We start from the raw sequence: 144,179 nt of genomic DNA, 5'->3' as shown, positions 1-144,179 counted from the left end.
GTTTCAGTCTTGTTTTCTAGACTTAGGATATGTTTAGTCCTACACAACAACTATGTACTAAAATTGGAAAAGTTTTTCCTTTGCATTGTTAATGTACAGACGTCAACGTTGTCAAAACGATCCCCGTTCACACGGAACTGCGACTAAAAGCGCTGTATTCTGCTGCCAGGCCAGTGGCTATGGCGCTCGAAATGTTCCATTCGGCGACGAGACTGACAAGCACGACAGATAACTATGGCAAGCCAAGAGGCTCAGAAATACGCCATAGGCTAATCGCGTTTAAAGCCAAACGCCGTAAAATACGGCGTTTTAAACCGTATTGGACGCCGTAAAATACGCCGTTGTAATTACAAACGCCGTAAAAGACGCGCGAAATACGTCAATGACGCCGTATTTGACGGCGTTTTAGTGTGCATGGAAAGCGCCGCTTTTTACGCCGTTCATCTCGCCATATGACGCCGTAAAAAACGCCGTTTTGGTTGCACAGAGCGCGTGCTATTTTACGGCGTTTTGCTTATAGTATAATGAGACACGCCCGCTGATTTCCACAGCCAGTAAGTTTGAACTGTTCTCTCCCAATCAATGATGAACTGAGTCAGACCAGACGAATTCAGCACGGATCATTTGTGGTAATCCGATCGTATGCTCCCAATGAATTATTAATTTTATGTATTAAAAAAATCCAAGCTAAATAATGAACTGAAATTAAAGAAAATATTAAAGAACATTCAAATCAATAAAGCAAAATTAATAGGATTTTCACATTTTAAAAGGGTGTCACACAGGGCTTAATTTGAGCCGGAACATGTGAACATGGGTGACACATGACTTGCACGCTTGTTGTGCTAGTTGAGATTGCTGCTAGCCTCAATCGTTTCACTCAGGAGAAAAATGTCAAAAAGACAGCAAAGTTTGCTTAACTTTTTCAAATACGCTGGCCAGTCAGATCCCAAACAATCAAAAATCGTTTCCGCTGATCAAGAATGTGGAGACCATGGTGGACACAGCAGTAGTATCGACATAATATCTCGTTATTTCGACATAATAAGGGGACATTCTAATCTGCAATAAGCCACATTAAGCGTTCTTATAATGGTTTTCTATGGGGGGAAATACTTAACGTGTAATTGCGTTCTGGGCTCATCTGATTTTTTTTGTATAGCATAGCCCACTTTGTTATGATTTTAGTATCATAATGATTAATAAATGCACGCACAATTATCCGTGAACTTGATTTGAACAAATGCCTTTCAACTTGTGTGTGCAAAATTCAGAATTAAATTAATGTGCAGAAATTTGTACAAATAGAAAGTATGTAGGCCTACTATACTGTTTTAGCCATTAAAAAAGCGCATTTAGTTTCATATTTGTTAAAATATTATAATGTTATTTTTTTTCCATTTATGTTGATTTATGAAAAGTGAACAGCACGACCGAGTAAGATAGGATGCGCAATGAGACATGGAGCGGGTCAGACATGATTTTGACCGCTGAAGTTGAAGTTGTTTTGTAGAAAGCCTTTCTTTAAAGTGAATTTCGTTTTGTATAAATTGTATCTTAATTTTAATCAATTTTTCATCAACCAATTGCCTGTATAGGCCTACGAAACAAATATAACGGAGGCGCCCGCGCGCTCACTTCCATTGCACGTGAACTAGAGCACACCCTAACTTAACGAAACTCAGTGTATGCCTCACACAGACATGACAAATACATCAAATACACAAAGCTTGAAATGTCTTTAAACGAAATAATTCAAAACGAAAAAAGAAAAAGGCAACTCTCTGATTATGTAATCCATTAGTCTTATTTATGTGCATTTCTCTATAAGCGCGTTCACATGGAGATGGCGATCGTCAACTTCATCTTTGCAGCCGAGTCGACACTTTTAGAGAAAACACTTGTTTATTAATAAAAATCAATGCACGCATCACCGGATTTACAGATGCACGCACACATATTATTTCGAAATAACGAGATATTGTGTTGAAATAACATTATTATTAATAATAGCCTACATCTTTTAGAATAGGCCTATTTGATTGAATGCTGAAAGTTGCCCTTGTTCAATTTAATAAAAATAAAACTTTAATTGTGATCATTAACATAACTGAAGATTAAATATTTAGTGGCCAAGTTTTGCGCGGCTCTCCGTCAAATCTAGCACCCTGAGTGGGCACATGCGTTAAAAATTCTCTGGCGCTGTCCCTGCAGAGAAGCTACGTAGGCAGTGTAATTTTTATTTTATTTTTTGTTTTTTGTTTGTTTTGTTCCGTTACCTCCAACCCCCGTTTTGAGTCGCCGGATCTGCGCTCCGGGACCTCCCACTTTACAAATTAAGCACTGTACATGTGTATATAGCCTGTTATAAGAGGATGCAAACTGAATGCAGTCTGTAAAAGTTCTTTGACAGTTTAATAAAAAATTTCTAAGAGCCATCGTAGAGAGCAATCCACTTTTCCACGTTACCGGAGACAAAAAACCTGCATGAGTACAAATGGGATGAGATGCCACAGCATGACACAGCACTGACATCACAGCCAACGTATAAATGCATCATTGACTCTAAAGTTTTACGCTTGCCTATGTACATGCCAACGTAAAATTACGATCTCATTCACGAACAAATGTTACGTGTGACGTTTGCATAGGTATTTGCTTACCTAACAGCACATCATCCCTCACGGAAAGAAATGTCGTCTGATGTTTATATATGTATACAGCAACGTGCCATCGCATCACAAATGCAAATGAAATTCTAAACAGAGCAACGCTATTGGCTGTTGTGCGGTCTGACGCGACACCCGAACATATACTTCGTATTTACGCGTACAAACTGTGCGTGTTAATGCGTCCAAATTTCACGCGTTGCATATAATAAGTATTGTCCCCAACGGCGTTCCATACTTTACAGACGTGACGGCGGCGTCACGTTAGAATTTAACGTGTGGATTACTATGGCGTTCCGATCGGCTCTTTAATATGACTTTGCAACATGCACTCGTCTCAATGAACGTGACGTCTGCGTCTGCCGAACGTGACGTCTGCGTCTGCCGAACGTCTCGTCTGCGTCTGCCACATCACTCGTTCGTGTGCCGAACGTGACGTCTGCGTTTGCCGAACGTCTCGTCTGCGTCTGCCACATCACTCGTTCGTGTGCCGAACGTCTCGTCTGCGTCTGCCATAGTCTGCTGCAAGGGCGGTTTCCAGCACATTCCACACACTCATTCTTTATTATTTTTTCCCACTGATCTTCAGTTGTATTTTATTAGCAATTAAGTGATTTTACCTTGCCTATGTATAGGCTAGCTTTTATTCCAAATAGTAAATATGAATTTACACAAATGTTCATGTTAAAATATTTGTTTACCATTGTTTCTTGTCAACATATCCACAGATAGCCTACTTATCAAGAAATCATAAAAAGCATGTATGTAGCCTACTATTCACCACTAGGAGTCTCTTGACCAACACAAAATAACGTAGTTGTAAACATTTGGGCTGATTTAACTCATTTATAGTTAGGTAATAATAATAATAATAATTATCATTAATATCAGGCTAGTCTAGGCTACATATTTAGAAGACGCTTTTATCCTAAAAGGGAACAAAGCAATTCGTCAAATGTCAGTCATAATATAAGATTATCACATATAAACACAAGATTTTGACGCATTTCCAAGTGTTTGTGCGAAGTGTGGAGCGCGCTTGCTGCATGCCACGGAGGCGCGGGCGCGAACACTTTCCTATCAACAGTGGAAACAACTTAAAATAGCCTGTAATAGCTGTAAACTCACAATAACAAGAAAACATTGTGCTTTTGTAAAATAAAAGAAAACAATCAGCCGCATGATCTCCGTGAACTGGAGCGCGTCTCAAAAATAAACTGAAACAGTGTAGGCCCTACTGTCTCACAGTCAGACTTGAGGAATATACATAGCTTGAAATGGCTACTTTTAAATGAACAAGTTCAAATCGAAAGTGTCTGATTATGTAATCCGTAAAGGTAAATTTCTCTCTAAGGCGCATCCGCAGCGGAGATGAGATATATTTGCAGACACGGATTTAAAAAAAACACTTTAAACAATTAAAACGCCTCTTTATTTTTTCAGACACATTTATTATAATTAGCCTACTTTTGCTGGTGCTTTGCAGCAAGATTTATGCGTGCGCTTGAGCTATAGCCTACCATGCATGCACCCAGTATTTAATTAATATAAACGTGCGATTAGTCGACTAATTGCTTAAATAAATTACTACTAGTTGACTACAAAAATCTTTACTCTATGGCAACTCTAATCAATACATTTATTTTTACTTATTATTTATTGGATAGTAATTATCCAGTTATTTACATTACATTAGTTGAGTTAACATATATAGCCTAATTAGTAAATGAACGAAAAAAAAAAGATTAAATTAATATGCTAACCATGTATTTCTGCATTGCTTGTTCCTACACGAAAAGGACTGTTTTAAAGGTGACAATCCTTTATACGTGAAGATTATACTGTATCTTGAAGATTGTTGTATTGTATCTTCTGTTATAAAGATGAAGATTGACATTTCGTTAATTAAAAATAATAAGCATATAATATTGTTTAAAAAAACAAACAAAAAACAAACAAAAAAGTTATGTTCTGTTATGCGTTTTGACTACTTTTTGTATTTTGTATACCCTAATTTTATCTCTAGGTAATGAAGATATATATATATAACTTTTTTAAAGGGCCTCATTTTTCCTGGACCCGCTACAATTGAGAATCACTTTAAGCATGCACGCTAAGACAATTTGAAGTAGGCTATTCCACTTAATACACAATATACAATAATTAACAACGTACCGCTTGCTGTTCTAGTGAGGACGGGCCGAAAAAAAATATTCCTCCAATTTATACCCACCCCACCACATACACCACAATTCTCTCTCTACACAACTTTAATAGTTGGGAATGCATTGCTGTACTATTTACTACATCTCACAATCCATAGTATATTGTTTATACAATTGTTATTTCCCTGTCGACTGGTGATATAACGGATTGCACTTTATGGACTTTTTATTGCACTTATATTGTAAGATTCTCTGATGTTATTTCGTTGTTATTTATAACAATGACAAAAAATAAAGAAAAAATAAAGAACAAACAATATTTAGAAGATGCTTTCATCGAAAAAAGGAACAAAGCAATTCGTCATATGTCAGTCATAATACAGGTTAGACAATAATAATACAGGGTTTTATTTGATTATCACAAATAAACACAAGATTTTGACGCATATCCAATGGTTTGTGCGGAGTGGAGCGCGCACTGCGTGGCACGGAGGCGCGGGCGCGAACACTTGTATTTTCCTATCAGCACTGGAAACAACTTAAAATGCTCATAATTTATGGTCATATAGAAAATAATAATACATAATTCGCAACTACTTTTATTTGAGTAAACTCACAATAACAAGAAAACGTTTTGATTTCGTAAAATAAAAGAAAACAATCAGGCGCGCTTTCATGATCTCCGTGAACTGGAGCGCGTCTCAAAAATGAACTGAAACAAAATAAAGCTTGAAATGTCCAATTTTAAACGAACAAATTCGAATCGATCCAAATTCGAACTGATAATCCGCATGAACGGTGCATTTCTATCTAAAGGCGCATCAGCTTTACAGCGGAGATGGAGATGTTTGCAGCCGACACTGATTTAGAAAATACTAGTTTATTAATAAAAACAATTAAAATGCTTCGTTATTTTTTCAGACACATTTAGGCTATTATCATTAGCCTATAAACCACCTATAAATCAGCTCTCTGTATGGTTCCAGAGATGGCTCTTCTCATTCAGCACTGCGGGAAAATAATTTGGCCTTAGAAAACCAGTAAAATCTTTTAAAAAATCCATATTAATTTGTGAATATTTTAAATGTTTAATAAAGGGGCAAAACGTCATAAACAAAAAGTCAAATAATAGTTTACAAACTATTTAAAAAAAAAAGTTTACAGTCGTTTTTTTTTTTACCACAGGTGACTTAAAAAATAGTAGCCTATTTTTCAATTCTATTCTTCTATTTAAAGGATCTACAGAAACAGTGGTTGCGCGATCGAGTTGTCTGTTTTCTAGTTTACCAAAGTGCTGTAGCCTAGGCCTTTTAAAACTATAAAAAATTTAAAACACAATAACAACCCCAACAATAAGCTATAAAAATGCAATAGCCTATATACATTTTGTTTCTTCATATGTCTATCTTTGTGGGGGCATTTGGCCCTTAAAATGTGGGTTAAACAACACACACACACACACACACACACACACACACACATACACACACACACACATAATATCCTATATATAAATCACAGACGCAGACGTCACGTTATAAGACAGACGCAAGTGTCACGTTCATTGAGACGAGTGCATGTTGCACAGTCATATTAAAGAACCGATCGCAACCGCTGGCACACTGCACTGAGCCGTGTTGAGTAGAGTGTTAAATACGTGTTAAATACGTGTTAGAGAAAAAAATAATTAATAACTTCACTGCCACACGTGAATGACGCGTGACGTCTGACTCCACACTTCACTGCCACGCGTGATTTACGTGACGTCTGCGTGACGTCTGCGTCACGTCTGCGTCTTAAAATGAATGGAATAAATAGCAGAAAAAAAAATAAAATAAGACGTTGAGTGAGACGTTCATTGAGACGTTTGCATATTGCAAAGTTGCATTTAAGAGCCGATCGGAACGCCATAGATTACGTCTGCCCGTCTGCACGTCTTAACGTCTGTACGTCTGCACGTCTGCCCGTCTGCCCGCCTGCCCGCCTTATTTTCCTTATTTTCTCATACATTTACTGTTATAGACATTATAGATAATCTTATTTTGGCAGTTTACTACATTGGATTTATTTATTTATATAATTCTGAATGTCTGTTAAGTATGCATTTTGTATCCCAATGATATAAAAGTATATTGTCATGTATACGATGAGAGACAAATAAAATGGGCTAGTAAAATTCAGAAAAAGTGGGTCATATATTTGTTTGTTTAAGATTTGTTAAAGCCCTGCATGCCTCAAGTTCATTCATAGATTCTGCATTTAGTAGGCTATTAATTAACCATCTGAAACCACTTTAAAACGTATTGGATTTTAAACTAAAATTGATTATCATACTTCTGATTGCTGGTTACTGCTATACTTATTCTGAACAGGTCATTAATCATTCAATTTAAAATAGTTTAACATAAATATACTATTTAATAGAGCTACACTACAGTTTTTATAAAGCCAGCACTCTATTAAATGTAGCCTAGTCATACTGCAAATTTTTTTGCTACTATGTTAAGAGCATACAAATATATCACCCAACTCAGGCAAAACAATTGACAGCCCTGATAAATAAAGTAAAAGGCTTAAACGGATGCATCTTGTTTTCACCTGCAGGAAAAACAAACACTTAAAACAAAAATGGCAGTAAATGACCACTAAAGTCAGTAGGTGGCAGCAGAGGGACACTCATCTGCTCATTAGCCATGTCCACTCCTTGATATACTTGTAGGAAGTTTCAGTAAGTCTTGGGTCATTTATTCCTGTACATTAAGGGCTCAATGCATTAACAATTTCTGAAAGGAGCAATGTTTGATATAGTATACATTTGCTTTTGTAAAATATTTTCAGTGCTTTAAATGTCTTACAGATTTGTATTGTATGGGGGTTCTGCATGCATCTTTGGAAGTTATTCCACAAGATAAATATTAAGTGAAATGTATGACTGAATTATTTTTTTTAAATGGATTTTTATGTCAAAACGAAGAGTTTGTAATGTCATTTGTAGCATTTAATTAATAACAGAATAATAGACTTAAATAGTCAGAGTATGACTGCTTTATTCTATGGTATTGTCTGCATGCTGGTCCTATTCCTGTCTAGCACATGAAATACCCATACCTTTACTCTGCTCTTAAGCACACACACTAATCATAAATGCTACACTAAATCTTTAAATCCTGGGAAATAAAGTTTGTTACATAAATAAGAATTACAGTAAAAAGCATTCACTTAACAATTTTGCAGTTAATGAAGTACATGTTATACAATATGCTCAGTATTTTGTGTTCAGTATTTTCAGATTTAAACTATATGGCTACGATTTATATTTATATTCTTTATATCACAATGACATACATATGTACACATCAGGGTTTCCGTTGTCCGGTAATTGCCGGACATTGGCCGAAAAAAAGAAGAAATGTCCGACAAAATTAAATCTCTCCGGTCAAATTGTCCGATTAAAATTGCCTAATAATCCCGCCCCCCTAACACAATCTGAATTTGAGAATAAGCCTAAAATGTATAAAGCAAAAATACACCGACCTTTGGCTATGTTATAAAGGAACAGGCTCTACCGTTTTAAAATTATTAAACATTATTACATGGCTTGGTTGAATTCCAATGTGGAATGCGGTCTGTTATTTCTTGATATCAGACCGCTGAAGCACTAGCGGCAGCAGGATTTTGATTAGGTGGGCCTCCAGAAAACTGGATGGGCCAGTTAAAATAAGCCAAAAAATAAATAAGAACGTTTCCCCTTCATCTCCGTTTCAGCGCTTTTCTGGGCACTGAGGACAGTGACTCAGTAGCCAACCTGAATTTAATGCGTAATTAGCATAGGTTAAAACAAAAACAAAAAAACAACCTTAAACAGGATTTTTTTCGTTTGTTTTTTTAATACAATAACAATTTCATTTAATTTATTGTTTAATAAAATTATAGGCCTATTATTTTTAGTTTATTAACAGCAACAACAGCTGTAAAGATGAAGTTGACGATCGCCATCTCCATAGTGAACGCGCCTATAGAGAGAAATGCACATGATTACATAATCAGAGAGTAGCCTATTTCTTTTCGTTTTAAATTGTTAAAAAGACATTTCAAGCTTTCTTAAGATATATTTCATGTCTGTGAGGCCTATGCTGAGTTTCTTAAATTAGGATGAGATGCGCTCCTGTTCACGAGCAATGCAAGTGACCGCGCGGGCGCCTGCATGATTAGGCCTATATCGTTTGCTTCTTATTTATTAAATCCAGGCAATTGGTTGATAAAAAAATTATTAAAATTAAGATACAATTTATACAAAACGAAATTCACTTCAGAAAAGTCTTTCTACAAAACAAAACTTAATTAAGTGGTCAAAATCATGTCTGACCCGCTCCATGTCTCTCGATATTGCGCATCCTATCTTACTTGTGCTGTTCATTTTTCATAATCAACATAAAAAATAAAAAAAAACTTATAATATTTTAACAAATATTAAACTAAATGAGCTTAATGGCTACAACACTTATAGTATACCTAGACTCTCTATTTGTACAAATTGCTGCACATTCATTTTATTCTGAATTTTGCACACATAAGTTGAAAGGCATTTGTTTGTGCATGCATAGCAAAACATATCTGCAACCTTGATCAAGTTTCGCTGATAATTATGCGTGCATTTATTAATTATTATCTTAATGAATAATGAAACAAGGACGAAGCATATAAACTGCGTTGTTTGTTTAGAATGGAATGGATCGCAAATAGATCCGAATGAAACGAACCATAGTAGAAAATGTTTTTTTTTTTTCGTCTATTTGAAAGTTAGGCTAATAAACATGTTGCATTCCGCCTGATTATGTAATTTTTTAAGTTACATAGCCTGCCTCCAGTTTTCCTCAACTTTACTAATTAAGAGGCGATCTTTGACCAGCAAATCATAAAAATGTCCGGAAAACGAAACCTCTGCCGGTCACTTGTTTTCTAGTGGAAACTCTGGTACACACACACACACACACACACACACACACACACACACACACACACACACATTCTCTATAAAGTATATTTACTGTATTAGCCTACTGTATGTAAAATGCAAGTGGAGTACGTATTACAGTATTTCAGTACTGAAAATAATGTCTGATTACACACCTGTTCTGTGTACAAACGTTTGAATGATTGAAGACACTGTTGTTCTCTCAACATTCGGCTTTACCTTTTGACCCTCAGTCATTGTAAGGTCACGATTGATAACACTGTCTGCAATAGTGTCCTTATTTCATTAGAAACATGTCCACAATCTTGACCTCTTCCACTGTTTTGCCTCCGTACCCTTCTTCCACCACACATCATTTACTCCTCTTCTTCCCGACTGTTGACTGAGTTGTGCTCTGTCAATATATGCTTGTCAAATGAAGCTTCATGCACCTCTGAGCTATTTCAGAGACCTGGTTGATTTAATGCTTTACATTCCCCTTCATTAGTGAAATGCAAAATTTATAGCCAAGACACTGTCATTAAAATGTTAAAATGTAGCATGTCATGGGAACCAACAACAGCACATACATTAGGCTATACCCATATTTCTATTTATAACGCAGCCACTTTAAATTCACATAATGTTTCACATCTGAGTAACAGAAATATAATGAAATATATATATATAATGAAAATGAATTGCCAACATGGCAAGAATATAAAAAAATACCACGTAAAACACAAATTTGTAAATATTTGTTTGAATGTTTCTGTAATGAGCAGTTTTTAGAAAACCAGAATGCCTGTAAATAAACAATATATTAATGACTGGCATTTCACACAAAAGTCAATGAAAATACAGTTCCAAACAGCGCCACAGCAGAACAACTGCAATTGTCTAAAAGAAGTAGTTGTGTGGGTGTTAAATATATATTTGTATTTTTGAAAGAATAGGTTGAACATCAACCAGTAACCTCAATAGAACAGGGCCTTGGCGCCATCTACCGGCAATTTTATATTGATATTTAGTAGTTTAATATTTATTTAGCCTCCGTTCCTTTCGGCATTTACAACTCGGTTTAAATGAGCTTGCTAGAAGTTCATAGAACGATTTTTTATAACATAGAATTTAAGAATATAATTAAGTAATGCATCCACTCTACTATAGAGCTTTTTTATTATTATTATTGTAGCCTATAGCCTATTTCCTATTCCCACATGCTCGTGCATAATTGATATTGCAAAATAGGCCTACATTCAAAGCTTTTTACTGTTGAGATTCGTTTTTTATGTATCCAAACCTAAATAGTATTTTCTTAATATTCTTTGAGGATGTTAAAAGCTAGGCCTATGTTAAATAGCTATTAATGTGATTTTCTCTGCTGAAAATTACTTCATCTAATTTAATAATAGCTTTAATAGCTAAATGATCAAATCTTCTAGCCCACACTGTTCGAACAGTGTCTCAAATAAGACAAGTCTATTCAATTCAATTCAATTCAAATTTAGCTGTAGCCTAGCGCTTTTCACAATATTGTTTCAAAACAGCTTTACAGAAAATGCATTTCAGAAATGTACATAGAAAAATACAGTTAGTAAGTTAGTAATTTATTAATCCATCATACAAGTAGCTGCATAAAAGTACGTGCGCTATTTTTAAATTAGCCAAGGCACGTTTTGCGTGCAGACGGGCAGACGTGTAGACGTTCTCCACACGCACGTTAACACGTCTTTAAGCTTGGTTAGGAAAGAAATGACACAAAGCGAGCGCCATAAGTGGCTGGCAATGTGACTTTGTAAAGAAACACTACACGCCTATAGACTGAACACACACGTGCATGACATCACAGCTTGCAAATTCGTGTCTTTGTTGTTTACAACAATCCAACAAACAAGCCGAGCTAAAAATCATCAACCAGACCATGCATCGAGTCCTCCTCACTCAATAGGCTAACAATTACAGAATCATCAGCACATTTTATGATATGGTTATTTCTAAAACTACTACTACAATCATTTGTGTACAAGATAAACAATAAAGGAGCGAGGACACATCCTTGAGGAGACCAGTAGATGGCACTAACCATTCAGAAAAACAGTCATTTACTTTAACTCTCTGTATTCTCTGCCCAATGAAATCTAAAATCCATCCTAGACTTAAATCCAACTTAAATTCATTAATGAGTTTCTCAATTTAAATATGTGGCTAGAAAACTCTGAGTCCTTAGCATCATTTGGTTTTCTTTTTCTTTTCTTTTTTTACTAATTTTATATGTAAGTGCCACAGGTCTAAAGTCCTCTAATGTCTGTACATTCTGCTTTTTTGGCACTGCAATCAGTGTAGACTCCTTCCTCCTTTCCTCCTTCCTTCATTTTATTGAAGGGACAGAGCAAAAATATCCTAAAATATTGGTAATAACTGCTCGGCACATTCCCTAAGTAATCGACCCCCTATCTATATTATCAGGCCCAGGTGCTTCCTGATTTACACTGTTTAAAACATCCCGAACATTAAAGACACAATCAGTTTACCATACATTCATTTTTCAAAACCCTAAATTTCCTGGATAAAATCCAGTAAGTATCAAATCTTAAATAAAAACTATTAATAATAATAATAAACTTTATTTTCTTAGCGCCTTTAAAAGTTACATCTCAAAGCGCTTCAGAAAAATAAGAAAAAAAAGAGAAATACAACAATATAAAAGAAAAGCATTCATAAAAGAGAAGTACATTCAAATATACAATACAAATATAAAATGTTATCAAACGATTTCCATAAGTAAATGGTATAGAAGTAATCAAATAAATCAAATAAAAGTTAAGCTTAAAAAAGTAAGTTTTGAGGGAAGCTTTAATCTCAGAGTTCCATATGTTTTAAAATTATAATCCTGTAACAAAACTGTGTCTGAACTGAATGAAACTGAAACATGACGATCATGTGGTTCAGCGGGGTCCCGGGACATGCTCCCTCGTGAGATTCATTTATTTGTTTATTTATTTACATAACTGCAATAAAGTAATAGCCTAACATTTACTTGTTTACATGTAATACTAATTTATCTTATTTAATTCAAGCACCTAAAAACATCAGTTTCACAGAATTTTTAAATCAAAGTGCCATGGGGTCAAACTAACTGTATTTAATATTTTCTTATATTGAAAATGTACATTTCTTGTCATCTCTTGGAATATCTGAAAGCCAGGTTTTTCCTGATATCTGTCATTATTAGCAGAACACATATTGGGGAAAACCAATTGTTTAGTCAATACTTTAAGAAGATCCTCTTGATTCGAACTTGTTCTTGGCCTAAAAAGTGACATAGGTCTTGTAATTGTTTAACAATAAGGCTGCATTTGTTACAATAAGATCATAATTACAGGCAAGAGCATTGATGGCTCCTCATTATGCTACGGCCAATGTTACCTTTTTTCTTCCTTTTTTCATTTGTAATGAAAGATAGCTACACATTCACAAACTATATATACACAACATGCCACAGTTGTAATGTAAATCTTTATTGAAAAATCTCAATAAAGATTTTTTATTGACAATAAAAACAATAAAGTTTGACATAGAACAAAAAGACATAGAACATATGTTCAAAAAGACATATAGCAAACAATATCAGACTTATTAGATTATCGTGAATTAGTTGATGATGAAAGTCTTATTCTTTTTGTAGATTTTTACAAAGCCTCTCTCGAACACAAGTTTATTTTTCTATCTCTCCAAAAGCTTGGGTTTGGTGATCCATTCTGCAAATTTATAAGAACTCTTTATAATAATGCCAATTGCTCTATCAGCCTTAAATCAAGAGTTGTATCCTGTGTCCCCTTATTTATTTCTTGTGGCGGCACAACTTCTTTCCTCCGTTCTTTCGAGTATAGTCATCTGCAAGGTATTACTATTGCCAACAAGCATATCATTATTAGTCAGCTAGCACACAACACTACCCTGTTCTTAAAAGATGAATCACAGATTCTGATTGCCATCCAACACATTACACTTTTCTCCAAAGCATCTTGATAAATGTGAGCGTTTAGCTGTCAAAACCTGTCCTCTCTCTCTACGGTATTCCAGTTCAGTCACAGGTGACCTATCTGAGTGTGTCCGTATGTAAGGATGATAAAGGCAGATGCAGACTGAACTTTGACCCAGTTGTTGGGAAAGCTAAAAGGAAACTGAATTCATGGTTGAGATGTATCTGTGAGAGGACGAACCCGTATGGCTAAAGCTGAGGGCGTCTCGAGATCCACTTACCCGGCGCTCTCCTATACGTGCAGATATTGACAGAATGCTATTTGACTTTCTGTGGAACCATAAGAGGAATTACATTAAAAAGTCTGTGGTTATTAACAGATATGACTGTGGTGGGCTAAACTTTCTAGGTTTTACTTCCTTAAATAATCCTTTCAAAATAAATTGGTTAAAACAGTTTTAAACCCTGTTTCATTTTGGAATATTCTTCCTAATCTTGTTTTCTCTAAGGTGGGACTGGGAGGTCTCCCTTTCCTACTATTGTGTAATTAAACATCACTAAGTTGCCCCTTAAATTATCACATTTTCATAAACTAGTGCTTTTGGTCTGGCAACTAATCTATAAAACACAATTTTAGTTCTCATCGGTACTTTATTTGAAACAATTGTGATATTCTTTATAAAAATAACCCAGACTAAGTTAATAATATTATTATTCTAGTCTCTCATTTAATCAATGCTGATGGACTCTTGTATTCCTATTTAGAGTTTTTAAAGGGGTGGTTGATTATGATTTGACTTTTCTAACTTTAGTTAGTGTGTAATGTTGCTGTTTGAGCATAAACAACATCTGCAAAGTTACGACGCTCAAAGTTCAAAGCAAAGGGAGATATTTGCTTTTACAGAAATCGCTTTTTAAGGACTACAACAAACGGCTGGTAGAGACTACAGTGAGCTTCTTCACGGGTTAGTGACATCACCAACCCTAGAATTTACATAAACCCCGCCCCCAGAACATGATTTATAGATTATCAAGACAGAATATGCTAATCAATGGGTTAGGAGATAGAGATAACTAGAAGATAACTACACAAGCTACATAAATTCACCAACTAACCATTCAGAAATGTCCTGTTGCTTCTACATGTTGTCACTTCTTCTTGAGTCTCTCCATCATTCTGACTTAAACATAAAAGGCTAAAAGTTTTTGAAATGTTCAGTGCATGTGTGTGTGAGTTAAAAGGACAGGAGCTCTTGAATCTCCGCCCCCTGTGCCGGGAGCAGCAGCTCATTTGCATTTAAAGGGACAGACACAAAAACGGTGCGTTTTTGCTCACCCTCAAAAAGTGACAATTTGAACATGCTATATAAAAATATCTGTGGGGTATTTTGAGCTCAAACTTCACACACACACTCTGGGGACATCAGAGACTTATTTTACATCTTGTGAAAAGGGCATTATACCACCCCTTTAAACAAGTATAATATAGCTGTCACTCTTATGGAGCAATAACTCTTCTCAGAGACTCAGTTAGATCGATGATTTCTTTGTCAGTAGCTCCTCCTTTTGAGACCATGATTGGGAATATTAGTTTTTTCTCAGTAACACTTTACAATAAGGTTCCTTTATTAAACATTAGTAAATGTATTAACTAACATGAACTAACAATGAGCAATACATTTACTACTGTTTTTGTTAATCTTTGTTAATGTTAGTTAATGAAAATAAAGCTGTTCATTGTTTGTTCATGTTAGTTCACAGTGCATTACCTAATGTTAACAAGATTTTAATAAAGTATTAGTAAATGTTGAAATTAACATTAACAAAGATGAACAAATGCTGTATAAGTGCAGTTCATTATTAGTTAATGTTAACTAATGTAGTTAACTAATGAACCTTATTGTAAAGTGTTACCTTTTTCTCTAACTCTTCTGGTCGGAACAGGAGAATCAGACAGCTTTCAGGATGAGATGTTTCTCTCCCTTTCAGGATGTTTCTCTCCCATACATTGTGTCCTATTGGAATGGCCAGTCTGTCGATATTCCAAGGAAGAAAGTGTGGACTTTGTCAACTTAATATTTAATAACCAATAAGATCAAAGAGGTGTCTAACAAATGACTTCATCGTTTTTATCCTGTGAAGCTCTTAAAAAAGATGTTTCCTGATATTGACTCTTTATGTTATTTTGTGGTGCTGAAGACACATCTATCTCTCATCTCTTTGCACACATATAAGTCTGTTTTGGAAGGATTTCTGTATCTTTGTACACACATTTTCATCACAGAGTTTTTATTCGCTATACAAAGATGTTTTATTTGGTCAGCACAACTTTGATAAAGATGTAAAGGACCAATATTTTTTGATAAACTTATTTATTCTTCTAGCGAATTTTTTCTTACACGAATATAAATTCCAGGGTGCTAAGCCCTACTTTTACATTTTTTGTAAGGAACTTAAATCATACCTGGACAATCTCCTCACATCCAGCAACTCCAAAGCCCTTAAAACTGTGTCATTTATGATATTTTCCTGATTTCGTAACCTGTAATTGTACTCTCAATTGTATTTACCCCTGGCATTGATTATGTATGTTCTTAGCAATAAACAACAACAACAACCTAGAAACTGCTCAGCCTTTTGCTCTGGGAAAAAAAACACTGTATTCTGCTGCTGGGCCAGTAGATGGCGATGAAACACTACAGACTGAACACGTAATATGCATGTGCATGACGTCCTCGTCTTCGGAGATTCACGCTTTTCGCTGTTTACACAGAGACCCGTTTTCAAAAACTTGCACTTTGAGACCCGTTTTCAAAAGTTGCCGTTTTCAGGCACACAAAACGCCGTCGTCATGTAAACAAATGGCCAAAACGCATAAAAAGCTTTACATTTTTAAACGTAAACAGACCCTTAGTTTTAACTGTCACCATTTACCTGAGTTCTAGTCATTCATTAGTTGTCATGGTTCCTAATTGGTTGTCACCTGTTCCCCGTTCTGTTGATCATCCTCCTGTGTGTTTAAGCCTTCAGATCTCCTGTGTTCAGAGTCTTGTGTTAATGTTATGTTCAGGTGTAGTGCCTGAGCTATCCTATCGTCATGCATCTCTTTGTGGGTATTTACTACACACATCCCTGACACTAACGTTCTGGCAAGTTTCTCAAAGTTAAGGAGAAACGTTCTTCCAGTAACATTAATAGAACATTCTTTCAAAGTTTTCTGGTCTTTAATAATGTTACCTCACAATCATTATCAAGTGCTGGACCTTTTTTTTTAATGTTATTTTTTCGTAATGTTCAAAGAACATTCAAAAGTTGCGTTCCCATAATCTTTGAAGAATGATAAAATGGAATGTTCCTTTAACATTCCATAACCAAGATCTTTTTTAAATGGCCGTTCAGTGAACATTCAGAAATAACATTTTCAAAAGTTAATGTGAACATTACCAAAACGTTAGAATATATTTTTCGTTAGCTGGGTGTCTACATTACTCCCTGCCTGCAGACTACACACATCTCTAACAGCCTACGTCAACTTTTCATTAACCCAAATAATGGAAAAGATAAAAGTAAAAAAACTCACTCACACACAGAAAAAGAGAGAAAGAAATATGTTTGAAAAGTTGTGTCAAAAGGAAAAATGTATTGTTACATACAAACTCTATTTAGCCTTTATCACATTTAGGACCAAAGAACATGAACCGTATCATATTTTACAGAAATAGTTATTACAAATAGAGGCTCTATTCCAAAAGTTATAAAAAGTTCTGCCTTTTTTACTGTGGAAATCAAAAGTTAGTTTACAGAGCTTTTATAATCTCTCATAATCATTGATAATCCTGACGATCCATTATAAGCATTCAGACTCATTCTCCTCTTCACATTTACTGTGGGTTGTACTGCAAGTAGAATGCCTTCTTTTACACCTGGGGGGAAAAAAACATGCATAATTATTTACAGTGCACAACAAAAGTGAGTTCATCCCTGTGCAATATCACACAAATGTCAAATAATTGAAAACTGTATCACTTCTCAATAATTATCTTAGTTAAATAAAATAAAAGACAATATAGAAAAACAGGCTCCAAAGTAGAACCTGATACAAGTACATCTGTGATTTACATTGCATGAACATGGTTATGAAATATTTGCGTTAACAGCCCTGCATGCAAATATGTCGGACACTCCCACATTTAAAGGAACACTTAGACTTTTTGGGACTTTGGCTTATTCACCATATCCCCCATAGTTAGATAAGTCCATACATACCTTTTTCATCTCCGTGTGTGCCGTAACTCTGTCTCACGCACCCACCGCTAGCCTAGCTTAGCACAAAGACTGGAGGTAAACGGCTACAGCTAGCATACTGCCTAGAGCCCTGCACGGGCCAAAACATCCAGCCCTAACCGAGACCTGGCCCGTGGTGTTCAAGCCCTAATCCGGCCCCAGCCCAAAAACGTCTGCAATTTTTCAGCCCGAACCCGACCCGAGACCAACATCAATATCACTTTGAGCTCTCTCTGACGCGCGCTGTCTCTGCTAGACGCACACACAAGACACACACACATACACACACACGCTACTAGGTAAAATTTTATTATAGGCCTCAAACATAACTACCACCACCGACAATTATGCCCACAAATATTAATACAGACTGTCCATTACAGAGAAGCATAAGCATGCAGTAGAGAATATAGCCAAATGTGATCCAGCAGTAAATAAAGATTTACGGCATACCTTTTTTTGATGTCAAGTAACTTTACTGAAGAACAACGTTTCAAAGAACTCTTCGCCAACTGGCTAACGTTAAATAATAATAAAAATATAATAAAGAAAAAAAAATGTGTTGAACTGAGTAGGTTCATTCACTGTTTATTTGTGATCGTTGTGAAGAAAAAGAATAGCATCCACTGTTGAAGGCTTCAGGCTCGGAAATCAAATCAAAACTCTTTCAAAATGCAGCTTTTCCTGAAGTATTGGGAACTTTTAGTGACTCCTTACGCTCCAACTTCTCCCTGATGCTCTGCATGGTCAACTGTCACCTAATGCACGCGCGTCGCGTTACTCGCGTGATCGCATATTGCGTTGCATATTTATAATATTAGCCTATCAATATAACAATATTTCAAACAGTAGCCTGCGCTCTGCACGTATATTATGGGCACGATGAAAGGAGAAAAGCTAAATGAGCCCGAGTCCGACCAAAGCCCAATCTGTAAAAAAAAAAAAAAAAAAAATTGACCCGACTGCTCCCAATAAGTGACAAAATAACGCCAACATTTTCCTATTTACATGTTGTGATTTGTATAGTCACAGCGTGTACAAATAACATGGTCACATATTCTCAGAAGGCAAAGCACTGCTAACTTGGGCGGAGTGATTTGCTCGCAGCGCCTGAGAAGCCCCGTGGTGAGGAGCAGAGTTCCTCAGAGTTGGAGTAAATCACTCCGCAGAAGTAGCAGTGCTTCGTCTTCTGAGAATATAGTTCCCAGTATGTATACGGTTAAAAGATGGCTGTGTCTCATGTGACCTTGTTATTCGTACACGCGGTGACTATACAAATCACAACATGTAAATAGGAAAACGTTGGCGTTATTTTGTCACTTATTGGGAGCAGTATGCTAGCTGTAGCCGTTTTCCTCCAGTCTTTGTGCTAAGCTAGGCTAGCGGTGGGTGGGTCAGACAGAGTTACAGCACACACGGAGATGAAAAAGGTATGTATGGACTTATCTAACTATGGGGGATACGGTGAATAAGCTAAAGTCCCAAAAAGTCGAAGTGTTCCTTTAAAGGATAAATGTGACCATGCTGCAGTTCTCACTAAATAACACTTCATTTCATTTTTGTGGGTACCATAAAGTCTGCATGTGTTTTTATACAAGCAAATCTTTATTAAATGTAAAGTACTGCTAATGCTATAGCAAACAGCAGGGGGCGCTGCTCTTGTCTGGCTTACCAAAGTAATGTCTGCATTTGACTGATAGCCTCGGGTAAAGGAGATCCGAAACTCTCCGGAAGAAGAAGGTAGAGCAACCCGGAGAGGACATTCAGACTGCCGATCAGGATGTACGGCAGAGACCTGTAGTATCCTCCTGCAGCGAAACAACAAGAGACAACAAGAGTGCATTTACATTACACTGAGATCCGATCACTATGCGTCCTCGACTACCCCTGAACCTGGACTCGCTGATCGGATAACATCCCGATCGGAAGCGCGTTCACACTTGTGTTTTCAATGTGTATGTGGACAACATCCGGATCCAGGTCGCATGTTCATGCCAAGTGTAAACTGGAACTGCCTCTCTACAGGACTGATCATTAATACCAACATTATATAATACCAACAAACTCTGGAATTCATTGCCTTTGTGTAATTAGATCTGCTCAGACCATTTCCAAGTTTAAATCTTTGCTAAAAGCTCATTTATTAAATTTATTCATTTATTAAATTCTTAGGTGTGCGGTTGTTTTTTTGCCATTTCCTTGTTGTTTGTTTGTTTTATTATTATTTATTTTTTTATTATTATTGATGTACGGCACTTTGGGCAACCTTGGTTGTATTGAATTGTGCTTTATAAATAAAAGAAAATTCTGCTCTGGCTATAATTCTGAAAATTGGTTGAAATATTTTGAAAATGCCTCAGTAAAACTCCTGTTGGACCCCAACAATCTTCAAAATATGTTAAAATAGATATACTTATGGGTTTGGAATGACACAAGGGCGAGTAAAGGATGAGAGAAATGACCATTTTCAGGTGAAATAAACCTCTTGCAGTTTTGAAGTGTTTTTTCCCTCTACATCATTTGTATAGAAACCTGGTTTTGAGAACAGATTGATACCAGTACAGATATCTAAACATTCTTAAATCAAGATACAATTACTACATGATTGATTTATGAGATGAGATAGAAGAGATTATAGACCTAAGTAGATGAAGTATGGTGCGGAGAGGCTGCCGGCTCTGGACGCCATGGAGCAGGTTCCCAAAGCCGAGCCCCTCACGACGGTGGGGTACAGCTCAGCGGTCGCGGGGTACACGATCGAAAACGCTGCCGACAGACCGAACTTTCCCAGCATCACCAGAGCAATGGTGACAGAGCTCATATCTACAGGTTAAAAGAGACAAAACATAACATCAAAAGTTGACCCAATACTGCAAAAAAATGATACTCTTCCTCAGGTGTCTTGTTTTCCAGTACAAATATCTCAACATTCTTAAAACAAGATACTGTTACCTGAGAAGCAAAATGACTCGAGGTATATTTTCTGAAAAATGTGTCAAAATGAAGTGAGTTTATGCTTAAAACCAGAACAAATATCTGCCGATGGGGTCAGAAAACACCTTAATTCAAAGATTATTTTTCTGACCTCAATGGCAGATATTTTACTTCTTAAATTATTTTTGATACATTTGCATTTCAGAAAAATAAGACTTAATATGTGACTTCTCAAGTAAATGATTGAAAATTTACATAAGTTGAATTTATGATAAATTTATCATGATTTAAGAATGTTTAGATATTTGCACTAGAAAACAAGACAGAAACACTGAGGAAGAACATCAATGATCAAACACATCATTAGACAGACGAATCCTCTAAACATGCTGTCATGCCAAAGTTCGTCAGAAAAATCCAGCAAATGCTGACAATTAATTAGTTTAACCCTCAGCTTGTGTTCTGGTCATTTTGACCTGGAGAGGATTTTCTTTTTCCCAAAAATGCTAGTTAATATTATGGAATTGAACTAAAACTCACTGACTTTACTCTACAAGGGTATAACTACTTTTTGGTCATTTTTTCCCATCTTGTTACACTTGTTCCAGGTCAAAAATGACCAGCCTACAAAAAATAGCTTATATATCACTCATTATGCTATATTATCACCAAATATTATCACATAATATTTGATCGAGGTATGGATATGAATAGTTATTTGAGTGGGCTGCTAGATGCGAATGTGCCTTCTCTAAAAGAGTCATCCGATCTAGCAGACAACGCTGGAAGAAGTCCTGGAAGAAAACATATTTAGCTCGTATTCATACTTTTCATCATGTGACTTACGTGAACGTTGAGAGGATGAGAGATCACGGTTATGGATATGTAGGGATGGGTACAGAGAACCCAGGTATTTTTTTTTATTTTTTTTGTAACTATATTTGTAATGTATATTTGATCCATAGTGAAGTGCAGTGTTTCAGTTTCTATACCTGAATACCTGAGGATCTTAAAACACTGTTTATTTCAATCATATCTTTTGTCCAGTCGTATTTATTTGTTGCGCTTGCTAATTTTTTATTTGTCCTTTTTTAATTACTGAGTGTTTGTCTTTAATTAGTTAGGCTATAGTTGTTTTTCTATGGTGTTTTTAAACCACAGGCAAACGTTCCTTGTGTAAGTGTTCTTTAGCCTGTGGATTTTGTTCATGATATTCAGATACAATGAAATGTTTTGCAAAAAGACTTAAAATACATGTGAATGATATCTAAGGTTTTACCTTATTGGAATTGAAATAAGGGATCGATAAGAATCGTAATCATTAAAATTCAAACGATATCCAACCCTAAAATGTGCTTTGTTATGTGCCTTTTTCTTTTTGCTTTGAGGCATTTGTAAACTGCAGTACTAAAGTTCAGCAGTAAAATCTTTTCACCTCATGTCTTTTTGCACCAAACTATAGAGAGTAATATAGATAACAGAATCCATAAGTACCGATATCGATAAGCAGTATCGGTATCAGTAACGATAAAATTTAAGCGATTACCATCCCTATGGATATGCCTTCCATGGAAGATGTGCTCGCAAACTATTTTTTATGGGAGAAACATTGAAGTTGAAGAATCCAGCCCTGTCATCAAAGCCACTGAGGGTTACATCTCTGTTGAATGGCAGGGCGTCCGCGGACGCGGGTCAGGCCGGTGGGCTTTACACACAAGCCCACCAAGTGGTCCTGCCTAAGGATCGGGATGACGGCAAGGCCTCTCCCCTGAAGCGGTTGCTGAGCTGTGCCGAAGATCTGGCTCTCCGTGCCGCCAAGCAAACACTGCACGCTGTCGGCCAGTCAATGGCGGCTATGGTAGCCAACGAGAGACATCTGTGGGTTAACCTGGCTGACACTGGGGTTGACAAGAAAAGCGCTTTCTCCTTGATGCACCAGCATCACCCTCCGTCGAGATGGTGGTCGAGAGGTTCAGAGAGGTGAGGGCGCTGTCTGCAGCGTTTAAGAGATTTACACCACGCTGTCCCAGACTTGCGCCTTTCCTTCACAGGTATTTAATGGGGAATTGTAAAAAGCACTATATAAATAAAGGTGACTTGACTTGACTTGAGTATCCTCAGCCCTAGGGTTTGGGGGGGATTCCTCATTTGGGGGTTTGGAAGTAGGTTTCCTCCCTTATGTTTACCAGGGTGTGGGCTTCCCCAAATGGTGTAAGCTTTATAGGAAGCCCCCTTTAGGCTGGTAGAACGAGTTGCACCTTCCCCATTATGGGTCCTAAGCAAGGTCTAAGCTGCCTCCCCCTATAGGGGTCTTTTAACCAGGCCACTCCCTCAACCTCCCCCAAGATCGGGGTCTTCTTAGTAGGAGGCTCCTTCATTTACCTAAATAAATGTCTCCCTATTTGGGTTCTTCTATAGGCAGTTTCCCTAGAATACAAGCTTTAGCATATTCACAAGGTCATAGTCGCCTCTCCTATAATGGGTTATTAAGCAGGCGGATCCCTTGTGTAAGCAGCGAAATAGAAACAGTCTCCCCCAGTTGGGCAGTATCCTCGTGTGCGCCGTAGACCGATAATGTGGTCGAGCCTGGGCCTCCTCTTTGGGATCTGTAAGAAGGTCTTCTGCTGCCACAAGAGAGCTCGAGATGATCCCCAGACTGCAGGGGCTATTGTGGAGTGTACCCTCCCCGTTGCTGAGATACCTTCTCTTCTCCATGCTCTGTTCAGGCTCAGGCAGACTTCGGAGACTATAGCACGGCTAATACTTTGCAGCCGTTATCTAGTTTCCTCTAGTGGGCGTAGTTCACCCTTCACTTATCGGTCTCTATGTTAGGGTCTTTGTTAGGGTTTCTAGCCTAGTCTGGGGATCACAGTCTTGGGTGAGTGGTGGATTCCCCTCACTCAGAGAACCCATCTCTGGGCCCTGGGGAGAAGTGGTTGCTTCCCTTCTAACTGGTTGAGGGCTGGCCTTGTGAGATGCTGACTCTAGGTCAGACGGGGTGGAGCATTTTAGGGGATGAGTGGTGTTTAGGGGTTGAACCAGATCACCCTACATGTATTTAAGACATGCCATCCCCCTAGTGGTGGATTTCTAAGTAGGCAGTTTCCTTATGTTTCATGAAGCATGGCTGCCTCCCAACAGGTTGAGTTTACAAGCAGACGGCCCTTCATGAGTCACTAAGGGTGAAGCTGTCTCCCCCTGATAGCGGGCCCTTAAGTAGACAACTCCCTTAGGTCATGAGTGACATGAGGTCATGAGGCGAGGAAACTATTGCTTTCTTGTGCCAGTATTCCCTTAAAGATAATGTCTGGCATGATGTCAGGCTGACCTTACCAGTGCCAGTATTCCCTTAAAGATAATGTCTGGCATGATGTCAGGCTGACCTCACCAGACCTTGAGCTCCATTCGTCTTAGGGCTTGGAGCTTGTGTGGTGGGACTAGTGTTACTGGCAGCTATAAGCTGTTTTCCTCATGGGGACCAAAAAATGTCCCCACTAGGACAAGGATTTCGGATATTGTCATCCTTGTGGGGAAATTTTGTTCCCATAACATGGGTTTACCAGGACCACACACACACACACACACACACACACACACACACACACATACACATGCACACAGACACTGTCATCCACACACACACACACACACACACACACACACACACGCATGCACACATACACACAGACACTCTCATCCACACACACACACACACACACGCACACATACACATACACATGCACACAGACACTCTCATCCACACACACACACACACACACACGCACGCACGCACACAGACACTCACACATACACAAATACTCGGTTTAGCTATCTTTGTGGCGACTCCCCCATTGCCATAATGATCTTTATACTGTACAAACTATCCCGTAACACAATCCCTAAACCACCTATGACCTCCCCATCACAGAAAACTTTCTGCAATTCTACATTTTCAACAAAAAAAACATAATTTAGTCTTTTGTGGGGACTGCTGGCTGGTTCCCACAATGTAACATAAACCTGTACAAACACTCACACAGGCACACACAAACACACACACACACACACACACACACATACACACACACACACACACACACACACACACACACTTTATCAGATCAATGAGGCCTACAATCAATCAGTTCCAAAAAGAAACACCAAACCTTTCCTAATTGAAACAAGCTGACAAAAAGATGTTAATATTTGGTGATAATATTAGCATAACTAGAGATTTATAAGCTCTTTTTAAAAGGCCGGTCATTTTTGTCTGGGAACACAAAGAGCGTTACAGGGTTTTCAACACAGCATAAGGGTTAAACACAATCAAAAGTGAACACTAAACCTTCTATTCAATAAACCTGCTGAAACTGATCTTTTAATGAGTATCTTGCATACCAGATTACAGTTAAATGTCTCACGTTGTGGTATGAGGTGTATGAAGAGAAGAAGCACCCCCCCGAGGGACAGGGTGGAGGACAAGCAGAGGCGGCGAGGCAAGCGGCGGAGCATCAGCCAGGCCATGAGGAGCGCCGGCACCTCCACCACTGCGGACAAGAAGCAGTTCAGGAAGATGTTTCCGTGTAGACTGGACGTGTTCAGAGACAAGGCACAGTATCCACTCGAAACGGCAAACCTGACAGGAGAAAGTGAGCGAGTGAGCGGCAGGTCCATGCATATGATATACAGTGAGGAAAATAAGTATTTGAACACCCTGCTATTTTGCAAGTTCTCCCACTTGGAAATCATGGAGGGGTCTGAAATTGTCATCGTAGGTGCATGTCCACTGTGAGAGACATAATCTAAAAAAAAAAAATCCAGAAATCACAATATATGATTTTTTAACTATTTATTTGTATGATACAGCTGCAAATAAGTATTTGAACACCTGTCTATCAGCTAGAATTCTGACCCTCAAAGACCTGTTAGTCTGCCTTTAAAATGTCCACCTCTACTCCATTTATTATCCTAAATTAGATGCACCTGTTTGAGGTCGTTAGCTGCATAAAGACACCTGTCCACCCCATACAATCAGTAAGAATCCAACTACTAACATGGCCAAGACCAAAGAGCTGTCCAAAGACACTAGAGACAAAATTGTACACCTCCACAAGGCTGGAAAGGGCTACGGGGAAATTGCCAAGCAGCTTGGTGAAAAAAGGTCCACTGTTGGAGCAATCATTAGAAAATGGAAGAAGCTAAACATGACTGTCAATCTCCCTCGGACTGGGGCTCCATGCAAGATCTCACCTCGTGGGGTCTCAATGATCCTAAGAAAGGTGAGAAATCAGCCCAGAACTACACAGGAGGAGCTGGTCAATGACCTGAAAAGAGCTGGGACCACCGTTTCCAAGGTTACTGTTGGTAATACACTAAGACGTCATGGTTTGAAATCATGCATGGCACGGAAGGTTCCCCTGCTTAAACCAGCACATGTCAAGGCCCATCTTAAGTTTGCCAATGACCTTTTGGATGATCCAGAGGAGTCATGGGAGAAAGTCATGTGGTCAGATGAGACCAAAATAGAACTTTTTGGTCATAATTCCACTAAACGTGTTTGGAGGAAGAAGAATGATGAGTACCATCCCAAGAACACCATCCCTACTGTGAAGCATGGGGGTGGTAGCATCATGCTTTGGGGGTGTTTTTCTGCACATGGGACAGGGCGACTGCACTGTATTAAGGAGAGGATGACCGGGGCCATGTATTGCGAGATTTTGGGGAACAACCTCCTTCCCTCAGTTAGAGCATTGAAGATGGGTCGAGGCTGGGTCTTCCAACATGACAATGACCCGAAGCACACAGCCAGGATAACCAAGGAGTGGCTCTGTAAGAAGCATATCAAGGTTCTGGCGTGGCCTAGCCAGTCTCCAGACCTAAACCCAATAGAGAATCTTTGGAGGGAGCTCAAACTCCGTGTTTCTCAGCGACAGCCCAGAAACCTGACTGATTCACATTTGCTGTGCTATTGCTCAGAAAACAGTTCAAAGGCCACAAACAATCAGTGCTTAAAATAGAAGGCTATGAAATAGTTTCTGCGCTAGATGTAAACAGTTCCGTTCACATAAGAAAGTAGGTCATGCTCTGTAGCAACCCATGATGTAATAACTGCACACAGTGTAAAAACTGCACATAATGTAGTAAGTATTACATTTTAATTGTAATAAAATGTTCATAATGTAATAATTTTCTCAAAACAAATAAAATCTTAAGCTCATAATGTTTTAACAATCTTTACATTATGAAAAATTTATTACATTACAAACTCACCAAAAACCTGTCATATTTTCATAATTGTAATAGCTTTTACACGTAAAAAAATATTACAGTTTTTTTCGATTGCTAAACGACAGTGAGCACAACTGAAGCTACATGTGCAAAACTCTAACTACAGTCTGCACTACCAACAGTCACCTGAGCTGAACAGTTCACATCACCTGCAAAACTCACTCCAAGCAACACAACTCTGAACACACGGCTCAAAACAGGCTCAGTGCAGCCAAACACTCTGCACAACCCTCACTGAGATAACACACACTGGCACTCAGAACACACACACACACACACACACTGGGATAACACACACTGGCACTCAGAACACACTGAGATAACACACACTGTCACTCAGAACACACTGAGAGTAAAAACACTAGCATCAAACACCAATACAGAAAATCTTTACAGTTTGAACAATTTCAGTGACTTCATACAAAGTAATATTTTCTTCAAAGAAAAGAGTGACATTCTTTCAAATGATTTATTTACAGTAAATTTTTAGAACATAATTCTTTAAGGTAAATGAAAATTAGCCGTTTGCTTCAATAGTCTGTAGTAATTTACGGAATTACAGTAATGAGAAAAAAAAGGTAGAAACTAAAAGTACATACTGTAATTCAAACAAATAATTGAGGGGCTGATCCTGCCTCTCTCTAGCATCAGGCCACAGTCAGCAGTGTTTGAAAGGCACAAGGCTGAAATCTGTTCTGTTTTGAATGTGTGGTTCACAGTTTTGACAGCAGTATGTGAGCATTTGAACATAGTGCTGTAAATCCACAGTGTTGTGCAGGTTGTGGTTAAAGTCATGGGATAAGTGTGTAGAGTTTTGAAAACTGTGTTCAAGCAATGAAAAACGAACTAGAGTTTGGTCCACATGAACTGCTGCTGTGCAGACTGTAGAGTTTTGCACATGTGACTCCAGTTGTGCCCACTGTCGTTTAGCAATCGAAAAAAAAACTGTAGTATTCCCTTACAGTACATTTTTTTAAAATCTAAATCCAGTCTTACACTACCTGCGAAATGCAACAGATTTCAATTTGCATGCAATTATTATTTTTATAATATTTGTATTTACAGTTTTTCTCAATTGCTAAAACACTAAAACCCATTGGCTGAACAAAGTTCTCAGTTGCCTGAACTCCTTTAGCTAATTGTGCAGTCTGTTGTCAATACCTTAAACCATTTCACATGGTAAAACACAATTTGCAGATCTCACTTAGACTTTTCAGCAAAACTCTAAACACATTCTGCACTGTAATGCACACGTCATCCATACTGGTAAACACAAGTGGCAACAATCAAATACAAATAGAGAACACGCGTCATTGATTGAACACAACCACTCAAAACTGATTTACAGTTTTTCTCAGTCGCTTTGGTGCATTTCTCACATCACTATTTACATTTGCACAACAGTTAGTTCAACCTCCACAACATTTAGTCATTTGTGCACATCATAGTAGCAGTTTCTCATTCCTTCCAACAAATTGCAAATGCTTTTGGACATGCATCAATTGCTTTCATACAACTCTCTGCTCTTTTATAACATTATCATTTGCTTATGTCATGTCAGTCAAAATTAACTATACTTGTGAATGCTGAATAGTCATTCCATATAAAACTAATAGTCCTCATTTCATTGCTTGAGTCATTACATACAAAAATGTTGAACTAGTTGTCAAAATCTGTCATTAAAAAAAAAAAAAAAAAAAAAAAAATCCTGAAAAAGTCTCCTACAGTTTTTCTCAATTGCTTTGGCTCAGTTCTCAAATGATTTTTTTATTTCCCAAAACATTAAGTTCAGATCTCTGAACAATTCGCTTCTTTTTCACATCAGATTGGAATTTCTTATTGATTTGAGCAAATTGTAAATGCTTTGGCACATGTGTGCAAAGAGTACATACAACTGTCTGCAGTTTGGACAACAAATAATTGCATATGGCTTGTTGATCAAAACTGATGACTCGATTCTCACTTACACTGTCAAACACTTCAGAACTTCTCAGACATTTTTTATTGTGTAAGCCATCACATTCAAAACGATCTATTCAATTATCATAATTAGTATACATGAATGTATATTCTAAAATATATCTGACATTGACATTGTTTGTAATGTCTGCTAAATTGGCACATGACCTCTAATTGCATTCGCAATCTAATTGCAAATTACCTCTAATATGAATCAACCATTTAACCATTTAACCAATCAACTTTGGGAGTATATATATATATATATATGTAGATTGCCCACAGCACAATCACTGCTGTAGAAGTTTTTGAGAATGGAGGACGTTCACAACCCTGAACTGCAGCAACATGCTCGTGGAAGAGCAATTGGAAGGCATGTAAGAATACGTGGTGGTGGTGGTGGTGGTGGTGGTGGTGGTGGTAGAGGAAGAAATAATCGAGGAAGAGGTGGAAATAGAAGAGTCAGAGTCTCTGATGAAATCAGAGCCACACTTGTGGATCATGTCATAAATCATGGTTTTACAATGGAAGAGGCTGGTCGAAGAGTACAGCCTAATGTAAACAGGTCCACAGTGTCATCAATTGTGCAAACCTTTCGTAGGGAAAACAGGTAAATATGTTTTTTTTTTGTTTTACAGTATGTAAAGTATTTTTACAGTATAAACAACAATATTGTAAAGGTAAATGCAAGTCTATTTGTTTATTCTATAGAACTGCACGACAACCTCGCGCTGGTGGCAGAGCAGCAGTATTTAACCAACTGCAAGAACAAGAAATTTGCAACATGGTCATAGCCAACAATTCCATCAGGCTAAGAGAGATCCAAAGTGCAATCATAAATGACAATAATGTCTTTGCAAATATAAATTCTGTCAGCATTTCCACCATAGACAGAGTTTTAAAAAGACATCAGATGACTATGAAACAGCTCTATAAGGTGCCATTTGAGAGGAACAGTGAAAGAGTCAAGGCGTTGCGGTACCAGTATGTCCAGGTAAACCATTGGTGTGCACTTAGTGAGTTTTCCTGTTTTTCTAAGATGCCTGTATTACTTTACTGTAAGTTTCAGAAACCCATAAGAAAATACATTTACTGTTACATTTTTTTCTGTGTTTCTTCATAGAGAATCATGGAGTTAGAAGTACATGAAACGACCCACATTCTTGTTTTTGTGGATGAGGCTGGGTTTAATCTGTCCAAAGGCCGGAGACGTGGTCGCAATCTCATTGGACACCGAGCCACAATTGACACACCAGGCCAACGTGGGGCCAATATTACAATGTGTGCTGCCATTTCAGAGAACGGTGTGAGCACATATTCCACACATTGGGCCCTATAATACCCAACTTCTCCTGGCCTTCCTAAATGCACTTTACAGAGACCTGATTCCAGAACAAGAAAGAGGTTTAGTTAGACCACATGTGCCTAATTATGTTGTTGTCTGGGATAATGTCAGCTTCCACCGAACCAACAGTGTTAGGGACTGGTTTGCTGCACATGAAAGGATAACAGTGGAATTCCTTCCACCATACTCTCCATTCCTAAATCCAATAGAAGAGTTTTTTTCAGCATGGAGGTGGAAAGTGTATGATCATAGACCACAAAATCAGATGTCTTTGTTGGATGCCATGAATGCTGCATGTGAGGACATCACAGCTGATCATTGCAGGGGATGGGTGCGGCATTCAAGGAGATTTTTTCCACGGTGTGTGGCAATGGAAAACATCAGATGTGATGTTGATGAAAATCTTTGGCCTGACCAACGTGAGCGACAAGATGTCCACCAAGAATAATTTGTTTGTTTTGTTTTTTTTCCCATGAATGTTATTTGTTGTTTATGTATTTGTGGTAATACACAAATATGAAATGTAAAGTGAAATCTTGTTACTCTTGTCAGTTACTTTACATGTACAGTAAATACACTTGTATTGTGTATATACACATGAAGTACAAAAATAAACACTGTAAAAATACAAATGTTCATAGACTTTTCTTTTTTTTTTTTTTCTACATACTATTGACTTTTCTCAACAAATATGAGATTTTTGTTTAAACCCTTAATTTTCATGGTTGACTGTTGTGGTGAAAAAACAACTAAACATTTTGACCAGTGTGGCTCACACAATGACAAAAATACTTTAGATTTTGGTGGCCTTGGCCAAATTATTGACACAATAACTAGGTTTTGAAGCATGAATTAAATGTTTTGGGTGAGTAACTACATTTTGCAGACATGCTATAAAGTTTTAAAGTTCCTGCAAACAGTTGTGACATTTGCACTCACAGTTTAGAGAATGTTAAGACTGTTTCGAAAAATGTGCCAAAGCAATTGAGAAAAACTGTAAATTGAACAATTTGCAATTGAGCAAGAGATGATATTCGCTGGGATGTAGATGAAATTATGTGACCAGACAGAGAGGAACGTCTGGATGTGCATGAATGATTACAGTCCTATGTATGTTGTATGTTCAGTTCCAATACAGTATATAGGCCTACTGCAATATTGTGTACAGTTGTACACAGCTCTACCCAAAGGGAGTTTATGTTTGTTGTAAATAAGGGTGTATTTTTTCTTTTGCACAATGTTGTGAACAAATTAGAATTGCAAAGAGCATATGCAGTAAAAATGTGAAACATACATATTCAGTGTCTTGTACTCAGTTACCTCACTAAATACAGTAATGTGTAACTTTACTGTATTTTTCAAATGGCTGTGCAAATAGTATTTAGTGCTGTATTGAGCATTTCCAGGTAGTGTCACCAAGATCTGACTTTTATCATTGGAAAACATTTACAGAGTAAACTGTCATAATGAAAACATGACAAAGCCATTTGACTATCTTGTTCATAAACAATGGTGTCAGGACTTTTCATCTTGATGACACTGACACTGTCATTGACATGAATACTTGCGTTTGAGGAATGAGCTCTCCATTTTGAGCAAGTGACACGCTTTTGCAGGTTATCAACTAGGTTTTGCAGTTTGTACTAATTGTTTTGAGAACTGCATTAACTGTTGTGCAAATGTAAATAGTGTTATGAGAAATGCACCAAAGTGACTGAGAAAAACTGTAACCTGCTTCAAAAGATGCCCAAAGACAAGAAGAAGCACAGGTCACATGTTTACTCCTTTGATTTTTGTCTCTTTTAGTATTGTATACTGTAGTACAGTGCATTGTAGGCTGTATACTGTACAATGAACACATTGTACGACCCTGAACATTGTGCTTTCCATTTGTTAACAGCACTGACTGCTCAATAGATGTTGACTGGTTGCAGGTTCATATCAACAAAGAACAAGAATTACAGTATCACAGAGACAAAGGACAAGTGTGTGAGATGCAGGGTACAGTAAAAATAGGGGTACAAGGAGGAGGAAGAACAAAAAAAATTGCAAAGAGCAAAGCAGAGTAGTAATTTCTGATCAATTTTGAGCTACTATGATAGAACATGTTTTCCTTCATCAAAAGACAATGAGATTAAAAATGTACTTCTTCCTGAGAACTATATGTTGTGAACAATGTGCTTTCTATTTTTTGGTGTATTGTTTACTGACTGCTTGATAGTGTATATCATTTTGATCACTTTGTCTATGATTTGAGAGCAGTGTTTGATTTTGAACACAGGTAAAACTGTTTTGAGGCGAAAGTTTCATTTTGCGAGAGGAGTCAGAGGTTTAGTGAATAGTGCTTGAAGATGAGGTTTAGTGTTTAATGTTTTCAGAAAATGGAGCAAGGATTCAGAAATTGTGTTTTAGCAATTGACAAAAACTGACTTATAACTTAAAGCATTTGTATTCCTTAACAGTACATTTAAAAAATGTAAATCAGTCTTCACCTGCCAACAAAATCCACCAGACTAGTACTATTATTATTATTATTATTATTATTACTTCTTCTTCTTGTATACATACTGTTAAATGACAAACAGTGTTAAATACCAATACTGTGTTGTGAAGAAAACCCACAGTATCAATATAGCAATGAGGTGTGTGTGTGTGTGTGTGTGTGTGTGTTTGCACGTGTGTATGAGAGAGAGAGAGAGAGAGAGAGAGAGAGTGTGTGTGTGTGTGTGTGTGTGTGTGTGTGTGTGTGTGTGTGTGTGTGTGTGTGATAAAACATGCTATCTGCTTCAGCCAACAGCAGCACAGAGCACAAGTTAAGCAAACATTTCTTCACTTTACAGCAAAACAAAGCCTGATTGTACATCAGAGAAAAATAGAGTACAACTAACAATCTAACAACTCTAACAAACACACCCCTGCTAAAACGGTTGATGTAAAAAAGAAAGAAAGATCAAATCTGAACTTCTGCACCTTTAATAAACTACTACTACTACTAGTAGTAGTGGTATCAGTAATCTGGTGGATTTTGAAAACTAGATTTAGATTTTTAAAATGTACTGTAAAGGAATATCAATGCTTTATTTATTAATAATAATAATAACAATAAAATTAATAATGATATTATAATAATTGCATGAATATTTAAATCTGTGACATTTTTTTTAATGTACTGTCTGTACTGTACTAATATTTTGTATGTTTGTAAAGCTATTACAATTTTGAAAATATGACATGTTTTTGGTGAGTTTATAAAGTAATACATTTTTCATAATGTAAAAATTGTTGAGTTCAAGATTTTATTATGCTTTAAGAAAAGTATTTCATTATGAACACTTTATTACAATAATAATGTAATACTTATTACATCATGTGCAGTTTTTATATTATGTGCAGTTATTACATTATAAGTTGCTACATGCTCCGTGATTGACTAGGCCACCGCCACCGCCACCGCCAACATCTTAATATCGGTAAACATCCTTTATTCACTAAGATAAAATATTAATAAACTCCTCACCGGCTGCCACTCCAGAATCTGATGATGTTAGGTATTAACCAGGGCCCGGTTTCCCGATAACGCTCACTCTTAGCGCGCTAAGAAAGCTCGAAAGATATATCTTACCAAAGTTGTTTATGTTCCTAAGTGTGTTCCCCGAACCATACCTTAGGAAGCTGCTTAAGATATACCTTCTTACGTGCGACGTTACCGGGTGCTGTCTGTGGCGATGCTGCTGAATTGGTTGATATCGATGGCTCGAGAATCAATTATTCTCTCGTGCAGGGGCTGTTTATGTGAGAAAGCGGTGATCTTTATAAATGAAGCACTTCAGAAATAGTTGAAATTGCAATTTATTATGATTATTGGATATTATAAAAAATAATCCAAACTATAATAGCCTATAATAGCCTAGCCTACATATTTTAAAATTGTATCATATATTGCTGCCACAATAACCTTTTCAAAAATTTACGTGCTTTCTTCTCTTTCCCATTTTTGTTCGCTCAGGTGGAGCTGCGATGAAATATTGTTCTTGTAAATACTTTCCAGCATTTCAGTAATAAAAGTTTACATCTTGCGTACGGTGCTCGGCAGTGATCAAAAAGGATTTAAACAGTGAATTTTGAATCTCTTGTTGTAAACTCAGAGATGTGGATTCAGACGGCAATTAAATTACCGTACGACCTGTTTGTCAAAAAACAGAAGGTTCTAATTTGGCCAGGGATTTTTACGCGGGTTGGGTGAGAAAAACACTGATATTATGGATTCGGACGGCACTAAAATCACCGACTTACCCCTGTAAATGTTTAAAATACCGGACGAGCCCAAGAGAAACAATATTAGCATCCGAATAGGACTTAACTGACAGTAGCCTATGCTTTCACTGGCCTTTAAAAGAGCCTTTTAATTAAATTAATAATATTGTATAATAATATAATTAAAAATCTAACAACAATCAGTGTAATGACAATTTTATTCTTTGCATGAAAACACTTGAATTAGCCTAACTGAACACTGTCTGTGTGTATTAAAACTTCAGAATTATATTCGTATAGACCTGCAACAGTGATAAGGTAAAGCTAAGAGTGGTCCAGACCAACCTTACGAAAGTGTGGTTTAGCGAACGAACGTTTCGGGAATCGTGCCATAAGGTTAAGAGAGAGGTTAAGGAATAGGTTAAGAACTACTTAGAGATAAGAACGCTTTGGGAAACCGGGCCCAGGCTATTCCAGTTTGACCTGACACCTCCCAACTAATTGGTTGTCACTGGCTAGACCGGTTAGGATATAAGTGATCTACCCAGTTGGACAAGTATAGTGCTCGGGCTCTTCTCCTTGGGTCCCATGGACACTGGATAGTTGGTTCTCGCTTTCAAGGGCTTTGTGATCAGAACAGGATAACTTGGGAAGGTTCAGACATTGACATCTCTTACTATTCCTTTGCTGTCTGGATTAGCACTAATTACTCTGCTAAGCTTAAATTGCTCCCTGAGTGTAGTTTGATTTGCTATTCAGACAATGTTTTCAATCGCAACTTACTTCTTAAGAACAAGTTAGGACCTGCAAGCTGCCTCCAGAATTTATCCACAACCGACTGCATTGCTTGGAGACATTTGAATGGGTAAAAAACATTTCTTTACATCACCACTTTGGGATGCTTACCCTAACAATAGTGCACTGGGTGTCATGTACTGGATACAATCTTCCTGGGTTTGGACCCTGGCATCGATTGGCCATTTGTTAGCGAGATTGGCTGCAATTTCAAGGGCTGATTGACCAGACTTGTCCATGTCCTCAACGAATTTGTGCAGTCCCTGTAAAACTGGTCTTGCTCCACTTAAACTGGTATATAGATCTGAATAGATATTCCTGGGATAGCCCCTGTCTGCAGCAAATCTTTTAAATGCCATTAAAAAGCTTTCGGTTGATTGGGTATTGGCCAGTATGAATTGCTCTACTCGACATACAGCAAAAGACAACACCCCAGACCATCAGTGATATTCTTTTCTTGACGTCATCTTTCACACAGTAGGGTTCAAAGAGATCTAGGGCCAGATTTACTAAACGGGGCAAATTGGCGTGAGAGCGCAATTCCACAAATGCGCCGATGAGAGTGACAAGTTTTGCCTGTGAACGCGCAAATTAAAGAACACAGACACAGTCCAATAATTTACATAATGACCAACTCAATCTAGTAGTGCAAATTAGCGTCGGGACCACAGATAACACAGGTGAAAATGCAGACTGTGAAATCCTAGCTAAAGAAGCCACAGTACGTTGAAAATAAAGGGTTGCAAGAAGTTTTCTATTTCTATTTCTATTTTCTCCCTTCTGCCTGCTCTCTGTTCTCTGCAGTGTCTCCTCCTAGCAGCAACAATTGCAGCCATGTCGCAAAATGGGTTAAGACATGCTTTTTTGGGGGCGTTAAATAATGCCGCAAAAACTAATAAATTGACTAGCGCAAACATTAGTAAATTGCATTGCGTGATTCATTTAAATACTCTCCTTCCATAAATTTTGCATTTGAAAGGGAAACTCCTACAAACGCACATACAATAAGGTCAGCCGCAAAAACAACTCACGCCTCTTCAACGCTAACTTTAGTAAATCCGTGTCTTTAGTAAATCCCGACAGTAGTTTTTTAACACCCAGAGGGTTTGCGCTGATGAAGCTGTTAGTAAATCTGGCCCTACTGTTGTAAACTCAAAAGGTGCACAAGGCTGCGATCTCTCTGGTGGTAAATCACCCATCACTTGCTGACATTTCTTTGCTTTTTCTACACTAAACACAACTTGCGACAATCCTTTTGGGCTATTCTCCTGCTTGTAATGACCCAGGCTTTCCTAATCCTAAGAAGACTTTCTGTCAATTCCTTGTGGCTTTCTCCATTTGATTCTCGGGATAGCAGTGTGGACACCCAGGCCCTGTAGGGTCGGGATCGGGATGACAACTTGATCTTCTTTAAAGACCTGCACTCTGCCACCGCAAACCAACAGCCAAGGGCGTAACTTTGGGTCTACCATTGGGGGGGGTTAAACTCACGGCATATTTATTAATTTATTTATTTATTGAATAATTTTCTTGTGTAAAAGGTAACATGCTAATTTGCCGTTCCTGTTTTAGAAATACATTGTGATACTTTTACTGATTTAGGCTACTTAACGTAAATGCAGCTGTTCACTTGACTATTTATGCCATAATGACACAGTAGTTAAATTAAGTGTTTAAGCACTAGCCAGCAGTGGCAGCTTCTACTTAATTGATTTTTTGTGTGTGTTCAATATCTTATGAAAAAAAAAACCAAGAACTTAAAGATTAATCAATTGCATCACTGTATTGGCACCTACATGCAGCAAATGTATTATGCACAATTCAGCTCTCAATACATTACACAATACAGGGTGGCACAGCTTGCACCTTTATTCTGAACAGATTTCACATATTGGTGGGCATCACCAAAACTCACCATCCACTAACAAAATCTTTAAGTTTAACTGTTAAAATGTATTTTATTAACATCACATTTTAAAAACTTAACATCAAATAACAGCATTAAAAACTTTCAAATAGAGAAAATGAAAGTGCAATTAAAGCACTAAGTGATGTTTTTCGGGTCCCTGCCATTGTGAAAATAGTTATGTTGACTTTGTTGAGTACAAGCTAGGACTCGGTATCTCTATTCCTGTGTTGATTGGAAATAGAAGGAATCATAATGAGCGTGTAACTAATAAAATAAACCTGGCTAATTTGTTAATTGTACTACGTCAACCTACTAGTTTAGGATCCCCTATTATATCTATTAAATTGGCCTTACTTAACATCAGATCCCTTGCCAACAAATCATTCTTGGTAAATGATATTATATCATCTTATAATTTAGATTTCATGTTTCTCACTGAAACGTGGCTTACAGAGGACAGTCGTGCTACTATCCTTAATGAGACAGCTCCTGAAAAATTTGGCTATATGACTACGTGTCGAAATGGTAGGAAAGGAGGAGGGGTGGCTGCCTTATTTAAAGATACATATCAGTGTAAAGAAAATAAATTAGGTTATTTTTCTTCGTTTGAATATCTTTGTTTTACATTGAAGGGCACTCCCAAAATTCTATTTTTAACGATTTATAGACCACCACGATACTCTAATTTTATTGATGATTTTGCTGAATTACTCTCTATTATATCGGTTGATTCTAAGCTGTTTATCATTACAGGGGATTTTAACATTCATATTGATAATAGTACAGATAATAATGCCAAAGAACTTTTTGCACTTTTAGACACTTTTGATCTTACTCAACATGTGAAAGAGCGTACACATACTCATGGTCACATTTTAGATCTGGTTATCTCTAAAGGTCTTGATATTTCATCTGTTATGGTTAAAGATCTTGCCCTGTCTGATCATTTTTGTGTCTTTTTTGAATCATTTACTACCCTGAATTTGCCAGTAAACTCTGTTTCTATTAAGAAAAGGTACATTACTGAGAGTACCAGCGCTCAGTTCATAGAAGCTATAGCCAGATCCCCTACAATAAGTGTTGAGTCAGTTGATGCTCTCTTGGATAATTTTAATGCTAAAGTATTGAATGTCATCGATCGTGTTGCACCGGTTAAGGTAAAGAGAAATATGAGCAAACAGAAATCACCATGGAGAACCAACATGGTGGTAAACACCCTTAAAAGAGAATGTAGGAAAGCAGAACGCAAGTGGCGGAAAACTAAACTACAAATTCACTATGACATCTATAAACAAAGCCTTGGCAATTTCAATAATGAGTTACGCAGAGCCAGACAGCAACATATATCGGAAATGATCAATAATAGTATTAATAATACCCGCACTCTATTTGTCATGGTTGACAAGCTTATAAATCCAATACAGCATATAGCACCAGAATTTACATCCACTAGGAAATGTGATGAATTTGCGTGTTATTTTAGTGAAAAAATTATAAATATTAGATGGATTATTAGTACTACACAGTCTAACACTGATTCTCTACCATCACTACAACCACCAAGACATAACTTGGTTACTATGTCACATTTTAATGTAATTGATCAAAAACTCCTAGAAGAAATAGTTAGACATCTTAAATCTTCCACGTGCTTCAGATTTTTTTAAAACAATATTTAGCTCTATAGCAGTAGATCTGCACCAAATCGTCAATAGTTCTTTGCAATCAGGCATTTTTCCTACGTCCTTGAAAACCGCTGCCATTAAACCCATATTAAAAAAGAGAACAATGGATGCTTCTATAATGAACAACTATAGACCTATTTCAAATCTCCTTTTTATAGCCAAGATTATTGAGAAGGCTGTTTTTATTCAACTAAATGAGTTTGTGACTTCAAGTGGTCTTTTAGATAAATTTCAGTCAGGTTTTCGACCACATCATAGTACTGAAACTGCCCTAATTAAAGTTTCAAATGATATACGGCTGAATACTGATTTTGGTAAAATAACAGTTCTGGCTCTATTAGATCTCAGTGCAGCATTTGACACTGTAGATCATAGAACTCTTATAGATAGGCTGGAAAACTGGGTAGGAGTCTCTGGGACAGTCCTTGATTGGTTCAGATCGTACCTGTATGATCGGAATTACTTTGTTACCATCGGAAACTCTGAATCTGATAGGGTTGGCATGACATGCGGAGTTCCACAGGGATCAGTTCTTGGACCGCTTCTGTTTAATCTCTATATGTTACCTTTAGGCCAGATTCTACATAACAATAACATTAATTACCATAGTTACGCTGATGACACTCAAATATATATGGCTCTTAATTCTGATGATAACAGTTCAATAGATTCTTTATGCCACTGTATAGACCAAATAAAAACCTGGATGAATCTAAATTTTGTACAACTAAACCAAGATAAAACTGAGGTTATTGTGTTTGGCAACAAAAATAAAAGAACAAGTATTATTAAAGAATTAGATTCTCGGGCCTTTAAAACAAGGGATCAAGTGCGTAATCTTGGTGTTATAATAGATTCAGATTTTACATTTAACAGCCATATCAGAGCGGTCACCAAAACAGCATTCTATCATTTGAAAAATATTTCTAGAATCAAAGGCTTGGTGCCTCAAAAAGACCTAGAGAAGCTCATCCATGCTTTTATTTCAAGTAGGGTTGATTACTGTAATGGTCTATTAACCGGACTTCCGAAAAAGACTTTAAAGCAGCTCCAGCTCATCCAGAATGCTGCTGCTAGATTATTAACCGGGACTAAGAAAATAGAGCACATCACTCCAGTCATTAAAACTTTACATTGGCTCCCAATCAGTTATAGAATAGTTTTTAAAGTAATGCTTTTATATCCTGCTATAGCTAACAAATTTGTGAAATTTTGAATAAAAAAGGTAATAAAAGCAGATCATCAGTCATTCAGCGCTATTGTGGCTGTGGTGTGACAAGCAATGAATGACGCGTCTCCATGGGAACCATAAAGTGATACTACGATCAATAACGGTCGCCTTGAAAAACTTTTAAACTTACGTGTGAAATGGTAAGGCTTACATTTAAATGTGTCTTTGTTTTGTTTTGAGTGTATGGTCAATAAATAAAGGAATTAAAAAGATGGGCACAAAACCTGTTTGTCGCGCCCTTTACAGTCTATGGTCGCGCCCCACTTGTCAGGTCTCTATTCCCCACCAGTGGGCCGCGCCCGCGCCCCACACTTAGCAACTTAGCAATGGGGTACCTCCGTTTGGTCAGGATTTTTCCTCTTTTTGGCTGGTGTCGACCAACAATGAAAAATCGTTGTCTGGCTGCCTTTCAGTGTCCTTTTCATCTTTCCATCCGTTATCATGCACCGTCAGCTTTCTCCAACCATTCATCCCAGCGACTGCGCAAAATAGTGAACAAACTTGGTAGAGAAAGCGGTTTGGGTAATACCAAGTAGTCGGTGCGGTGGGCGGGGGGTACATTACAGATTATTTAAAATATGATACTATCTTTCTCGCTGGCAAATTAAATTAATAAAGAAAACGAACACAAGTATTCATTCGGAATATTTCATACTTATTTTAATCTGAATGATGTGATGATATTGGGGGGGTTATATTAGCTGGATCTGATTTTTGAGGGGGTCATGACCCCCGTAACCCCCGTGCAAATTACGCGCATGCCAACAGCCCATAATCTTTATCCTTATAGACTACCAGCCTGTCTCTGGTGGTGTTTGGGAAGGTTACACCTCCTCCTGAAGAGACTGCCTCCCACTTTGGGTTGTTTAGGGTCCTAGTCCTGCCAAGGAACTTTTTGCTGCTCTCCAAACCCACGCTACTGTTTTAAGTAGTTTGGTCAGATCACTGAAATGCTCCATATTACACAGCTGATCCTGCAGGTGGTCTCCTCGATTCAGCTTGGACTTGGATGAGATCCTCACTTTGCCTGGATCCTTCGGGCGATATCTAGAGTTTTAGTTTGGACCTTGTCAGTGCAGCTGCAAATGCCTTCTTTTGAAGCTTACTGATGCTTTCTCATGCAGTAGATCCTTAGCAGACTTAATTAGTCACTCACTTCCTGACAAGCTCCGGAAAATTGGTCCATTTTGCAACTCTGAATTTTCATCAAAAAGGACTCGCCCCTCCAATGATCACTTCAGCAATGTTTTGTGGACCTGGTCTCCACCACCACTCTTGCACCGTAGTGATTCCTTGGATCTCTCCAATTCTGTTAGCGAGGGACGTTTTATGGCCATAGCTTTCTCGCTGTATAGCACCAAGAACTGTTTGGCTATCAACCAAGTGGTACCATTTACCAACTCTAATTTGGCTATGCTGCTCAAAGGACTTCCACAGATGTGCGGCAAACACTGCTCAGCACATTTCTACTTTGACAGAATCTGCTTTATGGTCTAAGGGAATAAGTATGGCTTTGGACTCCACAAGCTTGGTGACTGAGCCCTGATCAGGGTTCCATCTGAGATACATTGCAGCACCATTAGCGTTTTCACTTCCATCAGAAAACATTATTGCCCATGGTTCATCATTGAAATTTAGGGCAGTTATAGCTCTAGAGAATTTTATTTGGCCAAGGTGGACGTACTCCAAAAAAAGAGCTTAATCGCATCTTCTCTGAGAACGTCGGAAAGGACGGTGTCCCAAGTCTCCTCTGATTGGAACCCTTCCATCCTTTACCTCTTAGAACACTCTTCAAACTAGAATTGCTACCTTCTGCTTGGCTGGAGTCATTAGGCCTACTAGATCGAACACCCCCAACGCCTGACTCAACAACTCTCTAAGTGTCAGTGAATTAGGTCTTTGTCTTCTGACTTGCTCTTATGAGAGATTTTGACCAATTCCTCTCTTTGAAAAATTGATTAATGTCATTACATGGAGCTTGTCCTCTTCTACATCACAGCCAAGATCAAGTGCCTTATTGTCACCGTCACACATTTGGTATGGTAGAACCATATCTATTCTTTGATTTTAACTGGCTTATCCTCAGATTCTACCCTCCCACTTCGACCTGAGAGGTCCCACGGCTTGAGAAAGAATCCTCCAGCTTTTAAGATCAACTTTACATTTGCCACAATAGACTTCAGCTGGTGAAGGTCATTGTGGGACCTGAGAATGTCATCAACATAGCTGTCATGCTGGAGCATTCTGCGCTCTTCCTCAAGGAGAACAAAGGATGTCAAATTGGCAGTTTCATGCATACCCTGCTGGCTTGTCTCCAATATTGACCCTTGAGACCGCATATTCACTTAGCTCTTCATCCACAGAGTCTCATCAAAGGAAGATGCACTTCACGATTTTCCAACCAAAGTGAATTGTATATCTTCTTGATGTCTCCTAATACACCACTCCTGAATCTTAACAGGACAGCACATATCTGATTGAGGAAGTCAATTACTTTCAGTAACAGGTCGTTCATACTGACACCTCTAAATCTTTGACTGCTATTCCAAACAAGACTCAATGGGGTTGTGACTGAGTGAGGATTAGGAACAATAAGATTGGTTACGTACCACACAGGCCAACCCCAGTTAGTGATTGTGTTTTGGGATCATTTTACTGCAGCCCTTCTGTCCTGCACTTGAGTGCTATAGGCAGCCTTCCATTCAGGTTCTTTGGCTAAATGTTTTTCCATTCTCAGGAACGTAGCCTCAACTGCACACCTGTTATTTGGCAAGGAAGCTGGGTCTTCTAACCAAGGATATTTAGCGTGCCGATGTGGCTCTTTGCTGTGGTTGTCCTCCATGATGTAAGTGAGTACCTATCTTACTATTTCGAGTTCTCTCTCCTCAGCAAGTGTCATTTCTTTCCCATCTGGTTGGCAGTTTCCGCTTCGGCTCACATGCTGCGCCAATGGAGTCCCACTTCCACCATTCCAGAATGTTTTGGCTACTGATTGCATTACTTGACTCATGGAATTGGGCCAATGGATTGTGGCAGGCCAATGGACTATACTCTGTTACCTCTTCATATTTCACAGCTGCCATTCCCATTGACCTTTACCATTGACCTTTGACCATTGACTGCAAAGTGTGTTTTGGACATGTGGGCCAATACATCTACCTCCTCAACGAGCTCAGGATGAATTCGTCTAACCGTCTTTCCCAGTGGCCCATCCAACACAAGGTCTCCAACCATTCGGACTCTCTGAGGGGCTAATTGGCCTTCTCGAAGGCTTATTAATAATTCAACAACTTGGGGCCTCACTTCTAATAAAATAATTAACCAGGATATTGAGTCAAGAACCCTAGGGTTCTCTATAGACCTTCACAGAATTCTTTTTTCTAAGAGGGTGGTAAAGACAAATCTTTCAGCAAATTAAAAAAGGCACAAGAGAACCATTTTTACTAGTGGTCTCTGACGTCTGGAGCCTCTTTGCTACTGCTTGTTATAGTGTAATGACTCACTATATGTAAAAACAGCAATGGACATACAGATGTGCAGTTTGACTGAATAACTAAACACAAATCTGTAAGTTGTAACAGGGCACTTATAGGGATGGTTCGGAGTAAAACCATGTCCTTTGCACCATGAACTTGAGCCAAACACTCCCCCAGAAGCTTTTTTCCCTTGGTCGAACATTATTAGAGCTTAGAGCTTATTTAGAGATATCAACAGGATGGCTTAGTGCAGGCGCTAATGGATCCTATGATGTATGTCGTAAATTACCCCACTACCGTATTTTCCGGACTATAAGTCGCACTTTTTTTCATAGTTTGGCTGGCCCTGCGACTTATATTCAGGTGCGACTTATATATCAAAATTAATTCAGACTGAGATGAACCAAGATAAAACATTACCGTCTACAGCCGCGAGAGGGCGCTCTAGTTGGCGGAGTTATTCAGAAGCGACACCATATGAAGAAAATTTAATGGATTCAGTGATGTGGAATGAGATCGCGGGAGCTTGTTGAACTTGTTTACTGGTAACTTGCTTGTTGGACTCCCTGGCTTATGTTAATTTAGCCTATTCAGCCTCCCAGGTATATGTTCTTTATGCTATTGTGTAGCTGAATAACTGTTAATGTGTTGCGTTAACACACCGGACACCTACTCAGCCTGTTGTTCTGTGTGCTACTGTGTAGTTAAATAACTTGCCTTTCCAGATTAAATGTATGTTCTTGGTCTTGGATTTTGTGAAATAAATTTCTAAATAAATGCGACTTATACTCCAGTGCGACTTATATATGTTTTTTTCCTCTTCATGACGCATTTTTTGACTGATGCGACTTATACTCCGGAGCGACTTATAGTCCGGAAAATACGGTAATAATGCCCAGAATGGTACCAAACTTCTACAGTAGTACAAATAGGTTCTGTACTCATAAAACGAGGCATTGAAAAGTGCTAACCCGCACGTCAACCTCACTTCAGTGGTTTGGGAAAAGCACGTAAAAGTCCTGGCAGAAAGCGATGCATAAGGATGTAGTGTAACGACGAATTATTATAAAACATCTCATGCTCATAAAAAAGCTCATAAAACACTTCTATAAGTGTTTTATTAGTACTGTGAGAACAGACATACTACTCTTGTCACATACTGTTTTTTTCCCACTATATATAGTAAGAAAGTATGAGCATCCCATGTCTATCTTGAGTACATGTAAGCGTTCTTACCATACCAGGCACAGCAGGACAGTAACGCAGCGGATGTTGGCGGACTTCACCAGGTCACAGAGACTGTAGGTCTTCAAACTTCCAGCACTTTCCTTTGACTGTAGCACACGTGTAACAACAAACATGTCTTGTTACACAATACTGTCAAAACACTGCATATAGTGTAAGCAAAAGACCATCTGATATCCACAGCTAAAACAATATGAAGCACTCTTATGCGGACAGTCATAATAACATCATAGACCAGAGACCAGCAACCTTTTTATCATAAAGTGCCATTTTTAAGTTTCTGAGTTAATCACTGTGCCCATATATATAAACATATTTTAAATATTCATAATGGCTTACATAGAAATAGTGCAGAACATCTAATATTTCAGAACTAATTCTTTTTTTTTACATTTGTCAAATCATGCATTTTGTCCAGTTTCATCTCTTTCTGTCTTTTCACGATTGGATAGCTATCCCATCAGAGAAAACACATGAAGTGACCAGGCACGGATGAATGGATTTTCCACATGCATCACAGTCATTTTAATGTGTGTGGAATGTTTAATAGGACTAAACATACTTGGTTGAATATCGCCAAAATTTATAGCATTATGTACAGTCACTAACTTGTGGTTGCGCTAATGGTTTATTCATTGACTTGCGCAGTTTAACTCTCACACTTTAACAGTATTTATAACTCCTAACTTAATAAAACAAGCTGTGTTACAATGAGGAATGATTAACTCAAAATGTAGAGCTGTATGCAGGTGGGAGGTACTATATCTGAATGAAATTATGTCAGGATCACTATCATTAAAGATTATTGACAATTAGCATACAGTTTGGATTGGCGGCATGGTTCTGTTCTGGCGTGGAGAAGAGCAGGGAGAGCAGCGATAACCCCCTCAGGGTAAACAGAACAGAACCAACATAAATGTATAGCAGATATGTCATATATATTCGAAGAAGAATATCAGAAGGCCAGTCCTGACTGGACAAGTGGAGCTGGGGAGGGAGGAGGGTAACTAGCTCCTGAGTAACGCAGTAAAGCTGTTGATAATTCTGAATTGACCTTATATATGGAAGCTGTGATACCGTTGTATTCCTATAGGAAGACGTGGATCAGCTGAGAGTCAGCTGATGCAAGCTCGACTGACGTGACTTGCCAGAACTAATGTTTTGCTTGTTTACATACAAGGACTAGATTTTGATTGATAAGCATGGAGATGTTGTGAGTTATTTGAGTCACTGAAATGTAAGGCCTCGGATAACTACTGTTCACTGGCCCACTCTTTCTGTCACACACTGAGCAGAAGATTCAGACATCCTGCCTTTTTATTTTTTTATTTCTCTCTCTGATGTTTGAAGTTAATCTACAAATGCTGTGAGAAGCAACTTGTGAATAATGACTTTTTCTGCAGTCAAGGTCAGCTAGGCTGGGAATTTAGGGAGTCAGATAAGATGTCTACAATTAAAAAATATTTATGCACATCAGGTGGGCATATTATGGGATTTTGAGGAAAACCAGGGTGAATGAAGATGAACTGGAAATTGTACATTAATGGTAAAAGGAAGTAGGAGGCCTTACGATAATCTGTTCATTTGTTTATCCAATACATTCTGAAAGTCTTTGTTCATTGAAAAATGTATATGTATGATTTGACTGAATAAAGATTTTTTTTTTTTTTTTTTCTTGGAGCTCATCTTTTAGCTCTCTAAGATATGTTTCGGTTGTAAGAGAGACTACCCTGGATCGTGATTTCAGACAAATACATTATATAACCAATTTTACCATTGAGTGGCCTGACTTTAATTTTATTAGTATGTGGTGAAATTTTACCAATAAATAAGTCAGGCCACTCAATGGTAAAATTTGATGACCTCAATTTAACCAGGAATAAAAAGCAATTGAATCACAAGTGAACTTTGACTCTACTGAGCACAATGCAATTGTGATTCAATTACTTTTTATTCCTGGTTAAATTGAGGTCATTAACTAATAAAATCCAGAAAATAAGAGCATCACCTCACAAAGGAGGAACAGTGATTAACAAAATGTTATGTAAACTAGCGATAGTCGGCTTATTATTAGTGTTACCTTGAACTGACATATGTGAGTTTGTGAGTCACTCAGCAAATTAAACGGCTCCTTTTTTTTGTGTGAAATAAGCCTTAAGTAACAAATTGCCTACAACCGTTTCGTTGCGACCTCTAATGAATCGTGTTCAAAAATACACTGTTGTTGTTTTCCATTTTCTGCACGTTTATGTTTTCATTGAGTTAAACATGTGAACAGCACTTTAAATGTTGTGCAAGGATCATAAGAGATTGTGTTGTTTATTGGCATGTAATTCTCCTCACTGAATTAATCATACACCTGAACTAGATTAATGTTTAAAATGACTTGTGCATGCGAACTCTGGATTATGAACTTTGGACTTTGAAAAAGCCTGTTCAGTGGAACGATTGAATGCTTGTTTCTAAGAGTTGTGGAATAACTGATATTATGGTAGATGCAATTATAATGAGGTTTACAGTAAATACCGTTGTCATATTAGTAAGTCCATGCGTTTAAATGTTGCCATTCTAAGTAGAAATTGTCCAGTTCAGTGTGTGTTTCCTATGACTGCATATGCTTGCTTTAACCTGAGTTTATGCCTCGGCTTGCTGCTGCAGGGGTTTAATCTTCAGCGTCACAGCTTTATGACATTGCATCTCAAAGTTAGTCAGCTATTCAGCTATCTAAACAAGTGGTTAGAGTTAGGTTTGATTTTTCTGCTGTCTCCACTCAGATGGGCAAGGAGTTTGACCAGAACAGAAGCATACCGACTGTAAAGTCTATATAATCATTATCTGGCAGAACTGATCCTGACTGAAGGGGTGTTTGTGTGCCTGTCCAACATAATTTTCAGTCAGTGAGTAATTAACTCTGTTACAGTATATAAACATGTTGCTTCATAAAAGATTATATTGCACAAAGCCAGGCTGGTAAATAAGTGCATTTGTGGCATGCAGTAAAAAATACTGTAGCGGCAAAAAAAACTCCTCTCACAGCTACGCTTCCGCGATGCCATACAGCAGAGTCATTTGTAATTAACTTACAACACATGACGAGGCACATGTGCAGCAGGTGTGAGATGGATAAAAGAAGCCTAAATCACGCTGTTTTCACAGTGCATTGAACTCTTTCAACTCCTTGTTATATGACCCCTCTAGTAGTAAATCAATAGCAGTTGAACAGAAAATAAGAGGTTGAAGAGCTTTGGTCATAAGAGGAGCTAAACGAGACAGCTTAAGGCACTGTGTGGCATGTGTAAAGCACAGGCAGGTGTGGGTTTCACCTAGTGTTGCTTTCGTCAACGAAAATGATGACGAAATATTGTCGTCAATGAACCGTTATCACCTGACGAAAACGAGACGAGACGTAAATGCTGGTCATGTGACGATGACTAAAATACATGTATAATGCAATATCGTTGACGAATAAAAACGAGACTAAATGTGGTTTACAAAATAAAAACTATGCTAAAATGTCTCTTCATTTTCGTTGACCAAAACGAGACGAGACGAAATGTCACGACGAATGAGAGGGTTGTGTGTGAACCCATAGCTTTGTCGGCTTTAAATTCTGGTTTGCGATCTGGTCACCCGATTATCAGCGAATTTAATAATATTACTCCATTAGTTATTCTATTAAAATGTCTCATTGATATATTTGACACATTCATAATCATTACTTTTGCCGGTTCTTTGTGACAGCTGTATGTTATTGGCAGCGTCTCTGGTTACATGAACGCGTCACCGCATCAGCACCAGAACATGGAGATTTTATTTTAGAGAATAATCGCACAACCTATTCAATATTCTATAATTAAATAAACTAATCGAATATCCAAAAATCGTGACTCATCCCTGCATGGAATCTCTTGTTTCTTTTCCCAAATCTTCACTCAAGTCTCACCCATTTTCTAAAGGGATTATAAACGTTTCTTCATTGGTTCGCTTTTAATTAGACCTATTACATTCGTATTCTTTACTGTGGTAAAGTAGAAAAACGCTGTAGGACAGATAGCCTACATTTGTACTTGCATGTCAAATTCTTTTTAACACAGTTTGTGCTTGTTATATTAGACATAGGGTGCGTCAAGTTTAGTTGTAAAGCGCGTTTCACACGCGCGGGTGATTTTTAGTTTCACTTTCTCTGGCAGCGCAATCTCAAACATAGCCTAAATATCTCGCCCTTGTGGAGGATAAAATTCGCTCTTCAGACCAATTTACATCAAGTAGAAAACACGAAGATATCATAAAGAGATCGATGGTCTCTTTCCTGCTCGTGTCCCACATCCCTCTCAGAGCGCAGAGTATCACGCGTCTTTGTGTGGAAATATAAAACGAGTTTTTATTTTTTTAAATAACCCCCCAACCACCACCGGTAGTTGGTCCATTACCGCGGTGGTAAAAAAAAAAAAAAACTGCCACCGTCACAGCCCTAAATATAGACTAAGGCTGAATCCCAATTCTCTGTCTTACCCCTTCCCCTACCCCTACCCCTTCGTCTTACCCCTAGCCCTTGTCCCTCGAAACCGAGTGGTAAGCGCTAGGGTTGAAAACATACCCCTATGAAATGAGACGCCACTTGGTTACGTCATCATACATCATATTCCGGCGTCCCTGTGTGATACAGGACAGTATTGTAACGAGTGGAAATAAGTATGGCCCCTTTAAGAGCTGCGCGCTCTGCTCTCTGTTGAACAGGCTGTGTGCCGTGCGACTCGAACAACCCCATGTATGTGGGTCATTTCTGTGTTGATGCTCATTATTCTTGCTTTGTTTTATTGAGTGACGCTGTGGAAGGCAAGGTGGAGCGTGTGGCAGACAGTTGCAGGAGTTTGATTTGTCAATAAATTGCGAGTGAATCGCCTCCGTGAGTCTGTCTGGCCTAATACTTCAGCTGCGAGCTATCCTTATTTTGTTTCCCTCCTAACACAACGCGTTACAATATGTAAAGCACGTATCTTTTTCCTGGACATGTCGCCTGGATTTCGGGATCACCCAAAATGTCCGGGATTCGGCTTTTGCTTTCTGCCGTCGCTATTCATTATGCACAGAGTGTTGTTTCAATCGGACTGAATTCATTCAAATCGGTGAATCTGAATGTAGTGTTTAACGTACATGAACGCTAAACAAGTGAAACAAGTGATCGGTTTATGTGCGTTTTAGCATTGCTTAAATTCCTGTGTTTTCGTATCAGTCGGGATCCGTTTGAAGCTGAATACATGACCTGCAAAGCTGGCACATACGTGTCAGTGTCAAATAATGAACCATTACACATAATGAATGGCGACTGTAGAAAACAAAAGCCGAATCCCGGACATTAGTCAGAGAAATGCGGGACTGATTGTGTAAACCAGCAATGTATCGTTAGCATAGCCTAGCGTAGCAGACCAGCGATTTTTAAAAACGTTTCAGTTAACAACATGGTTGCAAATATATATGTACATGACTGTGTAGAGCACAAAACACGACTGTCATAATTTTTCAATCAATCATTTAAGCCGAAAATGAGACTTTCTTGATGGTATGCCCGCCTTTGTTGCCGGTTGCGCAGTGCATTCTGGGTACCCCTTGGTTTCAAGTAAGCTCGCGAAATTCTTGGTTTTAAGGGGTATCTACCCCTTCCCCTTAGCCCTACCCCTTGATCAAAATGAGAATTGGGATAGCCCTTACTCTCACGTGAACGTGCAAAACTAAGGGGAAGGGGTAAGGGGAAGGGGTAAGACAGAGAATTGGGATTCAGCCTAAATATAACAAGATAACCTTGTTTGAAATTCTATATTGACTGGGTTAAATAGAATTGCATTACTAAAAAGAGACTAAAATACAATTTTCATTGACTAAAACTAGACTAAAATGTCATCAGTTTTCGTCGACTAAAACTTGACTAGACTAAAAAGAGTATGAACGTGACAAACCCGTAGGCAGGGGGGGTTCGGGTGGTTCGAACGAACCCCCCCTCACTGCCAAAGGTCCAGAATTTAAGTAGGTTTTTTTTTTTTTTTCATGTGATTATTGTCATCATTGTTTTAATCAATGCTTGTGACAAATATTCTGGGTTGCTATTTCAAATTAATATGATTATTGTAGCTGGACGTGTGTGTGTGCCGCGCGTGCAGTTTAGAGAGAGTTCTCAAAGCAACGGTGAAGAAGCATCGCCTCTGAATGAGGGGGGGTAATTCTCGCTAATTGGGCTTAAGCCCCGAATGTTTTGTCAAAAGCCCCGAATCTTTTAGGTTTTTTAAAATAACTTCAACTTTGTCTCATTTCCTCTCAGTCTTTCTGACTGGAGCGGCAAAAAATGAAACACAAGCTCCATTACCGTGCGTGGTGGCGGACGGTAATGCATCGCGCATCACTCAGCTTGTTTGCCAACTGCCATAACTGAACGTCGTTGTCATCAGGGGCTGGCGGGCTGTTGTATGTTTCACCGGCGTCGAACCGCGGACAATGTAATGATATGATGTAATGATGTTTAGCCTACACCAAATTCCAATTTTACCTATGTAGGCTAACTTAAAAATAGTCAGATAATGGTTGCCTCTTTTTAGTTGCCAGGGGTGAAAATGAGTCATCCTTAACATTTTTGGTGTTTTGGATTCACTACAGCTGGAGAACAATTAAATACAAAATAGGTTGTAGGCTCTACTGAGTAGTTACTGAGTAACTATCATCATTTTCCCAGATAGTGTATAGATTTTTAGGCATTCTATTATCTAAAACAGCCTGAAAAAGAGTTAATTTAGCTGACGTAAATGGGAAAAAAATCTCCTATATATATATATATATATATATATATATATATATTTTTTTATTTTATTTTTTTTTTATTAAAAGGATTTCTATATTTTATCCACTCAATAGTCTACAATATAATAGCCATATAAACGTAGCGTAATTATAATAATAAAACATAGTGGGATATTCAGTGATATTGGCTGTGCAATATGATTGGAACTGACCAGTGTACTAAATCCATAAGTGTCAAGACAAATACAGCAACAAGCAAAGAGGCATTGACAGAGAGTCAAGAAATGATGATGAGAAGAATTATTATTAATATTTCAGTAAAGTTCATTAAATCTATTCTGTTGTTAGTGTGGTCTTTAAACTTATGAACTGTGTATGGACTGACAAAGGTGTTACATGAGGAAGCAATTTGACAACAATGCAGTAAATATTTTAGGTGCATCAAAAAGCGTGCTCGTTAAGATACCAGCAGACAAGCTAATCCAGCACAAATTAGTGCATAAAAGGTCACCAAAATGAAGTATTTGAACCTCATAATTAAATACAAAAGGAGGAGAAAAACTGCAAAAAGGTCCACTTTTTGAAAAAAAAAAAAGAACCCCCCCTTTCAATAGGCTGGCTACGGACTAAAACTAATAAAAACTAAAAGGACAGCTTGACACAAAGACTAGACTAAAACTAAAATTAAAACAGGCCGCCAAAAACAACACTAGTTTCACCTGATGACGGGGAAAAATGACTTCAGGGGCCTTAACCCCGTTCATCTTGGCAGCCTTTCTGAGAATCTCCTCGGCCTCGTCGACCCTTCCCTGAGACAGCAGCCATCGCGGAGACTCTGGAATAAACCTGCAAGCAACAACAGATCCTTCATTATACTTATTTAATGCAGTAAAATGAAATTCAATACGGTCCTATTATGGTATAATAGTGTTAATGTTGCTGTTTGAGCATGAAAAAGCTCTGCAAAGTTTCAAAGCACAAAGTCCGGGAGTTCTTCTCTATATCAGTGTCAGTGTTTCTGAACTCTGTTGCGCCTGAGGCTGTATTCCAGTGCATGTGTGTGTGTGTGTGTGTGTGTGCATGTGTGTGTGCTTCTCTCCCTCCGTTGTTTCCGCTGTCTCTTCTCCTGTCCGTTTCTCATAGGTTATTCCGCCCTAAGTGGACGTGCCGTAAGCGTAAGCGCGCAATGAAAAGAGGAACGGAAGCGCAAAATCCCCAGAGAGAGAGCGAGAGAGAGACAGAGCATGTGTTGCCCACTGAATGCTGTTGAAATTGTGTTTTCATAGCTTTGATTGTGAAATCTGTGAAGCTTGAGTGAGCAATTGATAATGTTTTTTCTTTCCCTCATATTTCTTTCTTTTAGTGGTGTGTTAACCACCTATGTAACTTGAGAACAAACTGCCAGTGTCATGAACGATGAAGGCATTTTTGACATACTTTTCTCCTGTTCATGTTAAGTTAAGGAGATAGGGAAGTTCTTGTATTTTCTTTTGTCCCTGATAGGATATTTAATTTCTAGGTTAAGGTAGTTTATTATTTTTTCCTGGCCTAGCAATGAAGTTACTTTTGCGTTCTTATTTATTGTTTGAACTGCTGGCAGAACTTGTTTCCCTCTAACCTCACAATAAAAAAACAAGACGCTCAGAGAGTTCTTGTAAAAGTAATCTGCTTGATTATTTTTCTTTATGTTTCACCCCTGAACCCTAGACCTTGGGTCGTAACAACTCCCTGAATTCCCTCCATTGTAGTCTTGAGTTTTCTTCCGGGAACGAAGACGTCACAATATTCCTAATTTGAATAATGGATACGCAGAGTTTATAGTTTATAGTTATAGTTATAGTAGAGTCAGAGTTTATCACTGAGCATCTACAATGGCGTAAGCACCTGTAACCCTGGTAGGTGGAAATTTCTATTCTAAACCTTTAACCCGGTTTCGCTTCTCTGTTTGCGATCAGATCATTTAAAGCCGCTAAACTCCAGGGAAGTTTTCAATTAAATTATCCAGTGAGTGAATTAATTAACAATCAGTCCAAAACAGCGCTATCGCGCTGTGTGAAATACAGATTGAACAGAGCCGCTGCAAGGCCAGATGATACGCAAACTGCATTTCTCAGCTGGATAAAGCAAACAGCGTCTCGCTAGTAAAGTTCTGAGGGATGTGGATTGCAATCAAGGTAAAAAATAGTGAGTCGTATGTGGTCCTGTTCGGTAGCGCAACTTAACTTGTCTAAAATGTAAACAAGCTTTTTGCTGTTGCACTGTACACACTATACACTGTGAATTATGTAATGTGTTTTTTTTTTTTTTTCGTGTGTGCATACATTTATGAATTATATGGACTGGTTATTACGTGTCCTTTTGGAGTCTCCAAGTGTCATTTTTTGGAAAGACAATTAAATTTACCTTGAAAAAAGCTTGCAGAAAATACTGTTCCCTTTCGAATGAGACCTCGCACTGCGCCTGAGAAGACGCTATGGAGAACGCCTCAGCGTGACCGGTGTCTGAAGCACGTGTGCAAACGCGACAATTGTATTGGCCAGTGAGAGCCTATGACATCACTCACTACCAGTGCGACCGTGAGTATAAGGGCGTTTTCACACCTGAGAGTCCGCACCAAGGTCTGAACCAAAGTTCATGTTTTGATACATTTTATACATTCGGTTAGTTTTGGTTTGGTTTCACATTGCAATTATGCGAGCGCACTAAAGAACTTTACATGACGTATTTGTGTCCTGTCGTCATCATCTATATGGGCTGCGTCTTGACATTGATTGGTTTGTAAACGGACGTGCGTCTGACGTCAGCGTGTTGCCAATTCGGCGGGTAGCTTTGACAAGAATGAATGAACAGACGCATATCGTTGCCACCAGGGACGTCACTAGGATTGGAAGACAGGGGGGGCTTAGCCCCCAGGGTATTTGTAACTTGCGTTTATAGAAAATCTTACAGTGAGTTTGAGTAAAAAACAGCTATGTATATGTTTAGCTGTATTTGTCTCTTCAACCCCGTTACCATCTTCAACCCTGTTACCCTAGTATCAACCCCGTCACACCTACATTTTTATTAATTATTTTTTTAAGTTTATAAATAAGTCATTTAATGTTTGTTGAACTTAGTCAGAAATGTTCAGAGCAATCATAAGAATACTAATATTAGTTCAAATTCTGAAGTTAAGCCACATCTTTGATCAAAAATGATAGGGTTGCTTTCACAAAAAGTGCCCATTTCAGGCTTTAGTATAGCATAAGTGTAAAATTATATGTAAATTTTATGGTGCATGTACAATTTCTGGTAAGCTACGCTTTTTTATTATTTCAATTCAATTCAATTATTGTGATTTGACTTAATATTGACTCATTTGGATAAATATTAGGTACTCAAAATAGGCATTAATTTTTCTCAAGAAAAGAACAACTCACCTAATGCTGTAAACATACAGACAGTCCTATCAGCTGGTAGTATTATTTAAGGTTAAAAATAACTCAAATTAAATATAATGCGTTTTTTTTTTATAATAACAACTTTATTTAATAATTTAAGTAAAAATATAATAAATATGTAATATAGAACACATATTTAGCAAAATACTCTCTATAGCTCTTGTTTTCTCGCCAACTAACGTATGGCTTTCCTGAGGTAAATGTGACATGTTCTCCAGCTGTGTTATTGACCTCTTCACGCTGATGAAAAACACTGATTGATCGATATTATGTATGAGTAATATACATTTAGGTAAGTTGTAGCCTACTAACGTTACTGTATCTTTCAACAGTGTTCGTGGTTTTTTACTATTAGCTAGTAGAGATGATCGGTTCACGTGCGCTATGGGATCGCTATGGGGTCACGTAAAATTTACAAACGGCAAAACGGTATTTATTGTTTGAATTTCGTAATAAAATTGACAGAATCTGAGAGTTGAGATTCTTTTATATCATAAAGTAACCTGCTCTGTCTAGTCTGTCGGTCTCCGTGTCCTCTTTGCTTTGCGTGAGAAAATGGATGGGTGGCGTGAGAGCGTGTGAAAAGTGTAAATTGCGTGTGTCTCACGGTGAATGCGTGAGAGTTGGCAGCTCTCTGTCCAACTTCCGACTTTTCAGCTATTTTTTGTAGCTGGATATATATCATTTGTTGCGTCTAAATATGAATGAGGATACGGTTATTGATAAATCGAACTGTTATTGTTGTTCTTATTATCATTTAGGGGGGCTTAGGAACATTTTGGGGTAGCTTCAGCCCCCCTAAAATAGGCCTAACGACGTCCCTGGTTGCCACTATACTTTTATTACTACGCCATTACTCCCTGCAGTACCAAACTATACTCGAGGCTAGTTCATATTCGCCAAATGAACGTCCTCGTTGTGCAAACATTTGATCGTCGCCAGCAGGACGCAGGAAAAATGTGTGTGTGTGTGTGTGCGCTGGAAGAAAGCTGTGGGCAGGACTGACAGATCTGCACATAAATATTCTTCTTCAGTTGTTTAGGCTACATGGGAACCACCGGAACTTCCTGTAAATGGTCTGAAAGTCCGAACCAAACAAAAAATGCTTTCACACTAGAAACGAACCAAACATTTGCTCAGTCTGATCCGGACCGAGACTACCTCTTTTCGTCTGACCAAATTTTGTCTGTTTGGTCTGGGAGAGGTTTCACACCTATAATTTTGATTCGGACCAAACTGAAAAGTCCAAAAGTCCGGACCAAACAAGGTAGGTGTGAAAGGGCCCTTAGAGGGCACCTGAGGAACACGTCATCCTCTTCTTCATCTTCAGGAGCCGTTTGTTTGTATCCAGAGGGATAGTAGTCAGCATTTGCATGAGTGCGTTTGGCTCTCAAGCGAGTTAAAGGCACTCATAGCTACAGTATGCATTCGTGGTAGCAGACTCTGTTCTTGCTTGTTTCTCAATAGAGAAAAAAGCAGTTCTGTGTAAGAGCATACACCCCTTGTTCTGTGGGTCGTCATGCTGAGTCCTCCGCTCTACAAGCTGTTTTAAACATTAGTGTCAGATTGAATGGCTCTCTGTGAGCTAATATTTGGCTAAGCGTGTTTAGTGCTCCCCTTGTTTTAGAGGGTTGTCATGCAGAGTACTCTGCTCCCTTTGGGCTCTGTCTGACTGGCTTTCTATGTGCCTCTTTTTAAACTAAACTGTAAGTTTAGTTACGGTTGATCTCCATAGGGCTAGACCAATATGATTTTGGCTAAGATAAAATATGATCTGCCTTCAGATTGTTTGGTTCAGGTCTTATTGTCAGATTGAATGGCCCTCTGTGAGCCCCCTTGACAGACCTTATAAGGTTCAGGCGTTGTTAGTACTCCTTTAGAGGGTCATTATGCTGTGTACCCCGCTCCTTAGGGCTACCTTTGTTTGAGAGTTAAGTTGAATGGCTTTCTCTAAGCCTCCTTGACAAGCTTTATTTTAGTTGAGCATTGGTAGTACTCCCCTCATTTTGGAGGGTTATGTTTGAGTATTTGGCTCCTTAAGAGATAATTTTCATTGTTAGAGTCAAGTTGAAGGGCTTTATGAGCCTCCTTGACAAGTTCAGTAAACTAGTCGAGTTGTATGGCTCTTGACGAGCCTCCTTGACAAACCTACATTGTTTAAATGTCATGCTGAGTACTTCACTCTTTAGAGCTCTGTTTAACTTTAGTGTCAAGTGGAGTGGCTCCAGGTGAGCCTTGACAAAGAGTGTCGTTAGGTCTCCTCTCGTTTAGAGAGCTGTCCTGTTGAGGCCTCTACTCCCCAGAGCTCTGCATGGTTAGGTACCAGGGTTTGTCTACGGTCTCTAGATAGGAGTGGTACTGGGTCTCCTCTCGTCCTGAAGAGTCGTCCTGTTGAGGTTTTCACTCCTCTGAGCCCTGTGGGTTAGCGGAGTCGAGTGGCAAGGCTCTCTGTGAGCCTCCTCGATAACACGGTTTTAGTGTAAAGGGTGATTAGATCTCCTCTCATTTTAGAGTTGTTTTACTGAGGCTTTCACTCCCTAGAGATCTGCCTATATTATCTTGCCAAGTGGTACCGCTTTCAGTGAGCATCCTTGGTAGTCCTGCCTTTTTAGTAAAATGGTGTAGTTAGGGCTCCTATCATTCTAGAGAGTTATCCCTGAGGTCTCCACTGTCTAGAGCTCTTCCTTCTAGACAGTAGCACTAGGTCTCGAGTGTCTTTGGCCACTGTCCTTAGGGTAGAGTGTTGTTAGGCTCTCTTTAAAGTTCTTTAAAACAGAGTCATCTCTGTAGATGTAACATGTATTCTGTTTGGTTCTGTTCTGTTTCTGTTCCACGCTTGTGAATGTTGACCTAGGGCCCTATTTAACACCCGGTGCAATGCAGCGGCAAGCGCAACTCAAGTGTTTTTTGCTAGTTTCAGCCCGACGCAGTTTTCATTTTCACGTCCTGTGCCACGCTGTTTAAATAGCAATTGCATTTGCGCCCATTTGTGCGCCCATGAACTGCTGGTCTGAAAACGAGGTGTGTTCTGGAGCAGTGTTTGAGCGTTGCTATTTTGAGGCAACAGAAATAGACTGCGCCATTGACCAACTGAAACCTGGCCTGAAGTCAATGGCGCAATATTTTTTTTGTTATTTAATGAGCGTGTTAGTAATGTGAGCCTATAGGCGGGTCCACGACGCGCGTACACTCTGCTTATTAAACACACAGGGACGCACAGCAGCACACAAACATGCCAAATATTTAAAATAAAAGGATTGCAATGTAAAAGATTATTATTGAGTACATAAAGATATGGTGAATCCGGCTCGTACGAGGTGAATCATACCTCGTGCACGAGCAGATCCGTTTGCGCTCTGGAGACATGTTCGGTCTTTCCACTATCAAATTTCGTCATGTAAATAGTGAATCTGCCATGGCGTGAGCGTGAACTGGCATTTAAAGGGAATGGGAGATGAGACTCTGATTGGTTTAACGCACGTAAATCCCAAAACACACCCATTACTCATTAAGAGAATAGGGACAACCCTTTTAGACCATGCGCCGGGAGCTCCGACCATTTTTCCCGTCGTTAAACTAGCAAAAGTGGATTCAGACACGCCCAAAGTGAACTTGCGCTGTGCGCTTTAGACCATGCTTTAGATCGTTAAAATAGGGCCCCTAGTTTCTAAGTTCACCTGATATTAATTTCATTGGTTGGTTTGCGCTGTCTATTTAAGCTCTGTTTCCTTCAGTTTTTTGTCAGTTCTTTGTTTTAATAAAAGTTAAACTGCTGTGTTTAGATCCTTTGCTCATTGTTTATTGCAACCCAACTGTGACAACAGAACCTCACTGAATCTGCAGTATCCACATGGGTGAGTCTGAGGCCAGAGAGCTTTAAACTCTTGATGAGAGATGAAAATATAATCAAATTATCCAAACTATCATAGCTTAATGGGAATGTTAACAAAACGTTCTTAGAATATATTTTTATTATCTTGGGTGTTTGTAGGTATAACCCATCTTATTCAAATGGCCTTTGTGCTGCCTCTTTGGCAAGCAAGTGTTCACTATACATGACTGTTCTTCTCATGGCTGGTGCATTATTAAATATCGCCCGTCCCATAGCAAACACCTACCACCATAGGGGCATGCAGAAGAATCCAGGGATGGTGAGGACCAGCAACAGCGTTCTCCAGTCTCGCAAGAAGTAGGCAGCCAGTGGAAGCATCATGTACCCGATGGAAAAGAAAAGACACACGCCAAGAGTGGAGTAGATGTCACGAACGGATGGGCTAAATATTTCCATTCCTAGGGGAAGGACATTTTCATTAAAAAAATATATAGTTTAATCTACAGTCTACAGTCTGAATTATTGAGAATATTTTTAAAGTAGATTCTGAGACAAAAGCATGCATATGTTTTTAAACACATCCTAAAAATGTGCTGGTAGAACAAATGTGCTGCCAGTCATCATTTTCAATAAGAAGCTGTTTTATGACTGAAAACACTAATGTAAAGATCAGTTGTGATTATTAAAGTGTACACTAAAAAAAAACACAGCACATCAAAAGCCTTTACCTAAAGCATATGCTGTCAAATAGTTTGAAATCTGGCCCATTCCAGCAATGAAAAACAAGATGCAAAAAATCAGCCAAGATGGGGAGAAGACTTGAATGAAGGTGAATACTGTCTGAATCCCCATGGTAATAAACAGCACTATCTTCCTGCCAAACCTGAAAACCAAGAAGAAGAAAAAACAAGTTTATTTCCAATAGGGAACTTTCCAGTTTTCACCAGTTTTTATAAGAGTGCAGCGACTGATCTCTTTCTGCTCACTTTCTGTGTTTAGTCCACTGCTTTCACAATCTGAATACATTGTGGAATATATACATAATTATAACTATTGCAACAGACGGGACAAAAAAAAATCCTGATGTGTCAGAATAGATCTGTGTATTAAGTTGAACTGAGACACCATCCACTTCATTTTAACAACTTTTCACTTGACCTTTTTAAAACAATGTTTTTTTGTTTTGTTTTTAACTTAATTGAGAAATATTTGAAGGCTACTTGTTGTTTATGTACAACATAAACATTTATGTATTATTTACTTAAAGGGATAGTTCACCCAAAAATGAAAATTCTGTGATAATTTACTCTTCCTCAAGTTGTTCCAAACCTGTATGACTTTCTTTCTTCTGCTGAACACAAAAGAAGATATTTTGAAGAAAGTCGGTAACCAAATGTCTGATGGACCCCATTGACTTCCATAGTAGGAAAAAAAAATACTATGGAAGTCAATGGGGACCAGCAACTGTTTAATTACCAACCTTCTTTAAAATATCTTCTTTTGTGTATAGCAGAAGAAAGAAAATCATACAGGTTTGGAACAACTTGAGGGAGAGTAAATGATCACAGAATTTTCATTTTTGGGTGAACTATCCCTTTAATACAGTGAATTCAGGTAAAATGGGACAATTTTTGCCATTGGGACTGGGAAAAATGTCCCAATTATCCTGAATTAATTACCAAATACACTGATCCCAGCCCGGCATTCTGATGATTCGGCTTCTTTTAAAATGCATTGGCAGAGAGAAAAAAAACAGTGTAAATGGCCAATTTTAGATTTGAAACACTAATGACTTGCTTTGATACACTTGAAATCCTGAAATCACAATCAATCAGGATGACCAATGGCCTAATTCTTTGCCGAACAAGATCTTTGTGCTTAAATATTTATAATATTCACATGTAGTTTGTGGGGGGAAAAAAAGGTTTGATGCTTTCTAACCTGTCAGAAATCTGTCCAGAGATGACAGAACCTGTCAAAACCCCAGAGAAGAAGAGTGAGGTGGTCAATGGCACTCTCCAGTCATCTGAACACACCAAATCCCACTGCCGTTGAACAAACAGTGCAGGATTGGAAGGGATTATATCCATTTGTAGAAGGAAAATAAAACAATGTTCAAAGTTAAGTTTTTAAAAGTTCCGTTTCGCTCAATGAAAGCCTGGAGTGATTTACATTATTTTTGACACTTCTATTCCTGATTGAATAATGGAGACGGGGCTAGTTGTCACAAGGGCTATTATAACTTTATGGATTTTCTGATAAAATTCTATTTACATAAATGCTTGTTTTCTGTGAAACCCATAGTTTAACTCCATAGTTTACTGATATAGCCTTTGTTTGTCCATGTCTGACAAAACAGGAATAAGAATGGACTCTTACTGATCTTATTGTGAACGATTCGTAATCTTGAAACAAATTGTCATAATTTGCTCTTCAAAACTTCCAGTATCACATTATCACAGATGTACAAAAGCATAATTTACTGATTAGCATATGAACACATTGGATGCACATAAGAGTATTGCTTATAGATGTCAATATCACATGTAGATGGTTTTAAATTATGTACTTTCCGTTTGTTCCAAATATTTGTTTGATTTCCGTCACCTTTTTTTGTGCTATTTAGGGCCCGAGCACCGATGGTGTGAGGACCCTCTTGGAATTGCTCCGTTTATTTATGAATTGTTTTGTTTCATAATTATCATTCAGTTTGTAAAGCTACTACATATCCTATAACAGACTTAAAATACAGTTCCCTATTTCTTATTTCAAACAAATCAGTATGAATAAAATGCTGGTCTCTGTTGCCCGCAGGATAGGGTCACCATGTTCTCACTGTAATGGATCTTTTTCTGTAGGACAAAAATGTATGAATGTTGAATTGTTTTTGTAGTCAATACCTCAAGGCATGCGTCTATACAGAACTGACTTTCAAAAAAACATTCACTGGATCACGGCGATATAAAGTTAGTTTAACGTTAGACATTCGGTTTCATACCCATTAAACTCTCTGCGATGCATTTCATGTTTTCAGCCCAAACCAACTCAGATACACATGAACAAACACCCTTTGCACAAGGCTTAATTTCAAGAAATAAAATATATATCAATTAGCCAATTAACTAATCAATTAACAGCTTAACTATATGACATTATTATATCAAACAAATAATAAAATGTTTATTGCACAAGGCTGTTTTTGAAATGAGCATTTAATAATTTAATATTTAATAATAATTTTGGAACTTTAAATGTATTCAATACTGTAAATCCATTAAACACCATTTGCATCAAACCAACTGTAAATTACTCAGAATATATTCCTCATGACATGTTGCACAAGGTTTGTTTTTCAGATCATTAATCTAATATTTTTTATAAAGCTTGTTTCTCAGATTATTAATCTGGTATTTTTATATATACAGTACGGAACCCATTTAAATTAAACTACTACACGGTTTGATCTAAAGATATCAAACCAAACAGGGATTATATTCTGAGTAATTTACAGTTGGATTGATACCTTTAGGCCTGATACCTGTTAGTTTAATCGATTTAAATGGGTTTAGTACTGTATATAAAAAATACCAGATTAATAATCTGAAAAGCAAGCCTTGTGCAACATGAGGAATAATATTCTGAGTAATTTACAGTTGGATTGATACCTTTAGGTCAAACGGTGTTGTAGATTAATGGATTTAAATGGGTTCAGTGCAAAAAATACCATACCATACAGTATAAAAAACTATGTAAAAAAAATACCATATTAATAATCTGAAAAGCAAGCCTTGTGTATAATAGGGAGAACTATTCTGGGTAATTTACAGTTGGTTTGATGCAAACGGTGTTGTAGTTTAATGGATTTACAGTATTGCATAAATTTAAAATACCAAAATTGAAGAAAAATAATAATAATAATAATAATAATAATAACAAAAACAGCCTTGTGCAATAAAAGGGATATTTTTCTGAAAATGTTACTATTAGTGTGATACAGTAATGTCATCTAGGCCTAGTTAAATTGTTTAATTGATTTACAAAGCTAATTAATATAGAGTCAAACCAAAATGTATTCAGACTCCTTCAACATTCCTCACATTATCACAGTTTATTCACTATAGTTTAGAAAATGGTGATAAAATATGAGCAGAACTCAGTTGATATTTGACTGGTTGTGTCCGTCCTTCTGTTAGACTGTCTCACATATGAATTATGTTGAATATCTGTCAGCTGTTAAATTTAACTACACAATTAGATAATACCAGTTTAGCTCAACCAATCACCAAGCAATGCTTCATTGTGTTCAGTCTGTGTGTAAAAAGAGCATTAGCAATTAAAGACAAAACACTTCAGCAAAACATGATCAGCTCAAAGTGTCAGAATAATTTTTTGGTCCAAATTTTTTATACATTTTACACTTTACAATAAGGTTCATTGGTTAACATTAGTTAACCATGAGCAATACATTTGTTACTGTATTTGTTCGTCTTTGTTAATGTTAGTTAATAAAAATAAAGCGGTTCATTGGTTGTACATGTTAGTTCATAAGATTTTAATAAAATATTAGTGAATGTTGAAATTAACATTACCAAAAATTAATAAATGCTTTATAAGTGCAGTTGATTATTACTTCATGCTAAATAATGTAGTGTTAAATAATGAACCTTACTGTAAAGTGTTACCAATTTTACTGGTCGTTTATTTTGATAAACAGTTTATTTTGCTATCCTCACTTACATAAATGAACTATAGTGTCCTGCACACACTAGTAAAAAAAAATATAAAAAATGATATCTATAATATTTTTTGGTTTGACAGTAGGCTATATCTTATTTCTTGAAATTAATGGTTTGACAGTATATCTTATTTCTTGAAATTAAGCCCTGTGCTATGCAAAGGAAGTTTGTTTATGTATTTATGAGTTGGTTTGGACTGAATACATAAAGTGCAGAGAGTTTAATGGGTATGAAGCCGATTGTCTAACTAATGCCAAGCGTTAAACTATCACTCGAGCGACAGGTGGAGACGAACCGGAGCGCGATTGGAAGAAAGCCCAGAGTAACAGCCTTTCTCGGGGTCCCGGAGACCCCAAATCTTCCCAAACTACATGCCAATCTTAACTTCAGTACTACATTAAGATGGCTCTGGCTGAAGTAAGGAGAAAGCATCGAAAACGAACCTCTGTAACAATCGTGGAGATGTATGTTTCATTATCATACACCCAGCCGTCCATACAGGTTTCCCGAGGAATATCCGAGACATTCACATCCACCCACGGGAGCAAACCCCTGTCCGAATAGTTTTTCACGATGTCCACTCGGTGTCTAGAGCATTTACTGAAGCGAGACTCCTCGTCCAGAGGAATAGACGCGTTTCTCCATTCATCCGTGATGTTCAGAGCCGCGGGAATCAGACAGCGATGAGCGGGTGTATCGCCCATGAAAACCATGGATAACCCCGTGAAGCCATTGGGAATAATGCTGAAACACAACAGAATGAACAGATTCCTTTGGAAAGGTCCCCAGTCTCCCAGGAACGCGGTGCTGTCATCGTAGTCTGGAGAGTTCATGATAGTCGCAGCACATCTGCGACAAAACCTTCTTCGCTGTCAACGCGTCTTGCTAACTCCTTATGAGCAGCCTATTGCCTCCACCTACTGTATAGCTTACATGTGTGATGTATCTGTATTGTTTTACTTTTTATACGAGGATGTAATGCTGCCCCACCCACCTCGAGGCTCAGCTCCCTCCTCCAGCTTACAAACTGAGCTCCTCAACCTCCAGGATGAGCAAAGCGCCACGATCCCTGTATGGCAAGCCGCTTTTACATTTAATCATTCGCAGGATATGAATTCGTGTGTTGGGTTGTTGGGTATCCTTTGAATTTTAACGATTTCGATTACGATTCTGCTTATCAATTCAGATTCTTATCGATTCCTAATTTCGATTCCAATAAGGTTAAAAAAAAATCATATCATTCACATTTAGGGCCCTATTTTAATGATCTAAGCTCATAGCTCAAGTTCACTTAGGGCGTGTCTGAATCCACTTTTGCTAGTTTAATGACGGGGAAAATGGTCGGCGCTCCCGGCGCATGGTCTAAAAGGGTTGTCCCTATTCTCTTAATGAGTAATGGATGTGTTTTGTAGTGTTATGAGATTAAAGTGTTAAATATAATATTTTGAATATCCTTTAGAAATATGAAATTAATGACAAAATGAAACGATACTTAGATTATGAGAGTAAAACCACCAGTAGGTGGAATGAGTGAATCAGTGAGTCGGTTCATTCAACCAATTCGTTCAAAACGCTGATTCATTCAGGAATGAAGCAAGAGGCTGTTCATGGGACATTGAATCATTCACTCAACTCACTTTTTTTGAAAAACAAATAAACCGTTTTCTCATTTTTCTACTTTCAATATTAAATAAAAAAATCAATGAACACTGACCATTGTATTAGTAAGAAATCAATTCTTGATATCAACAATTATATTTGAATGGCGGTCTATGGTAAAAATACAATTACACATATCAAGAATTATAGTTTTTACTAGTTGAAATTTAAATATTGATATAAAAATGCATTATAACTACTAGTGAAAATGTAATTGTTGATATCACAAATTGATATCCTGTGAATGATTAAATGTTAAATGGCTTGCCATAATCCCTATACATTATATCCAATGCTTTAGCCCTTTATTCTAGTTTAAAACAGCCCTATATGTCTGAGAATCTCTCAAATCATTCACTGGTCTACCCCTTACATTATTAAATAGACCAGTACGTGGATCATCACATTTGTTACATTTAAAAAATGCATCTACCGTTTCTAAAACATCACATTCATCACATACCATTTTCATGCTTCAATGAACAAATATCATGCACAGATATAACCCTGTCAGTCCCAGTTTAAATCAAGAGATCATTACCTTTCTGTACCTTCCATAAAACTGTTCTTTCCCAACTAATTTTGCAATTTATAATACCATCTCCCTGTGCTAACTCTCTCTTTTTATTAATTTTTTTATCAGGTGTTTTGTTTACCAACAAAAGTAAACTGTTATACCCTCTGCTTTCCCTCTGTACAATAATTTATACATTTCCATCATATATCTTCTCTGTCAGTTCTACATTACACTTTTGAGAGCTGACGACAAATCCGAACAAATTACAGTCCTAATTCGCTTAGTCTGTTCAATCCATTATTATAGCTTTTTGTCTGAATATACTACTTGATTTTGATAAATGTATCTTTAGATCTATCTGTAAGCATCTGTGGTTGCCTGCGGGGTGTTCCAGAGAGCAGGTTATGTGACATACCCAGCTATGGTGAAGGGTAGAAAAGCGGATAGTCTCGCATAGCCAGAACTTCAGACTGACGACAGAAAGTCTGCCTTCATGTTCGCTGCCCAGAGGCCGTCTGACACGTGGAGCAGTGCCGTCAACTCACCAAAAGCCAAGGTATGGGGAACTCTTACTCCCTCGACATGACAAAAGTGTGTGTGTGTGTGTGTGTGTGTGTGTGTGTGTGTGTGTGTGTGTGTGTGTGTGTGTGTGTGTGCCCAAAGAACTATAGATTTGATCATAAGTAACCCAGGTTATAGACCACTGTTATAAGAATGAAGGACTTCTCAAGGACTTTCAAGTACTTCACACAACTTTCTCCCGCACTTTAAAGCTCAAAAGTCAGAATATTATCCAATTTAAATGTTATTTTTAATGTGATGACCAAAAACATGTTTGTTTGTTTTTCATCCTTCAAAGATTGTCCACATTTGTAAAATCATTTTTTTTCCTTCTCATTTTTGTCACTTTTTGTATGTGAGGTGTGAAGTAGGCGACACATTTGTAGGAAAGTTCACAAAAACTTTTCTTCAGATTGCAGGAAAATGAAATGAAATTACAGAGACAGCGAGTAAAGAGCTCTTCCTTTATAATCAATGAACCTGTTTGTGCAAACTCATTAAAACATTTTTATCAATGAATCTGACTAAACTAATCTCTTATTTATATTGTGTCTCTGCTTTGTTCGTGATAATAAGAGGATTTGTGCATCGAGGGAGTGAGAGTTTGCTGTGTGGCTTGTGACACTGACGCCACTGCTTTCACCCAAAGCTTCTTCCTCCAATATTTTTGTATTTCCAGCAATCTTTTAAAACTGTACGATATACAGCTGTACACAATGTACAAATGTGTGCAATGATTGTTGTCACTTCCTTGCAAGTTAAAGCTACACTGTGTAGGATTTTCTCCCATCTAGCGGTGAAATTGTTTATGACTACCAACTGAATATTACTTTCTAACCCCTCCCATTCCGAGGGCGTTTTAACTCCTACGGTGGCCGTATTATTACAGTCGCGAGTAATCTCCCCCTCGCATTCATCACGGTGCCACTGAGTGTAAAAGCGCGAAAGGCGAAGCTTGAATTTCCAGGTATGTCCCTCTTTGGCTACTGTATTTTCAAGATGGAGGCACAACATGGCTGCCGCCATTCGAGCAACTCGCTCGTATGTATTCTAAATGGCAGATTCTACGCTTACGAGAATACTTTATTAGTTGGTAGAAGTAATTACACATTAATGAGCACATATGATTTTGAAAGAACAAAGTGTTTTTTGCTAAGAATCAACTTAAAAAATTACACAGTGTAGCTTTAAAATCATGGCATCTCCCTCAGTTCAGCCCTGATGGCATCTAAAGTTTGATCTCACTGCTCCATATCAGATGTAAGTGCTCTAGATAATCCAGTTTCTTCAGTTCTGACGTAGATCCATCCCCATACACACCTATACTAGAACGTATTAAGGCTTGATTTACCTGTTACTGGCGCCCCATATTGAAGACATGCAATTTATTACCTTTACATTTGTTTTCAATTTTCTTAATATGTCTCTTCCATGTTAATTTCTCATCAAAGATTAATACAAGATACTTGAATTCTGTCACTCTAATTGATCACATAATTATTTGTATTTTTTTGTAAAAATCATATTTTGAGTCTTTTCGTACAGAACATTTTAATCCCCAATCTATCAACTTCACGTATTGTTTCTTGTATTCCTTTAACTACATTTCTTAAATTCCTCCCTCTTTTCCATACATCAGCATATAATGCCTTTCCAATATTTGGTTTAACTTTTTCAAATATATCATTAAATTAAATAAAATTGGATTGATGACACTTCCTTATGGAGTCCCATTATACGGCGCTGACATTTCTTCCCCTATTCTTACCTGGAATACTTTCAAATAGGAAATCTGATATCCATACATTTCCCTCTATTCCAAGTTTATTTTAGTTTAATTAATAGCCCTTCCCTCCATTAAGTGTCATAAGCTTTTTTTAATATCAAAGAAAACTGCAACAAGGTATTCTCTCATTATAAGTGCTTTTTTGCATGTTAAATAATATCAGAGCATCCATGTCACGGAATGGATAACTGGAGCAAGGACTCAAGTGCAGAAAAATATGTTTATTAAGTAAATAAAACAAAAAACAAAACTACAAACAAAAACTCCCCATGGGGGAAACCGAGACAGGGCTCAGGTGGGAACAGGAACACAAGGGAACATGGACAACGAACCAGCACAGGACTGCAAACACAGGGAGACTAAATAGGGAGCAAACAAAAGAGGGTAACGAACAAGGCAGGTGGGGCAAATTAATCAATAATCAGGTAATAAGATGGGAGGGGCCAGACAATTGACAGGAGAGCACATGGCACAAGGAATACAAGACAAGCCATGTGCTCACAACAAACCAGACAAGACACAAACATGACAAACCGGGAATGTCAGAACCCTGACAATCCATTGTAGATCTTTTTTCCTAAAACCACTCTGATCTGATGATATTTATTTATTTTCCTCCAAAAAGTAATTCAACACGTTCTTACTATCATTTTCTCCATTACTTTGCACAATGTAGATGTGAGTGCAAGTTTTTTTTTGCATCTTTCTCTGGTTTAAAACTATTGGTAATGTATCACTATTGCACTTCTTCAATCTTTGGGTAAAATGCTTTCATTCAATATGCGATTATATTAATCTAATAATGCTTTGATCTCTGGCAAGTTTTTAACCTACTGTAACTGAGTCTCTCCCTGGTGTTGTATTGAATTACAACTCAAAATAATTAAAATCTCCATCCATATTTTTATCTACTCCCTGTTTTTTCATATGGACATTCTTATATTTTACTTATTTCTTGTCTTTCTCTTTCTCTTCTATTACAGGGATCTGCTTATAGTTATCATTCATTTTCCTAATCATTCTCAAAACCACATGCATTTCAGTCTCTCCCCCAGTTGTATTGCAGAACTCTTTAGCTTTTTTAGATTATCCTTATTGCAGTTGACCTTTTTTCTCTGATACTCTATGATTGTATCTTGAGTTATTAATCTTAATCTGCCTTATTTCTTTCTCTAATTGCCACCGTGCATTCTTCTGTTTTTCTTTTCTTTTTTTTCTCCAATATTTTGCTTTTGTACGGCATTTTGAATGTCACATATTACTGGCCAATGATCACTGCCAATATTATCTTCATACACACTGACCAGTTAATGCTGCTGACATTATTGTGAGATCCAAACATGATGGGCTGCAAACCAGTGAATGTTCTTCTATAAACTCTTCTATTTTTTTCTTTTTCCCATTATTATCAGTGTTTTTACTACCCCATAAACAATTATGTGCATTAAAATCCCCACACATAATAATTTTGCCCTCTGTGTCACCCATCACTTCTTTTAAAATAGCATTACTTATTCCTTTACATGGATTATTAACAAATATATAATTCTGATTACGTCATTCATTCCCATGTATTCTGCATGACTATTTTCATATGCTTTCTTTAATAAATGTTGCACACCCTCCACCTCTGCGTCTTCCCTCTCTACTACATGTCCATTGATCTTGAATTCCTAGGAGCTGTTTAGCATGTCTCTTGGATACAAATAAAGTCTGGTGTTCTTCTGTCTTTAAATGCTTGCCTACTTGCTATTAAGCTCCTGGCATTCCAGTGTTGTGGAAGCAAAGACATTATAGGATTATGAATTGTTACTCATGTCATGTCCAAAGCAACAGTTCCTTCTTATGCTTAAATCTCATGGACTTCTACAGCTGAAATTCCTGTTAACTTTAGGAATTTATTAGCTCTGCACATCCTACAATTATCTTTAACTTGTCCGACTCCCTTTCTTCTAGCACTGTAGGGTACAACCGGGCTGAAGACACACCTTAAGAAAAAATGTGCTTTTCATTCCTCCTAAAGTGTATGATTGCGGAAATAATTATATATGTTTGTATTGAACATTAGTGGAGCAACAGATTTTGTGTGAAAATAAATCATAAAAGTGTTTTTTTATTTTTTTTAAATCTTATAAAGGTGGCAAAATACATAAATACAAATACTTCAGCTAAATGTCTAAGTTGTTACTTCTTCAAAACAATCACTTTAGCAAAGTTTGTACTATTTTCTGTTTATTTTGATAAATAAAATAATTAAATATACTGTCATTAAAATATGTTAATATAAAAATATATTTAAAATATATATATATATATATATATAAATATAGCTGCGAGCAGCGATTACGGGCCCAAGCCGGTGGCACCGCAACCCCGGTGCCTTTAGTTACCTAAAGGCACCGGGGTGGCGGTGCCCCCGGCTTTGGCCCTCCATCGCTGCTCGCAGCTATATTATATATATATATATATATATATATATATATATATATATATATATATATATATATATATATATATATATATATATCTTTAATGTATTTTTATCATGTTGAAAAAGTTTGGTGTGAATAAAATTAACCACTTAGGAGGAGTAGCTAAAAACTCAGAGTCTGACATATCCAAAAAATCCACATTCAAACCAAAATATCTGACTTCCTGTTGCTCGGAGCTAATGACTGTAAATTAGAAAGTTGTCCGGCTCGATGAGACCAATATGCGTACTGATTTTTGTAACTGTGGGTAAAAGTAACCCCCCCACTTTTGTCAAAAGCATTTTGAAAGTAACACACTTCCTGCTACCAGTTGGTGGCGCTATAACTTTGACTCACAATAGTTACATCCATCTGACCGGCCTCTTACCACGAACACACTGCTGAAGTTTCATCAAGATCAGTTAATGTGTGCAGAAGTTATAACACTTCGTGTTTCTCTTTTCTCGCCATACATTTGTTTCCTCGCCACGGCCAAACCGTTCGAGATATCAAAAATCCATCCTCAATTTAGAATCCTCAGTGTCTTGACTTCATGCTGACCGAGTTTGGAGGCGAGTGGATGAATTCTCTAGGAGGAGTACATCAAATTCCACAGCATGCGTTTTTCAAACAACCCATAATAGCCGACTTCCTGTTGGGCGGAGCTAATAACTTAGAGTGCGGAAGTTGTTCGGCCCGATGAGATCTATATGTGTACCGAGTTTCATATTAATTCATGCAAGAGTTTTTTTATATATGGACCAAGTTTTCAGACCGTGTTCAAGGGGGCGCTGTTGAGCCCCCCTGCCACGCCCGGGTACCAGCTTCAGCTTCGGCCCTGATGACCGTGGGCTCTGACCTGTGTGCAAAGTTTCAAGAGTTTTTGAGCATGTTAAGGGCCCCAAAAGCCCCTGAAACCTTGAAAAACAAAGATTAAATGGAATAGACAAATCCCCCCCACCCCCTCTACACACACACACACACAGAGACAGAGAGAGAGAGAAAATTCTCCAGAAAATCCACATTCAAACCAAAATATCTGACTTTCTGATGGTCTGAGCTAATAACTGTAAATTAGAAAGTTGTCCGGTTTGATGAGAACAATATACATACCAAGTTTTGTAATTCTATGAAAAACTAAGCCCCCATTTTTGACTAAAGGTGGCGCTACTGAGCCATTCCACCACGCCCGTTTCTGAAACTTTGCACATGTCTACTGGATAATAAATGTGATGTGTCTGTCGAGTTTCATGCATTTTCAAACATGTGAAGAGTCTCAAAAGCATCTGAAAATAATATTAAAGTTTGATGCGTTGCCACGACAACAGTATCTAAGATATCAATAATCCTTTCACAGGTCTACATCTGCCGTGTGTCTACATTATACACATAAAGTTTGAAGCAAATCGGGTAAATATAAGAGGGGGATTTCAAAGCATTTTGAAAGTGACACACTTCCTGCTGCCAGTTGGTGGCGCTATAACTTTGACTCACAAAGGTCACATCCATGTGATCGGCCTTTTACCATGAACACACTGCTGAAGTTTTATCAAGATCAGTCAATGTATGCAGAAGTTATAACACACTTCCTGTGTCCCATTATTCGCCATAAATTCGTTAGTTTAGTTTGGTGGCGATCGGATAAATTTCCTAGGAGGAGTATTTCACATTCCATTGTATGCGTTTTCCAAACAACGTATAATAACCGACTTCCTGTTGGGCTTTTGTAAAACTTAGAGCACGAAAGTTGTTCGGCCCGATGAGATCTATATGTGTACTGAGTTTCATATTATTACATGCAAGCGTGTTTGATTTATGGACCAAGTTTTCGGACACCATTTCAGGGGGCGCTGTCGAGCCCCCCTGCCACGCCCGGGTACCAGCTTCAGTCCGGCCCTGATGGCCGCAGGTTCTGACGTGTGTGCAAAATTTCAAGAGTTTTTGAGTATGTTAAGGGCCCCAAAAGTGGCAAAAAGGTGGAAAAAAAATAATAATAAAGAAAAAAAATAAAATAAAAATATAGCTGCGAGCAGCGATTACGGGCCCAAGCCGGTGGCACCGCAACCCCGATGCCTTTAGTTACCTAAAGGCACCGGGGTGGCGGTGCCGCCGGCTTGGGCCCGTAATCGCTGCTCGCAGCTATATTTATATATATATATATATATATATATATACTGTATATATATATATATATATATATATATATATACATATACAGTATATATATAACAAAAGATATATACATTATATATATATCAGACAAGTAATATTCTCTGTCTTGTCACTTCACAAAAAAATGGTACAAATTGTACTACTGACTATATAAACAGAGCAGTGTAATTTTGATAAGTTAGGTTGACTATTTTATAATTATATTTTATTAGGGCTATAATGAACAGGCTGCGATGTCAAGATTGCAATGCTGGTGTGTGTGTTTGTGTGTGTGTGTCGTGGGCGTGATTTAACAGTGGAGACATAAAAATATACTTTATGGTGCTAACTTTAAAATTGAAATAAAATGCTCACGGCTGCACGGGCATTCATTCCTACTTCCATAGGAATTCATTGAAAAAGCTCGCTCTGCTCCCAACCATAATCAATGTCAGTGCGGATGAACATATTTTACTTTCGTTTTTAAGTTAGCGATTCAAAAGCCCCCAGCGGTGTCACACGTTGATTAACCGGTGGTAAAATTATATTTTCACTGTCACATACATAGTATAGGCCGCCTACCTGAAAGAGAGTTTAGCTTGCCCGACCATAGTAGCCTGATTAGAACGTCAATGACAAAAAAATAACTTGGGAATCACTAAAACGAGAGATTATTCTAATTATATTACATTAATTTTAAGTTGCAATCAACAGTTGATAATAAATGTATTACTGATCAATGGTAACAAGGTTGCGCTGCTGAGGCTCGTGCAGCTTCTCCAGGAGAAACGTAAACAACTGAGCGCAGCACACAAAAAAGAAACCCAGTTAACAACATACTGACTATAAAAATTACAAATATGGAGTTTTTATATATTTTATAACATATGATAAGAGCAACCTCACTTGACGAGTAGGCTGTGTTTCCTGAATACAATCACGATTGAAACTGCGACATTGATTTCATCAACAGGTTAATAAACAGTTACAATTAAGTCACTTACATTTAAGATGCAATATTGACTGTTTTTGTACTGTTTCAGCAGCAAAAATAGTTAAACCAAGATCACAGCAGAACCATCGCGCATCTCACAGCAACTTGTTTTCTCATTTCTGAATGATTCAGCATTTTGAACGAATCGGTTGACTCAAAGATTCAATGACCAATCCATAAACATCTGTCTCAATCATGAATGACTCAGTCATTCGAACGAATCGTTTGAACAAATTAATTAATGACTCGCTCATTAAGACGATCGCCTGGCGACACCTAATGGCGGTTTAGTGTTATGTTTAAAAGTATCATTCTTTCCAACGTGTGTGCACCATTATCAATGTCTGTGCGGACGTCTTTACTTTCACTTTTATATTAGCGATTTAAAAGCACCCGTTCGTGTCACACATCGATTAACCAATGGGAAAATATCCTCACAGTCATATATCTAATAAATTTATATTTAAATACAATAGGCCTACCTAGTAAAACGTTTTATATACTATTTGGATATCCTTTTGGACACAAGAGGGCAGTATAGCCCTATGTTTGCTTTTTTGTTGAACCAAATAGCACTAAATAGCCTGTTCATAACTTTTTCATACTTCTTGAATTGCAAAAACAGAATAAAATGGGTTTAGTTCTAATATTTGTATAATTTTATATAAAAATAAATGGTGTATAATTACATTTTTAGAAGTTATGAGATGTTTCCTGCTTCCTTTTTGACATTAATTTAATCCCTCGCCATAGCAAAACCGTTTGAGATATTCAATATCCGTTCACAATTTAGCATCTTTAATGTATTTTCATCATGTTGAAAAAGTTTGGTGGGAATAAAATAAATATTTTAAGAGGAGTGGCTAAAAATTCAGAGGCTGATTTTGCAAAAAAATCCACATTCAGACCAAAATATCTGACTTCCTCATGGCCGGAGCTAATGAATGTAAATTAGAAAGTTGTTCGGCTTGATGAGAACAATATACAAACTATTTTTTTTTACTGTAGTTAAAACTAACCCCCCCACTTTTGTCAAAAGCATGTTGAAAGTGACACACTTCCTGCTGCCAGTTGGTGGCGCTATAACTTTGACTCACAATAGTCACATCCATGTGATCGGCATCTTACAACGAACACACTGCTGAAGTTTAATCAAGATCAGTTAATGTATGCATAAGTTATAACACACTTCCTGTTTCCATTATTCGCCATAAATTTGTTTCCTCGCCACGGCCAAACCGTTCGAGATATCAAAAATCCCCTGGCAATTTTTCATCCTCAGTGCCTTGACTCCATGCACACCGAGTTTGGAGGCAATTGGATGAATTCCCTAGGAGGAGTACATCAAATTCCACAGCATGCGTTTCCAAACAAACCATAATAGCTGACTTCCTGTTGGGCTGGCGTAAAACTTAGAGCACGAAAGTTGTTCGGCCCGATAAGATCTATATGTGTACCGAGTTTCATATTAATTCATGCAAGCGTGTTTGGTATATGGACCAAGTTTTCGGACCGCACTCGGACCCCATTCAAGGGGGCGCTGTCGAGCCCCCCTGCCACGCCCGGGTACCATCTTTAGCCCGGCCCTAATGGCCGCAGCTTCTGACCCGTGTGCAAAGTTTCATGAGTTTTTGAGCACGTTAAAGGCCCCAAAAGCCCCCGAAACCTTGAAGAACAATAATAATAATAAATATAGCTGCGAGCAGCGATTACGGGCCCAAGCCGGTGGCACCGCAACCCTGGTGCCTTTAGTTACCTAAAGCCACCGGGGTGGCGGTACCGCCGGCTTTGGCCCTTCATCGCTGCTCGCAGCTATATTTATTTATATATATATATATATATATAAAAATAAATATAGTATATATATATATATATATATATATATATATATATATATATTTATATATATATATATATATATATATATATATATATATATATATATTTATATATATATATATATATATATATATAAATAAATATAGTATATATATATATATATATATATATATATATATATATATATATGTGTGTGTTTGTGTGTATATATATATATATATATATATATATACACACACACACATATAAATATATAAAAGACAGAAAATATTACTTGACTTACCTTATTCTGATTTTATGATACACTCAAAATATTCCACAACAAATCCTTTAAATTTAATGTAAAAATTAAAATGAAAGTAAGCAGTGTTGGGCTCACGTAACGTAACCAGAGACAATTTATATGAGACATGCCACTTCCTCAATCCTCAATACAACTATATAAGGAAAACCCATAACGGCAAAGATGGCGGTTGTATGCACATGTCCCGCCCCTCCCGCCGGAAAGCCAATCATCTGCTTTTAACAGTCAGCAGCTGACCACTAAGGAGCGAATGTACAGTGACGTGACATAACTGCCATATTCAACCTGTGCTTTCGCGCTGTGGCTGGCGCTGAGCCAAAGACGGACGCGCTCAGCGCTTGTCATAGGCTCTATCACAACTGTTCAGTGTTTTAACCACATGTTTATTTTAGGTTTCAGACATTTAAATACATATAATTGTTTAAGTGCTTGGCACAACACCGGCATTCTGGATAGAGACGTAAATGAAGTTTGGTGTCGTGAACGTGAACCCTTGCGCATGCGTAGTAAAGGTATAACCTGTGGGGAAAAGGGCATTTTAAACCTTATTTTGGGGCAAAGTCATCAAACTTTTTCAGCGATTTTTATCATATTTTACTGCTGTTTCTATACATGCAGTTTTTATGTCCCGGTGACCAGTGAAAGTGCAGTTCTGACTCTCTGCCCATTCATTTAGATAGGAGCCTGGTCTTGTTAGTCCGAAATAGCTGCCCGGAGGCGTTGCCAAGATGGCGGCCGAGTGGCACGACTTGCCTAAAAGGACTTTGACGTAACCCTCTTATAAGAATCAAGATGTTTCAACATTTGCGATGTATTTGGATGCTAAACTATTCTTTATTATAGGCTTTGTTCTTCACTCGTGTTCCAATATCGACGAAAAAAATCATCCTCTTCACACGCGCAAAAATGTGCTTGGAAACATCACAGTGGAGCGGTGCTTACTGTGAATGTACGAATTGTACTACTGACTATTTAGAGCAGTGTAATTTTTATATGTTAGGTTGCCTATTTTATTATTATATTTTATTAAGGCTATAATGAACAGGCTGTGATGTCAAGATTGCAATGCTGGTTGCGATTGAACAGTGGACACATAAAAACATACTCCGTCATTATACAGGACGACATTCAAACTGCAAAGTGTTAACTTATATTTGTGTACAGTCGCAATAAAACACAACATTGTGCCTTTGTAAAATAATTTCAAGCAATCCACCCCCCGAAAGGCGCTAATTTTAAAATTAAACTAAAATGCTCATGGCTGCACGGGCATTCATAACGGTGCGCATCCACGGCGAGGAACGAGCAGAACACAGTGAACGTTTTTCAGTTAATTCCTACTTCCATAGGAATTCATTTGAAACGCTCGCTCAACCACTATCAATGTCAGTGCGGACGAACATATTTTACTTTCGTCTTTACGTTGTCGATTCAAAAGCCCCCAGCGGTGTCACACGTCGATTAACCGGTGGTAAAATATTCTCACCGTCACATACCTAGTATATTTTTATGTAGATACAATAGGCCTACCTGATTTTGAACACAAGAGGGCAGTATAGCCCTATGTATGACTTGACTTTTATGGGACTAAATAGTACAATTACTATTTTTAAACTTATAAATAATTATTAAATTGAACAAAAAAAAAAAGAATAAAATGGGTTTAGTTGTGATATTTGTATACTTTTATATAGAAATAAATGGTGTTTAATTACATTTTTAGAAGATGAGGCTTTTAGTGTTTCATTTTTGTACATTACTTTAGTCACTCACTATAGCAAAACCGTTTGAGATGTTTAATATCCGTTCACAATTTAGCATCTTTAATGTATTTTCATCATTTTGAAAAAGTTTGGTGTTAATAAAATAAACCAGTTAGGAAGAGTAGCTAAAAACTCAGAGTCTGAAATATCCAAAAAATCCACATTCAAACCAAAATATCTGACTTCCTTTTGCTCGGAGCTAATAACTGTAAATTAGAAAGTTGTCCGGCTCGGTGAGACCAATACATATACTGATTTTTGTAACTATTGGTAAAACTAACCCCCCCACTTTTGTCAAAAGCATGTTGAAAGTGACATACTTCCTGCTGCCAGTTGGTGGCGCTATAACTTTGACTCACAATAGTTACATCCATCTGATCGGCCTCTTACCACGAACACATTGGTGAAGTTTCATCAAGATCAGTTAATGTATGCAGAAGTTATACCGCTTCGTGTTTCTCTTTTCTCGCCATAAATTCGTTTCCTCGCCACGGCCAAACCGTTCGAGATATCAAAAATCCTTCCGCAATTTAGCATCCTCAATGACTTGACTTCATGCACACCGAGTTTGGTGGGGATTGGATGAATTGTCTAGGAGGAGTACTTCGCATTCCACAGCAAGCGTTTTCCAAACAACCCATAATAGCCGACTTCCTGTTGGGCTGGCGTAAAACTTGAACTGGGAAAAGTTGTTCGGCCCGATGAGATCTATATGTGTACCGAGTTTCATGTTAATTCATGCAAGCGTGTTTGATCTATGGACCAAGTTTTCAGACCCAGTTCAAGGGGGCGCTGTTGAGCCCCCCTGCCACGCCCGGGTACCAGCTTCTGCCCGTCCCTGATGGCAGGGGGTTCTGACCTGTGTGCAAAGTTTCAAGAGTTTTTGAGCACGTTAAGGACCCAAAAGCCCCTGAAACCTTGATTAACAATATAAAAGCAATAGTCAAATCCCCCCCTCCCCTCACACACACAGAGACACAGAGAGAGGGAGAGAAAATTCTTCAGAAAATCCACATTCAAACCAAAATATCTCTCTTCCTGTTGGTCAGAGATAGTTAATGTCAATTAGAAAGTTGTCCGTCTTGATGAGAACAATACACATACCAAGTTTTGTTGCTGTTGATAAAACTAACCCCCCCACTTATGACTAAAGGTGGCGCTACTGAGCCCCTCACCACGGCCGTTTCTGAAACTTTGCACATGTCTACTGGCTAATAAATGTGATGTGTCTGTCGAGTTTCATCCAATTTCAAACATCTTAAGAGTGTCAAAAGCATCCAAAAAGAAAATTAAAGTTTGATGCGTTGCCACGGCAACAGTATCTAAGATATCAATAATCCTTTCACAGGTCTACATCTGCCGTGTGTTTACATTATACAGATAAAGTTTGAAGCAAATCGGGTAAAAATAAGAGGGTGATTTCAAAGCATTTTGAAAGTAACACACTTCTTGCTGCCAGTTGGTGGCGCTATAACTTTAAGTCACAATCGTCACATCAATGTGATCAGCCTCTGACCACGAACACACTGCGGAAGTTTCATCAAGATCAGTCAATGTATGCAGAAGTTATAATACACTTCCTGTGTCCCATTATTCGCCATAAATTCGTTTCCTCGCCACGGCCAAACCGTTCGAGATATCAAAAATCCCCTGGCAATTTTTCATCCTCAATGTCTTGACTTCAAGCACACCGAGTTTGGTGCCGACCGAGTGAATTCCCTAGGAGAAGTGTTTCAAATTCCTAAGCATGCGTTTCCAAACAACCCTAAATAGTCGACTTCCTGTTGGGCTGGCATAAAACTTAGAGCATGAAAGTTGTTTGGCCCGATGAGATCTATATGTGTACCGAGTTTCATATTATTACATGCAAGCGTGTTTCATTTATGGACCAAGTTTTCGGACCTCGTTCCAGGGGGCGCTGTCGAGCCCCCCTGCCACGCCCGGGTACCAGCTTCAGCCCGGCCCTGATGGCCGCGGGTTCTGACCTGTGTGCAAAGTTTCAAGAGTTTTCGAGCTTGTTAAGGGCCCCAAAAGTGCCCGAGAAGTAGAAAAAAATAATAATAAATATAGCTGCGAGCAGCGATTACGGGCCCAAGCCGGTGGCACCGCAACCCCGGTGCCTTTAGTTACCTAAAGGCACCGGGGTAGCGGTGCCCCCGGCTTAGGCCCTTCATCGCTGCTCGCAGCTATATTTATATATATATATATTTATATATATATATATATATATATATATATATATATATATATATATCTTTAAAGTATTTTTATCATGTTGAAAAAGTTTGGTGTGAATAAAATAAACCACTTAGGAGGAGTAGCTAAAAACTCAGAGTCTGAAATATCCAAAAAATCCACATTCAGACCAAAATATCTGACTTCCTGTTGCTCGGAGCTAATGACTGTAAATTAGAAAGTTGTCCGGCTTGATGAGAACAATATAGGTACTGATTTTTGTAACTGTGGGTAAAAGTAACCCCCCCACTTTTGTCAAAAACATTTTGAAAGTGACACACTTCCTGCTGCCAGTTGGTGGCGCTATAACTTTGACTCACAATAGTTACATCCATCTGATCAGCCTCTTACCACGAACACACTGCTGAAGTGTCATCAAGATCAGTTAATGTGTGCAGAAGTTATACCACTTCGTGTTTCTCTTTTCTCGCCATAAATTCGTGTCCTCGCCACGGCCAAACCGTTCGAGATATCAAAAATCCGTCCGCAATTTAGCATCCTCAATGTCTTGACTTCATGCTGACCGAGTTTGGAGGTGATTGGATGAATTCTCTAGGAGGAGTACATCAAATTCCACAGCATGCGTTTTTCAAACAACCCATAATAGCCGACTTCCTGTTGGGCGGAGCTAATAACTTAGAGTGCGGAAGTTGTTCGGCCTGATGAGATCTATATGTGTACCGAGTTTCATATTAATTCATGCAAGCGTGTTTGAAATATGGACCAAGTTTTCGGACCCCGTTCAAGGGGGCGCTGTCGAGCCCCCCTGCCACGCCCAGGTACCAGCTTCAGTCCGGCCCTGATGGCCGCAGGTTCTGACCTGTGTGAAAAGTTTCAAGAGTGTTTGAGCACGTTAAGGGCCCCAAAAGCCCCTGAAACCTTGAAAAACAAAGATTAAATGGAATAGACAAATCCCCCCCACCCTCTCCACACACACACACACACAGAGAGAGAGAGAGAGAAAATTCTCCAGAAAATCCACATTCAAACCAAAATATCTGACTTCCTGTTGGTCTGAGCTAATGACAATAAATTAGAAAGTTGTCCGGCCTGATGAGAACAATATACGTACCAAGTTTTGCGATTCTAGGAAAAACTAAGCCCCCATTTTTGGCTAAAGGTGGCGCTACTGAGCCATTCCACCACGCCCATTTCTGAAACTTTGCACATGTCTACTGGATAATAAATGTGATGTGTCTGTCGAGTTTCATGCAATTTCAAGTATGTTAAGAGTCTCAAAAGCTTAAAAAAAGAATATTAAAGTTTGAAGCATTGCCACGGCAACAGTATCTAAGATATCAATAATCCTTTCACAGGTCTACATCTGCCGTGTGTCTACATTATACACATAAAGTTTGAAGCAAATCGGGTAAAAATAAGAGAGTGATTTCAAAGCATTTTGAAAGTGACAAACTTCCTGCTGCCAGTTGGTGGCGCTATAACTTTGACTCACAATAGTCACATCCATGTGATCGGCCTCTTACAACGAACACACTGCTGAAGTTTCATCAAGATCAGTTAATGTATGCAGAAGTTATAACACACTTCCTGTTTCCATTATTCGCCATAAATTCGTTTCCTCGCCACGGCCAAACCGTTCGAGATATCAAAAATCCGTTCGCAATTTAGCATCCTCAATGTCTTGACTTCATGCTGACCGAGTTTGGAGGCGAATGGATGAATTTCCTAGAAGGAGTACATCAAAATCCACAGCATGCGTTTCCAAACAACCCATAATAGCCGACTTCCTGTTGGGCTGGCGTAAAAAGTAAAAGTACGAAAGTTGTTCCGCCCGATGAGATCTATATGTGTACTGAGTTTCATATTATTACATGCAAGTGTGTCTGATTCATGGACCAAGTTTTCGGACTTCGTTCAAGGGGGCGCTGTTGAGCCCCCCTGCCACGCCCGGGTACCAGCTTCAGCCCGGCCCTGATGGCCGCGGGTTCTGACCCGTGTGCAAAGTTTCAAGAGTTTTCGAGCATGTTAAGGGCCCCAAAAGTGCCCGAAAGGTTGACAAAAAAATAATAATAATAAATAATCCTACCGAAAACAATAGGGCCTTCGCCCTTTCAGGGCTTGGGCCCTAATAATAACAAATAATCCTACCGAAAACAATAGGGCCTTCGCCCTTTCAGGGCTTGGGCCCTAAATATAGCTGCGAGCAGCGATTGCGGGCCCAAGCCGGTGGCACCGCCACCCTGGTGCCTTTAGTTACACTAAAGCCACCGGGGTGGCGGTATCACCGGCTTGGGCCCTCCATCGCTGCTCGCAGCTATATTTATATATATACATATATATATATATATATATATATATATATATATATATATATATATATATATGCCAGTTGGTGGCGCTATAACTTTGACTCCCAATAGTTACATCCATCTGATCGGCCTCTTACCACGAACACACTGCTGAAGTTTCATCAAGATCAGTTAATGTATGCAGAAGTTATATTACTTCGTGTTTCTCTTTTCTCGCCATTGTTTCCTCGCCACGGCCAAACCGTTCGAGATATCAAAAATCCGTCCGGAATTTATCATCCTCAATGTCTTGACTTAATGCTGACCGAGTTTGGAGGCGATTGGATGAATTCTCTAGGATGAGTACATCAAATTCCACAGCATGCGTTTTTCAAACAACCCATAATAGCCGACTTCCTGTTGGGCGGAGCTAATAACTTAGAGTGCGGAAGTTGTTCGGCCCGATGAGATCTATATGTGTACCGAGTTTCATATTAATTCATGCAAGCGTGTTTGATATATGGACCAAGTTTTTAGACCGTGTCCAAGGGGGCGCTGTTGAGCCCCCCTGCCACGCCCGGGTACCAGCTTCAGCCCGGCCCTGATGACCGTGGGTTCTGACCTGTGTGGAAAGTTTCAAGAGTTTTTGATCACGTTAAGGGCCCCAAAAGCCCCTGAAACCTTGAAGAACAAAGATTAAATGGAATAGACAAATCCCCCCCCCCCCCACACACACACAGACACACAGAGAGAGAGAGAAAATTCTCCAGAAAATCCACATTCAAACCAAAATATCTGACTTCCTGTGGGTCTGAGGTAATGACTGTAAATTAGAAAGGTGTCCTGCTTGATGAGAACAATACACCTACCAAGTTTTGTGATTCTAGGAAAAACTAAGCCCCCATTTTTGACTAAAGGTGGCGCTACTGAGCCATTCCACCACGCCCATTTCTGAAACTTTGCACATGTCTACTGTATAATAAATGTGATGTGTCTGTCGAGTTTCATGCATTTTCAAGCATGTGAAGAGTCTCAAAAGCATCCGAAAAGAATATTAAAGTTTGATGCGTTGCCACGGCAACAGTATCTAAGATATCAATAATCCTTTCACAGGTCTACATCTGCCGTGTGTCTACATTATACATAAAGTTTTAAGCAAATCGGGTAAAAATAAGAAAGTGATTTCAAAGCATTTTGAAAGTGACACACTTCCTGTTGCCAGTTGGTGGCGCTATAACTTTGACTCACAAAGGTCACATCCATGTGATCGGCCTCTTACAACGAACACACTGCTGAAGTTTCAGCAAGATCAGATAATGTATGCAGAAGTTATAACACACTTCCTGTGTCCCATTATTCGCCATAAATTCGTTTCCTCGCCACGGCCAAACCGTTCGAGATATCAAAAATCTGTTCGCAAGAATTCATCCTCAATGTCTTGACTTCATTCACACCGAGTTTGGCGGCGATCGGATGAATTCCCTAGGAGGAGTATTTCACATTCCATTGTATGCGTTTTCCAAACAACGTATAATAACCGACTTCCTGTTGGGCTTTTGTAAAACTTAGAGCACGAAAGTTGTTTAAACAACAATAGCAAGCATTGCAAGAGCAAGGAAATTAGAAAAAAGTTATATAAAACATAAAATTACAAATTAATAATAATAATAATAAAATGATTAAATGATAAAATTAATAAATGATGTAAATAAAATAACAATAATATGAATAAATGATAAATCAAATGACAACTACATAAATGACTAATAATTATGAAATTAAATATGAAAACAAAGAAAATAAAACAACACCAATGTATGGTTGCTTTCTTAAAGTAATTCACACAGGTTGTAACTGAAACCCCTTAGATCCTTCAGGGTAAATACTCTCATACAGAAAGCTTATTTGTCTGTAGACTTTTTCCTTCAAATTGAACCTTTTATTGTCTTTCCACGTCTGCAATCTTCAGCAGAAATGACCCATCCTAAATTCCTTTGATGTCTCAAATGATCCCTCCGGTTTTATTGCCTATTTCTGCACACAATTCTGCTATTGTTTTCATTTTAACAACCTTTTGCTTCTGCTTCTTGTCCTTGCATTTTGATCATTTTTTTTCCATTACTGAGACTTTAGATTACAAGGGTTCCATTACAACTTTCACTGTCTCTTTCTCTATTGCTTTTGATAGTTTAACAGGAGGCGTTTGTTGTTCTGATTGTTTAGCAAAAGTAACAATTACTTTGATTTCTCTTTCTACCAATCAGATCCATCACCCATGCTGCTGTTCTTCTTCCCTTTATTATCTCTTACTTCCTGATAATCCATGTCTTGATCATTGTCACCATCTGAAACGTCTCCCCAATGCCATCCTCCCTTCTGCCATCCTGCGTCACTTCCCCGACAAAACCTTCAGAGGAAAGTGAAGCATAAGTCCTGATTTTCAGACACAGACGGGTGGAGGCAAACTCATCTCACAGCGTCACTACATATGGTACATCTATTAGTTTTACCACATTTCTCAGTATAGTGATGCTTTTCCAAGTGCTGCTCCCTGCAGAGCCTCATGACGTCTAGCTCCACCTCTCTGGATCTAATGGGTGGAGGGATGTGGTTATGGGCGGAGGGATGTGGTTATGGGCGGGGTTAGGGTGTCGTTGACCTTCTAGCTCCACCCATAACGCCCAAATGACATCCAGAGAGAGATGACATCCAGCTATGTTGTGTTGCAGTGGAGACCACCTAATAAATAAAAAAATTCTATGGATGTTTTGCTAATGTTCCCATTCAACGTCATTTTTGAATGCTCTCCCAACTTTTAAAATGTCCAGTTTTTTCTTTTAAAAAAGCTTCTTTTTTTTCTTGGTTATGCAAACGTTAAGGGAACATTACATTTTAGTGTTTTGTAAACATTATGGGAACATTTCAGAATGTTTTGCGAACATTCAAAAGTAACAAGTGTAACATTTAAAAACATTAGATCAATTTCTAACTAAAATGTTTCTGGGGGAAAAAAACATTCCATGTTAATAATGGGGATCAAAGTCCGTCTCAGTCTGAAGGATCCTTAAAGGTAGCATTCATGTGTTTTGTGTCCTTAATTCCACGTATTTTGAAGGATGCTCGGGTGTGTCCTTTACGTCCTCCAATCACCCACAATCCTTTGCACACATTCCCCAATTCCAATCAACCATGTCTGGAAATGAGTCGGTATAGGGACTTATGAAATGCTAATGTTTTCGGACATGAAAGCATTCATGTTTTCTTTTCTTCTGTTTACTTGTTGTCATCCACCTCTCATAACCGCCCTGTACTGCGTTAAAGGGATAGCTCACCCAAAAATGAAAATTAGCCCATGATTTGCTCACCCTCAAGTTGTCGGTGTGGTGCAGGCAGAAGAAGGCGAAGGCAAAAAGGCTCCGATACAAACTTTTACTAAATAGAATTTCCAACGGGTACAGACAGGCAGGATAATCACACACTAAATACAACAGATAACGGACAAAGACTGACTGAACTGAAGGAACTTAAATACGAACACAGATGAACACTGACTAACTGAACACAGGTGATGTGGATGATGATGATGATGATGATGATGATGATGATGATGATGATGATGATCAACTAAACACAGGTGATACAACTGAACTAATAATAACAGTGAAGAAGACACGTGACATGAAGACAGGCAGACAAGTCCAATGAAAACAAACTAAACAGAACACAACTGTGACATTACTCCCCCCTCCCGGTAGGCATCACCTCGCGCCGTAGAAGGACTAACTGCGGAGGGAGGGGACTCAGGAGGAGGACGAAGAGCGGGTGAGGGCAGACTGAAGGCAGGAGGGACCAGGGTGGAGCAGACAGTGCAGGTGGCCGGGGCGGAGCAGGCAGTGCAGGCGGCCAGAGCGGAGACGACGGAGGGAGAAGCCATGGAGGAGGCAGGGCTGACTGACAGGGGCGAAGCAGGTGGGAGAGGAGACCAGGGTGGAGCCAGAGAGCCGACGCGTACAGGCGACGCAGAGGATCCGGTGGAACATGGTGGGACATGGCGGGGCCGCCGGCTCTGGCGACTGAGGTGCAGGCGGGGACACAGATGGGCGTGGTGGAGACAGAGGGAGTGAGGACCAAGGAAGAACTGAAGGGAGTGAGGAGTCCGATAGAGCCGTGGGTACGAAGGGACGAGGCATGGCCAGAGGAGTGCAGTCCAGAGGTGAGGGAAGGTTGACGAGCAACCAAGGTGGATCCGGGGGGACAAGGGAGCCTGGCGGAACTGGTGACCAGATGGGCCACGGTGGAGCTGAGGGAGGTAGGAGCCAAGGGGACGTTAATGGACTGTCGGGCTGAGGTGGAGTTCGGGTCACGGAGGTTGGAGGTGGAGACCAGGGATCCACCGACCAGGCAGGAGCTGTAGGCCGGCAGACCCATGGCGACTCCACCTCCCTGAAGGTGGTAGGAGGAGCTGAGGTGCTGGCAGGCAGTGGTGGAAGAAGGGTTGAGAGGTGGTAGATGGGAGGAGGTGGGAGAGGGAGGCTGGGTGGGAATTCGGAGACTTGGGGACGGAAGATTCGGGTTCGGTAGGACTGACATGAAGCTCAGGCTCGGCAGGACTGATGTGAACTGTCTCTGGCTCGGCGGGCACGACGTGAAGATCAGGCTGGTCAGGCATGATGTGAAGATCAGGCTGGCCAGGTATGACGTGAAGATTCTCAGGCTGGTCAGGATTGGCCTCTGGAAGGACGGTCTTGGCGGAACGAGACTCTGGACGGGCGGTCTCGGTGGGACGAGACTCTGGACTGGGCGAGGCCGTGGCCATCCTGGCTGAGGGCTCAGAGGTTGAGGTGGCGGCCATCTTGGCTGAGGGCTCAAGCGATGAGGCGGTGGCCATTTTAGCTGAAGACAAGGTCTCAGGCATGGCATGAGGAATCCCTGGCTCTGACTGTGTCCCTGATCGAGGCCCGACACTTTCCAGACACCGGAGGACAGTTTCCCTCCAGTTCAGTCCCGTGGTGTCAGGGAGATCAAGGGGACGGTTGAAAGTGGCCCCGATCAGGAACAAGGTCCTCAGGCTCTCGTCGTTGAGGGCGCTGTTGCTGGTAAGGCTAAAAAAGCCCAGGGTAAAAGAAAAAAAAAAGTTTTGGCTCTCCTGAGCCAGGACGATTATTCTGACCCTAATGTCCACTTTAGGGTGGTACGTTATTCTGTCAGGGTGTGGTGCAGACAGAAGAAGGTGAAGGTGAAGGCAAAAAGGCTCCGATACAAACTTTTACTAAATAGAATTTCCAACGGGTACAGACAGGCCGGTTAATCACACACTAAATACAACAGATAACGGACAAAGACTGACTGAACTGAAGGAACTTAAATACTAACACAGATGAACACTGATTAACTGAGCACAGGTGATGTGGATGATGATGATGATGATGATGATGATTAACTAGACACAGGTGATACAACTGAACTAATAATAACAGTGAAGAAGACACGTGACATGAAGACAGGCAGACAAGTCCAATGAAAACAAACTAAACAGAACACAACTGTGACACAAGTCATCCTAGATGTAAATGCATTCTTCTTTCAGACGAATACAATCGGAATTATATATATAAAAAATGTCCTGGCTCTTCCAAGCTTTATAATGGCAGTGAATTGCTGTTTCTGTATTGAAGTCCATAAAAGTGCATCCATCCATCATAAATAGAACGGGCAATACCGCCACTCATGTCCCATTCATCGCCCTTCCCGGTGCGGAGAGGGCGCATATAACAGGCTGTTACAGATGAAGGAAGTCCAATCCCACCACATCACCATAGGCCACTGTTATTCTCAGCGGTTCCCTCCGTATGAAGGTGGGGTGTCGTCAGGCAGGGTCGACATGAGGGAGAGCAAGGATATGCTCTCACTAAACTTCAGAAAAGAACAAAAGAACGGCTCTCTCCTGAGACCTCTTCCAGGTCTGAAAGTCGGGAGGTTTTTTTTATGCTAGTCAGGATAGCAGATGATTTGCTCTGCCCCCTTCCTTTGGGAGTTGTGTGTGGACGCAGTGAAACTGTTGAAAACTTTGCAGATTTTCAACCTGTTTTGTTTTAACGTTGGTCGTTTATATAAATAAACAATGTTCACTCGTTCTCTGAGTTACCTGGACTGACACGAGACACTGCTTTGTGTTGCAGCAGAAAAAAAACGCTCCAAACTCAAAGCGCTACAGCATGTGTAACAAACGGCGTAATTGATAGAGTTACATGACCTAAAAATGGGGTCAGATTAAACTGTGTGAGTTTAATTAAGTGTTTTAAAAGATGAGACGACAACAGAAATAAAGTGAATAAATGAAGTGTATTTACAATTTCTACCAGGAACTTAAAACAACACAATACAACAAAGAAGCCTTAGGCTGTTAAAAGCATAGAGTCCATTGGTTCCATACCATAAAACAGTCCTTAAGAGTCCTTGCGTGCTGTAAGCCCCAATGTGTAAGTGTCCACCGGTGTATATACAATCCAACTGTAGTGATAATCCAATGAAAAGTGATGAGGTTTGCTGGAATGGAAAGAAGTCCTCGATCCAGTTTTGGTCGTCTTGACAAAGACCCCGTTTGTTTGCCATGCTGCTTCCTTTATGCAGGCTATTTCCTATTTCCTGTTTCCTGTCATGTGATTGCTCACATGACAGGCAGACCCATAATCATTTAAAGACATACACACACAAAACAGATAAGAGGAATATATGGACTAAAATGACTAAGACAACATGTAAACCTATTAAAACTCTAATATACATAAAATCATTATAATATATAGAGTGGTTAAAACATGTGACATGTACAGAACAAAATAAATCAAACAAGGAGAAAAAATACAAATATAAAAAAAATACACAGTAATAGGTTATAAATTAAAGGCTTGACTAAAAAGATGTGTCTTAAGAAGTTTCTTAAATCAATCCACAGAAGCAGCATTCCTACTAGATGCAGGTAATGAGCCCCTTGGGTGCATTACAGAACAATCAAACATGATCAACAATCAAGCATGAAAACATTCAAGTACACCACAAAAGCAAAATCAAGACTTCGTAAAAGGGCATAATAGGACCCCTTTAAATGTCCACAACTGATCAAGCCAAAGGCGACAATGGCAACTCAACGCAAGTCAAGCCAAATGTATGTCATGACGTCAACTCAACAGCATACTTCATGAATGGAGTTTAGGGTTAGGGTAAGTCGTTTGTGTCACGAGTGAGGTGGTTAAAATCAAGCGCACGAAAAAGGAGATACAATAGCATACTTTAATTCAAAACTTAGACCAGAAAACAACCAAAAATCACTGATATATAAATGAACAATATATAATGCAAGACAACGAACAGGGAGAAACAGAGGGCTTAAACACACAGAGAACAGATCAGGAAAACGAGACACAGCTGGGGCAAATGAACCCAATGACAGTAACCATAGTAACTAACAAGACACAGCTGAACCAAATGAACTAATGAAGGAGGAGTGGCTCGAAACAATGAACACAGAGGAAGTCCAAACACAAACAGAAACGTGATAGTTTGATGGATGGGACAACATTTTATTAATTGTTACTCTCCGGTTGTTATAATTTCACTTCTTTGATGACTACTGTCTTCATCATTGAAGCCTGTTTTTTAGAGCTCCTCAGCCTGTGAGATAAAAGCAAAGAAATGTTATATTTTAACTAATGGTATTTCTGATAATAATCAGACTTTAAGCACATGTATTCTATTTTAAAAACCCAAACTCAGAACTGAATTTAGAATATTTAATTCTTCATCATTTTTAAGACTGCATTGATTATGAAGATAGGAGAATTAATAATGCACTCACCCTTTTATTCGCTGCATCTGAGCAATGGTCTCAGGAAGAACTTTTCCTTTAGTTTCTGGTAACAGTAAAGTAATTAAGCCAGCAAAAACTGCCAGGCTTCCAATTACAATATAAGGAATATATCTATAGTAGTTACCTTTACAGAAAAAAAGAAATAATTTACACAAGTGATGACTTATGCAATGTTCATATTGCTCATATACACTGCTCAAAAAATTAAGGAAACACTTTAATCACACATTGGATCTCAATGAATGAAATTTTCAATTTGAAAATCTTATTCATATACATTCTATGCTGGTGCTGAGGTTCAGACCGACAGGAAGTGGAACACCATCGCCAACATGAAGCTCCAAGAGTTCATTGGAAAAACCCAGCAGGGAAGACAGGGTCTTGGCTGGGGTGAGCCACGTAAATTCTGTTCAAATGCATCAATAAAAGAGCAGAAAAAGCTAGAGTTTACAGAAGTGACCAGATTGGAAGAGGAAAATACTTCTTGTGAAATCTGTTGGCCAAGGTCAACAAGGCCAGTGGACGAAAGTGGGCCGACATCCAGCCAAGGTCAGTCAGTTGGAGCGACCTTTGGAGAATTCCCCAAGCCAGGTTAAGTTTCATTATTAGAGTTACGACACAGTTCCTAGTCCAGTTAACCTGGCACGGTGTTTTGGGGCGATGGCAAACAAGAGACCCTAGAGCCTTAAGAGTCAGCCTGTCCAATTTGTTAGTGCACTTTCATTTGCACCAAGTAAGTGAAACTGGTTTACAATCACTTATGCTTCCTAACTGGACAGATTGATATCCTGAAGTTTAATTGACTTGGTGTTATACTATGATTATTAAGTGTTCCCTTAATTTTATTTGAGCAGATTAAATCATATAGCAAATCCTATATAAAATAATAGAAAAAACATAAAATCTGTGGCTGTACCCAAGTATATGATGAAGGGAGAAACGATGCTCCCGATGCGAGCCGTCATGGAGCAGGTTCCCATGGCCATGTTCCTCACCACTGTAGGAAACAGTTCTGAAGTCACGGCATAAACTACACAGAATGCAGCGGTAACACCAAGTTTTCCCAGCATCTCCATTAAGATTGCCAACTCCATTAGGTCTGCAATGACAAATATATACATTCTCTATATATAGGCATGCAGACATGATGAAGACAATTTGCTGAAGTTCAGACTGAGCTTAAGAACGAGGAAGATGTCACGGTTGGTAGATCCGCTGTCTCATTCTTGTCTTGTGTGTTTGTGTGTGTGTTAATTGTCTCGTTATGCTGATTGTTTCATGTGGGCGTTACCACTGATTATCTGTGATCAGTGGCAGCTGTATGTCATCTTACCAGCCTATTTATTGCCCTGTCTTTCGTCTCATGTTTGTCAGATCGTTGTTTGAGTATCCTGTCTTCGTGCCTGTTCCTGTTCCCTCGTGTTTCTTGTGTACTGGACTTTGGATTACTTCACCTCTGATCTCACCGTTGGATTTCACCATCACCTTCACGCTGCACTGGGGATCGCCTGTCTTAGTCCCTGCGTCACGCTCTCCTGCTATTGTGTTCCTGATCATCGGCTTCTTCCAGAGAGAGAGACTGCCTACAGCGCTGGAGATATTATTGCATCGATCTGTCTTTACCATTGAGTATTGATTATCCAATAAATACATCTTTGCACTTGCATTTGCTTCCGTCCAGTTTATCGTTACAGAACGATCTGACCGACCATGGAAGCAGCAAGCGCGGCGACGTTTAAGGAGTTCGTCGATCACAGTAACGCCAGGATGGGTCAGCAGCAGGAGAGTATATCAAACACCGGACGCACTGTCCAAGCGCTCGTGACGCAGGTGTCCGGGCTCACCCAACAGATCCAGCTACTTAATGTTCCCACTGTGCCGCCCACACCGCCCATTCCCCCTGTCATGCCTGAGATGGGACATCGTCCAGAACCACGCCTACCTGTTCCTGAGAGTTATGCTGGTGAGCCTAATTTTTGTAGAGCGTTTCTCACCAAGTGTTCTATGCATTTTTCGCTACAGCCAAGGACGTTCGAGACTGAGGAATCGAAGGTGGCATTCGTTCTAACTTTACTGAAGGGAAGAGCGGCCCTGTGGGGAACGGGGGTGTGGGAGAACCAAGACCAATGCTGTACCTCGTTCCACGCACTAGCCGCCGAGATGAAGAGAGTGTTCGACCGGGCGGTAGCGGGCAAGGAAGCGGCTAGAAGACTTGCCGACCTTAAACAAGGAAGCTCCTCGGTGGCTGATTATTCAATCGAGTTTCGCACTCTGGCGGCTGAGTGCAAGTGGAACGAGGAGGCACAGTGGGATATGTTCCTGCATAGGCTGGCCGACCGTGTTCAGAGAGAGGTGTATATGCTGGACCTGCCTCCTCATCTCAACGAGCTTATCGATCTGGCGCTGCGGGTGGACGCTCGTATCAACCAGTTGGACCAACACGTTCACTCCGTTCATACCCACGGAGGCGCCGGACCTCGAGGCGGCGTGGAGGAGAACACGGTCGGTCCCATCAACGATCACGAGCCCATGCAGGTGGAGAGAGCCCGGCTTTCCCAGGAGGAGAGGGAAAGGCGGAGATCCCATGGACTCTGCCTTTACTGTGGTGGCCGCGGACACTTTCTACACTCGTACCCGGTAAAAGAGCAAGCCCGATAGTAAAGTTGAGGCTACTATCGGGTGGGATCTCCGCCGGGAAGTCCTCACCATCTACCCTCCTTCCGGTAAGACTGAGATGGGCCAACAACAAGACACACACCTGCCAAGCACTTGTGGATTCCGGGGCCGAGGGGAACTTCATGGACATTCACCTAGCACACGAGTTACACCTCCCCATCTGATCTCTTCCTCACCAGATCTCGGTCAGTGCCCTCAACGGTCAACAACTCCCCAACATCTCGCTCACTACTGGTCCCATAACTCTTATCACCTCTGGCAACCATACGGAAACCATTCCCTTCCTCCTCATGGACTCATCGGTGGCACCTATTGTATTGGGGCACCCTTGGTTGGTGAAACACAACCCTCGTGTGGACTGGGGTTCCAACTCCGTTTCTATGTGGAGCGAGCATTGCCACGGCTCTTGTCTTGTCTCTGCGTGTCCGTCTGTATCTGTTTCTGTGTTACAGGAGAAGGCAGTGGATTTGTCAAACATGCCCGCGGAGTATCTGGACCTGAAGGAAGTGTTCAGTAAGTCTCGGGCTGCTTCTCTTCCTCCGCATCGTCCCTATGACTGTGCTATAGATCTAGTGACAGGTAAGTCTCCGTCAAAGGGCAAACTTTACTCTCTTTCTGTCCCTGAGAGGGAGGCCATGGAGAAATATATTTCTGATTCTTTAGCGGATTCATCCAACCTTCCTCTTCTCCTGCGGGGGCGGGGTTCTTTTTTGTGGGGAAGAAGGATGGTTCTCTGCGACCTTGTATTGATTACCGAAAGCTGAACAACATCACGGTAAAGAATACTTATCCTTTGCCGTTGATGTCTTCAGATTTCGAGAGGTTGCAGGGAGCATCCATCTTCACAAAATTGGATTTACGTAACGCCTATCATTTGGTTCGCATCAGGAAGGGGGATGAATGGAAAACCGCGTTCAACACCCCCAGGGGGCACTTTGAATACTTGGTTATGCCTTTCGGGCTTTCCAACTCCCCAGCGGTTTTCCAGGCACTCGTCAATGACGTGTTGAGAGACATGGTTGATCAGTTCATATATGTTTACCTGGATGACATATTGATTTTTTCTTCATCTCTCCAGGAACACGTTCAACACGTCAGACGAGTGCTTCAGAGGTTGCTAGTGAATGGGCTTTTTGTCAAGGCGGAGAAATGCGATTTTCATGCACAGTCTGTTCCTTTTCTAGGTTACATCGTCTCTTATGAGGGAGTGTGCATGGATCCTGACAAGGTTAGGGCTGTGATGGATTGGCCAAGTCCAGATTCCCGTAAGGCCCTACAGCAGTTTCTGGGGTTCGCCAACTTCTATCAGCGTTTCATTCGCAATTTCAGCCAACTAGCCACACCTCTGACTGCCTTGACCTCCCCCAGAACGACGTTCAGGTGGTCAGATACAGCTGAGGCTGTATTTGCTAACCTCAAAAGCCGCTTTGTTTCGGCTCCCATCTTAGTCGCCCCTGATTCCACATGTCAGTTCGTGGTGGAGGTCGACGCGTCAGAGGTGGGGGTAGGTGCAGTTCTTTCCCAACGCGCTTCCTCAGACGACAAGATGCACCCTTGCGCGTTTTTCTCCCATCGTTTATCACCTGCCGAACGTAACTATGACATTGGTAACAGAGAGTTGTTGGCCGTCAAGTTAGCGTTGGAGGAGTGGCGTCACTGGTTAGAGGGGTCGGGGGTACCTTTTATTGTTTGGACCGATCATAAGAACCTTGAATATATTAAATCTGCCAAAAGACTCAACTCCAGGCAGGCTCGGTGGGCACTTTTTTTCAGACGTTTTGACTTTACTCTCCCGTACCGCCCGGGTTCCAAGAACATCAAACCCGACTCCTTATCTCGTATTTTTGATCCATCCGAACGCCCGGTTACTCCCGAGTGCATTTTACCAGAGAAAGTAGTTATCTCCACACTCGTATGGGAGGTCGAATCGAAGGTCAAGACGGCCTTAGAAGGGGTAACGCCTCCGCCCGGTTGCCCACCGAATCGGTTGTTTGTTCCGGAGGGGTTACGGTCCGACGTCATTCGATGGGGTCATTGCTCCAACGTGGCTTGTCATCCAGGGGTAAGTCGCACTAGTCACTTAGTAAAGCAACGGTTTTGGTGGCCATTAATGGCTCGCGACATTCACGATTTTGTTTTGGCTTGCTCGGTTTGTGCCGTTGGTAAGACGTCTAACCAACCTCCTGATGGGTTACTTCGACCGCTGTCTGTCCCTTCGAGACCCTGGTCCCACATTGCGCTAGATTTTGTCACCGCCCTCCCGCCCTCTAAGGGCATGACGGTTGTTTTAACCGTAGTGGATCGGTTCTCGAAGGCGGCACATTTCATTCCCTTGCCCAAATTACCCTCAGCCAAGGAGACAGCGGTTACTGTTATTGATCACGTCTTTCGGTTACATGGCCTCCCGATGGACGTGGTTTCTGACAGGGGTTCTCCGTTTGTGTCCAAATTCTGGCAAGAGTTTTGTAGATTATTAGGAGCTACAGTCAGTCTGTCTTCGGGTTATCATCCCCAGAGCAATGGTCAGTCCGAGCGAGCCAACCAGGATTTAGAGAGAATGTTGCGATGTTTGGTTTCCAAGAATCCTTCGTCCTGGAGCCAACAACTTTCTATGGTGGAGTACGCCCATAACTCGTTACCAGTGTCATCTACGGGCCTCTCTCCGTTTAAGTGTAGTTTAGGGTACCAGCCACCTATTTTTCCGAGCCTGGAATCCGTAGTCGCGGTCTCCTCCGCTCACGCCTTCGTCCAGAGGTGTCACCGCACTTGGACTAGAGCCCGTGAGACTCTACTCCAGGTGGGGGCGCGCACCAAGGCTAAAGCCGATCGCCACCGGTCTAGGCCACCCGTATACGTCGTTGGTCAAAAAAGTGTGGCTTTCTACTAAGAACATTCCTCTCCACTCCGTTTCTAATAAACTTGCTCCCAAATTTATTGGCCCGTTTACTATCACCAAGATCATTAGTCCGGTGACAGTTCGCCTCAACCTTCCTCCAGCGTACAGGAGAATTCATCCCGCCTTCCATGTTTCTAAAATAAAACCCGTGTTTCATTCTCATCTTAATCCGCCTGCCCCGGTTCCTCCCCCGCCGCGACTCGTAGATGGGGAACCTACATATTCGGTACATCGTATACTGGACTCGAGACGGAGGGGACACGGATTCCAGTATTTGGTGGACTGGGAAGGTTACAGTCCGGAGGAGAGAAGTTGGGTGCCTGCTAGAGACATCCTGGATCACTCCCTTATCGAGGATTACAATCGACAGGTAGGTTCGTTGGAGGCGGAGGCGTTCCTAGGGGGGAGGGTACTGTCACGGTTGGTAGATCCGCTGTCTCATTCTTGTCTTGTGTGTTTGTGTGTGTGTTAATTGTCTCGTTATGCTGATTGTTTCATGTGGGCGTTACCACTGATTATCTGTGATCAGTGGCAGCTGTATGTCATCTTACCAGCCTATTTATTGCCCTGTCTTTCGTCTCATGTTTGTCAGATCGTTGTTTGAGTATCCTGTCTTCATGCCTGTTCCTGTTCCCTCGTGTTTCCTGTGTACTGGACTTTGGATTACTTCACCTCTGATCTCACCGTTGGATTTCACCATCACCTTCACGCTGCACTGGGGATCGCCTGTCTCAGTCCCTGCGTCACGCTCTCCTGCTGTTGTGTTCCTGATCATCGGCTTCTTCCAGAGAGAGAGACTGCCTACAGCGCTGGAGATATTATTGCATCGATCTGTCATTACCATTGAGTATTGATTATCCAATAAATACATCTTTGCACTTGCATTTGCTTCCATCCAGTTTATCGTTACAGAAGAAAGGTAATTTAAGTGACTAAGAAGAACGTGGCACGGTTGTTGGCGTCTGAGAGTTTCAGAAACTGCTGATGTACTGGGATTTTCACACACAACCATCTCAAGGGTTTACAGAGAATGGTCTGGAAAAAGAGGAAATATCCAGTCAGCGAAAATGCCTCGTTGAAGTCAGAGGAGAATGGCCAGACTGGTTCAGCTGATAGAAAGACAACAGTAACTCAAATAAGCACTCGTTACACCCGAGGTCTGAAGAAGAACATCTGGACGAGTCTGGACTTCTGCTGCGACATTCAGAAGATTAGATGTACATGATATTAGTATTACAGACATCATCTGTCAGTTGAAATGTCTGATCATTTACAGTTTGCTGTTAGCACTAAGCATCAGAAATTCATGAAGCTTCCGAATGTCCATATCTCTCTCTGTATATGCAAATTATTTTTGAGAAGTTTGGAAGAAAAGAAACAAGAATTTTGACTTTTGTCTGTCACACATGGTTGCGGAGTTATTAGTGAAATCATAAAGTTGATTATTATAAGATTTTTTTTACCAAATTTGTTGTATATACTTTTTTTAATACATAAATGTTATACATATTTTTTTTTTGTTGCAGTCAACTACAAAAGCAAAAAAGTTTCAAAAAAGTTTTTTTGATGTCAAGCAATCGTTAAGGAAGCTGAAAATTTTAAAATGTCTATAGACAAAAAAAAAAAAAAAATGATTATAGACAGAAATGAAGACTGAGATTTGTGCACAATAACACTCTTGTTTATATAAATTAAATCCTTGTAGATCATGTACTAAAACATCCCTTCATCGCAGGACAGAAGTGACTGCTGTTAAAAGCTTAGAATCTCTGTACTAAATAAAGCGCTTATAAACTATTTTTATCAGGCAATTCTGTCATTTGTCAAGTGATTGACAAAGTCATTTGGCTCCTAAACTACAGCCAATGCAACTTCATTGACATGTTTTTGTCTATTGCTGTCCAGAGGATAATCCATGAGCTTAATTGTAAACCTCACTTCCGGTTCAGACCTAACAAACGTTTTGTAACTACATGTAACTTCCACACAGTTAGATGTGTGATGCAGGACAGGATCGGATCTTACCTTTAGGAATGAGCTGTACGATGAAGATCATTGCTCCACCCATTAGAAGAGTGGAAGACTGGCAGAATCTCCTCCCGCAGAATCTGAGCAGAAGCATGGCTATGATGAAAGCTGGGACCTCCACCACCGCAGACAAGAATAAATTCAGGTATGGGTTTCCATGAAGGTTTGTGGTGTTCAGAATTAGAGCGTAGTAAGACATGGTGATGACCATCCTGACGGAGAAAAGCAGCACTTGTTTATATCAGCCCTCCTCTGGTGTCTCACGACTCTGAGGCTGCGTCTACATTAATCCGGATACATTTGAAAACAGCGTTTAGTTTAAAAACGCTCTCCATCCACAGTAGAGTTTTCAGGCATTTCAATGCGGATGAGAAACTTTTGGAAAACGCCCTGAAAATGCTAAATTCCCCTTTACAGCGCATGCGTCAACATGGAAACATAAATAATAAAGTTATTGCGCAATTTTTCTGACAGGATAATTATATTTAGCAAAATATTCTATCATTCACTGATCGTCCAGGTCGCTCTCATTCACCATTATATGTTTGGTCTAAAACACTAAATCTCTCATGTTTCACCGCAGGACAGCAAATGTGAGTGAGTTTTCTGTCATCATCGCAGGACTGTGATATGAAGAGTGTGTGGAGTAACATATTTTATCAACTGTGTGAAAGTGAACGACACATAACAGGCACAACACCGCTATAAACATGAGTATCTATTGGTTCAATATGCGTCACATGACTAAACTTACGTCGTCGTTTTTAAATACCTCCGTTTTGACAGTCCACACTACAACACGTAAACAGCGTTTTAAAATCGATCCACTTTGGAGAGCGTTTTCAAAAAGTTTTCATTAATAAAAACGCTGAAAATGTATTAGTGTGGACAAGGCCTGAGAAACCCTGTGCAGGTCGTAGAGCGTCGGACAGATCAGGTGTGTTAGATGAGAAACTTGAAAGTAATATAGATGATGATTTTGACCAAGTAGAAATTAAAAACAATATCTGTAGAAAAATATTACTGCATACCACAGAAATGAACAAATCGTGATGGTTAAAACAGCATTAGAGTTCCTTAGAATATCCAGAATGTTATGTTTTTTCTCCCTCATATTTGTTGCCTCCTCAATCTAAGGAAACATGAAAAGCATTAATGAAACTGGAGCAGGTTTGAGTTTATTTAGGGCGTGTTTGTCTAAAGTTCATCACCTCAGAAGAAGTGAAGAGGACTTCTGGAGCGGAGACCTTGTTCTTGTGAGCCGCGAGTCTCAGTATGGCCTCGGCCTCTGCTATTCTTCCCTGAGAGAGGAGCCATCGGGGAGACTCTGGGATAAACCTGGAGCATGACAAACACAAACACTTTTATTACCAGTTCAGTCACTTTAGTCAGCTTTAAATATTAATTCAAGAGATATATATATTTGTTTTTTTGTGAGCATTTCAAGCCACTGTACTTTAAGCCATTACTATACATAGTAATTAAATAATGTTATTATTTTACACTTTAAATTATTAAGACTTTATGTTCTCAGCGTGGACCTGCTTAAGATATTTTTGTATATTTTATGTAGCTATTTTTCTCATGCTGAGAGATGAGCATATGTAAAGATGTGGCCAGAGCAATAAACTGCACACAGTTGAAAATAAACACTGTTTTCTTAACATTAGTGAAGTCATTGCGGTGGCTTGGTTTCGATAAAAGCTGTTTTTAGACTAACAATAAGTTTTGAGTTCCGAAACCTACAGTGTTTTATAATACAATGACCTCTTATGAAAAGGGTTAAAGTCCCCCTGTAGTCAATAATTGTATCCCTTAAAACTCATCTTTGATCACCAAAATGACATATTTAAAGGGGTGGTATAATGCTTTTTTCATAAGAGTGTGTATGTGACGTTTTAGCTCAAAATACCCCACAGATATTTTTATATAGCATGTTAAAGTTGTCACTTTTTGAGGGTGAGCAAAAATGCACCATTTTTGTGTCTGTCCCTTTAAATGCAAATGAGCTGCTGCTCCCGGCACAGAGGGCGGAGCTTCAAGAGCTTGTGTCCTGAAAATTTCAAAAACTTTTTTGTTTATGTTTAAATTTATGTAGCTGATGAGGAGTTAACTATCTTCTAATCATTGATTAGCTTATTCTATCATGATAATCTATAAATCGCATTCCCGGGGATGGGGTTTATGTAAATTTTATAGTTAGTGATGTCACTAACCCGGGAGGAATGTCGTGTAGTCCACTAACTTTATTTAGTGTGTAATGTTGCTGTTTGAGCATAAACAACATCTGCAAAGTTACAACGCTCAAAGTTCAAAGCAAAGGGAGATATTTTCTTTTTTTTTAAATAGCTTTTTAAGGACTACAACAAACGGCTGGTAGAGACTACACAACATTCCTCCCAGGTTAGTGATATCACCAACCCTAAAATTTACATAAACCCCGCCCCTGGAACACGATTTATAGGTTATCATGACAGAATACTGCTAATCAATGACTAGAAGATAACTACACATAAGCGACATAAATTCATCAACCAACCATTCAGAAATGTCCTGTTGCCTCAACATGTTGTCACTTCTTCTTGAGTCTCTCCATCATTCTGAATCCGGTTTGAACATAAAAGGCTAAAAGTTTTTGAAACTTAAAAGGACACAAGTTCTTGAAGCTCCGCCCCCTGTGCCTGGAGCAGCAGCTCATTTGCATTTAAAGGGACAGACACAAAAACAGTGCGTTTTTGCTCACCCTCAAAAAGTAACAATTTTAACATGCTATATAAAAATATCTGTGGGGTATTTTGAGCTAAAACTTCACACACACACTCTGGGGACATCAAAGACTTATTTTACATTTTGTGAATAGGGCATTATACCACCCCTTTAAAAGGTTTTTCCTTGAAAAAAATGTATTCTTGCCTTAAAATATCTTGAATGTAATTTGACACCCTTGCCTCATTTAGTATGCGCGAATGAGCCCCGCCTCCACTCACTCACTCAGCTCAGAGATCCACTGGTTGACGATCACACGTTGATCTGATTGGTTACAAGGTAGTTTGTGACGTCAGAAACACCAGCGATTTCAAAGCGTGTTTTTGAGACTGTCTTTGGTTCACTGCAGTTTTAAGGAGAAAATACTCAGCAATGGAGTCGACTTATGAATTTACACATGGTTTGACTTAAAGCATATTAAAAACACCACATAGACTTATAAACAACATTTAAAAGTTTGATTTTCACCACAGGGGGACTTTTCTCAATTTATGATCCCTTTTGTTAGGGACACAAAGTAGTTTAAGACACCTAATATGAAGTGGGGCTGCACACATAGTCTCAAAATATTAACTAATTACTATCCTCCTGAGACATATGAAATACCGTATGTCCACACTCTATGTGATTGGATTGCTTTCTCCATATATTAATGACCAGTGTTGTGTGTGTTGTGCGAACTTCTTCACCAACAAAACAACAACTATCAGCAGTCAGTTCTCAGCTCCACACACACAGGAACCCAGTCTGACCCCTTCCACAGCCAATATCCCTCTGTCCTCCTTTTCTCCGCTAACCGAGGAAGAAGTATCTACACTTCTCCTCTCCAGTCATCCTACCACCTGCCCTCTAGACCCCATCCCCTCACACCTTCTACAAGCCATCTCTCCCACACTTCTACCAGCACTCACACACATCATCAACTCATCCCTCCATACTGGCACTTTCCCTACTGCATTCAAGCAGGCTCGGGTAACTCCACTGCTTAAAAAAACAACACTAAACACATCATCTGTAGAGAGTTACAGACCTATCTCTCTCCTACCATTCATTGCGAAAACACTTGAAAGAGCTGTTTTCAACCAAGTAACATCCTTCTTGTCTCTAAACAACCAGCTGGATGTCAACCAATCCGGCTTCAAGAAAGGGCATTCAACTGAGACTGCATTACTGTCGGTCACAGAAGCCCTACGGATCACAAAAGCTGCTTCCAAATCTTCGGTCCTCATTCTCCTCGATCTGTCAGCTGCCTTCGACACTGTGAATCATCAGATCCTTCTGTCCACCCTCTCTTCACTGGGCATCACAGGAACTTCACTCCACTGGTTCGAGTCCTATCTCACTAGATCCTAGGTCCTTCAAGGTCGCATGGAGAGGCGAGGTATCCAAAGCACATCAGCTGACCACAGGGGTTCCTCAGGGTTCAGTTCTTGGTCCCCTCCTCTTCTCCATCTACACCACATCACTGGGACACATCATACAGGCACACGGTTTCTCCTACCACTGCTATGCTGATGACACACAGCTCTTCCTCTCATTTCAACCAGATGATCCCACAGTAGCTGCACGGATCTCAAGCTGTCTGGCGGACATCTCGACATGGATGAAGGAACATCACCTGCAGCTCAACCTGGCAAAGACTGAGCTTCTCGTCCTCCCTGCCAATCCGTCTCTACAGCACAACTTCACTATCCAGCTAGAATCATCATCAATCACCCCATCAAGGTCGTTCAGAAATCTTGGAGTAACGTTTGATGACCAGCTGACCTTCACAGATCACATTTCAAAGACAGCTCGATCATGCAGGTTTGCACTGCACAACATCAGGAAGATCAGGCCTTTCCTTACTGAGCATGCAACACAACTTCTCGTCCAGGCCCTGGTCATTTCTAGGCTTGACTACTGCAATGCTCTTCTGGCCGGACTTCCATCATGTGCAACTAAACCTCTACAAATGATTCAGAATGCTTCAGCTCGTCTTGTCTTCAATGAGCCCAAGAGGGCCCACGTCACTCCTCTGTTCACCTCTCTGCACTGGCTACCTCTCGCTGCTCGCATCAAGTTCAAGGCATTGACGCTTGCTTACAGATCTATCACAGGCTCAGCTCCCTCCTACTGTCACTACCAGAAGCCTACGATCAGTCAAAGAGCGACGTCTCGTGATTCCATCACAGAAAGCCACAAAATCACTTTCCAGAACATTCTCATTCACAGTTCCATGCTGGTGGAACGATCTCCCCACCCTCATCCGGAATGCAGAATCCCTGACAACATTCAAAAAACAGCTGAAAACCCATCTCTTCCGTGAGCACTTAACCTAAAAAAAAAAAAAAAACTTCCCTTTCCCTTTAAAAACCTCACTTATCGGGCTTATGCTACTCTGAATAATGCCTGAACTTCGTATTTTGAGCACTTCTTGCGTTGTTTTTGCCTCTTCATGATGACTCGCTTAATTTAGTCCTAATTTGTAAGTCGCTTTGGATAAAAGCGTCTGCTAAATGACTAAATGTAAATGTAAAATAACTAAATGTAAATATAAATGTGTGTAACTTACAAGTAACTTGAGTTACGTAATCAGATTACTTTTTCAAGTTACTAGTAAAGTAACGCATTACTTTTAAAAATTACAACAAAATTTTGTTACTTTTTCAATTAAGTAATGCAAGTTACTTTGTTTTCCTATTTATTGACTGACAGCTCTCTTATAGCAGTCAATAAGCAATTCAGTTAAACCATAAGCAAAAATGACTGTAGATTTTTATTTTATTTTTATTGGTAAAGTAAGTGTTCAACTTTTTTCTCCTGCATCCTATTCTTTCGTTATCCAGAATAACAAATCAAATCAAATCAAATCAAGTATATTTGTATAGCGCTTTTCACAATACAGATTGTATCAAAGCAGCTTCACAGTATTAAATTAAAATAAAATAATACAACAAGGTTTGTTTCTAGTGGAATTTATTGATTGATAGAATAAAATTAAATATCCCCAAAATATCCCCAACTGAGCAAGCCAAAGGCAACAGTGGCAAGGAACCGAAAAAACTCCATCAGGTGACCTAATGGTGTCCTAAAACTCCATCAGGTGACCTAATGGAGAAAAAAAAAACCTTGGGAGAACCCAGGCTCAGTCGGGGCCAGTTCTCCTCTGGCATTTATGAACTAGAGGCCGGATTGTAGTTTGAACTGTAAGATTAACAATATTATATGAATGCCTGGCCGAAAAGATGCGTCTTTAATCTAGTTTTAAACTGGGAGAGCGAGTCCGAGCAACGAACAGTATCAGGAAGGCTATTCCAGAGTTTCGGAGCCAAATGTGAAAATGCTCTCCCTCCTTTGGTTGATCTGGATATCCTAGGTATGACCAAAAGCCTTGAATTTATTGATCTTAAAGCGCGCGATGGATTATAGGGCGATAGAAGATCCGTTAAATAGACTGAAGCTAAGCCGTTTAGGGCTTTATAAGTCAGTAGCAATACCTTGTAATTAATACGGAACTTTATAGGTAGCCAATGTAGTGATGATAAAATCGGTGTTATATGATCATATTTTCTTGATCTAGTAAGAACTCTAGCAGCTGCATTTTGGACTAACTGTAGCTTGTTTATTGAGGATGCAGGACAACCGGCTAATAAAGCATTACAGTAATCTAGTCTCGAGGTCATGAATGCATGAACTAACTTTTCTGCATCAGAAACTGATAGCATATTACGTAGCTTAGCAATGTTTCTAAGGTGGAAAAAGGCTGTTTTTGTAACATACGAAATATGATTTTCAAAAGACAGGTTACAATCGAGTATAACACCCAGGTCTTTTACTGTAGAGGATAAAGTAACAGGACATCCTACGATGTCAAAGTTGTATTGTGAGAGGTTCTGTGGGCGGTTTTTTGAACCGATAAGTATTACCTCTGTCTTGTCTGGATTTAAAGACAACTCCATAGCGGCACTCCATAGTTTACTGGAGTTATGATCGATTTTTCTCCATTTAAATAGACAAAATGGTAGCGGTCAGATAAGTATGATCTAAACCAGCTTAATGCTTGTCCTTGAACACCAGTATAATTTTGTAGTCGATCTAAGAGTATTGTGTGATCTATAGTATCGAACGCAGCACTTAGATCAAGTAAAACTAGTATTGAGATACAGCCTTGGTCAGAAGCTAAAAGTAAATCATTTGTGATTTTAACGAGCGCAGTTTCAGTGCTATGATGCGGCCTGAATCCTGACTGAAACTTTTCATAGATATCATTTTCTTGCAAGAAAGAGCCCAGTTGGACACAACTTTTTCTAGTATTTTAGACATAAATGGAAGATTTGAAATGGGTCTATAATTTGCTAGATTATTATGATCTAATTGTGGTTTCTTAATGAGAGGTTTTATAACTGCCAGTTTAAATGTTCTTGGAACATGACCTAAAGATAAAGATGAGTTAATAATATTGAGGAGAGGCTCTTCCACTACAGGTAACACTTCTTTCAGTAGTTTAGTTGGTATAGGATCTAATAAACATGTTGTTGTTTTAGATGAAGTGATAAGTTTATTTAACTCTTTTTGTTCTATAGTTGTAAAGCACTGTAATTGTTCTTGCGGGGTGATAATTGAGGCTGAATTATAAGGCGCGATTGAGGATTGAACGTTTACAATTGTGGTTCTGATGTTTTCTATTTTCTCAGTGAAGAAGTTCATGAAATCATTACTACTAAACTGTAACGGGATATTTTGTTCGGGTGACGTCTGTTTATTTGTTAGTCTAGCCACGGTGTTAAATAAAAACCTTGGATTGTTTTGGTTGTTTTCTATTAGTTTGCGGAGGTGCTCAGCCCTGGCCGCTTTTAGGGCCTTTTTATAACGTGACATACTGTCTTTCCATGCGATTCTAAAGACCTCTAAATTAGTTTGTTTCCATTTACGCTCTAAATTACGGGTTTCTCTCTTTAGAACATGCGTAGTATTATTGTACCATGGTGCTTTAATTTTCTCTCTGACCTTTTTTAATTTAATGGGTGCAACAACATCCAATGTTCTAGAGAGAATGGTGCTCATAGTGCTAGTTAGTTCTTCTAGTTCATCTGTTTGTTTGGGTTCAGGCAGCAGCTGAGACAGATTAGATAAGCAATTTGAGAAATTATCTATGGTGGATGGAAGGATTGTTCTGCCTGGTCGATAACGCGGCGCAGCATGACATATTACAGCAGTACGTAATATGCAAGTTACCAAGTAATGGTCAGTGACATCATCACTTTGTGGAATGATATCTATATCGGTTGGATCGGTTCCATATGATATAATTAAATCGAGTGTGTGATTAAGACGATGAGTTGGTCCGGTGACGTTTTGCTTGACCCCAAAGGAATTTAATAAATCTATAAACGCAGCCCCTAACGCATCATTTGAATTATCTACGTGTATGTTAAAATCTCCAACAATTAATGCTTTATCTACATTGACCAATAGATCTGAGAGAAAATCTGCAAACTCTTTTAGGAAATCAGCGTAAGGCCCAGGCGGTCTATATACGGTAGCCAAGGCTAGAGATAATATGGATTTTTTTCTAACATCTAAGAGCGTAACATTTAGTACAAGTACTTCAAACGAAATAAACTTATAACCCGTTTTCTGAGTAACATTGAGAATATCTCTATAGATTGTTGCAACACCGCCGCCACGACCAATCAGACGGGGCTCATGCTTATAGGAGTATCCAGATGGAGTAGACTCATTTAGACCGAAATAATCATTTGGTTTAAGCCAGGTTTCAGTAAGGCAAAGTACATCGAAGCTATTATCTGTGACTATTTCATTTACAATAACTGCCTTAGGTGTGAGTGATCTAATGTTTAGAAGACCTAGCTTTAAAAATTGTTTTTGTTTACTAATAGCAACATTTTCTGTTTTAATAATAATTAGATTTTTCCTAGATCCTGTAGTAGAATTATTATTTGATCTCACTAAACGAGGAATAGACACAGTTTCTATGCAATGTTCTACACTAGTATTTATATCATTTAAATTGGTGCAGGAGAGACTATGATTTGGACTTTTGGTTACTAGTCATTTAATGGTATTTAACATTTTGGAGATGTTATCCGACAGAAGATCCACTCCGAATCTGCTTGGGTGTAAGCCATCGACACGGAAAAGCCTAGGACGCTCCCAAAACAGATTCCAATTATTTACAAAGAGCAGTTTCTGCTCATTGCACCATGACATTAACCATTCATTTAGCGCGAATAGTCTACTAAACTTTTCATGTCCTACGTGGGAAGCGGTCCTGACACTATGATCGTTGTTTCAGGCGATGTGCTGCGTATAACAGCAGCTGAAAGGCTTGCTTGAGCAGCGCCCTCTACTGGACATGTGTGAATTTGCATTTCCTTCAGCCTGAGGATTATTATTTCACTTTTGGTGTGAAAGGGTCTTTACATTTGCCCAAAAATATAACTTTTTTGTTTAAAAAAAAAAACAAGCCCAGCCCAGGTGAAAAAAAGTAACGCGGAAGTAACACAAAAGTAACGTAACACATTACTTTTCTAAAAAAGTAACTAAGTAACACAATTAGTTAATTTTTAAGGGAGTAACCAGGGTTTGAAATTAACACCTGCCAACCTGCCAAATACGGGTAAAAATCAACTGTGGCGGGTAACGCTGTCAAATCACAGGCCAATTTGGCGTGTTACTACGTTTACTCACTTTGCTGGGTAAATTCGTGTAAACCAAATCTGCGCAGATTTAGCGCAAATCCTCAACTCGTGAGTCATCATAATTTATTAAATACAGCAAAATTATTAAATTAAATGTATATATATATATATATATATATATATATAAATGTACAAATTTAAAATACAAATACAATAGAATATCAATCTGTAATAGATACAAAGAAATGCAGTTCAATATTCTACATAATGTTTACATTACGCAGCTAAGGGCACTAGATATCACTGTCTTGGGAGTGCAAGAACATCAAGGTATTTTGGCAGGCAATATGCAGGGAAATCAGTTTGGTGATTGGACAGACAGCCCCACTCAGCCCACTCATGTGCCTACTGGGGCTTATACCTGACCCTCTGAGAGCTCACAAAGAGACTGTTCAGTTTCTCTTAATGCTGGCTCGAAAGGCTATAATGATCAAATGGGTTAGTAGCGATGCCCCCTCTACTCAGATGTGGAAATCTCTGATATAAGAAGTTGTAACTCTAGAAAGATTGAGGTATTGTCTCAATGGTAAATCGCACATGTTTAAAAAATGGGAGAATATTCTAAAATGTTTGAAGATTAAAAGGTCATAAACACAAACTGGATAAAATGTAGGTACAATCATATGATGAGATGCTGTATGTAATTTGTCCATATGCCCATAGATTGTTTTCTGTTTCTGATTTGTTTTCTTTAATATTGTTTTCTGTGCTGTGTTTTTTTTTTTTTTTTTTTTTTTTTTTTTTGGTTCTAATATGTTTTGTTTGAAATAACGAAAATGTTTAATAAAAAGAATATTAAAAAAAATAATACAAATACAAAAGCTGTGATGTAGTTAATCTGGTTAATTTCTTCTTTTTTTGGCTAGTAGAAGTTCTGAATGGCCAGTAACTTAAAAATTTTGTAGCCAAATTGGCCGGTGTGTAAAAAAGTTAATTTCAAACCCTGGGAGTAACGCAATGTTATAATGCATTACTTTTCAAATGGGTAACTTTCCCCAACACTCTTAATGACCTCCTGCTTCTCCCTGGTTTATAGCCGTTTGATGTTACTATGAAATATCTTTCTTCATGTGTTATCTTAATTCTTCACACCTGATCTTTCTTTCTAATTCTGTGTGGCTTTAACGTAGTCTCTGCACACACTCACCACCACAGCGGTAGATACAGGACTCCAGTGAGGGCGTTCGTGAGCACCAGCCATCGCCAGCTGCGGATGAAATAAGCTGCTAATGGAAAGAGCATCAGACCGATTCCAGATCCCATGAAGACACCCAGAGAACCGAACACCACCCGACTCGCTGGACTCAGAATTTCACAACCTGTTCATCAAGAGGAATGCATTTTCATCAGATGAGAGGAGACACAGATGACTTTTGAAATCATGCATGATTGTAATTCATGGTTTTACCTAGGACATATGCTACAACATAATTAGAAAAACCACTAAATCCCACAAGAAAGTAGATGGCAGTGAAGATTTCCCAGCTTGGAGAAAACATCTGGATTATGATGGTCACTGTCTGCATAGCCATCATGGCAAAAAGTATAGGTTTTCTGCCGTACCTGCACATATCAAATATATCATATTTTATCATTTTAGAGTCATATTTGAATTCCACATATAAAAAGTTTAGCTTAGCTGTCAGCTCTATTAACCATTAGTGTATTTTGTGTGAAGATTCGAGAGCTAACACTTGGATTGTGGGCGCTAACCTGTCAGACATCTGTCCTGAAAGAAAGGTCCCCACCAACACACCAAAGAAGTATATAGATGAGGTCAGTGGGCCTTTGTACTCATTCTCACAAACCAAGTCCCACTGAAATACACAAACACAGAAAAGTAACTTAACAAAGTTAATGTATATATATATATATATATATATATATATATGTATATATATATATATATATATACTGTATATATATATATATATATATATATATATATATATATATTATAACTTCCATTCCTTTGAAACCAAATAACTGTGATTTCTTGTTGCATCGCTGCTTCAATAGGTAGAGAATTACAATAATATAAATAAAGTCCCAGGTGCCCAACCAAAGGGAACACTGATCACCATAATGGCGAGCAAAACATTAGAGGAAAATCAACATCAATTTTTGAAGTCAGCTTATGTCATGTTCTCTCAAAATGTTCAGTTGTATTGACAATTCAACATTTAAGATGACTTTGGGAAACGAGTGAATGCAAACAGAAAAATAACTGCAGAAGTGGTGGAAATTAGTGAAAAGTCTATTAAAAATTGCCCCGCCTTTATTTATTATTATTATTTATTTATTTTGCTTGACAAAATGGCACTCAAACCAATCAATAAATCTTAAAGTGTGTTTTCTGAGCAAACAAGGAATAGTATGGGAATAGTACAGATTACTATATTTTAACAAATAAGTTGAAACATTTGGTAAAGTTAACTAAAAAAGTGTTCCCACTGAACACATTACAGTAGTTAAGAAATGCTATTGATTTGAAGGATTCAGTTAAGCTGACACAACATGGGGTTGGAACAACATGAGGGTGAGTAATTAATGACAGAATTTTCATTTTTGGGTGAACTAACTCTTTAAAGGTGCAAAACCCCTATGTAATAAAAAAATAACAATAATAATAATAAAGAGCAACCTTTGCAAGGCAATAAAGATATCTCCCATGTTTCTCAGAGGCATTCTCATTTTGGACACCTTTTTCTCAGAACTTACTCATGTCTCATTTGTGCCTATTTTTATTTCTCCTAAACAATTTTAAGAGAAATAACTGAGACACTGTTGATATTAAAATGAGAGATATTTGAGAATCACATCTAAGTCTCCTAAGCTTAGGGAAAGCAACCACTGAACAATCCATTTTTCCTCTGGGCAGAAACAAGCCAGAAACGTTTATTGTTTCCCCCAATCAAAGTTACTTGAACTGATCTTCAAAGGATTATCCAGATTTATCTCAAGAACAGTTTGGTCAGTTGGACATTAGACCATACAGCAACAGTACATCACCATACAAACAACCTGCCGACTGACCTCTGTCACTATCGTGCTCTCGTAAATCACTTTACTGTAGTTCCAGCCATTCATACAGGACTCGATCTCTATCTCACTGACATTAACATCCACATTTGGGGTGTAGTTAAGCATGGTTAAATTTCTCAGTGTTTCCATGTTGTATCTGGAGCAGGAACTGCGCTTTAAAATGCCATCTTGCATCACTGTTGGGATTGCGGCTTCTCTCCACACGTCACTGATGTTGTACTCCTCAGGGATCAGACACTCGTGAGGTGGCGTATCACCCACAAAAACGATGTAGAGGCCCACAAAACCATTTGGAAGGATACTTATAGCTAATGCAAAGAAAACAGTCAGCTGGAATGGACCCCATGTTCCCAGAAAAGAAGTGATTTCATCATAATCTCTCATTTTTCTCTGCTGTTAGCAGTGTCCTCTTTCTTCTTTCATTCAGTTTTGCACATGCTTGCATGCATGCTTGTAACCCCTCCCACACAAATCTGGACTGGAATGTTTATGATACACTTAGGAAAGGTTCCCCTCATTGGCTGTTTAAAGTCCAGTTGCTGACCAAGAGATCGCTTAACAATCATTACATCAGATACATACTAATCTTTGAATCATAATGGATTCAAGAAATGAGCAACTCAGTGACCTTTGTAATTCCATGTGCAGAATTTCAGAGAAAAAAAAATCCAAGCGTTGCTGTGTCTAGTCTAGACATTAAATTTTAAACATGATAGACACATTTAAAATTGCCCCTGTGCCAACTTTTTTGAGACCTGTAGCAGGCATCAAATTTGAAATGAGCTCATTTAGTGGAAAAAGTGGAAAAATTCTGTTTAAACGTTTATGTTATCTATGTTCTATTGTGAATAAAAAATTGGTTCATGTGATTTGAAAGTCTTTTAGTTTTCATTACATTCAAATTTAAAAAACGTCCCAACTTTTCAAGAATTCGGGTAGCAAAACAAGTACACTGAAAACAATAGTTTGCTTGTTCAACTTAGAAAATGTAGTTCATGTGGTAACATCTACATTTACTGCTTTTGTTGATGTGAAAGCAATTGTATAAGATTATTGAATATAACTGAATTCAACCTGTAATTTCAAACTGTTAGTTACTCGACTTGTCCTGCAAGTTCAAATCATTTAGTAAGTCTGATTTCATCTATTTTGTCTCATGATGAACATATCTATATTTGTTTTATAAGCTCATAACACATTTTCACTTTCAATGCAACTTTCAAATTCCATTAACTTCTTAAATTCTTTAATAGTTCTCTTTCAGTCAGGATTACGATGAGGGCGGGAGTGCCCCTAGAACAAGTGTCCAGGCATGCTGTAGTCTCCACGGATGCCTCCACCACCGGCTGGGGTGCCATGTTCAACGCGCATGCAGTTTCAGGGATTTGGACCGGTCCGCAACTGCTTTGGCACATCAACTGACTCGAGTTGCTAGCAGTACGTCTTTCACTGGGCCGCCTCAAACAGCCGCTAAGGCAAAGACGTACTGGTCTGTACGGACAACACTGCAACCGTTGCGTACATCAACCGACAAGGTGGTTTACACTTCCGCCGCATGTCGCAACTCGCCCGCCATCTCCTCCTCTGGAGTCAAGAAGCATCTGAGGTTGCTTCGGGCCATTCACATTCTAGGAGTGCTCAATCGTGCAGCCGACGAGCTCTCACGACAGCCTGCGCTTCCGGGGCAGTGGTGACTCCATCCCCAGGCGGTCCAGCTGATCTGGAGACATTTCGGAGTCGCTAAGGTAGACCTGTTTGCCTCTCCAGAAACGTCAGACTGCCAGCTGTTCTACTCTCTGACCGAGGGAACACTCGTCACAGATGCACTGGCACACAGCTGGACCTGGGGTCTGTGCAAATATGCATTTTCCCCAGTGAGCCTTCTCGTACAGACACTGTGCAAAGTCAGGGAGGACGAGGAGCAGGTCCTGTTAGTGGCACCTTATTGGCCCAACCGGACCTGGTTCCCAGAACTCTCACTCCTCACGACAGCATCTCCCTGACACATTCATCTGAGAGGGGACCTGCTTTCTCAGAGACGGGGCGCCCTATGAGGTTCTAGATGACCTACCCCAAGAGGTAGTGAACAACATCACAACGGCTCGAGCACTATCTACGAGACACACTTACGCCTTGAAGTGGAACCTGTTCGTCGAGTGGTGTTCTTATCACAGAGAAGAATCCTGAATTTGCCGATCAGGGCTGTACTTTCCTTCCTGCAGCATAGGTTGGAGCAAAGATTGAATCCTCCTCACCCTCCCTCCATACCCTCTTGAGATCTAGCTCTGGTACTTAAAGCACTCCAGAGCTATGTTCGAACCTTTGCAGTCAGCCGAGTTAAAAGTCCTGTCTATGAAGACATTACTCCTGGCTGGATTGGCTTCCATTAAGAGGGTAGGGGACCTGCAAGCTTGTATGTGCCCAAGGTTCCCACCACTACTTTCAAGGACCAGGTGGTGAACCTGAAAGCGCTACTCTTGGAGGAGGCAGACCCCGCCCTGTGTACTGTCCCGTCCGTGCTTTGTGACTGTATGTGGACAGCACAAAAAGCTTTAGGAACTCAGACCAGCTCTTTGTCTGTTATGGAGGCCAGCAGAAGGGTAAGGCTGTCTCCAAGCAGAGGATGGCCCACTGGATAGTGGATGCCATCGCCTTGGCTTACCAACCACAGGGTGTGCCTTGCCCGCTCAGGTTTTTAGCTCACTCTTCTAGATGTGTTGCATCCTCCTGTGCGCAGGCGCATGACGCCTCGCTAACAGATATTTGTAGAGACACCTAACACGTTCACTTGATTCTATAGCTTTCGTGTATAGCTGGTATCCTCCTGTGTTCTCACCTCAAACGGGTAGAAGACACCAAGAGGCCCCGGCTAGTGTCGGCTTGCTGTGCCAATACATGCACTCATATTGCTCCTGAGAGTTCCCTTCGGGCAAACCCTGTTGAGTCCCTCCATCACCCTCGGCAGCCGGTCGTAGCGGAGCGTCCGGCGCCAGGCCTACATTCGCTGTATCCATGAGAACCAGTTTTAGGTTGGGTGCCCATATGTGAGTACCCAGGGGATACCATATGTGTAATTTTCCACGGTTAGCTCCTAAACGGAAGCCCGGGTCTTTCCCTTGGCAGAGCTCACTCTGCCATCTCTACCAGGTGTAGCCTCCTCCCTAACTCAAATCTCAGAACACCTCCTTGCGGTAGGTTGTGGCTTCCGCAGCATTCCTTTTCCAGTGGAAAGGGCACGCTTTCCCAGTGTTATCCAATAGTCTCACTATGTGGGTTATGCGCAACAGCAGTGAATGACATTCTCTGTGTAAGCCCTGTCCCATCCTCCATAGAGGGATCAGGAGGCTTTCACAGGGCGCTGGAAGGGGTAGCATCTGTGGCGCTTTGGTAGGGTTTCCTATTCATTGGTCACCGACGTGACGACGAGAGTGACCGACTGAAAGGGAACGTCTTGGTTACGTATGAACGGAGATGTCACGTCCTGTCGCCGCAGTTGCTATACCACCGCTGGTGCGACCGGGTCACTGGCTCAGCTCCTCAGCGAAAACCTGAAGATGCGCTGCACCTTCTGCTCATTATATACCCGCACTGCGGGGCGGGGCAGCGGATGCAAATATCGCATATTTAGTTACACTCGAAGTCGATTGGCCTCTCTAGCGAGATTCCTGTTTGTCAGTCACCGACGTGACGTCTCCGTTCCCTCCTTCAGGGAACTAAGGTTACATTCATAACTGAGACGTTACATTAAATAAATGTTACTATAACATTTAAGGAAGAAGTTGCTCCATGAATGTAGATTCACTCCAGATTCGAGGCAATTAATCAACTGTCGCTTTCATTGTGGCTATTATGATATTCAGACTAAAATTAACCCATTTTAATTGTACTCAATTAGTGCCAGAGAATTGTTTGTATATGACAACCGGTTTATTCATTTTTGTTCTCTTTATTGTGTGGGGAAATTCAGATCGATCTCGTCGCTTTCATTGTGGCTGCAAAATTCAAACTCTACTATTATCTATCAAAGATTATTAATGATAAAAAGATTACTAATTATAAATATATCTGAATATGAAATATTGCATTTATTTCCCCATTAAGTGTGATTAAGGGAAGGATTAGGATGGATGAATTAAGATACAGAAAATGAAATCAAGTGAGCACAAGTAGGTTTGGTGGCACACGAAAAGTAGATGTGTCTGGAGAGTCCAAGAATATGATTTGATTCAGCAAGCAGTCAAGCTGTTTTTACAGATGGAAAAAGCACAGAGAGAGACATTATTGAGTTTGGGGATGATTTAATGGATCCGTTCTACCGTTCTACCTCACAACAAAGAAAAAAAGTAACTCTGACTCACATATGCAACAGTAAATCGATGAGAAAAAAAAACACAAGAAATGAGCAGTTCTGATCTGACATTACAGATGACACAGATGTGGTTGGGTCTCTCTTTATGGGGTCAAACTGTGTTCCCTAGTACAGTAAGCATTAGACCTTTTAGAAGCAGGATTAAATTGGTAAGATTTACTGGGGACACAAGGGAGAGAAGCTGTTAATCAAAGCTCAATTTATTGTGCACATATTTGCAGAGTTTATGTAGTCTGTCTGTACGTACAAACATCAATGATTAAACAGAAACTCAAAATGACTGGAGTGCAGTGACAGGCCTTTGGTTTCTTTCTACTAATATATAAAGAATACTGTAATTCACTGGATGCTCAGGATTTTCCTGATGATAGAAACCCATCATTCTGCTTTGCTCCGTTTTACGGGACCAGGGAGTTTGTCTTGCAGTCTGCACAAAGAGAGAGAGAGATCGAGTATATTTAGAAGAACATTGGACAAAACTGGCTTTCATTGTATGGACACAAAAACAAAAAATAAAACATTTTTCAAGGACAATACAGCACAGTTCAGTCTAGTACAGTAGATTAGACCCGAGGGACAAGATGGGTCCGTAACAGTACCGATCTGTGTACTGTTGTATTGGTTTGCACCAGAGATTTGAGCTCCCTGAACATGAGGGATCTGCAATTGGTGTAAATAAGCCACATAGTATTTACAGATTTTTATAGGGATGCAGGGCAAGAGCTGGAGTGGATGAAAGGAAGGAGACTGGATGGGACAGGACCCTCACTGCTGAAAAGTCCAGCACAAACCTATAATACTGGTCTAGCTGGTGGCCAGCATATGCACGCTGTTCTCGAGCTAAACTGGGCTGGACCAGCATGGTCTTGCAGGTTCGAGTGTGAGTAGGCCATCTGTCTGTATGCAAGCAGTGTTTGGGGGACAAGCATTGTTTTTGCTTGCATACTTCTATATTCAACACATTAATGATGTAAAGAACAATGTAAAAAACAATATAAGGTAAAAAAAAAATTTGATTTATATGATTATAACCCTTTGAAAACCAAGACAAATACCTAATAAAAGCATAATCATATGCAGTTTGTTCAATAAACATGGGTTATGAGAAGAGTTCTTTCAATAGGACAGTTAATAACAACTTGATAATGAAAGTTCCAAACTGAGAGTTACTGTTTTTAAAGACTTTCATACTTATTTGGGAAGTCATATGTGTCAACATCCAGCTGTCAGTCACTGATTCCAAAAATTGCACATTTAGTAAAAGGTATGTCATTACAGTCAGGAGCATGAAACATTGATGAAAATAGTGATAGCATGCACGTTCAGCAATTGCTGAAAGAGAATTAATTCAACCCAAGTCAATGGCCAACAGGTCAAGGACACAACCAAAGGGAACACTGATCACACGAATGGTGACTTCAAACAGACTTCAACAACCTTTGTACATGTACCATAAAGAAATAAAGCCAAACTGGTTTACAATAAGTGAATATGGTAATGCTGTTTTTGGAGTTGTTTAATCATCCTCTGGTGAGATATTCATTTTATTTGCAGTTGTCTTCAAGTAAGTCAGCTGTAGTTGTTGTGCAGCAGGGTTATTTTCGTTAACTAAACCTAAAACTAAAACTATTAAAACATTTTTGTTGGCTGAAATTAAATAAAAACTTAAACTAAACGAAAATTAGAAATGTTGCCTCTGCAATAAATGGAAGTTGAAGTACTAAAATTATTAACTCGAAATAGCTAAAAATAGCTAAAACTAACTAAAACTGAAATAAACAAATTAATTTATATTACATTTTACATATTACCAAGTATATTACATTTCTCAGCATCAGACTTCCCGACCTTTATATGGTCTTCAGATATAGTTTGCAGTTGACTGTTCCTAGATCATGGTTAATACCGAATGCGATTGAGTCTTTGATTAAGTTTGCCACTACATATTACATCTTCTCCTGCTCTAGATGTTTTAAATCACTTATTAAAACATGCTTGTTTTGTGTAGCATTTGAAACGACACTAGTGTAGTATTATGTAAGGTCATTAACAAATACGTCTTTTGTAATTAGCCAAATTGTGGAAAACCATAAGCTGGACATCATCTTCCTGACAGAAACATGGCTTGACAGTAATCATAATTTTGTCCTAAATTAAACATCTCCAGCAGGTTTTAGATATTTCAGCTCCCTAGACTGTTGTTTTATTAGTTCTCTATCATCCTCCTAGACTCAACAAGGGCTTTCTTGATGATCTTGGAGAACTGCTTTCTAGGATTTTAACTAACTTTGAATGTGTTTTAATCACTGGTGATTTTAATATCCATATGTATGTAATTTCTGACCCATCGACTGTTAATTTCACAGAGTTACTAAACTCATTTGGCCTTATACAGCATGAAACACACACACAAACATGGACACACACTCGATCTGGTGATCTCATGTGGCTTAACCGTCAGTAGATGCTGCTATATCTGACCACTATTGTGTCTTCTTTAAGATTTCAGTACCAAAACTGTGAGTGATAAGAGAAGTGTCAATAAGCGATATCTCCCAGCTGATTCTGCCGTGACCTTCATGGAGCTCATGTCATCTCGCCCTTCTCCACTTATGTTGAGGATCTTAGTCTCAGGCTCTCTGAATGTATTAACTGTGTTGCTCCTTTAAAAACAAAGACTCTGGGACACTTAAAGCCCCATGGAGAAATAGTACATCATATCGTAAAATTAAGAAAAGCCTCCAGGAGAGCAGAAAGGCAATGGAAGGGCACAAAAAAATGTTAAATAATGCAATGAGATCTGCAAGAAAAGCTTATTTTCAAGTTTAATTGACCGCAACAAAGACAACCCTAGATTCTTATTCTCCTCTATCGATAGGCTACTTAACCCCTCAGCTCAAATGTCATCAGAATTTACCAAAAAAAATTATGACAAAATTACTTCCATAAGACGAAACATTGCCAGCACTTGCCCTACTTGTAAAGTCTCCAACTCCCCAGCTAGTCATTTGTAATGCAATCTGTCCTCTTTCTCAGCTGTCAGCCTCAGCACTTACACAGATCATATCACATATGAATTCCTCTAGCTGCTCTCTAGACCCATTACCCACTAAATTTCTCAAAACTGCTTTTTACCAGAAATCCTGAATATCCTTGATCAGTCCCTACAGTAAGTCTTTCCACAAATTTTTGCAAATGCAATTGTTCGGCCCATGCTGAAGAAAAGTCATCTTGATTTTTCTGTGCTCAGTAAATACAGACCAATCTCTAATCTAATTTCTTGGTAAAATTAAAGAAAAAAATAGTATCCATACAGCTTAATAACTATCTCAATGCCAATAATCTTAATTAGACATTTCCTTCTGGCTTCCGGCAAACCACAGCACAGAAACAGCCTTGATTAGTGTTTTAAAAGATCTGCAATTTAACTATTAATTATTTGAAGGAAAATGCACTGGTATTTATTTATTGATATATAAAGCCATTTTGGGTTAACTGCCGTCTTATCTTTGTTGTTTTATGCAACGGATTTGCCTAGCAATTACTCATTATGCTCTCAATCAAGTTACAATCTATGGGCCCTATTTTAACAATCTATGTGCATTGTGCACTTAGGGCGTGTCTGAATCCACTTTTGCCAACTTTGAATAGTTGTCTCTATTCTCTTAATGAGTAATGGGTGTGTTTTGGGCGTAACGTGCAATAAACCAATCAGAGTCTCATCTCCCACTCCCTTTAAAAGCCAGTTGCGCTTGTGCCATGGCGGATTCACTATTTACATGGAGGAATTTGCAAAATTTTCAGTTCCTCAAAATATCAACGCTCCATCAATGCGCCAGAACACACACTCATTCTCAGACCAGCAGCCCATGGGCCACAGATGGGCGCAAATGCATTTGCTATTTAAATAACGTGTCGCAGGACGTGAAAATGAAAGGACGGTAGGTCCTTACATGCGCTTCGTGAGGCACACTAACACACACACGCAAGGTCTCTCGCTCCCTCTCTCTACACGTTCTTTCCCCGGTAGACGTAGAATCCACAGCTAGATCAATGAGAAACCCTATGATTACAACGACCATCATTTGAAGTGTCACACAGGTCTGAAATTATCGTACATTATAGGATTTTTTCCATTATTGATCGTACATCGTACAGAGGTCAAAATTATCGTACAAATACGATAATTATCGTAGGCCCTACATCTGGCAACACTGAATGTGAATGAAGCTTCCCCAGACCCACTGTCAGTTACTACTGAGAAGGTTCTGGTGTCAACCAGGCTAACATTCACATACCAGAAGCACACTATGTACAGCGCAACAGCGTTCTCATACCTTGAATATTTTTCTAGACCATATGCATTCTAATCAGGTGCCTAGGCAGCTGATTGGCTGTGAGCGATCAATCCTCTGATTGGCCATGTACAGTTGCTCTGGCACTGTGATTGGCTGAGACACAAAGATCTGCTTATGGTCTGTACTGTTTTTCCCGGCGATGCTGGGAAGCTCAGGATAATCCCGGAATGGCGGTGCACCTACAGTATGTACTCTGTGCCTCCTCCCACACCATCTTATTTAAACATGTTCCTATTCTCCAAATAGTTGGGTTTAGGTTACGTCAGGGCACTGCTAACTCTTTCCCCGCTATTGACAAAAATTTCCGTCTTTCCGTGTTTTCACTGTTATACGGTAGGGGGAACTATTACACATCTTCTGAAAGAGTACTGAATCTCCTGATGAAAACACAGGAAAAGAAGTTGCAGAAACAAGCGATATCATATGTAATCATATGCATATGTAAAATAACTCAATCATCAACATTAAACAGCTTATAAATCAAAACTGCCTAATGTTACTGAATGAAATGTCGACCCAGGATGACCTACAGGACTGTGAAGATTTGGGGGTGTTGATGGACTCGATCTACTCCATCTGTGTTTTCATCATCGTTCTGAATTGACAAAAACATGTTTTTCTCAGCTTTTAGCTCAAAATTATGCTTTTTTATGAAACTTACCATCATCATAATGAAACTTAGCATTAAGCTTTTTGTTTAAAAACAAAGGCTCTGTTCTTTCTTTTGATATATTGCATGTTCAGATAATCATACAACAAAATATTCTGGGGGCCATGAACATTTTGTGAAAATGATCAAATATGCTGCCGGTGGCAAAAACAAAAACAAAAACGCTGCTGCTTGTGATACCGTTGATCATGAGATCTACTCGACCGACTTCAGAATTGTCGGTCCTGTCTTAGACTGAATCAGATCCTACTTGAGCAACAGGGAATACTATGTTTCAATGGCTACCTACCTACACCTCCAGGCATAACCTCATTTCTTGTGGTGTTCCTCAAGGCTCAGTTTTGGGTCCTCTATTATTTAACCTATATACGCTTCCTTTAGCTGGTAAAATTATATTTCATTTCACCAGTATGCAGATGACACTCAACTCTATCTCTCACTTTTCCACAATTCAATGTCCACCCTGCTGGTCTGCATAGAGAGCATACAGTTTTGGATGTCAAAGAACTTTCTACAGCTAAACAAAGATAAGACAGAGGTACTTGTTATTGGTAATGACACGCAGAGAACATCTATTGATCCACATCTTGACTCTCTATCACTAAAAGCCAGTAATCAGGCTAAGAACTTAGGAATCATGTTTGACATTGACTTAAAATTAAATGAAAAAACATTAGCATTGTTACTAAAACAGATTATTATCACCTCCAAAGTATGTGACATTCTCTGCCCTTCAGACAATGAGAAACTTGCTCATGCATTTTTTATGTCTAGACTTGACTAATGCAATAGCATTTTTGCTGGGTTACCAAAGAGCTCTATTAAACACGAACAAAGAGTTCAGAGTGCAGCTGCACGAATTAGAAACCACATTACTCCAACACTGGCTGCCTGTATCATTCATAATTGAATTCAGGATCCTCTTATTAGTTTTTAAATGTCTTCATGGAACTACTCCAATATACTTTTCTAATTTGTTGAATAAACATACTCCAGCAAGATCACTCCGAACATCAAATAGTCATTTGTTGGTTTTGCCAAAAACACGGGTACAAACTGGTGAGTCGGCCTTTAGTCATTTTGGTCCTGAGCTACTGTAAGAAACTCTCTTCCTGACAAACTACGAGCCATCAACTCACTGTGAACTTTTAAAAAAGTCTCTCAAAACACATTTGTTCACTAGGGCCTTTCCTTGATTTACACAATATAGCACTCCATCCCGGAGCTGGGGAACCTTCATGCGTGGCTGCTTCAGGGACCTAATGAGGTGCCTTGCCTTCCTCGTGTGCACACTCACAGAGAGCCTTCCATGAGGCGCTTTTGTGCTCTGTAATGGGGAGTGTTTGTGAAATGGTGCCGTGATAATGATACCGACTCGGCGAGCTGTCCCATGTGGGATGTTTTTTACGATTCCAGCAGCAGAAGTTGGATAACGGGAGCCTCCATACACGCTAAAAGTCTTTGTGGCCGCTATTGCCTCGTTTCGTTCCCCGGTTAACGGGCAATCGATTGGGCGGCATGCGCTGGTGGTCAGATTTCTCAGGGGGGGGCGAGGAAACTACATCCCTCTCGCTCATCTTCAGTACCACCGTGGGATCTTGTTCTGAAGGCTCTCTTCCCCCGTTTGAGCCCTTGACATCTATTACTGTGAGGGAGCTCTCTCTCAAAACTGCTTTGCTTCTTGCCCTTGCTTTGGCTACGTCCATAGGAAATCTGCAGGCGTTCTCGGTGAACGGCGATTGTATTCGCTTTGGACCCGGTGACTGCAGTGTCACTCTCTGGCCAAGACCGGGTTACGTGCCTAAATCTCTTTCTACTCCCTTTAAAGCGCAGGTCATTTCTCAACCCGCTTTGTCTTCCGAGTCGTCAACCTCGCATGATGCTGATGCTCAGAGCGCTGTTTGACCTGTCTGGGCTTTACGGGGTTATATAGACCGCTCAAGCCACCTTTCCACAGTCGGGCCAGCTCTTTGTGTGCTACGGTGGCTGTGCTAAGGGACGGGCAGTCTCTAAGCAGAGGCTTTCTCACTGGATAGTGGATGCCATCGCTTTGGCTTATGAGAACCAGGGACAGGAATGCCCCCTCAACATCGAAGCTCAAATTGTCGCTCCTCCACATTTTATACTGCCCGAAGGCTCGTCAGTATTTGCATGTGATTTGCATTTCCTGAAACGGCCATTAGTTCCTGCACAAGGGCCGGTATCTGTTGTTTTGTTCACCAATGTTTTGTTTTACTTGATAATTACATATTTTATTCCATCTCTAGAGCTTGTATTCAGTTACATACTGTACAGGTGCTTAGACTTTGATTTTATTTTGAACTGTGGTAAAATAAAGTGCTTTATAAGGGGAATAAAAATCAATTATACATACTTTGCCAGTTTCTCTTCAAGCTGAGACCTCACGCGCACCAAATAACCATCAATCTGGGTCTATACCAAATAAAAAAGTTTAGAAAATAAAATGAAGAACACTAAAGCCAGTAACAGCAAGAGCATAGAAGTTTATAAATATGAAACACATTCTTACTTTGTTCCTCTCATACAGTAGCGGTGTGCAGAACAAGATGATATCAGCTGCCAAGAGAAAGAAGAGGTTATGCTTTAGATTACAGCCTGGAAAGTACTGCGTAATTAACACGGTTTTACAGCATAACTATTATAGTGTACCTATAACGTACTTACATGTAAGTATAAGAGAACAATATGTAAAGATTAGGGGTAACAAACAGGAGTTTTATAGAACTAAGGGGTACTTATTCTTATTCTACTATTATGATACAACAATCTTACATTTGGGAGCAATTTAGCAAGAACATACACAGCATAACGTTTTGTAATAATGGTGTACCAATATATACTGTATAGGCTTTTTAAAAATTACAGGGTACATATCTATAACTGCATCATATTAAAATAATTCATCATTGTTTTAGCACAGTGCCTTCTGGACTGTATGTTATGTGAATTTTCTTTAGCCAACAATATATTTATATTTTATCATTATTTTGACTATTATTATTTATTTATGAAGATGGGCTTACCAAGTATTAAAATTGTGATACCATTGAAGACGGCACCCACACATGTCAGAAACCACATAGCAACTGCAAGCTGCAGATAAACACAGCAGGTCAGTCACTTTTTACTGTGAAACAATTCGGTTAATAATTTAACATTCTACATTTAGTGCACAGTGCTAACTAATGACAAAGAATTGAATAAAAGTATAAAAGTATGAATGTATGAATTTCTTAGCAAACAGTTATTTTAAAGGGCCACTATATTATGGTTATTTACATGATCTTCACAGTTTTATGGGGTCTGCTAGAATATGTTTACAAAAAGCACAGTCTGCTGTGATTGGTCAGTTGGCCCCAGTCTGCTGTGATTGGTCAGTTGGCCCCAGTCTGCTCTGATTGGCCAGCCGGCCCCAGTCTGCTGTGATTGGTCAGCCGGCCCCAGTCTGCTCTGATTGGCCAGCCGGCCCCAGTCTGCTGTGATTGGTCAGCCGGCCCCAGTCTGCTGTGATTGGTCAGCCGGCCCCAGTCTGCTGTGATTGGTCGACTGCTTAGAGTGTGTGTCGTAAATGTAATGCCCCTTAATAACCGTCAAGTCTCAGATCCGGCGGCTTCCTTGAAACACTACTGTGACTATGCAAACTATGGCCTCAGTTCTGCTGATTTCCCTCATAGGGAAATTGTGATGTAGCTACATTATGGAAATAAAGTCAGGACTACAGAGCAGGCGTTTTCTGCTGGAGAGATTCCCCTTGCTGTGGACTTTTTGCTTTGTAACTTTAACAGATTGTTTACATCCACAAACAGGAATATTGCACATTAAAAGGAATCATTAAATGGTGAACTTGAAAAAGTATAATAGTTCCCCTTTAAATAAGAAACCGCTGAAAACACTGATATGAATTTAGCTGTGAATTGTTGTAGATAAATGGACATACCTTCAGTGAATCCACCACATCTTCTACAAGCACAAGTCTTCTTGTCTGTATGAGAGCAGTGTTTAATTTCACCAAAAATATGTCCATGTATCTGCGGGCTGTGTCCGGGGAAATGCGGATATCTCTTTCCATCAGAACTCTGTGGATGTACAAAGATCTCATATTACCTTTTTTATCAAAGTCTTGTCATTTCAAGAAACATTCAGCCAGTCGAGCGCAAAGCAGCATCACACCAGGAAAGCAGCATCTAGGAAGAAAAGCTCTGTGAGATCTCGCTGAGCAAAGACAGATTCCAGGAGAAGTCTCTAGCCCGCATGTGACTGCAACTCCTCCACCTAAAAATGTACATTGTCAAATGAACAGGTGTAACTGCAGTGGCTGTATTAAGCGCACAAAGAAACAGAGTAGAAAAACAAACAGTCTTTTATAAATCCAAACAGAAAACTCAGGAGATCATAGGAGAAAATCACAACCGCTTATAACACAGATGTTGACATAAACAACACTGGACAATGAGCGGAGAACCCAGGGCTTAAACAAGTGGGAGAGTGTGGTGTTTCGTAGTTTAACCATAAGGTGGCAGTATAATGCATGAGTATTGAGGTGATGCTGATTATGAAGGAGAGCAGTGTGTTTTCTGAGAGTAATTGCAACATGTGCTGGATAAAGAGCCTAAATTGAATGACTTGTCCTGTTACTCATTATAAGAGGACACAACAGAGAGCAATCAGCGTGAAACAGAACAGGGGCATGTTCAAGTTCAAAACGGTGCGCAACGTTTTGCTACGGTTTCCGGGTTGAACGTCATGTTTCCTGGAAACGGCGTGCACCGGTGTGCAACGGGGTTTGAGATACGTTTTCTCGTTTGGTGGGTGTGTCAGAACTGCAGTCCAATCAGCAGCAACATGTATATAAAGCACGTGGTATTAAAGTGAACTCGCAAAATGGGTTCAAGGAAAGTAATTTACAAATTTGTTTGATGCAGCTCGGTATACGCAACAACTGAGGATATTAGAAGACATGTTTGTCGTAAGTTTTATTGTAAAAAATATAGGATATCAACATAATGATGTAGTTGTTTATATTTTTAGCTTCATTGCAAGTATAGAAATAAACAATGGTAATTAAATGTTTTTCCTAAAAATGAGAAATAAAATACAGGGTATTAAAACAGTATGAACTACAAATAAAGTCAGTATGTGAGGCTAAATAGATGTGTTTTAGTCTGAATTAGGTGTGTGCTTCCATTTCAGTTTCAGCAATCCTTTCACTCGATTGGGATGTTCTCTTTTGTTCTGGGCGACAAGTGCTGAAACTGTAACATCGGGCATATTTTGTAGTATTAAACACATATTTATACCGACTTCATCAGGCTCCGAAAATTCTTCACAAAAAACACAAAGAATGGCCTTCTCAGCTGCCATAGTGGCAACTCTTGCGTCATCAGAACAGTGTGTTCAACGAATCACCGTTTCTGTTTAAAAAACGTTGTGCAACGTTTTGTCGGGGCTGAACGCAGCCCAGGTGTGATGAACTAATTAACAGCCAAGGAGACTAATGCCGAGTTCACACTGCACGAGAACGCAGCAAAAGCCCGAAATCACAGGCAAATCACTGCTCGTTTACACGAGTGACAATCCTGCAGTGTGAATGTGTTCTGACTGAAAACTACATCGGCGCCGACCAACAGCCAATGAGAGAGCAAGATACAGGGCAGCGGGATGTTCAGGGAGGCGTTATGGACCAGAATATCAGTATTTTAATAGATATGTTTACAATTATATCAAACAGAAACAAAGCACAAACATTTGCTTGACTAGCAGCAACAGCAGCACAATGCAAAATTATTTATTTACCCCCAACTCTCTTTGCAGAACACACAGTTCTTGCTTCCCGCGTCTCCCCAACCATTTCATAATCTGTTTTTCTTGTTCTCCTTTTCGCTGCAAATCAGCGCACAGACAATTTGGATCGCAAGCTTCTTGCAGGCTATCATTATCAATAACAAATTTAGTCTCGCGCGAGAACTCCGGTCTCTTGCGTTATTTCCTTATTTGGTTGTGAAACGTAGTTTGCGGACCAGACAGAAGTTGTCAGCGATTCTTCCTCTTGTAAAGTCATGCAGCGTTACCCCAGATAGTCACGCAGTGTGAAAATAACAGTGACCCGACTACTTTGAAAATCATGCCGTGTGAACTCGGCAAAATTAGGGAACCGAGGAAGACGGGTACGTCCAGAGGTACCTGTGTACACAAACCCTGCATGCCTGTGAAATCACTGGCTCATAGGACAACTGTTACATATGTATTTTATTGATACTACATTGCATTAAAATTTGTAGGGAGGAATATATTCAATAATATTTCCCCAGTGATGTTGTAAACCTTAGGCCAGAGAAAAACTTTGCAGAGTTCTGTTCTGTATATCGGTGTACAAGTATTTGATTGGGCTCAAAATAGAGAGAAAAGCACGTATTAGAGTTACTTTTAGTATTATGTAAGAAAGTATCTTACCATCTGGGCCATGCACATACATTTTGAGGGGCAATGGCCCAAACCAAAAAAGGGGGCACTATACATAGTTCCCACATGACGTCACAACATACAGGCATTTGCCGACCCGGCGCCATTTCTGTGGGCATGCTGTGGGCAGAACATTAGACGAAGAAGCTGAAACGAGTTAATTTCGTGATAAAAAGGAAAATGGTCATCTCCTGCTGGGTCAATGGATGTTCAAATCGTGCCGGAGGTTCAGTTAAATTTGGATTTTACAGTATACCCGTCATTAGACTCTTCATGAATGTGAGAAGACGAAGCTTTTGTCAGAACAACGATGGAGGTTATGGCTGGCGAGGATAAACAGGAAAGAAACTCCCTCAAAACACGCAAGAATTTGTTGTGTTTTATTGCGAGTGTACACAAATATAAGTTAACACTTTGCAGTTTGAATGATGTCCTGTATGTACAAAATGACGAGGTATTAAAAACATACAAAAACAACATTGTTTCCACTGTTCGATCGCGCCCGCGACTCTCTCACTCACACACACAGACACAGACACAGACTGACGCACACACACACATTCCAGCCTTGCAATCTCAGATTATGTCCCTAAAGAACCCGCGTATAAAGTAGTTCCGCATTAACTGTTACATTAATTTGCACGCGAGTTTTATTTATTTTCATACCGTGTATATTCATATTCATGCACATATTTCCAGGCTCGGAATTGCTTACATGTGTTAAAACTCCTAGCCAATACCAGATAATGGTACACATGGATAATACTGTATCTGAGCCAAAGCTGCAAAAACAGTGCTCAGTTTAGCGCATACGGATCCACACCGTTTCTGACTGAAATTTTCGCATTGTACCTCTTTCTGTCTTGTGTTAATAGAGTGTCTTTATAATCTCTGTCACTTTGTCTCTTCATGATTTTCGTAACATTATAAATAGGAAGAAATCTTCGAAATTTGCTTGTAAAACTTTGTAAACACAGCAGCTTATGCCCTCAAAGATGGCGTCTCCGGGGAGGTCACGTGACATTAATTGGCCTGTGGGAACTATGTATAAGAAGGTTGAATCTGAGGCAGTATCATCATTAATATAGAGAATGAAAAACAAACCTTTTACAATCATATTGTAAATACAATTAGGCTTTCTTATTACACTCTAGCATATTCCTTTACTGTGAGCCAGTTCAGCTGTCTGATTTGGCTGATGCTCAGTGGGCTCTCCCTCACTCTCTGAGCTGCCTCATTTTAAAATGGAAGTATTAGACTTTAAAGATTTAATTTTTAGACTAGAGATTGAATTTAATATTATACAGAATAAATCTATATTAGGCTATATAGGGTACAACGGGTTTAAAGTCACACCGGGGTAAAAAGCGCATTTGACTTTATTCTCTTTTAAACCACTAGATGGCACAAAAATTCAGCTCAGCACTTTTCCTAACAACCGCTTTTGATGATGCACGTGGAAATTTGGCTGATCCTTGACTTTATCGTGGCAAAGTTGATTCTGCAATAATTTGATCTAATATTTGATGTTTTTTTTAAATGTTGTAGATTTATGTAGCAATTGAGAATTGCTAAAATTATTAAATATATTTTGAGACAAAGGTCTCAAGAATCTTATCTTTTTAAAATAATTTTGTTTCTGTATTTTTAAAATGAACATTTTGATGACAGTATATTTATTGAACAAAAATGAATTATTTAATTTATCAAAATAAACCCCAAAATAGTTCAAACTTTGCTAAAGTGATTGTTTTGAACAAGTATCATTATTAAATAACTTAGACATTATTAAATGCGAGAACGAGAGGGTCGCTTCCCTGCGCTTTCGGGTCGAAGATAGGTCTCTCACTGTCGTGTGCGCCTACGGGCCGAACGGCAGTGCAGAGTACCCGGCCCTCTTGGGGTCTCTGGGAGGGGTGCTGGAAAGTGCTCCGACTGGGGACTCCGTCGTTCTACTGGGGGGCTTCAACACCCACGTGGGCTGCGACAGTGACACCTGGAGGGGCGTGATTGGGAGGAATGGCCCCCCTGATCTGAACCCGAGCGGTGTTCTGTTATTGGACTTCTGTGCTAGTTACAGCTTGTCCATAACGAACACCATGTTCAAGCATAAGGATGTCCATCAGTGCACCTGGCACCAGGACGCCCTAGGCCGGAGGTCGATGATCGACTTTGTGGTCGTTTCATCCGACCTCCGGCCGTATGTCTTGGACACTCGGGTGAAGAGAGGGGCGGAGCTGTCAACTGATCACCACCTGGTGGTGAGTTGGATCCGATGGCGGGGGAGGAAGCTGGACAGACTTGGTAGACCCAAACGTAATGTGAGGGTCTGTTGGGAACGTTTGGCAGAGTCTCCTGTCAGAGAGATCTTCAACTCCCACCTCCGGCGGAGCTTCGACCGGATCCCGAGGGAGTCTGGAGATACTGAGTCTGAGTGGACCATGTTCTCCAACTCCATTGTGGACACGGCCACTCGGAGCTGTGGCCGTAAGGTCTCCGGTGCCTGTCGAGGCGGCAATCCCCGAACCCGGTGGTGGACACCGGGAGTAAGGGATGCCGTCAAGCTGAAGGAGTCCTATCGGGCCTGGTTGGCTTGTGCGACTCCTGAGGCAGTTGACGGCTACCGGCAGGCCAAGCGGACTGCAGCCCGGGTGGTTGTGGAGGCAAAAAATCGGGCTTGGGAGGAGTTCGATGAGGCCATGGAGAAGGACTACCGGTTGGCCTTGAAGAGATTCTGGCAAACCGTCCGGCGCCTCAGGAGAGGGAAGCAGTGACCTACCAACACTGTTTACAGTGGAGGTGGGCAGCTGTTGACCTCAACTGGGGATGTCGTCGGACGGTGGAAGGAATACTTCAAGGATCTCCTCAATCCCACCGTCACGTCTTCCATTGAGCAGAGGCTGAGGACTCGGAGGCGGACTCGTCCATCACCCGAGCTGAAGTCACCGAGGTAATCAAGAAGCTTCTCGGTGGCAAGGCACCGGGGGTGGATGAGATCCGCCCTGAGTACCTCAAGTCTCTGGATGTTGTGGGGCTGTCTTGGCTGACACGCCTCTGCAGCATCGCGTGGCAGACCAGGGTGGTGGTCCCTCTTTTTAAGAAGGGGGACCAGAGGGTGTGCTCCAACTACAGGGGGATCACACTTCTCAGCCTCCCTGGGAAAGTCTATGCCAGGGTACTGGAGAGGAGAAGCTGCAAGGCGAAGCTCTCGATTTACCGGTCAATCTACGTTCCTACTCTCACCTGTGGTCATGAGCTGTGGGTCATGACTGAAAGGACAAGATCCCGGATACAGGCGGCCAAAATGAGCTTTCTCCACAGGGTGGCTGGGCAATCCCTTAGAGATAGGGTGAGAAGCTCGGTCACTTGGGAGGAGCTCAGAGTAGAGCCGCTGCTCCTCCACATCGAGAGGGGATCAGCTGAGGTGGCTCGGGCATCTGTTCCAGATGCCTCCTGGACACCTTCCCGGGAAGGTGTTCCGGGGCGCATCCCACCAGGAGGAGACCCCGGGGAAGACCTAGGACACGCTGGAGGGATTATGTCTCCCGGCTGGCCTGGGAATGCCTCGGTGTCCCCCCGGAAGAGCTAAAGGAAGTGTCTAGGGAGAGGGAAGTCTGGGCAAACCCAGCCCCGGATAAGCGGAAGAAGATGGATGGATTATTAAAAGCATATTAATTTAGCTAAAGTAGGCCTATTTGTGTCATTACTGTGTGTCTTTTGTCCCGTGCAGGTTTTACTTCCAGGAACTTAGATATTTTGCTCAAGTTGTTAACACAATTGGAAGACCAGGAGCAAAACATTACCGATAGAAATACGAAAACAAACTACCAAATGACTCATTTCGTGCATCAACTACTGTTTGTAATGTGGATTGTAATTTGTAATCTACCTGTCAATGTGACGACATTCTATTCTGAAACTTTTATTTTGCTTATATGCGGCTTTTCTTTATATGCGACTTTATATGCTTACTTTCGTTTTTGTTGATTATGTTTATTTTATTTCTAAAGTTAGACTGAACACTCGTCGGTCCCCGCCTCCTCCTTCCCTGAGCTTTGAACTTCGTAACATATAGAAATAAATTGTAATCAATAAATTAACTTTTGTCTATTATTAGAAATGTGTCTTCTGTCCAGGTCGGTAGTGTTGTTAAAGTGCTTATCATTTAGGTCAGATTTGACTTTACCAAACCAGGGAATAATAGAAATAATTAATTTCTCACCCAATTAAATGATCATACTTCTTGTTCTCTGGGATAGAGAGAACTTTACTGTCAGAAAGGTCAAACCCTTCCAAGTGTTTTAATAAAGTGTTTATCCATGAACTGTAAATAAATGCCTTTCACCACTGGACACTTTGACTAGTTTCTTGTGAATTTTACCTTCATTCATCCTCAAAGACACCAGCAGATCAGACTGGTAAAGGGAGATTTATAAAATACAACAAATGCCTACATACTTAAAAGGGTGTCCTTCGTCGGACTTCTGCACAGCGTGCACGACTGACTTGTAGACTCTGAAAGTGATGGTGACACAGAGCAGGGCCAGGAGCAGGTAGGATACGACACTGATAACACTGAACCTTGCTAGAGATATGAGCACCAGCATCGAGCCACCAAACACTAGCACTGACTTCTTCGGCTCCTGCCAATACACCAATCCCTGCACTGCAGAGAGATATGGATGTTGGAAGGATGGCAAGATGAAGACTGCCTCCTCATGGTCCTTTTCATTGGTCCAATCCTGGACTGCAGAGAGAGAGAGAGAGAGAGAGAGAGAGAGAGAGAGAGAGAGAGAGAGAGAGAGAGAGAGAGAGAGAGAGAGAGAGAAAGTGAGTACTTTGACCTCTCAAATGTGAGTTTAATCTCTTAGCAAAATTCATGGGTGTTGCAATTCACTTATTGAACAGTAGGTTTATTGCGGTGGCATGTGTGGTGATGTGAAATGACAAAATAAAGATCCTCCCTCTGTTTAAGATGTTAAGTTTTAATATCAAATATCATTTGCATTTGATGTTGAGTTTCCGAGAACTATCAAGTAGCAAGCAATACTATAATAATTTGGTGTGTTTACATTGAATTCATCCTCTACTATATATGTTTGTTTTTTGGGGTTTTTTTTGTAGGTTGTTTAAAGCATCTGGGAGACATTTGGTTCCTGTTTCCCTGATCTGTTTAGTTTCTTTAGTTTCCATGGTTATTGATTTAATTACGCAGCTGTCTCTAGTTTTATAAATTATCTAGTCCTGTGTATTTAAGCCCTTGGTTCCCTTTGTTCAGTGTTCAGTCTTGTCTTTAGTTTACATGAATGTGTGATATATTCCCCGTGTTTTCCTTAGTGTTCTAAGTATATTTAATAAAGCCTGTTCTTGCTTTGTTCTCCATCGTTCGTGCTCTTCATTACTACAACCATACTTGACAGAAGACTGAACCCAGAAAGAATTTGAATAAGGACTTACTTGAGTCTGTTTGCTCTGTTTGGAGCAAGAGAAACGATCCCTCAAAGACTACATGTGTGACTTTTTACAACTGGCATGCCTCACCGATTTCCCTGATCACTCCCTGTGCCAAATACGCAACATGGAGGGGTTTGCAATAGAGATGTTGTCTTATTTAAATTTTACAACCTGACAATGCGTAGCTGCCTGGCTGGATTACTGCGTCTGAGGGAGCGGCAGAACCGTAGGAGGCTGGTGTGCGTGGCTTTATTCCACGCTGTTGTCTCCGCCGGTTTACAAATATTGGGTGTGCTCGTGGGGTAAGTAGGCATGGGGGAAGCCCCGCCCACACTCCTGCCACTGAGGGTGAGCTGCGTCTGGCCTCTGGGAATTATTTTAACGAACTGGAATTGTAATTCCCCTAAGTTTCCCGTCTCAGCTGGTCCTGCCCAGTCTCCTGCATCTCCAATGATCCCACCCAGCCTCCCTCTCCCAGTCCTTTGGCCCTGCCTCTGCTGTGTCCCTTCAGCTCCTCGGCTCCGCCTCTGTGCCACCGGATGCGCCTCTGATCTTCCGGTCTCTTTGGCAGGAGGATCCCCTGTCTCCTCCTCAGCCCTTCAACAACTAATGTCATGGTCATGTTCAGTTTAGTTGACTTTGATATTCTGTTCCGTGTGCTTTGGTTCCTGTTTCCCTAATGGTTTAGTTTCTGTTTCCATGGTTATTGTTTTAAATATGCACTTGTCTAGTCCTGTGTATTTAAGGTCTTTTGTCCTTTTGTTCAGTGTTCAGTCTTGTCTTTAGTTTACATGGTTGTGAAATATATTTCCTGTGTTTTTCATGGAGGACGCCAGGTTTATTCTTGCCTATTTCTTGTGAAAATCTCATTAAAGCAAAAAATGCATTGAAGATATTTAATTTTGAATAAAATGTAGGGTTTCATTTGTTGAAAACCATATAAACGTTCACCTCTCTATCTAGATCTGGGCCCGTATTCATAAAGAATCTTAATGCAAAGAGTAGCTCCTAGTGACAAAATTCTAAGAAAATTCTTAGAAATGTGGGCGTTTACTCTTAAAATTGAAGAAAAAAATCCTAGTAAAGAAAAAAGTAATTCAGAAAGCATCTTAACCCTTAAAAGAGGTCTTAAGTTCAAAATTGTTAGGAGTACGGATGAGGACTTTTAAGAGGCTTAAGAGTTTCTTTAGCAGAGGAGAAAATGACAGAAAGACGAAGAAGGAGAAGAAATGTGTTGCAGACAATGGATGACAGTGAGTTAATAAGAAGCTATATATTAGATCGTGCAGGGATCATGTTTGTGACTGATCTTATTAGAGACACGCTAATATCTCCAGCACAGCACAGAAATGCCATAGCGCCAGAAATGAAAGTAATCACTACATTACGATATTTGGCAACTGGGAAAATTCCATGTTTGATACATTAAAACCAACATTCAAACCACCACTTAAATAGACATGCCAGTAATCAGTGTAATTGGAAAGAGTGGAACAATTTTTATCATTCTAAGCCAATCAAATACCTTATAGGAAATTAACAGCATGGTAAATAAAATAAAAAGGATTTATATACACATATATAATGTGTGTGTGTGTGTGTGTGTGTGTGTGTGTTTGTGTGTGTGTGTGTGTGTGTGTGTGTGAGAGAGAACGGTCAAATAGGAAAAATTACGCATGTAATTTCAAAGTGAAGGCTTAGAATAGACCCTATACTTAAAATCACTCTTTTTTTCCTTCTTGGTCAACCAACCAATCACAGTCGTCAAAAGATAGTGTCATACATAGCAACGGGGTCAACCCCGCCTCCTTACTAAGATAAAAGTTTTTGTCTTTTCCTTACTCAGAGTTGCTCTCAGATCGGTCCCGAATTGCTCTTAAGCTAAGACTCCTACGTAAAAGTTTTTAAGCTAAATTAAGAGTTTTCTGAGAGGATTCTTAGAATCTTTATGAATACGGGCCCAGGAGTATTACTGGACTATTTATTTCTGATATTCTGATATTAATTTTAATTTAATTGTTTTTTAATTTAATTGTTAATTGGTTTTTTTTACTGTATTGGAATCGAAACTGGGAATCAATAAGAATTGTAATCGATAAGCAGAATCGGAATTGGAATCGATTGTAATCGGAAACCCTAAACCTAAAACTCAAATAATACCCCGAAGTGCATTTGAAGTGTGCTATTTGGGACAGGGCCATGCTCTTAAACATCACCCACTATTTAGGCACACTTACAAACATGCTACTGCCACCAAAAGGAAACTATAATAAGCATATTTAATTGTAATATCAGATCCACTGATAAATGATGCCGTCTGGTGGGTGAATCAAGAACTGCATGCAAAACCGCCATTGTATGACACAGCACTGTATGAGAGGGCAAACAACTTCTTTAGCTTATTTAATAAAATTGATTCAACATAACAACCATTCATCCTCAAATAATGTGTTTCATAATGCTTAATATGTAATTTAATCCTCAAGCTAAGAAATATAGGCAAACAAACTTATGAGCCTTGATGTAGTGCATATTGGAAATAAACCAGTGAATTTGCTCTCTGTTGCCTATCCTCATTACGATCAATAAGCTGACGATGAGAGTGTTGCTGTGATGTGCATGTGCTTTGCTTTCCTGTCAGTAGATATTTCACAATCTAGATCAACAAAAAAATCGACAATTTAACATGCCATTTGTTGTATCTACTGTTTTGTTTACTTATATCATTAATATCAAGTTGTCTTTACTTATCATAATTATTATATTTGCTAGAAAAGCAAGCGTTTATGTCTCAGACTAACTGAAGCTATTGGGTCAAAGACATTAATCTGCTTACAAATCGGCCAATGAGAGTCATGTGTGAAGACTTAAAGGTCAGAGAAAAGAAACGTGCAAATGCACAAACGTAAAAAGGACCACAATTGTGCATCACAAAGTACCAAAAATCAGATATGACCAAAGTCTGATTCTGGAAAAAAAAGTAAATTCGTGCAAATCTCATACTGACCAAATCTCGATAGTTTGAACTTTAAGATGTTTCAAAAGGTTTTGTGCAAAGCCATACTGGATAATACAACATTGGTTTTGGTTGTATTTGGTCTAATGCATGGCTGTTAGAGAACAGATTATAATTCTAAGCACTTTTAATACACTTTTCCAACAGAAACTGTTGCTGACTTTATTCTACAACCATTCCACTTGAATTATTAAACTTACCTGATGAGTTGGAGTCTTTCAACAACACAATGGAGTTTAGCCCTGAGGATGAAGAAATCGTTGGATCTGCCATATCACAGTTTTAATGGATGTTGAACAATAGCTACAGTCGATAGGTTAAAACAATGCCCAGCGCTCGTCTGAAGTGTTGAGGTGTGACGTGCTGCGAGTCTAAATGTTTCAGTGGATTAATGTAGTCTTGAGGCATTCAGGGGTGTGTTTAAACTCTTTAAGCAGCTTTTGCCATGGCATGTAGTTTTATAGATCAAACATTTAGCACCAATCCCACGGGACAATGTACTTGCAGAACATACGATAAAAATACAAATTAATTTATGGTTTACAAAAGGGCATTTCCTCCTTCAAGTGCCTCCTCAAAAAATTGGATGAGATAATATCCAAATAGAAAAATAAAACTGCAAATGAACTCCTGAAACGCCTCCATTGTAGTCTTGAGTTTCTTCCAGGAACGAACACGTCACAATATTCCTCATTATAGTAATTCATACACAAAATAAAGGGGCGGGGCCTGGTTGAGTTAGTTAATACTAACTGGACTGGCTGGACTGGTAATCTGGCATACCGGGCAAATGCCCAGTGGGCCGATGCACTTGGGGGCGGGTCGATATAATACTTTTTTTCTTTTTTTTTTGATTGGCCAACGACCGGCCCATAAAGCAGGGACAGCGGCCCATTGGTTAATTTTCCATACTGACACTGGGCTGGCCCAATCATCTCTTAACAGGCTCCACCCCTCCCCCTCTGTTTCTTGTGTCAGATGCAGTCAGTGGCCGCGTTTCCATTTACCCTTCAAATTGCGCAAATTGAAATTGCGAATTGAAAATACGCTCAATGGAAACACGTCAATATCGCAAAAACTCCCATTTATCGCAAAAAAGTTTTTGCGCTCGCATGAGGAGGTTTTTCAGGGAATTCGAAAAAGGAATATTTCGCAAAACTGCAATGGAAACCGTTTTTGCGCATTTACAGTCACCTGACGTAGATGACGCGGTGTGTTTGGACAGAAGACGAGACAGTTCTTGAGAAGAAAGAATGACAGAAATACTGGATTTTAAACCTCAAAGAAATGCCACAATCAAGACCTCGGAGCAGAAATGAGTGAGAAAAACCCAGAAACACCTCATATGAGCCGCTCACAGTATAAGGGTCTTTCCTTGCCATTAATGCTTGGATAACAACGCCTACGTTTCCTTCCATTAATAATAATAACGTCTAGTGCGGTAAGTGGCTGTGATATAAACTTACACTTACTTACTTAACGCGAGAGGAAAAAATGACGTTTTAGTCGCATAACATCGGTTAACGGAAACGGCGTCACTTCGCAATAGTTTTTTGTCGATATTTAGAAAAAATCGCAAAAGTTTTGCGCAAATCTTTAATGGAAACGCGCCTACTGGCACAGAGCCAGCAATTTGTGGATTTAGGATGGAGAAACAAAAGCGCAAGGGCAAGGGAGGTGCGGAGAAGTTGCGGGCCAAAAAAAAAAAAATCTAGAGGTTGATGCCTCAACGTGCAAAAATAACCGACATGTTTAGTGTTGTAGCTTCAGTTTCCAAGCCTACAGTACCTGACGACATTTTGCAAAAACAGGTGAACATAGCACATGGAGGAGAGGTGACTAGCCATGGCGGCGCCGGCGGCACCAGGCAGAGGAGCAGGGGTCTGACAGGGACGTCAAGGAGGGACAGAGTGAGCAGGAGAGTGTAATTGAAACGGTAAGCATGGTAGCTACATGATTAACAAGGAGGGAGTGTTAATCATGGCGGGTGCAGGAGGATAGTGTGTGTGGGCCTGGCTGGGCCACGACGAAGATGATGATGATTTACCTAAATTAATGAATATTATAATAAAACATAATCGTTGTCACTATTATAGGCCCGTCCTGAGCCTGCCATGATGCAGGTGTTTTTAAATCACCACCCCAAACAGGATGCTAAAAACCCTGTGGTGAAGAAGGTGTTCACCAGTAGAGATGGCAAAAGCAGAAAGTAGAAAGTGATGCTCACTGATGCATATCCCCTGCTTGGACTTGCGTACAAGTTTTTGCTGACACTTTCAATAACCCAGGTGGCCTGCGAATGATCATTTTCAACCCTAAAATATATCAAAAGCCGACTGAGGAGCAGTCTGTCTGCCAGCAAATTGGAAGCCTTCATGTTGATGGATCATTTGGAAAGCCTCAAGACAGTTTGTACATTGATGTGTTGTCCATGCTCACAGGAACTGAAGACTGTGAAAGGAAATGTACGCACCAAAGCCAGAGGATACAAAGAGGGCCTACTCAGGTATGAGACAATACTGACAGCTCAATTATTCCTTAGGATATTTGAGCATACATCACCATTGTCAAAGTACCTGCAGACGGAAGGGATGGACATCCTCTCTGTCCATAGGATGGTCATGTCAACACAAGATGCCCTAAAAAAGATGGCGAGAGATTTCCAGGCTGTCAGGGCTGCTGCTGATGACTTTGTGAAATGGGCAAATGAAAAACTTGAGCAGCAAGATGAGGAGACCGACATGGAAGTGGAGGCTGCACTGCCACAGAAAAGAAGAAAGAAGAAGAAAGCCATGCCGGGTGAGATGTCTCAGGATGACACCATAATTGATGCTGAGTGTGACGAGTCTCTGGTTGTTCCTGCTGTTGTCGACCGGTGGGTCTGGCTGGGAGACTCATCAGGAGAATGAGGTACACCTGTATATAAGCTTAGGCTTCGAGAATGTTGAGTGTGCTTCGGAGAGCTCCAGAGCTGAGAGACGTTGTGAGACTTGTTTGCTCCCGTTTGTTTTGTGTTTGGTTTCTGTTTTGTTTGTTTATGTTCTCCTTTGTATTAACTTTGAGTTTGGTTCTGTCTGACACTTTAACATCGTTTGTCAAACAGAAATTGTTAGTTATTTTGTAATTGATTTCTCGTTTTACATATTTTCTTACTTATGTTAATAAATACTTGTTGCAACCTTACCAACCTTTACTAAGTCCTCCACTTATCTGTCACGGCTTTGAGGCGGTCGTGACATGAGAGAGCCTACGAGGTAAAGGTTCATAACCAAATTGTTGATACAACTATTGAGGTCATCCACCAAAGATTTCTGACTCATGGCACTCTTTATGCAGATTTGTCATTTCTGGATCCCAAAAACTTCTCCCTGATCCGAAACCATGCTCTCCCTAAATCTGCACTTGAAGACCTCAGCAAGTGCCTGGTTAAATTTGATAGCAGGGCAACAGTTGACATCCTGCAGTATGAGCTGAAAAGCTTAGCGGGACAGTGGGACAAGCTGAAAGAGTCACCACTGGATGAATATGTGACCAGGACAGTGGAGGATGGACCTGATGGAAAGGAAGAGGACATGGAAATCATCAACAAAAGCTGTGCCTCCTGCAAAGACTGCCCACTGTGCTGCTATCAGATTCTCCAGAGACTCAACATGCTCACTGATGCATATCCCCTGCTTGGACTTGCGTACAAGTTTTTCCTGACACTTTCAATAACCCAGGTGGCCTGCGAACGATCATTTTCAACCCTAAAATATATCAAAAGCCGACTGAGGAGCAGCCTGTCTACAAGCAAATTGGAAGCCTTCATGTTGATGGCCACTGAAAAGGCGATCCTTGTGGCTTTGGACACCGACACTGTAATAGACAGAGTTGCAGAGAAGAGCAAGCTACTGAGGAAACTGCTGCTATTGTAAGGTGAGATGAGATTATTGATATTATTATAAAAATATTCATAATATTGTAGACTGAAAATGTGATGCATTATTCCCTTTACACTCTCTCTCTCTCTCTCTCTCTCTCTCTCTCTCTCTCTCTCTCTCTCTCTCTCTCTCTCTCTCTCTCTCTCTCTCTCAGGATGCCCTCACTTTGTGTAGGCCCTGCTCCACTGCCACCTTTGATCACCAGGGAGTCAGTCAAGAGAGAGTGAGTACACTGGTCCACTTGCACTGGTACACTGGTCCATGGCACTTAGTTCTCAGCTTTGTAGGGGTTTTTGGGAATGGAACAGTAGATATGCATATCTACAGGGACCGCAAGGATGGTGTACTGGTTGGTTGTGTCCGACTGATTGTGGTGGGCCGGTCTGAGCAAAAATGCCAGGGCCCTTTTTTTGTCCCAGTCCAGCCCTGGTTAGTAATGTTAAACTGGCGGTTATGGTAAGGGACGGGACATTTCCCAAACACACTCGAAGCGCTCGACCAATCACAACACACTGCTCCAGCCGACCAATCAGAGCACAGTGTGCTTTTCAGAAGGAGGGGCTTCACAGAGACAGGAACTAAACAGAGCGTTACTGACAGACTGGGAAGAGAGGTGTAGCGGCAGGACCAATCAGACACACAATTATTTATTATAATTAATGAATAATCCAGCGAACCCCGCAAGACCAGATAGGGGAAGCTGGACGAATGCAACAGCACAGAAAAGACACATAAGGCCCATAAAATGGGCTTCTCTCCATTAATTCATAGAAAACCTTTCTGTGAATGAACATGCACATCCCCAGGACATTGTGTGTATTGTTACTGTTTTGCATATTGTCTTTTTTGTATTGTATCCTGTTGTATGCATGCCTTATGTTAGAACTGATAATGTAACCTTACACATACATATGTACAGAATTTCCAGGCAGTTTATTTAGCTTGCTTTAAAATAATTTTCTCTCTTTGTATTGCAGTCTTTTTCTGCATGCATTGATTTGCTTCTCAGTTTCATGAAACCTCTGTCATGCAAATTCAGATCAGAACTGTTGGTTTTAAAATAATAAATGTAAACGATGTTGCTGTCTGGGATGTGTAATGAACACCTAAACTTAAGGTATCTAAACCACATGTAATTTCAGTCATCTTCTAAAATAACAGGTATTCAGGGTTGAAGAGATGTAGCCCCTTGTTAAATGCATCAATAACTTCAATATCCAATATGTTTCAATATATTTAATGAATTGTATATATTAATTTCCCTTTGAAACTATACATTTACACATTGTAAAGTGTGCACAGTTATTAAGCACTTTATGAATTTAGCTGAACATTATTTTTTTTCTTTATTATTACCTCAACAGCTCTTGGAATCATAAGGGTTTATTGAGACCTGCGGACTGACAGTCCCACCTACTGGCCGGAGCCGGTACTGAGGGCTTTGAAACTGTGTAAAGTCTCCCTGTAGTCCAGGGGTGCCCAACCCTGCTCCTGCCGATCTACTGTCCTGCACAGTTCATCTCCAACCCTAATCAAACACACCTGAAGCAACCAATTAAGGTCTTCAGGATCACTTGAAAATGAAAGGCAGGTGTGTTTGATTAGGGTTGGAGATAAACCGTGCATAGGGTGACCACCTCCAGTCAGACAAAATGTGGGACAAGTAGCATGGTAAAGTGGGACAATGTGGGACAGACGTAATAACTTTAAACTTAAGATATATTGTCACATCTAATTTACCAAGAAACATTTTTTAAACCCACCGACTAAAAGATTAAGACACTACCTGACCCAAAATATCACCCAAAGTTTCTACAGCTTAAGGCATAGGCCTAGGCCTATAAAAGACAAAACACTAATTTTGCAACATCTCGTCTTTATTGGGACTATCAAATTAGTCAACTGTCCAAAGGACCAGGCATTACGAAACTAAAAAAAATGCTCTCAGTGAATCAAGTTCACCTTAAAATACAAGACACAAAAAAATATTAGGCCTAGCCTATTTAAGTCCAACAAAATACAAGGCCTAGCCTATACAGTGCAAAATATTTAGGGCTTGCCTATAGAAAGTGTAACTATTTCAGTGCAAATAAGGTAAACCAAAATCTTTTTTTATAAGAATGGATATATGGGATAAAAAAAGAAAAAATTCTCCCATCAAGCAGACACATATTTTGCCTATGTGTCAACACAATCCAGATGGTAGCAGGCCAACAGCATTCCCCAGCACCATGGATAGCACTTTTCTGAAACACATGGGTAGCAGCAAACCAACCAAATAAAAACCAACATAGTGTAGCAAATATATATTCTAAATTTTACACAATGAATGTTCATTTTTACCTTAATTGTTCTTCTTCTTGAATTTATACTTTTTGTCTGTCCGTACTGCATCCAGGAGAGTTTTCTCTTTCAATGCATAGCTGTAGAACTCTGTGCAGCTATATCCAAAGTTGCTCTTGACTTGAATCTCACTCTTGATAAGATCCACAGAGCACCGGTTTCGTTGGTCAGTCCATGCTGCAGTCATCAGTGAAAACACTCTTTCCACATGTGCATTTGTCACAGGGATGCTAAAGAGAAAGGATCCAAGTGCAGTCAAATTTGGCGTGTTTGTGCCTTGGAGCAAAATTGACCACTTCTCCACAACAGGAACTGTTCTCTTTACAACCTCCTGCTGGCGTGGCAAAATCACACAGTATTCTTCATAGAGTTCGTCCATGTTTAGTTTATCTCTCATCTGGAGGATCTCCACCACATCACAGAGATGAGAGAACGTGAATTCACTCTTAAGTCCTAACAATGCTACATGCTTGTGAAAGTTGCTGTCTGAGAAGTCATACCATTTGTCAAGGTAGCTGAGTGAAGTACTGTAGAAATTAGAGAAGTCCTGCTTGATTGCTGTTGCTTCACAGTCTGGAAACTTTTGGAGAAGTGCACTGGTTTCAACTCCAAAAAAGGAGTCTGCCTGCCGCTGCTGGAGCTTTCTCTGAAGAGTGGAGAGAATGTCATATAACTCACAGACAGTTATATTGTCTCCCTCCAACAGCAGTATAACATCATGGAATGTCTTCAGTGCATTATGGAGGAAGGACAGATAGGCCTGTAACTGAAGAGGGAGCCCATCACCGTGTTGAACCTTTTTAAAAAGCTTCCATAGCACCTTTGGACAGTGTTCCTCTCCTAATGACAGAAAGTAGGCCTTCACTGCAGGCCAGCTGACATGAAGCCTTGAGACAGCAGGCCATATACTTAGCCATCTTGTAGGTACATGCCTCAGTACAGCATGATAGTCTTGATCCACAAATTCAAACAGTGATTTCAGTTCTTCAGTGCGCTTTGCAGATGATGAGAAGTGACTGTAAATCTTGTTAATTGTACATTCGATGTCTATGTCTAGTTTGTCTCCAGCATATTTCGCACAATTATGCACGACATGAGCCATACAATTAGCCTTGATAATGCCAGCATTATCTGCCTTCAGCTTCTGATAAACAGATTTGAACTTTCCATAATTCACACTTGCGTTATCAGCAGTGTAAGCAGAGATCATCTCTAGTCTTAGGCCATTCTCTTTCAGTTTGTTAGTAATCTGATGGTGAATTGACTCTGACGTCTCTGCGCTATCCTCGTAAAAATCAACAACTCTATTCTTTAACCCAAGCTCTGGGGTCCAGTATCTCACTGCCAGGGGGAAAAGCTTGGTGCTGCCATGGTTAGAAGCATCTGATGCCACTGAAAAAAACGGTGTGTGCGTTCCACCCGCAAGCATAGGTGATGTCAGTTCTTGAATACATTTTTCCACTGAGACCGGAGCAAGGACATCTATAGATGTCTATACAATAGATGTTGCTTTGGTGCGGCCACACGACATTTTTTTAGCTATTTCAGAATCTGGAGAAATTACTGGGCTAACTTGTTACTGCAGTCGGTAGAGCGATATGAATGTGTGTGATGTACGGCATGATAAATGCTCGTCACTTCTGCTGCCGAAACTTTGTCAGCCTGTGGGTCATTTGGTTTTTTGAAAAAACGATTGCACTGATTTGCATGTTTCTTGATGATGTGCTTTTTTTCTGTGGTACTCACATGCACCATGTCGCTTCACATCATATTCTCCACCATGTCCCACAGAAAAACTGCTTTTGCATAAAATGCAAAAAGCTCTCTCTGCTTCACCATCTACAGGTCTTAACCAAGAGTATGTTGCGGTCCATACGATATTAAAAGTGCATCTTCTCTTTTTCGTGGCCACAATGGCCATGGCTGCTTTGCTTAACTGACCGAACAGCGCGCGCGCTCTCCAATTTGAGATTGTTGACAATGTTGAGGCGGCGTTTGTGCACCAGTCAACAGTTTGATTGACGTACGACTCAGCCTATCGACTAACGCTTTTATTGCTCTCCTCTGAACTATTATAAGTTATATAACTGATATAAGTTAACAGTACGCCTATGGACGTATCCGTGTATTTATTAGGCAGCGTCGAATGAAAAAGCGGGACAGATGCTCAATTTGCGTGAGGCGGGACAAAGGGTAAAATTGCTGTACAGTACAACGTAAAGCGGGACAGGTGGTCACCCAGGACAGTCGATCGGCAGGAGCAGGGTTGGGCACCATTTGATCCATTAAAACTCATTTTTGATCACCAAAATTACATATTTAAACGTGTTGATTTAAACGTGACATATTTAAACCAAATGTCTTCATGGCTTAAAATATCTTGAATGTAACTCGACACCCTTGCCTCATTTAGTATGCGATGTTCTATGAATATGCAAATGAGCCCCGCCTCCACTCACTCACTCAGCTCAGAGATCCACTGGTTGAAGATCACACGTTGATCTGATTGGTTACAAGGTCGTTTGTGACGTCAGAAACACCAGCGATGTCAAAGCGTGTTTTTGAGACTGTCTTTAGTTCACTGCAGTTTTAAGGAGAAAATACTCAGCAATGGAGTCGACTGTCTTAAAGCATATTAAAAACACCACATAGACACATAAACAACATTAAAACCCAGATTATTATTATTATTTTTTTTACCACAGGGGGACTTTAAAGGTGCAGTAAGCGATTTCTGAGAATCATTGTTGAATACTGTTGATATTTGAAATCAACCCAATCAAACACACCTCTTCCTTCATTGCTCCGCCCCCAAAATACACAAAAACACACTGCAGAAGTGGATGTCTCTTTATTACAGCAGAAGCGAAGCAACATAAAGCACAGCTGATGAACGAACGACAAGAAAGAACAAAAAATAAACATATATCAGGGTTTCCGTTGTCCGGTAATTGCCGGACATTGGCCGGAAAAAAAATTAAATGTCCGACAAAATTAAATCTCTCCGGTCAAATTGTCCGATTAAAATTGTCTAATAATCCCACCCCCCTAACACAATCTGAATTTGAGAATAAGCCTAAAATGTA

At 39.7% G+C, this 144,179-nt stretch overlaps 3 protein-coding genes across 3 annotated transcripts; all 3 read right to left on the bottom strand.

Annotated features, from left to right (window-relative positions):
* Window positions 1-17,366: 17,366 nt before the first annotated feature.
* On the bottom strand, window positions 17,367-65,022 carry slc22a21 (solute carrier family 22 member 21). Its single transcript, XM_084137824.1, has 10 exons — window positions 64,416-65,022; window positions 61,178-61,281; window positions 59,965-60,119; window positions 59,523-59,694; window positions 52,684-52,810; window positions 45,170-45,267; window positions 25,413-25,627; window positions 20,698-20,880; window positions 19,730-19,865; window positions 17,367-17,696 (listed from the first exon to the last, which is right to left on the bottom strand). The coding sequence occupies exons 1-10, from the start codon at window positions 64,803-64,805 to the stop codon at window positions 17,621-17,623; spliced, it is 1,656 nt and encodes a 551-aa protein (XP_083993950.1). The 5' UTR covers window positions 64,806-65,022; the 3' UTR covers window positions 17,367-17,620.
* A 19,785-nt stretch (window positions 65,023-84,807) lies between these two features.
* Window positions 84,808-110,867, bottom strand: slc22a4 (solute carrier family 22 member 4; the record flags this gene model as incomplete). The annotated part of the gene is made up of 13 exons (XM_084137979.1): window positions 84,808-84,908; window positions 85,012-85,091; window positions 86,286-87,034; window positions 87,090-87,603; window positions 90,357-90,492; window positions 91,285-91,467; window positions 97,966-98,180; window positions 99,000-99,100; window positions 99,180-99,306; window positions 108,586-108,757; window positions 108,847-109,001; window positions 109,152-109,255; window positions 110,475-110,867. The coding sequence occupies 13 exons, from the start codon at window positions 110,865-110,867 to the stop codon at window positions 84,808-84,810; spliced, it is 3,030 nt and encodes a 1,009-aa protein (XP_083994105.1).
* Window positions 110,868-114,396: 3,529 nt separating this feature from the next.
* On the bottom strand, window positions 114,397-135,240 carry LOC311097062 (reticulon-3-B-like). The gene is made up of 7 exons (XM_084136522.1): window positions 135,031-135,240; window positions 130,819-131,107; window positions 123,839-123,977; window positions 122,925-122,994; window positions 122,411-122,457; window positions 122,255-122,313; window positions 114,397-115,279 (listed from the first exon to the last, which is right to left on the bottom strand). Exons 1-7 carry the CDS (start codon window positions 135,101-135,103, stop codon window positions 115,231-115,233), a joined length of 726 nt encoding a protein of 241 aa, XP_083992648.1. The 5' UTR covers window positions 135,104-135,240; the 3' UTR covers window positions 114,397-115,230.
* Window positions 135,241-144,179: the final 8,939 nt, after the last annotated feature.

Source organism: Abramis brama (genome assembly GCF_963993115.1).
Source record: "Abramis brama genome assembly, chromosome: 15".
Taxonomy (NCBI): domain Eukaryota; kingdom Metazoa; phylum Chordata; class Actinopteri; order Cypriniformes; family Leuciscidae; genus Abramis; species Abramis brama.
The sequence above is the reverse complement of the archived record's forward strand: the minus strand, read 5'-3'. Positions and strand labels throughout refer to the sequence as shown.

Coding starts and splice junctions, on each gene's coding strand:
- slc22a21 (XM_084137824.1), bottom strand. CDS start 64,805: ATGAACTCTCCAGACTACGATGACAGCACCGCGTTCCTGGGAGACTGG. Junction 61,282..64,415: donor TCTCCACGATTGTTACAGAG/GTTCGTTTTCGA, acceptor GTTCAACGGCAG/TGGGATTTGGTGTGTTCAGA. Junction 45,268..52,683: donor TCATTTTTCCCCGTCATCAG/GTGAAACTAGTG, acceptor CGTGTGCTACAG/TCAAAGGAAAGTGCTGGAAG.
- LOC311097062 (XM_084136522.1), bottom strand. CDS start 135,103: ATGGCAGATCCAACGATTTCTTCATCCTCAGGGCTAAACTCCATTGTG. Junction 122,314..122,410: donor TACTGTATGAGAGGAACAAA/GTAAGAATGTGT, acceptor TATTTGGTATAG/ACCCAGATTGATGGTTATTT. Junction 115,280..122,254: donor CTTGAAGAGAAACTGGCAAA/GTATGTATAATT, acceptor CTCTTTGTGCAG/ACTGCAAGACAAACTCCCTG.